Source organism: Watersipora subatra, chromosome 6 (genome assembly GCF_963576615.1).
Source record: "Watersipora subatra chromosome 6, tzWatSuba1.1, whole genome shotgun sequence".
Classification (NCBI taxonomy): Eukaryota; Metazoa; Bryozoa; class Gymnolaemata; order Cheilostomatida; family Watersiporidae; genus Watersipora; species Watersipora subatra.
Genome location: NC_088713.1, coordinates 60,777,876 through 60,922,054, shown reverse-complemented (window position 1 = coordinate 60,922,054; position 144,179 = coordinate 60,777,876). Strand labels below are relative to the sequence as shown.

Sequence of the window (144,179 nt, the reverse complement as noted above, 5' to 3'; positions counted from 1 at the left end):
TGAGGATATTAATATACAGGGGAGGATATTAATATACAGGTGAGGATATTAATATACAGGGGAGGATATAAGTATACAGGGGAGGATATTAATATACAGGTGAGGATATTAATATACAGGGGAGGATATTAATAGACTAATAAATTTTGATATCAATTTCTTTATACATACAAATAATTGCAGGTGCCAGAAAGAAGCACATGCAATCACAGTGCTGTGCAAAATTACGAGATCACCTCCGATTTTGAGTTGTTTGCATAGTTCTGTAGAAGATTCCAACCTCCAACTCACCTTATTGTCAACAATGTATATATCAATAAGTGCAGAGTTTTGTGTTTTATACAATGGTATCTAATAAATTTGTGTTAAACCCTTTAACTAAATCTAATTAACAGATTAGTGTCACCAGATTAAAGTAAGACAAATCCAATCAAAGCTGAGTTGGATTAATTAAATTTAAAATAGTGATTAATCCCTTATCATATTTTATTCAAATATTTATGATATTACAGTATAACAATAAAATACTAGTTTACCAACCATTTCAGTTAATGTTGATTTGGGTAATAACATGCGATTTGAAAGATACAGAGTGTAATAAGTTGATTAGCTAAAAGTATTTGCGTCTATTTATAATGCACATAGTTGCACCTTATACTATACTTTTTAGCAAAAATTCTGAGTCTGTTGATATGTATATTGTAAGGACTAAATAAAAATTTAGTCTTGTAACAGTGATCAAAATAGAGAAATTTTATGATTTTTAAAAACATTGAAGGCGGTCTCATAATTTTAAACAGCGCTATATGTTTGTGAGTGTGAACATCTACAAAAATGGAGATGTGCATGCTTGTAGAAGGCATAACAAATTAAATCAAGATGCAAAATAATACATTCTAACTCAGCTAAGTACATAGGCTATAAAGTAGCCAATAAAAACTACATTTTAATACATTATTATATAACTCTTTATGTCACATGCTGATGTTGCATTTGATTTTGGATTTCATTTTTATGCTGCCTAGACAGTAATAAAAATCAACATTGAGCCCTTTTTGAGTTATCTTTTTTTCTCCTGATATATATATATATATATATATATATATATCAGGTAACGAGCTATTATCATCATGCAGACATTCATCTAAGTTCTTGCTACGTAATTGTATCACTTAACTATTTGGCTTTTGGCTTCTGTACACTCATCCAATTATCAGCTTATCTAACTCTGCATAACAACGTATTTAATACTGGAGTATGAAATTCATTTTAGACATTTTATCTGAAGAGTGTGATACTGAGTGTACCACATGAAACTATTAGTAATAAAATGTTTAACTTATAGAGTGAAGTTCCACTTATAAATATTTTATAATTTAGCTCTGATTTATCATTGAACACTCTGTAACGAACTGTGCAGCGTCCACTTTGTCTATATATATATATATATATATATATATATATATATATATATATATATATATATATATATATATATATATATATATACTCAGGTGAGTTGCTGAAAAGTGCGCTATTAGGAACAGCTAAGATCTTGAGGCAAATGCTCAAACTCTCAGGTTTCTGGTAGGAGACCCGAGTTAGAGCAGAAATTACCACCCATATGGGTTAACCGGAGTGAGGAAACAATTTTTTTATATATTTATATACCAATATGTACCATAATGGTCGAGCAACTGCTATAAAATTATATTACAGTATTCATGCTTGTCATGTCATGTAAATACTACTAACATAGTGAGTAAAAAAACACCTATTTATATTGTTATAGACCGTTTTGCTATTTAATCAGGGTTTTGGACATAAGACAATGATTTAAAAGAGTCATGTTGAAGTACATGTGAGGATCAAAGATTTGTAGCAACTTGAATGAGACCTGTATAAAGTTGAAAATCATTGAATAAATGCATTTTTAATGCTATACAGCAGTTGCGTAATTAATAAAGTAATATTCTTTGTAAATTTCTTAATCTAGTTTTTATGCCAAATCGGGCAGTTCGTTTTAATTAAAATGACATAACAATGATTCAGTTAAAAAAATTTATATATCAATTTCTGCTTTTAAAAACATTTTTATGAATAAAAATTCAAAAGTTCTTTCTACTGATATACAAATATCTAGCAACGCATTAAAAAGGCAAAAACTATAGAAAGTGTACATGATTTGTCGGCTTCCTGAACAAACAACTCCGAATTATAATTATTCACCCTCAAAAATATTTGTAACAAACGAGGCAGTGAACATATCAAATTTCAATATATCAAAGAGTGCCAGACTTTGCATTTGAGCATCTGAATGCACCTGAATATTCGATTGCTGGGATGTGCAATCTTTATTCTCAACATTTCAGCGACACAATAGTTGAGTTTTTTTTGCGAGCTGCATCTGGTTTTAAAAAAGGCTGTTTTCAAAACGTAGGCTTCTCTTAGCTGGCTTACGTGCTGAACAGCTTGCCTGCTACAATTGTTGAATACGAACAGATTTTTGCCTGTTTTCTTTACAGCTTTTACGTTATTTTTTATTTACTTCAATTAAGGCTAATTTTTTAATAACTAACTATCTTTCAAAATTTCATTTAAAATTTTGTGGTTTGTATACATATTGTCATTTGTATGCATGTTATATGAATACTGTACATTATCATGCAGAATTTCCTTTCATCAACAGACAAGTTTTTAGTTCATTACGCGCTGTCATCACAAAAGCTCATTACAGTACTTGTTTTGTGTATTATCTTGCACACCCTTCGAATTTCACAAATGTGTGATTCACATTCTCTTTCTGCTCGACCAGACAAAGAACATCGTTTATTTTTGCGCACTTCAGTGATGTAATTAATTCTGATGCCTCATATGTTTGTACCAGCATCGCTACATTCAAAATTTTGATGAATAGCTTCTACAGCAACAGTAATTATTTTTTATACACACACTTCTATGTACTCATTAATGTCCTGTTATTATTAATTCAACATGTTCATGATTTTCTGTAAAGCTTCTTGAACTGCACAAAACACATTTCTCATGATATGGAGTCTTAGGGGATTTCTATTCTCATTTTCATATAATAAACTTCTTGTGCAGCAATTAAATTCATTAGGTATTACAAATTGTATAAAAGTTTGGTGGTTGATATGCTTACTGGGAGCCACCCAAAAGGTGTAATGCATCATTTGTCTACCTCTTGGTGATGTAAAAAGTACAAAAGTAGGTGTCAGCCAGCTCAAACACACTGACTAAATATAATAACTATCAAATATATAAATAAACTAGAAGAATGCCTGGCATTGTACGGGTTATAGAAAAATTTTTGCACAGAAAATTTACTTTTAATCAGCATATACAGCGTCTACCATTCTAATTTTTAAATTAAGGTGTTAGTTTATTTGTGTGTACTGTGTTTACTTCTGTGTAATTCATACTGTACCAGCTGCAGTACGTTCTACAGCTCTATACTGATTGCACTAGTCTTGTTGCCCTTGTGTGTTTAAACATTTTTCTTCTGGCCAACAATTCTAGCATAGTGCTAGCTGAAATTTCCAGCGTGAAATCATGAAAGTTTGGAATGTATAATGAGTATTTGTGTATAGCCAGCTGGACAGCGTAGTGTATTGGACAAATACTTGTCTGCAGAACTGGAAGTTCCAAATTTAATTCCAGTACCAAGTTGATACTGTTACATTGCTAGCTTTCGATCACTATACCTGGAAACAGAGATGACAGAAAACAACAAATAAACACCTTCATTTAAAATGATAATTGTGGTATTGGTTTGAAAAAATGAATTTTTTGTGCAAAAACTTTGTTACTACCCATGCAACGCCGGATATTCACCTAGTTTATATACATGTATATATATATATATATATATATATATATATATATATATATGTATATATATATATTATATATATATATTATATATATATATTATATATATACATTATATATATATATATTATTTATATATATATATATTATATATATATTATATATATATTATATATATATATTATATATATATATATTATATATATATTATATATATATATTATATATATACATAAATCTCAAAGTCTGTCGCCGTTCAGTCTGTTCAGCTATTAAAATCTAGCAAAATTTAGGACTGAAAGATCTGCATGCTTCAAGCTGGATTTGATCTCGGAACTTCTCATTAATCAAATGATAGCCTAATCGATTAAGCTACATGACACGAAAAGAATTCATCAGGTGGTATAAGTCATTATCTTGGTTAAAATACAAACCCCTTTACATTACACAACGTCACTAAAGCTTGCTCTCATGGCTCTTATTAATAATTTTAGCAACATGGATAGTAGCTCACTCAAATTAGTCATTGGCAATGTGCCAAGGTAATGTCAAGTAGCATATCTAACATAATTTTTATTATTTATTGTTCTACATATATTTTTTCATTTATTTATTGTTTTATTTGCTTCTTTGCGTCCACTGATAAATCCTGATTAGTTAAAAAACGCCACAATTTCACAGATCAAACTTACCATAAAACTTTAATTGAATGTCATCGCATTCTATTTTTTATCCCTTCTTCTTTAGTAGCGGTTGTTTTGGTAGCTCACCTGTATAACATCGTTGTAATTATATAAGTGTCAGATGTATTCACACATTAATCAGATTATAAATACACAACTGTACAGCTCAGCAGCGGCAATTCAAATGAAAGCTTACATAATAAGACAGCCTAATGTGCTGACTTTCAATTCAAAACGAGGCTTGTATCCTGTCATATCTATGACAATTAATTTGTTTACAAAACCCAGCAATAGGGAAGACAACTCCAATGTCTTGGATATTACAACCTGTGCTATGTTGGTTTCATAGGTACATAGTTTAATACTCATTGTAGCTGTAGAATATTGTTATAGAGCGTTTGCCTGGCCAGGCCTAAAAGATATGCTTGATAATTAATCGCTTTCCTTGTAAACGTCCTTGCACGCCGTTATAATGCGCATGCGTGATAGTATAGTCATAGTCTAAAAAGTAATTAGTAACTGGCACAACATCCTCTCTCTTTTAAATGACTAGTGTTCGATTGTATTTGTCAATGGTCCGCTGATAAATGTAGGGTAGTGATGTTGAGTAAATACAGTGTAGGATAATATATATTTGTATTTGTAGATTGTCCATTTCGTCGCCTCGAAACAGAAATCATACTTATCAGATTTCTCGAAGGAAGCGCGTTGTTATATGGTTATTTAAGGAAGATGCTTCACTTGAATACCACACTAACATCAATGATTAATAACTATCAGTTCTACTTCTATCCACTTAGCTATGCGAAAGGTCGGTGACCGATAAGGCACCTCCACTAAAAATGTTATATGGTTATTTAAGGAATTTGCTTCACTTGAATACCACACCAACATCAATGATTCATAACTATCAGTTCCACTTCTATCTAGCCAAGTTGCTATGGTTGTTTAGGCACAGGCAAGCCGCCTTGTTTATTATGATTGCCAAGGGTGGAGAGTTCAATTTATAGAACTAGACTTAGATCTTTAGTGCAAGTCTAACTATGCTAAACCTCAGATGTTTGGTATAGCAATCAAAATATCTTTTATTCCCATGAACCACAACCTAATACACAAGTAGCAAAACTCTAGAATATAAGATAGATAACAAGTAGTAAAAGCTAAGTAAAATAATCTCTTACGCCAACAGCTGTATAGGCTCAGTCTTGTACGTCTACAAGTGTCACTGTCAAAAAAGGATGAACTACTAAAATAGTTTGCTTTTATAGGCATTTAGGATGGGTACATATAATGTTCGTATTATATTTTATGTTGTAGGAGTAAGTCCATTGGAGGGGACACTGTCTTTTGGGTATGTCATCTGAAGAGCGCCGATTCTGCGGGTTTGGTACCAGGATTGCATAATATTGCTTCCGTTGGCACAGTACATGCGTCAAGAAGAAGTACTGGATAAATGTGAGGATGAGTTCAGTTATTTTTGGCAGTGCTCGGCGGGGGATTGGAATACGCCATTGTTTCGATTTCCCTTCGGCGGTTTCCTCTGGCGGGTATTGATGCGTTTTCCATGGTTGATGTATTTTCACTTTTGGCGTTTCCAACTAGTGAATCTTTTGATGTTTCTTAGCTGGCTTGCCTCTTGTGGGTATCACATGCTGTGGTCCGGCTACATTTCCTGTTAGTGTCTTGTTTTTGCAATATCTCTATACAACAGCGTGACAGTGGATGGTACATTTAAGAGGTCACCAGGAGTGAAGGCAGCCGGTGCATCTGGTAGGAGAGATCTTGCTAGGAAGTATCCTCGAGCCAAAGAGCGCAACAGACAGTTTACTATAAAATTAGGAAAGTCGAAACAGGAGTTGCAGGAGCTTGAGTCGGCCTTAGATACCCAAATACAGGACGAAATGCTCACTGATTTATATTCTGGTACTGCCCGTCTTATGTCAGGGGAGTCGTGGCTGGCAGGTCTTCACTGGAGTCACCAGAAGACAGCAATCATCCCCAACAGACAGGTTGAGAGCTCTTTCTCGATTCAGTGGTTGGTGGTGCGTGGTCATTCTAAGTTCGTGGAGTGATTTGTCTGGTTAATTCCGATAACGAACGAGACTCTTGCCTGCTAAATAGATGGCGCCAACTACGGACGGCGACCGTTCGCTTCTTAGAGGGACAAGCGGCTTTTAGCTGCGTGAAGCAAAGAGCAATAACAGGTCAGTGATGCCCTTAGATGTTCGGGGGCGCACGCGTGCTACACTGTTTGCATCAGCGTGTTTCTCCCGCGCCGGTCGGCGTGGGCAACCCGTTGAACCGCAAACGTGCTAAGGATCAGAGATTGCAATTGTTCTCCGTGAACGAGGAATTCCTTGTACTGGCGAGTCATCAGCTCGTGGGGAATCTGTCCTTGCCCTTTGTACACACCGCCCGTCGCTACTACTGATTGAGTGGTTTAGTGAGGCTCACGGACTGTGCGCGGCATACGGCGCTCTCGGGCGTTGCAAGGCGGAAAGTGAGACGAACTTGATCACTTCTAGGAAGTAAAAGTCGTAACAAGGTTTTCGTAGGTGAACCTGCGTAAGGATCATTAAAGAGGTTTTCGGTTTCGCTTGGAACGTGTAGGACGTGAATTTTCTTTGCTCTCTCAAATTTCTACAGATTTTTGACTTTAATTGTGATTGTTATACTACTACCTCTTGCTTTCTTATATGTATCTTTTTTCTGTCTACATTATTTAACTCCAACTAAAACTGTCTACATTATATAACTACTAACTAAAACAACACAATAATAATAGTGTGAAATTCGAGTGGGTCGGCCATTTTAGGCACCAATTTGTGAGATTTTTTCAGGTTTTGTTTCTGTTGTTTGGATGTTTTTGTCTTAATAGGCTTAGTTGTATTTGCTTTCCTCATTGCCGAATTGCATTGTAGCCGATTGTTTCATTTGTCTTGTTTACCTTTTGTCTTAATGGTTGTTGAGTTGAGCTGTTTTGTGTTGCTAGATATAATTCAGTGTTGTTTTTCTTTTAGGTTTCAGGCTTTTTTGCAGTTAGCCTACACACTTATACCTACTTTTGTGCCTCTGTTGCTTTTCCTCTTTTTTGTTTTTCCAACATATTAATAATATGGATAACTGTTGGGGCTGTAACAAGGTCATAAAAGGCTTGTCTGTAGAATGCAGTCTTTGTAAACAATGGTTTGATATGAAATGTTCAGGAGCTGATGAGCCTACCACAATTTTTCTTAAATCACTTGCTGGGAAGAAAAGTTCAGTCCACTGGTATTGCAGGTCGTGTGACAAGAGTTCTAAAAAAATTTTTGAACGGATATCAGTGGTTGACAGCAGAGTCACTGCTATAGAAAACAAAGTGGATGAAGGAGAAGAGGCTGTCAAATGTCTCACTGCAAAACTGGAATCTTTTGTTTCTAGTAGACCAAAGTTTCACAGTAGTGATGGTGTGCAGGCACCAAACTTACCAATTAAATTTCTTATAAACAATACTGTTATGGTTTCTGACATTGCAAATGAGCTGAAAGAAAGAGAGAAGCGCTCCATGAATGTAGTGTTCAGTGGAACAGATAATAAAGATAGCGTTTATCAGTTTATTGAAAAGGCCAATCTCAAGACTCCTACTAAAATAACTGAAATAACCACTCCAACAAAACGACAACTTTGTTTTTTTTGTAACAATGACAAATGAAAGTGAAAAGTGGGCTCTGATTGAAAAGGCTAGGAAAATAGGTAGTTCTAATACTGAACTGAAAGATGTTTTTTGTCAATCCTGACCTTACCAAGTCAAAGCGTGAGGTTCAGTTCAAACTTAGACAGGAGGTGAGAAAACGAAGAGGTGAAGGGGAAAAGGTTAAAATCAGTAAGGGAAGAGTGGTTGAGATAAATGAATAACATAAACAAAATGAGGAGCCATCAGCAAAAATAATTAGGGGAAATGATGATATTAGCATGCATGTTCTGTACACAAATATTTGTTCACTCCGCAACAAGGTTCATTTTCTAGAATGGGAACTTCAGCTGTCACCAAATATATTTGCAATTTGCTTACCTGAAACCCATTTGGGATCAGATATTCATACTGGAGAGCTGTAAATTAAAAACTTTCAGTTGCATAGAAATGATAGAAATCAACATGGAGGAGGAGTTGCTGCATATATTCGTAATGACTATCATTCAGATATTATTTCACTCCAGTCTTTTTCTGAATCCTTGTTGATAAAATTATCTTTGACAAACATATTCTCTATATTTTTGCTCATAGTATACAGACCACCAAGCAATCAAGATCCAATGCTTATTCCATCACTTCTTTCTGAAGTTGATAGTGTGGTTAGAAATCAAACTCTGTGGATTTGTGGTGACTTTAACATGCCAAATATTGATTGGGTAGATTTTGTTGCAGATGGAGACTATAATATCAATAATCCTTTTCTATCAAAAACAGCTGAACTCTCCTATGAACAACATGTCTTCTAAACTACCCATAACAAAGGGAATACGTCGGATCTAGTGTTTGCCAACAAGTCTTTTGTTCAGGGTGTGATTGTCTCTACCCCTATATATAGTGATCACAGTTTGATAAATATTAGACTTGATCTCACAACAAAATCAGGAGATTTTCAGGGAAACTCAAGTATTTTCCTACAACAAGGCTGATCTTGTAAAAGGCTTCGAGGTCTTTGCGGAGTGTGAGACAAATATACTTAGTTGTATTAAAGATGGTGAGTCCATTAATAAGATTTACAATATATTTTGTGCAGGTATGCAGGCATTAAAACAAACATGTGTGCCAGTTAGAACAAAAAAAAACTACACAACAACCACCATGGTTTACAAAACGCTTGTCAAATGCTATAAAAAACAGAAACTTTTCTATCGTATAATGAAAACTCATGAAACCAACTGTAATGTTACAAGGAACAAAAACACACGGAAATATAACAAAAGGCTCGTGTTACAAGCTAAAAAGACATATCTATCTAAAACCCTTTATAAACCATTACTGTCAGGGGATAGCAAGGCATTTTACAGACACCTTAAAAAAGCAAAGAGCAACGGTTGTGATGTTATAGCCAACCTAACTCTAAATGTATCTACATCAAAGTCATCAACAGAAAAAGCTAATATGCTCAACTGCTTTTTTCAGTCAGTGTTTGTTGCTGACGACGATAAACCCTTGCCAACTGACTTTAAGAAGTATGATGTAGATGATTTTGTTTTTGAAATAAAAAAGGAAGGTGTTCTGAAAGTTCTCAAGGACATTAAAGTTGCTAAATTATGTGGTCCAGACAATCTAACCGGCATACTTCTAAAGACTTTCCGCTTGTATTGTTCACGCATTAACTGAAATATTTAAGCACTCTCTGACCTCGAGCTCTCTTCCGGATATATGGAAGCTTGCCAAGGTGAAGCCAATTTTTAAAAAGGGCGATGGAAAGCAATCAAACAATTACAGGCCTGTGTCATTGACTTGTATTACTTGCAAGTTACTGGAACACATAATAGCTTCCAACATTCATCAATTTTTTGACAAAAACAAAATATTGTGTGACTCTCAGCATGGTTTCCGTAAAGACAGATCATGTGAGACACAACTGATCCATGCTTTCAATGATTTAGCTTTAAATAAAGAGAAACATCATATCACAGACGTGTTGATACTGGACTTTTCGAAGGCCTTTGATTCAGTAAATCATCAGAAATTGCTATTTAAGTTAGAAAGCCTTGGCGTTCGCCCTATATTTATATCATGGATTAGAACTTTTTTTTAATTAGTAGGAAGCAATTTGTTTCAGTGGAGAGTGTTGAATCACATTTTTGCGATGTTCTCTCTGGGGTCCCTCAGGGATCGGTTTTGGGTCCGCTTCTGTTTCTTGTTTATGTGAATGACTTGCCAGGCAAAATAACATCGGAATGTCGTCTGTTTGCAGATGATGCCCTTGTGTACAATTTAAGAAGTGAGAGTGCAGTTTTAAACGAAGATTTAATGACGCTCGAGGAATGGTCCCGCATCTGGCAACTTTCTTTTAATCCTTCCAAGTGTTCAGTTCTTTCCATCGGTGAACTGAAATTTCAGCAAGACTACTATTTACATAATGTAAAGCTAACAAATGTTGACTCTAATCCATATTTAAGAGTTGAGCTGAGTAGTAAATTGAAATGGGAAAAACACATGGATAAAATTACATCAAAAGCTAACAGACTAGTAGGAATGTTACATAGAGTTCTTAAAACAGCTGACACTAAGACAAGATTAGTGGCATACAAGACTCTGATACGATCAGGCCTTGAATAGATATCAAGAAGATCGAGAAAATCCAAAATAAATGTATGAAATTTGTTTACCGCATAAGATCACCAGTAAGCTTTTCACAATTAAGGGAAAGCACTAACGTAAAATCATTACAAGAACGTAGAAAAAATGCCCGAATAAAACTATATTGCAAAGTGTTGAGTTCTGGTGTTATTCAAAAAACTTTTACTCTTCCCAATAACCCGCACGATGCAAGACAAAATAGGGAATTGTACATGCCATCTATAACCTCAGGGCAATATTTTTACTCCTTTTGGCCAAAAACAACTAGGGATCTTCGAGGGATGTCGAGTGTGCAGATGTTTAGTTTCTTTGATTTAACCGGAGAGATTTTTACATGTATATATGTCAATAAATAAATATATAACAAAGAATAAAAAATAAATAAAAGTAAAAAATAAACAAAAAAGGTTCTTGAAACTGAGTTTTCACGTCTTTTTGCCTTTAGAGGCTCTCAGTGAGAACAATCTGATCTGATGCTCGTTGACTACCCTCCTTCGTAATTAGTAACTGGCACAACAGCGGTCAATTGGAGGTGATATTCAAATAGAAGCTGGTGTTGTATTTTTCAAATAGCTAGTCAGAATGTGGGGAAAATAAATGTTGCTCTTTTACGAGCGAAGCTAGTGTCACTGTTTGTTGTTATTGCCTTTGATATGTTAGACAGCGATAAAACCCGCGTTTATATATCTGAGTTCAAAATGGCAACCGGTCGGGTATAATGACAGTGGCTCAAAAACCTGGTCAGTTACTGGGTCGCTTTGAAGGGGTGGAGCCTAATCCAGAAATGCAAAGGTTTACTCAGCACTAAGCGACGAGGTTTTAAGCCACTGCCAATGTTTAGTTGGTGAGAAATTGAGTCTATAATCTTTTTGTTTTGTTCAACAGAATAAACCATAAACATTTTTTAGGCAAATCTTCAATTAAAGATATGAGATATTTCATCAAAAAAACAACGTATTTACATAGCTGTTTATCGTAGCTTTTTCGTGTTAAAACGAAATAGTAACATGCTCACGAAACGGAAAAAATATTCTCAAAAATACATCATTAATTATTCTGTATTCGTTTATACAGTGTATATGAAAAATATCTTACATGCGTTGTAATATGATTGCACTTGCATGTATGTAACGCGGTATTACATAAATTATTGAATATTTGCGATTATGTTCTAACCAAATAAAATGCACAATAAAGCAATTGTCTGCTTTGCTACCATTCTGAGAGCTTAAGAAGAATCTATTTCATTTCACTGTAACTATTTATGTTAGCGCATCGTGAGACAAAGATTGTGAAAAGGCAACAGAAGAAATTAGTCTATCTTATCTTTACTGCAAGCACCAACTTTTCCAACAACTAACTTTATTTAGGTTTTGAACATGACAACACTCTGTAGGTATTCATTTGTCACTTTGCATATATATTTATTACTGTTTATTAAATTTTCCTGATTTGTTGGGCAAAAGACATTTTGTTACTGTTGGCATGATGATGTCTTTTCTTGCTCCAATATAAATAATGCATGTAGCAATTGTTGTGCATCATTATTAGCAGCTCTACCTCTACCTCCACAAGCACAGTGTAGCCAATTCTGGAAAATCAGAGGGCAGCACACACAAAACCTATAGCAGGATGTATGTCTATTGGCATTGCTAGCGTTATACAGCATACATTGTTTGAAAAGTCGATGCGCAATGACAAAACGTCTGGTGATGGACCACTGAAACAATGATAGAAAGTGGGTTGTTTCTGTCATCGGACAAATGTATCATGATAAATTGTTAGGTTGAATAATTTTACTTTATTTGATATAAAAAGAAAATATTGCACATGACTTAATTACTACCACGCCAGCACCAAAGCCATAAAGAGCCTTTAACAAGCACAAATGAGAACAGAATAGCACAGTAAAAAAAGGGCCACATATACATGTAGATATGTGAAAATAAGTGAATATAAGTCTGGGTTATTTAAAAAAAGTCAGTGTTGAAAATCCTGAATGTTGTATGTATGCAGGTATGTTTTAACTTGATCAATATATTCACTCAAAATTGAGCACAGTACCAAGCTGAAACAGTTCGATTCCGGCTGTTTATGATATTTATGGCAAACACTTTTTGCATATAAAAGTATTCCTATCTAGAACAAGTTTGTTCTCTATGGCTGCAGACGAACTGGCAATGAGGTGGAGGGCACGCCAGATGCCCTCTGGCGTGCCCTCCCTTCATTGCCAGTTCACCCACAGCTATAGGGAACAAACTTGTTCTAGGCCTATCTAGATATTGCATGTATTAGAAAGCCTCAGGAAGCATTTTTGCTGTCATTGCTTACTCCTTGCAAAATCCTCTTGGAGACCCTTGATCTAAAATAAAAATAATCATAGCACGTGTATTTACAACTCCATGAACTTGTGAAGTACTGTGAATGCAGTATCCAAGTGGCATTATTTGTGACGTTTTTTGACTTTGACAGGAATATTATTTGTTAATTTTATGAAGTAGATCGGAAAGTTACATTGGACATTGTGATTAGCTAGAAGTTAATTTGGCAATCTCAAAGTACCGGGCAAATCTGCTTTTGCTAGTTCCTGACTTTATTACTGTTTTTACAGTAATTTTATTTTACGATTATTTCCTGGTTACATATATCTTCTCCGATCCTACATTGATCAACTGACTTAGCTCAAAGAGTTAACTTGTAGAAGACAACAAACAGCAACATTAGTCCAAGTACTCAGTCTACGAATCGGATGGTGTTGTGGCACCTTGTTATCAACTTCTCAAAGAGTTAATAACAACTCTAAAGATGCTCCCAAATCCTGATTAGAGATTTGTAAATCAGATCAAATCACCAATCATGAGATTGGCATCAAAGCACCATGAAAATGATTGCCCAGCTTGTAAATTAAATCAAATTAAAACCATCAATTACATAGTGGATGATGGTTTTAATTTGATTTTATTTGAAGGCTGAGCAGTCACTCTTCTAAGTGATTTGATTTGGAGCAAATCGCATGCCAGCGAATTGATATGCTTTTCAAATCTGAAATCAGAGATTTGGGAGCATCTCTGCTCAACTCTCTGCAATTCAGACACTGAGCACTTTGACTAAAGTGGCACAAAAGCATCGTGCAACAGGGTTCTAACTTCAAAACTGAGTTTCTGAATATTACCACTCACCGGACTGTCAGGTATGAAAGTAACATCAGGTGTCTAAGTTACATCTATAATTTTGTAATCGTTTGTGGCGTTTCGTAGATGCGCCCCACATCTATGGAAGCTCGAATAGACTCTGCTTTTACTCCTACCCGTCCTGAGCAAGCACTGCGCTTCCTCCTTATCTTGAGCTAGAAATCAGAATGCTCGAGGCATTGAACGTTCGGCTGGGTGTGAACAGGCAACTTAACAAATATCGCAGTTGGCAGCAAATAATTTGTTTCTGAAACCTAATCCTGCCTACACAAAAGGTTCTTCTGCATTATTTTACTATAACTTTACGTTTTTCTAGCTACTAATCTAGGGTTATAAAGAGCTTAAAGATCCACCTACCAATGAAATTCCACATTTAACCATAAGTAATATTGCAAAATTTGCCTAAAATTTTATTGCTGATTATGTGAGCGAGTACCTCTGTGTTACTATCAGATGTATTGTCTGGAGGATGCGGTCTCTTTGTTGGATTCCGTGATTGAAAATATAAACAATACGTAAATTATGTATATCGACACCATGTGACAAAATATATGAATTTATGCACATGTATAGCATATTTATATTTGTGGGCACAATCTAACTAAATTCCAAAAGTCCAAACAAAGGCCTTGTTGCCAGGGCTCCAAAATAAGCATTCATTTTATCTTGCTTTTGGTGATTGTTTTTGCAAATTTTAGGTGTGAAATATTAAGTGTAAAATAAAATATTACGCTCAAGTTTAACCAAAAGTGTGAACTGCGATATACCCTACAGGATGAAAATATTCGTTGGTCATAAAAATTCGCGATTTCGCGAACAGTCAATCCCGCGAATTATTAAATTCAGTGAACAATTAGTTCTATTTTTAATCACAAGAGAGAATAACTACTGCATCAAATAATGAAAACTAGTCGCTAAATGAAAAATCAAAAATGAAAACTAGTCGCTAGCCTAGTTTTTAATGTAAATACTAAACGTAATTGAGTTCCAAAACATTTTAAAAATCATTGCCTGAGCTTTGAGCTAACACCATTGCCAATGCATCACATTTACATGTATTTACAAAATTATTCGAGGTTGTCACAAGATATGCAAAATGGCGTCATCGCGAAAATAGCCGCTAGGCAGAAGTACTAAACGTAGCCGAGTTCTAAAACTTCTTTAAAATCATCGCCAGGCTTCGAGCTTTATTGTCATTGCGTCAAACTTTACAAAATTATTTAAGGTTTTTACAAGTTATTCGGCATGGCTTCAGCATCGCAAAAAAGCTCTCCTAGTCCAACTCCATCAATCTCTAATACCGAAGTTGAGGACGATCGTGATCCTGATCTGGACATTATGGTGTGTATTAGATTTGCAGTGCAGATATGTTTTTCCATAATCAACTGAATTAGTTAATTATTTTGTTTAAAAACTGATCGCTTTCATCAAATACTTCAGCCGTTGTTTTTGTACTTCCTCAACACTCGTTAATATTTTTTCTTTTTTGTGTTTACTGCAGATTGAGAATGAAACAACTACTCCGATTACGAAAACTAGAGACAAGTAGTAATATTCATCAAGGCAGGAATATTGGCAGAGAAGCAACCAGTCAACCTAGACCCCTTCATCGACAACAACTCCTTGATATCGCTGCAGCAAACATAATTAAATTATATATTTTATTTCATGTATAGATAAATTATAATTTATTACAAAATTGAGTGTACAAATAAAATATTTCAAATACAAATAAAATTTTACAAACGATGAATGGAGTAAATATAAACAGTTTAGTCCATATGGCGGTTGTTTAGCAATAAAATTAAACTGGTACTCTTGATATGTGAATACTAGCGTGTAATGGTGCTTTCTGACTAGTTATTTTGGTAATAGCAGCTCTGTCGCTGTCACTGTCACGGGTAGGTGTTGAACGCGATTATCTCACTACTACATGGCTGGTAAGGAAGTTGTCATCAGAACTCTCCTCGTGGCTTACTATTGCAAAGTTCTGCTGGTTGGCCAAAGATTTGTGCTCGTAAAGGCGTTTTTGTTCCTTTTTTAAAAACAGATATATTCTTCTCGTAAGTAGCTGCGGTCACTTCAACCTCAATTTCCAGACCTCCCTGAATGATTGGTGATATTCTAAGAATCACATCTACCACCCTTGCAATCATTGTTCTTCGGTGTATGATGAAAAATCTCTCTCTCATACTAAAACAAATAATGAAGCGGTAGGGATGGAAAAAATAAGTATTGCGTTTTACTGAAGAACCAAAGTAAAATTCAACTAATTTAGTAAATGAAAAAAACTCATTACTTACCACAAGTTGTTGGCTTATCAAAGGCCTCCTAAGCGATAAATATTCGTGAAAACCTATGGACGCAGCAAAAATTGTTTACCGTAGCTTAGCATGATGGTTAGCATGATCGCCTCGCAGTTGTAAGCTAAATATAACCGGAACACGCGGTGTGGGCATGCGTAGGAATAACTCTATTACTAGCCGCAATAGAGTTAACTTTTCCTAGAGAGTGGCAGTTTTCAGCCACGAATAAATTCATCCGCGAATACGCATGAAAAGACAATTTTCGCGAAATATAACTCCGCGAATAAATTCATCCTGTATGGTACTACTAACTTGTGTGTGTGTGTGTGCGCGCGCGTGTGAGGCCTCGGGATGAAAAATTCCCAAGAAAAATGAGACAGATTGCCGTAAACTTCACTGGCTATTGAGTCACAGATATGGTATCTGAGCATTCCAATCAAGTCCTTGTTTCTTTGCAATTCTATCGAATTTCTATGAGAGTGCAGATGAATTAAAATAAGAGAAAATCTTTTTGAACTTTGATGTACCGTGAGAACGGAAGCAAAGTATCGAATATAGCTTAGACATGTCGCAACCCTCACAGTAGTGTAAATTTACTGCATTTTCTAATTTCAGGCCTACAAGAATATAAATGTGCACGCGCGCTTTTGTTACCAGATAGCTATGTCAGAAATGAGACATATTAAAATCCATAAAAGTAATAAATATTATTTATCATCTCTATGTAAAATCCATACTATACTATCTGTACCTTAGAGTCTTGCTGGATGTTGCGTACAGCTAGCTGGTCTACTTTTTCTGTACTCCCTTTGCATATCAATGAAGCTGACTTCAAGATATCTCGCAGATTGGAAAGCCTGTCTTGGTCAGGAATTAAATATGTATGCGAGCGGATGTGGTCTAGCAGCTCTCGACATTCACCGGCAAGGCTTTTTGCTGTTTTCCTAGAGGGGAGTGCTGGTGCTACAAGCTCAGCGGCCTAAAACAAAACATGCCATATACATTATGACTACTGAGCATGAAGGGCTGGAAACATCCTCCACCTGATAATAAACTGTCAGATAACTGCTCTACATCCAAATGGGTGTGGGAGAGATACAACATGTGAGTTCTTTCGGGTTGCACAGGCGACAGGCGCCATACCAATATGGGGTGAGAGTTGAGAGAACATCGATTATCATATCACAACATACTTCTCTCAGAAGGTGTTTTTCATGGACTGAGACATCAGGTAAGGACACTTCATACACGGTCTCATATGAGGGCTTTGTTGTTGATCTAAGGCGTTTCGATAGCTGCTCCTTCTCATACATAGTCCCTTTGCTAACCTTTAAAAAATAAGAACAAAATTGTGCTAGTATGATGCCCAAAATGTCATCTTCTCATTGGCTTATGAACTGCTCTTATGAGTTCCGAGCTGGTGAGGATGGTTTTCTAGCGCAATGTGGGCTGAAAAACTATGCAGTGAGAAGTACAAAATGGGATGCATGAAATTGAAAATATTGTGATGTGATGTCTGCGATGGTCTACAATATATCACATATCTATGATATATTTCGATGTGGGAAATTCCAGCTTCGGGTTGGTCTTATTGAGCTTTGTAACCATATCCACAGCTGTGAAGGTTTACATTACTAACTCCTATAGTGAGGCCTGCAGAAGTTTTCCTCCCAAATCAGGGAGAAATGAGGTCTAGTTGGAGCCATGAGCTCTGGTATAAAGGAAGGTTTAAATCTGTTTGACAAATGTGAAATAAGTGCAGAGATTGGGCAATCACAGCGCGATTTTGAGATATGAAGATGAAATTTTGCCAGTTGTAATTTTGCTATAATGCGATATCTGTTAAATATCAGCTATGACATAATCTCATTGATCAATTGTTTCAATCTTACAATGATATCTCAATATCATGCATATTACTCCAAAATTCCAACATCTTTCATCAAGCACTGTTAGATGTCTGATACTGAGAGAAATAAATGCGAACAACTAGTGCTTGCAAGAGGTTTATGACATTCAAGAAGTGTATGTACGGTACCTGGAAAGTAGGAAATCTGTACAATTTTCTAATCTTAACTTTAGCTGGACAACCAGCTTTGATAGGAGGCTGGTAGTTCGTCTTTGTTCTTATTGTGAAATTATGATCACCTGTTTGTTTGTTCTACAATAAGTAGGTGTGTAGAACATGACATACAAGTACAAGGTGGAAGGAAAGCTAATGATGTTTAAAACTCAGTCTTATTCTAATAATCTAATAACCATTCCAAATTTTCTACATTCAAATTTGTATCAAAATCAAATGAATCAAAATTTTATTGTTAGAGGAAACCAAAACACAGAAAAGCTGGAGTGAATTTGCATACAAATCAGCATAATCTGCTGATCTCCATCAAGCACCCAGTCAACATTCTGGAGCCTGTGTCATTTGTGGACATTTATCTGCATCCATTCCTATACATTGTACATGTGTATGCACAAAACACAGGGTGATACAGAGCTTTGCAACAATGGAGGTCTTCAAACACTCAGATTTAGGTACATGTACTGAAAAGCTTTGCAATTTTTTCTGAAAAATAGTTTTTCCACCTGTATGCAGGAGACAGATGAACAGAGACAAACCTTTGTGTCGGGCAAGTCTCGTCCATGCTGTGCATTTGCAAAGACATGAAAGGCTAGCCATGCTGTCTAAATATATTGGACATACGCTGATCGAGTTTTGCTGTCCAAAAATATCCCTTATAATAAACTGAGTAAAATATTATTGGTGTACCGGTAACTCACCCTCCGCTGTTCTTTGTACTTTTCCTTCTGGGTTTGATGTCTTTTAGGGCCGTACATGCAGCCATACTCTTTTACTCCGCCATACATACATAAATAGCCTTGACTGTCATGAATGACCTTCTTACCTCTCCAAATATTTTTACCTTGATAAATAAGAGCAGATAAAATTTTAAAATTAAGAAACATATAGTACAGAATTTTTAGATTCATGGGCTGAAGACGTTGTAGGTTTTTAGCCTTACTTGATTGCTAACACTCAATTGAGAACTAACTACTGCATGTATTTGATGCTAGATACATTATTGCTTGCTTGATTGTACTTATTAATATACAATGCTCTTTAATGTCATTTCAATTGCATGCCATTGCTTGTACATTGAAGCCCATGTATATCTTTGAATCAAGGCTGCGCTGTAGGCTTGATTGTAATCCACTGCATGTCTGTATTAGTGTTGGGCCGGTATTTGATTATCTGCTCTTACCGATACTGAGGGATTCTCGGTATCCGAGGAAACCAATCATTGTCGGTGACAGCTAGTTATCCGCGGCCGGTTTGATATGATCGGTATTTATCCGTAAAAGCCTATCGGTAAATGGTTATATGGATATCCAGATAGATTTTTAAAACGCCTCTTTGACGAACATGCTAATCTCAGCGCACATTGGAAAACGAATTCAACGAGCATTTTCACGCTTACCGTATCTACTTCTATATTACGTTACATTGATAATGCCACTAGCCTCGAAGGTTTGGGAGTTCTCCTCCAAATATGGGAGGATGTATAAAGACTCTAACGGGACTGGACTCTAATTGGACTGCGTATAATTATGTGATTACATTACCTGATTACAATATGTGATAGTAAGATTTCTGTAAACTGTTTCAGTATATTTAACAAAAAGAGCCCCTTGCCATTATCTATCTGTTCTCTATTATACATCAAGTTTGTATCAATAACTATATTTTTTAATAGAATAAACAATAAAAACATCTATCATGAAACTTATATTTCCATCTTTCTTTTCTTTTTTGGCTTGCTAAAACAAGGAGTCTCCTTGCCGTAACAATATACTGCTGACTAAAGAATGTTTTTTGCACAGGCTACTTGTTGCACAATGATAAAAGTTGTTCGAGACAGTTATGGTTTAAAGTTTAAACCATTAAACTTCAAACCATCTAAAGTTTAAACACACACTGAAAACCATATACCGAACAACAATACCAAACTTTCTTAGTTGGCAAATGATACCGAAGTTGGTAAATACCGAGGATACCGATACCGAGAAAACCGATAAGAAAGTGCAAGGATATCCGATCCGACACTAAATTAGATACCGGCCCAACACTAGTCTGTATATACATATGAATATCCACTTCGTTAAATCAAGCTTAATAGTTGAGTGTCCACAAAAAGTAATACTTTATTGCTGAGAGGTAGATGTATATCCAGTGTGAGTTGCTAGTGAACTGATGAAAATTATGTCAACTCTGCCTCAAGTAGGGCCTGTGACGTCATAGATCACACTGTACAAAAACAAACAAAAAAGGGCCTCATAAAACTGCAGCATACAAACATATAAGCTACTATTGACATGTACTTCTATTGCATAACAATCAAGCATAGGCCTACATTTTTCAATCAAGGTTACACTTCGCAATCAAGGTTACACTAAAATATCCGAGGTATAAAATGTTCATTTTCAACACAAGATCACAAATTTGGCAGCGCGGAAAAAGTGCTTTGAGGATATGAGATTACCTTCAAAAAGTGTTTCATGCTTGTTGAATACCCCGTCCTCATGGCATGTGTAAAACTTGTTGCCATATTCCATTTCATGGGCTTTGATAGCTTGCTCAGCCTCGTCTAACGATGATGCAAGTACGAGTGGCATAATGCTTAAACGCACTGCAATTAAAAGTTATATTTGGTAGGCCCTAAGGCTCCTTGTAGAAGTTGACTGTCGTCAGCGATCATGTCATTCAGCTATCGAGGCTTCGATAACCTACTGACACGATTGTCGACCACAGGCATGGGAGGCCTGTAGGTAGGCCTATATAGAAGATGAAATGATAACTACAAAAAGTCAGTTATTAATACAAGATGACCCACTGAGGTCTTCTTTTAGGGTTGAAGCAATATGAATATTTAGTGCATTTCAATTAACTTTTAAGGCATATATTGCAAGCAGTAAGCGACTCTGACTACTGACCACAGGCAGGCTGTCTGGTCCAAAAATATAACTGCCCTGCATTGCAGGAGACTACAAAAATTTGCTTTACTTTGCCTACTATCCTACACTTCTTGTGAACCAAACAGATGAGATACAGCCTGGGCCTGGCGGTGCTACTGACAACGTACTATTGTAGTAATAAGGTCAAATAAAATTTAAGATACACAAATAAATCGTTGTTACTTAGGTAGCTACATGCTGTCGTTGTTTCAAACGGTGCTACAGTTGAGAGTTAGTAGTAATATAAAGTTAGTTGTTAAAAAAGTGTGTGCTTGCAGCAAATACAGTAAAGATAAGAGACTCATGTCTTCTGTTGCCTTCATTTTTATAATCAATGCCTAACAAGACGCTAACATAAATATTTACAGTGAAATGAAATAGAATCTTTTTAAGCTCTCAGAATGGTAACCAAGTGGACAACCGTTTTAATGTGCATTTTATTTGTTCAGAACATAATCGTAACTATTCAATATTTCATGTAATACCGCTTTACAAAAGTGTAATCATGTTACAAAACATTTTTCAAATATAAACGAATACAGAATAATTAATGATGTATTTTTGAGAAGATTTTTTCCGTTTCCTGAGCAAGTTACCACTTATTCTTAACACGAAAAACTACGATAAACAGCTATGAAAATACGTTGTTGCTAAAAGATCTCATATTTGTAATTAAAGATTTGCCTGAAAAATATGCTTACGTGATATTTTGTTAAACAAAACAAAAGGATTACAGACTCAATTTCTTAACCACTAAACATTTGCAGTGACTGAAAATCTCGCGGGTTTAGTAAAACGCATGCAGCACGTTGCTGGCCCTACGATGCCGCTTGCTTTAGAAATGCAAAAAAGAAACAAATATTGCCAGCTAGAGCAGGACGTTCAACACTGATGTCAAAGGTTTATTTTAAAAGCTATACAAACTATTTTCTTACGTCCATGGTATTACTGATTACGTATAATCGCCAACACAGCTACACAGTTTTCAAACCGAGTTAGGAACTGCGAGCTAGAAACTCACAAAACGTTATCTTTTTTAGATCTGACCAAAACGGTCAACACTTATAAATGACGTAGAATCATTCTAGAAGGGTGCCCAGAGATTACGCCTACAAGTGATTTTGCCTACAGGAGATTGCGTCTACAAGCTGATAGACTATAGAGGTGGAACGAGACACGAGACGTCTCGAGTATCGACCTGTCTCGTCTCGTATCGGTCTCGTCTCGACTTAACTATTGCCAAACTCGAGACAGGAAATAGAACTAAAGCGCCTGCGCACGGTTGTTAAAACATGGCTTCTTGCGGTAGCAACAACTCCATATATTGTAATGGATTGCGGGCAACTGCCTTTAAAGTTACACCCGGTCCGTTACTGTTACGGTCTGTTGCTATTGATTATGTTGTCCACTGAGTCTAATCATGTAGTCCGGACAACGGCCCTGTTATATTTTAGTTCGGTTCTGTGTCCTTAAAACAGATACCGGGTCGTATCTAATTACTCTTCGGATAATCCAATTTAATTAATTACACTTTTGCGGGTAAAATGTCTGTATTTTATCGTATCGTGTCTAAACACCAACCGCCCTTCATAAAATTCGCGCCTCTTTTACGTAAATACTACCAATCGCGGGTAAAACTTGTCCGGACACGGAGAAACGAACGAAAGGCCGTGTCGACCATAGTCCGTGTTCGGTTAATAATGACGTTTTGTTAGCTCATTATAAGAATATACATGTGCATGTATACGGTAATTAATATAATTTCATGAGTACAATTTAAATATAATTCACATACTACAGTTAATACACAGACAAAACTTAACATTAATGAAACGATAAGAATGAAAGTGTTATCGTGTGTTCTTTTAGTTGCGGTATTTCTTTGTAGAGCGACGGCTATCGGTTTCATTACACATTACATTAAAAAGTAAGAACTATTCAATAGATGGTAAAAATATACATGTACAAAGCAATATGTTTATAATAATTATGATCAATCAAGCTCAAAATTCTTAGAATATATAACTTCGGTATTTTAGAGCTGTTTGTGTCACTTTTGTTTACAAAAACTACATGCATATCACTATTAAAATGTTGTATTTAAATCGTTTACACCAGGTGAAAATTCAATTTAAAAAGAGTTTTATTAATTTTATATATACCAAGTAGCTAGAACTTGTGTAGTGAAATCATCACCAAATGTTCATTATTTTACTGTCTCGTGTCTCGAGTCTCGAATTTTTACAAGACAGTGTCTCGAGTCTCGTCTCGAACTTAAAAAACCTGTCTCGTTCCACCTCTAATAGACTATGCCTACGATCTAGGATATTACTCCTACATTACTTCTGTGATGCAGAAAATAACGAATGACATGATGAATGCATGTAATGAACGTGTGTTGATGTATTTTATATGTATATACATTATTTTTTATATCAAATCCTATAATCATCTACATATCAAATCTTTGCAAATACATAAATTTAATTCGAGTTGATGATTGGGAACCATGGGGATTTAACAGCCGTTTATTTGCAACAAAGCATGTTATTGAAGTTAAAACCACATTTTTATTGAATCACCAAGCAAAAAACAAGCGTATGTTATTTTGAAGTTATTAGTCTTATACATACAGACACATGTCAATAACTGAGTACTTCTATATGTTATCAGCAGTCCATCACAAAAAGTGATCAATGGTTGTTGGTCAATATATCATGGCATAACTTTGGAGTTGTTTTTTATCTTCTATTGCATACCAATATGTTTCACTTTTACATGGAGCCTCCCTCACAGCCGGTTGAGATCACCCTTGAGTACATATGCATATATACAGAGTAAATTACAAATACAAGTTATATGATTTACCATCATATCATTGTAGTAAACTGGCAAGAAAATTACGAACAAGACTTTCCACCACTAAAGCAAAAGAACAACTCGTTATCAGATAGTGGTGGCCCTGAAAAGGGCCAGAGGGGTGTGAGCACAGGTTATAGTGCTATGTGCACTGGCGAGTCCAGCAGCCCTAGAGGATCCGTGTCACTGAAGCACGGGGAAGCCTCCGGAGGTGGCATTTTGGGGCGAGTCACAACGGAATCCACAGATCGGCGAGGTGTAGGAGCCTGGCCCCGTGACGGTCGCCATCTGGGTCTCTTGGACTCCCTGGAATGAGGTCTGTAGGCTTGCACTGGGCGAGGCTCGGGTCGCCGTTTGTGGGGGCGCGAAGCCCAGCTCTCCCTCCCTTCGGTTTGGGTGCCGACAGACCTTCGATGGAAGGAGTCTTTATGTGCAGCTAACTTCTCTCGTTCGTCAAAATAACAGTCGCACAAAGCACACTTGTGTACATGCATGCGTTCATGCCGGGGGAGTGCGTGTGGCTTGTCGGTAGAGAAGTCGCAATGCTTGCAATTGAGTGCCATGTTGGATGGTGCCTAACAGTGATTAACCTGGGCTTATATATATAATCGAATAATTTAGATTGTGATGTAAGCCAACGGTTACCAGTGCTCAAAGCGCTCGCTAGGATGAGAACAGGCTTGACTACGCCCGCTACATGGATTATAAGGCAACCGCTTTCTTTGACTCACAAGCAGAAAATTTCCTAAAAGTAGAGAAAGAAAATTTGTTGGTTGTTTGTTGTACTATCAACTCTTTTTTTCTATTAACTAAGGCATTACAAAAATGTTGCCGAATTTTTATGTCTTGTATTTACTTGTAAATAGCAATTGCTCTTGTAAAAATTTGCTGCCTTTTTGACCTACAAATTTCAACTGCCTGTATCCACCAATGATATGCTGTGTTTGGATCTGCTAGCTTATATAAACAGTTGCTTGTGCATTTGAAGAGCAGAGTAGATTTGGCTAGCTTGGTGTGATATTCTACAACATTATAATAAAATTATTCAAGTACAGCACATCTTCTTTTATATCTTAGACAGCTTGGCTTAATAGTGGCGCTGGTATATACATAGTCTGTTATCGGCTATAGTATATAGAGACTGTATTATCGGCTCTTGTTGGAGTTGCGCTGGTATATATACAGTCTGCTATCGGCTGTAATATATAGAGTCAGATTTACCGGCTCTTGTTAGGGGTTGCGTTGTAATATCCACAGTCTGCTATCGGCTGTGTGATAGCGAGTCGGTATCGACGGCTTTTACGCTGGTAGTGCCAGTAATATAATTAAACTGACGGGGGCTAAGCTACCACATTTAAGCCTCAGCTCCTGCTAGGCCTGGTTCGGGGGTTGCCCTGATTTTACTTCATCATCTATCAAAATGAGCAAAAGAAGGCTCTCATAAAAATCTGATTTTTCTGCATATATCCTGTTATTTCAATTTGATACAAAAAAAATTATTTATTAAACAATATTGTTTTAGCAAGAAAAGATATTACATATAACCGAGCAAACTCTAAATTAACAAAAAGACCACAAAACAATTAAGCATGTTTGATAACATTACCGGTATGCTAAAGTGGCCAAAGCTTCAACTTCTTTGTAATGCTGTAATAAATATCCTTGAAATGAAGTAAAAACCCATTTCTCAATCTCCTTGCATGGCTACTATAGCTGCTCCTTCTCTTTGGTTTTGCTATCTAACAAGTATAGATTAAAAGACTAATTCGAATCGAATATCATTTAGACTTATACAAAATTACTCACTTTTGTATAATTTGGAGGAACTATGCTACTTTGGTACACACAACAGTTCATATGCTAAGTACACATCCTTGTAGTATTTTTACTTGCTGAAGTTTTCCTATTTCATCAAGTGAATCAATAGATATATTATAAGTTTAGGATTCATTCTGCAAGAAATACAAACATCCAGTTACAGATTTATTTGCTCCATTTTCTCATTCATCACATATAAGCACCATCATGTCAGTGATACATCTTGAAATGGTAGTATCTGTACTTGTGCTAGTATTTGTTCAATAACGTACCTATCATTGTATTGCCCCATCTTCTGACTGTCATCATTCTTTCTCAAACGACTGCTCTCTCAATGTTCTACAAAGTAGAGTAGAAGGACATGAAAAAGCAGTATGTTTTTTGAGAATACATGTATTAGAAAGTATGATCATGCAATTTACTTTCTCTAGCTCGATCCATCAGGAGCCCAACACTGAGCAGATCAGAAAATTTGCACAGAGTGATGAGGAGAAAAATGGCAGCAATTATAAACAAGTATTTGGCTCACCAATTTATTGGCTCACCATAAACTAATGAGTTAACTTTATATGTGATACAAAAACAATTTGTAAAATTGGTTTCTTTGTAAATATAAATTTGCTAAAATTCACTCAACAGAACCTTAACCGTAGAATACTAGAGTACGGGTTGTTCATCTGTGACTGGTTATCTACAGATTAGTTGTGTAATATGTTTAAGGTGAAAGCCCTGCACAAAGAACAAAAATTGTCAATGGGATTTACTGTTTGTTTGATAGCGAGTGATAATACTGATTCATGATAATCATGAAATCATAGGCATAATCATAATCAGAGTATATACCAAGTAAGTTAGATACACCTTGATAAGGAATTTGGAACACTAATGATTAGATTTTTCAAACTGGCATTAATACAGTGCGATTGCATGTAATCCAATTCTTTTGTAATTGCATGAAAAAAATGAAGTATTAAAAAAAACCTGTTATATTCTGTAAAGATTTGTTATTGATATTTCATCTCTGGAAATGGTTTGACGATATTTTATGAATTGGAAGTAAAAACTTGAAATTCAATGGAGCCAGCGGTATATTTAAAAAAATCATGAGATGAAGTTTATTATTTGCAACTGCAACCCAAGGATGTGTGGATGACGCAGTTTAGATGAAAATGACATACAATGAAGATTGATGAGTGAACTAGAGCAGATGACTTCTGTTGATTTCGCATAACAGAGAAGGGCTGGCCCACAGTTGTTACTATTTTTCTGCAAGTTGTGTAATGCTCGAATAAGTAATATTAGTAGCTCTAGCTCTCTATGTTAAAGAGATAAAATTACCAAGCACTCATACACCAGCACTGTCGTGGGTGATGCCTGTTTAGAGTAGCGATTTTATTTTGTTGAGAATACCATGGTTTAGATCATTAAAAATGTTTGAGTTTATAAATTTTTGACTTAAATATAAATAAATTTTATTTATAGTTAATATTTACCAATATAAAATCAAATATCTTTATCTTTTTTTAAAATTAACATAAACTATTATATAAAATAAATATAAAATACTATTTATATACATACTCATAATAAATATGAATGCATAAATATATTTATATTTGCTATAAACTTTTGAATTTATAACAAATATAAATATTTGTTATAATTTTTTGAATTTATAACAAATATTTATGGCACTATAATGATTACGCACTACTTTTTGTTTCGTATGCCAATCACCGGCATTAACAATATTATTTTATACTACAGAAAGAAAGATTGTATACCCATACCTCTGGCAGAGTCACCTGTCACTGGAATGATCGCCACAGCTACACCTCTCATTAACAACGTTCCCATCCCAGATGGAGCAAGATAGAGCAACATAGCAGCCATCAATATATCTCTGAGAGGTATAAAAACAGTAACATAGCAGTTTATTCGGTACATTTCAGATCAAATTTTCAGAATAGAATTATGTAGGAATTTTCACTAGCACCAGACTTGAAAAAATAACTGCAAGTATCTACAAACTAGGAATTCACCGATTTAGGTTATCAGTTACCGATAGTTTTGATGCTGAGAAAAAATTGTCCTCATGTACATAACATAGAATTAGTGGTTAAATGCACATAATTTTTGCAAGATACAGAACAAATCAACCTAAGCTAGGTTATAGGTATAATATTCTACAAGGCTCAAACAATAATATGATTAAACTTTTGCTTCATATTTTGTAAGCCAAAAACACTGCTAATCATTGCATGAGCTAGTTTAGCTCGTTTTGACTAGCTTTATGAAGGAGTCGTGTGTTCAACAACAGCAAAACTCTAACAGACAACTCTCAAACGGCTTGTTAAGAAAGTCTAGAGCTATTTATGTGCCTGCTATATATTGCATAAAATGATGCTTGGTAGGCTAAGAAACGGAGTATTAAGGAACTCCGTGCTAGTGCCAAGAAAGTGGCCGAAGATGAACTGACAACTTAGCTGATAACACAGAACCTCAACAGCTACACAAGACAAAGCCACCATGTTGCAACAAGATTTATACTTTCTTGAATCTTGAGCCAAAATTTGGCAAATGAAATTTAATCCACAAAAGTATTACCATCTTTCTGTTGGCAAGTCCTCTCTGCCGATAGATACAAATAATTTTCTCATCTTATGTGATCACCATCTTCAAAGTGTGACTTCTAATCCTTATTTTGTGGTAGAGTTGCAGAATGATCTGAAATTTAATAAACATTTTTAATTTTTAATAACACATAAAAATTTAATAATTTTTAAAATTGAATTTGAGGAAGAGCAATGAATCGGCTTACAATGATTCTGAAAGATGCAGATTAAAAGACAAGAAAGATAGCTGATACTTCACGAGTTAGACCTGGTCCTGAGTATGGCTGCATGGTTTGGGTTGTTTCCTTACCTTACAAAGAATATTACTTTGCTAAAGTGAACTCAAAACTCTGCACTGAGATTTTTGCATGGACAAAAAAGCAGAGTTAGTTTTCTTCAACTATGAAAAATTAATTATTTTAAAACCTTGAAAGACAGATGTTTTGTCATAATGTTTTTAGTAAAATTCTGGGTGGTGATATTGACTTATTGATCAGAACCAATATCAATATACCAATATTGACATTGGTCCCATTTGCTACCTGGGACTTGTAATTTAGATGTTGCGTACAAAGCTACATACATGGAAAATGGTAGCGTACAGCCTGCTACAAGGTGTTGGCTTTTCATAATTTACAGTTTTAGACTAATAGTACTGCTCAGAGGATAAAATTCCTAATGTAATGTTACTTATCACAATTAGCCATCCCAAAACAAACAGTCTTAACTCATGATTCAACCTTTCGATCAATCAACCTTGCCTGCAACACAAAATAATAAAACCACTACATAGTTATATGTAATATATATCATGTATATGGTATATTATACCAAAGATATAATATTACTACTACTACTATGTATATATTAGCAATGCATAAAACATTACTAAAACAATGTCTTACAAAGCAAGCTAAAACAAAGCAAAGCGTAAAACATTAAAAGTGACCAGAAGAATGGAACAATTTAGTTATAAAACAACTATTTATTTTTTTGTTATTTATCCGCAAATAATCATATTATTTTGTCTCATTCATTCACCCACACTTGTTTCACTATTAATTTACTATAGGCAGACAGACCAATACCAAATATATTGATTTATTAATACTAGGCAACCGTGAGTTGCAAACTATTAATTAACTACAAACTATCAATAAATAATAATTCGTAATACAACAAATGGTACAATCCCCATAAGGTGGTGATGATTTTATCAGACTCAAAGCTTCTACCAAAGCTTTAGGATTTTAAGCACATATCTTAGCGTTTTGGTGCCTCCGAAGAGCCACCAGTGGTAATAGTAGCAGTGGTAGTAATCGTTAAAAAAGCCAAGAAAAAAAAGGAGATAATAAATTGTTTTTATTTTACACTTCCACGATTTTCATTCCGATTGATAGATGACTTTAATCGGTAGTATATTTTTCAATGAATATTAAATAAAAACACTATTATTGCATTATTTCTTACTATTTTTCTTACATTTTCTCTTCAACAATCAATGGTAGGCACCATCTCCATAACTGTAGACGTAATCTCTGTTGTATAAATCAATGTACATGTACTCACATGTACCGATGTGAAGATGAAGAAGCGTCTCCGTCTTTCGTTACACTTCCTCATATCCTCCCCCATACTGCCTTACACTAGCTAATCTACTAGCTTTACCCACTAGCTTTATCCAGTTTTATGCACTCACCGTAATTACCAAAACCACCTGTACTGCCTTGAGCTCAGACATCAATATAGCCTGAGCCTAACAAATCCCATAATACAACTATAGGAATACTCAAGATATATACCTGTTAGTCCAGCGTTGACGTCCTTCTTGTAAGCCTCCAGGTTGATGAATGACCCCGTAGCCCGATCCCCGTCCTCTCATGCGCATCCGATTAGTCTGACCAATCAGACACCTCTTACACCTCCCCTTCAAGTTCCTTCCGACGTGGAGTTGTCTTCTGCCAGAGGTGCACCCACACCTTAACTAAAATACATTCACACGCGAACAGCAGTATCATGTGCATGTTTTTGTGTTGTGATGGTTAGATAAAGTTAATGGTGGAGCATGTTAGCCATATATACAGTTTTATGGAAAGTGAGTAAAATTTTTTGAATTTTTTTGTTGTTGTTAGCTATAACATATTATTAACGACACTCTTAAATGATTTGTAGGGTTGACCCGTTTTATCTTTTTACTCCAATCCTTCGATATTTGTCTCCTAGGATGAAGCCCATCCCTCAAAAATAGTTTCTGAATGCATAAGAGTGATGTCTCCTAGTAAAAATTCTCTTATGTAGGTATGGCTTAGCCCAATTATTTTGCATGTTAAAGTTAACTATTAATTGGTTTTCAATAACGACTAGACTTCTGAGGAGTTCGGTATTATTTTTGTGCTTGATAGCAGAACTCCTGTTGTACCTATTGAGGCACGCCGGGTAGATTGTACAGATCACTATGTTAATATTATTAGCCCTGAGTGGGCTAACCATGGGCGTAGTATAGATTTAGGTGTACCATACGGCCGGTCAATCAGTATACATTCCCTTTCATGTGTCATCCTAGTGAATCTCACTGGACCTATGTGCAAGTATGTGATGGAATCCCTGAATGTATTTACATTATAAAATATGTGTTCAAGCAGATCTATCCAATCAACTCCTGGTATGGAAATGGTTCTCCAAGAGGAGTCATTCAACTCCGTCACAATGGAATTGCCCAGCACCAGCGTCTTCATTTCTGGGATAAAAAATATCTAGAGTCAACTTTGTGGATATAATGAATTTGCAACTATAGGTTTAATGCAGTGGGCCTTTTTAACTGCCTACCATAGCGGCTCCTTTTAACAGGAGATTTAGGTGAGAGATTCTCAGGAGATTTCGATAGTTTAGTCTCACTGATGGCTACTCTATGGGTCTATGTAATCTTTGTTCAACTGGAGTCCTAGACAAGGAACTAGGGGTTTGAACCCCGCCAGGGAGGCCATTTCTAAAAGTTCCAGGAGAAAAAGGTTCTTGGCCCAGATGTGGGTTGACAGGCAAATCTTTAGAAAAGACATCTCCTGTGTCCTCATGCCTAACAGTACTTTGTGAGTCATTGGAACTTGGGAGAGTGTTGCCGGAAATCTTCCCAGGTGACCTCGATACTGGTATCCTGTTCCTGCAAAGCAAATTTTCTGATGCTCCAAGAGCTACAACCTCCCAACCTTTAGTCCCGATCACCATAACCTGTTTCGGGGCTGTGCCTGGGTCTCGAATTATTACTGGCTGCTGCATCGCAAGAGGGCTTCCATCTCTTCCTGCATGTCTGCTATTATACCACATAGCTTGTTTTTGTCTCTGGTTTCTTTCAACTTTTTTGAGTCTGTTGACATCTATCTTATGGTCTGATAGAGTACCCATAGAGTTTATAAACCTGCTGTTTAACAATTGTGAGGGGGAGTAACCAATAGCCAGCAGAGTATCTCTATACATGCACAGGGCCTCCTTCCAGTCTAGATTCTTATTCATTAGACCCTTCACTGTACGAACAGCTCTCTCAACCTCCCCATTGCTTCGGGGATTCTTTGGAGAACTCCTTGGAATATGCTGCACATCCCATTTCCTGAGCAGCTCTCGAAACTTTTCCGACATAAACTGAGGACCATTGTCTGTCACTACTGTGTTTGGCACCCCTAGTGTACAAAACATATCTTTCACCTTACCACAAACTACGTGAGCTTCAGTTGAGTCATCTAACTCATCTACTGCAATGAAGCGACTGTAATAGTCGATTGTGATAAGGTAAGACTTATGCTGCATTTCAAAAAGGTCTATCGCCAATCTCCACCAAGGTCGCTCAGGGAAAGGATAGAGATTAGTGGTTCACTTGCTTTTTGACGAAATTTTTCGCATAACTCACACCTAGCCACCATTTCCCTGATCTCTCGGGTCATTCCAGGCCATCATACTTTGTCCGATGCTCTCCTGATGCACTTAGATTCTCCTTGATGACCCTTATGTACATCTTTTAGTATATTGTCTCTTTCCAATTTAGGAATGAAAACTCGGTTCATGAAGAATATGATGCAATCAACTTGTGTCAAGTAGTCTCTAAATGTGTACACGTTCTTTACCACATCGGGTATCTGCTTACTGTTTGGCCAACCCTCATAGGTGAATTTTAACAAAAATCATCCCGCGTCATCTGCTATCAGCGCCGCTTTGATCCTAGCCAGCCTGCCTGAAGCTATTGGTAGTTTGGCCAAACTCTCGTCAGCCCATGGCTTTCCAGTCTCTGTCATGGAATTTACCTCTAGCGAGGTTGATCTAGATAATGCATCAGCCAAGACGAGCTTATTCTCGGGCATGTAAAAAACTTTATATGAATATGTCATCATTCGCAAGCGAAATCTTTGGATTCTAATTGGCAACTTTGCCAATTCTTTAGTACCTAAAATAGCTACGAGTGGCTTGTGATCTGTTTCTATCAGAAAGTCTTTCCCCAAGATATAGTAGAAAAATTTATCACAGGCCCAACAGATTGCGAGCGCCTCTTTCTCAATCTGAGCATATTTTCTTTCGGTAGAAGACAAAGAACGAGAAGCGTATGCCACTGGCTGCCAGTCATCTTCAACTTTTTGCATTAGTGCTGCACCCAAGCCAAAAGAAGATGAGTCTGCACTAATCAGTGTGTCGGCTGTCACTGAATAAGGTGTGAGAATGGGAGTCTTTGCCAGCAGTTCTTTCAAGTGTCTGAACTGCTCAATCTGCTCAGGACCCCATATCCATTCACAGTCATTCCCGAGAAGCCTACGTAGATGTCCTGTTGACTCTGCTAGCCAAGGGGAGAACGTTCCTAGATAGTTGAATATCCCAAAGAAACGTCGTAGCTCCTTCTTAGTGGAAGGAGTCGGGAATTCTAAAATGGCTCTCGTCTTTTCCGGATCTGCTCGAATCCCTCTACTGTCTATCACATGACCTCAGAACTTAGTCTCCTGCACGCCAAACTCGCACTTATCTTTATTTAGTGTGATTCCAGCTGTTCTTAACCGAGCCAAAACATGATGGAGACGTTCTTCGTGTTGTTTCTTGGTGGCTCCGTGCATGAGTATGTCATCCATGTGACACACTACGCCCTTCAAGTCAACCAACACTTTTTGCATTTTCCTTTGAAATATTTCCGGTGCGCTGCTAATGCCAAAGGGCAATCGCTTACAGAAGTATCTCCCAAAGGGAGTAATGAAGGTGGTAAGTTCTTGGGAAGCAGGCTGAAGCTTCAACTGCCAATACCCTGAATTAGCATCTAACTTGCTAAACAACTTAGAAACTCCCAACTCACTTAACGTTTCTTCTGCTGTTGGCAAGGGGTGATGCTCTCTTTTTATAGACTTGTTAAGATTTGTTAAGTCTATACACACCCGTAATTTACCATTTTTCTTGGGAACTACTATGCATGTTGCACACCATTGAGTACGTTTCTCAATACGCTCGATTACCCCTAGCTGTTCTATTATATTGAGTTCGTTTTGCAGCATATCTTTTCTCGCAGCCGCTACTCTCCTAGGAACAGCCTGAACAAATGGTGTACAGTTATTTTCCAGGGTTATTTTCACCTGAGCGTCCATTGTTCCCAGACCTTTAAACAATTCTGGGTAGCTTGAAAGCCAATGTATATCTGCTTCTACACTATCAGTGAAATTAATAAGACCTAATTTAGAAATAGCTGGCTTTCCCAACAGCGGCGTCACCAAATTCTTAACAAAATAAACTGTTTCGCGAACTTTCACCTCCGAAGAAGACAATGTTACCTCCGTTTGGCCTGTAACAACCAATCTATGGTTTCCAGTGCCTCTGAGGATTTTGTTAGAGTGATTGACATTTTCCACTAAATTAGCCATATACGCCGGCACAGCTGTAACTGCGGCTCCCGTGTCTAGTTTAAATTTCACCTGATGTGAATTCAGTCTGATGTTTGCGATCCATGCTTTTGGAGTTTCAGTAATATTTTCAATCGTGAGTCCATCTAATCATTCCGAGTCGGAGCCAAAGTACAAACTCTCTAGTCCCTCGGACTCCTGCGTGAGCTCGCTAGTTATATTTATCTGCGATCCTTTTTTTGTTTTACATGCCTTAGCTCTAGCCCAGTGCCTTTTCCCTTTACAGATATAACAAGTCGCGTTGTGTGCAAAGCATCTCTCTCTCTCGGATGCGAGTCTCTGTTACAGACAAAACACTTTTGTTTGATCTGTTGACCGTAAGTTAGCTTTTTGAATTTGTCGCTAATTGCAGTATAATTTTTTACCGCATCTAAGTTACCATCATGGGTTTCCCCTAATAACTTTGCAGCTCGAGCATGGTGGGATATGAACTGTTTAGCTTTTTGATTGCAAGTCGCCCAGTCTAACTCTTCGACATCAATAAGTTGCTCTCTGAGTTTGTTATCCGCCACTCCTATCACAATCCTGTCTCTTATCAACTGGTCACGCATGTTGCCGTAGGCACAGTTGTCTGCCTAAGTATGAACTTCAGTGATAAATTGGTGAATTGACATAGATCCTTGTTTAAGACTGTTGAACTTTACTCATTCATAAATTATATTTCTGACGGGTTCAAAATGATTGTCAAACATGGCGATTACATTCACCAATGTTCTTGTTCTACCTTCTTCCGTCGCATGAAAATTAAACTGGTCATAAATAGGAACACTGTCCAATCCCATTAGCATTAGCAGGTTTGCAATTTTCTCTTCTTCCTTTCTTCATATCGCCATACTTTTTGGCTATTCTGAAGATATTAAATTGCCTTTTGAATGTTTTCCACGATACTGAAAGGTTTTCATCTTTGAAATTTAATTTCTTTACAAAGCGATCATCTTTACTTCCTTCGGCCATTATTTATTTAGATAACTGGTTTCTAACAACTATTTACTTAGTTATTTAGTTCCTAGGATTCATCCAAATCCTCAACTTAACTCACAAGTACCGAACAACGCAAATTATAGTTAAGTAATCCTGGTAAGATTCAGCCAAACCTTCACTACTAGGCTTAAAGGTAATTAACAACGCTAGCATGGGTACGCTTATTCTGACACCATATAAGAATACTCGAGATATATATGTACCTGTTAGTCGAGCGTTGACGTCCTTCTTGTAAGCCTCCAGGTTGATGAATGACCCCGTAGTCCAATCCCCGTCCTCTCACGCGCCTTCGATTAGTCTGACCAATCAGACACCTCTTACAACTCCATTTTACTAAACGGGTTGCCGTTTGAGTAAAACGCGTGACGGATGAACATTTTCAAGCTGATTGATCAATTTTTGTTCTCAAACAATTTTTTGGTTTGTCGAGAATGTAGGTTTACGTAGAATATGAAGCTATATGATCTTACTTGATTATACCGTGTTTCAACTTCCTCACTATCAACAAACAACACAAAAATCATTAGAGGTGTTATTGTTAGCACACTCATGACTGTCGGTGTTAACATTGTTAGAAGATCTCCAGGCGAGATTGTTATTTCGGAGAAACGGATGTTTTCTATTTCTCCTGACCTCACCCAAACCATCCCTTACCCAATAACTCTGCGGCGTACTGTCCCTTCTTACTACCGTACCTGCTGCTCCGGTGTCAGCAGGCGCCTTCGCATAGGCAAACTGTCCTGGCTCTAATTCTGGCAATTTTGATACCTTATGCTGGATATCCCAACTGCTTTTCAACTTCGACTTTCTTTCTCTTTCTCTAATTTCGAACTCCTCGTAATTTACTTCCCCTTTACTGCTTACGCCCAAATTCGACTTATCCGCTCTGCCAAACATTAGTTCGCTAAGTGAGTGAGTAACCAGTTGACAAAGGGATTGTTCTACACACTAACAGCCTTTTTTCCACAAACTTTTCACTGTTTTAACTGCACTTCCTGCCAAGCCATTACTTTGCGAATACCGAGAACTACTAGTAACTACTCTGATGTTGTACAAATCTGCAAAATCTCTAAACTCTACTACCATAATAAGGCCTGTTATCTGAACGCAAAATGCTAGGGATACTGAAGCTAGCAAACACTTTCTTCCTAACAGTTATTACCTTCCTACATGTCTGTGCGTTGGTGTGCAGTGCTTCAATTCACCTGGAACAGTAATCAACTATCAACAAGTATAACTCGCCATTAAATACAAACACATCACTACCGAGTACTTCCCAAGGCCTAGTTGCTAACTTATATTTAACCATGGGTTGGTGTTTGATTGCCCCATGGATTACACAGGTATCGCATTGCCTTATAAACTTATAGATGTCTACACTAACCCCTAGCCACCAGAAGTGGCAGCTACAAGCAGCTAGAAGCTTTCCTACAACATTTATCAATTCTCTGGTGACCAACATGACACTTCTCTAGATACAACTTTCTTATTGACCTTGGTATATATACCCTGTCCCTAAAGAAAAGTAAACCATCTCGTACAGTAAACCATTCCCTTGCACTATGAAGCTTTAAAAGCTCACTGCCCAACTTTTTACCACCTCTCGGCAAGCCTTCCATAACAAATTTCAAACATTTAGCAACCTCCTCATCCTTCAACGTCTCCGACTTTAACTCTATCATTAGGCTGTCTGTGAAATTGTCAGTAGTCACACAGCCAACTACAGCAGTATCTACTTTTTTACCCCTAACCATTTCACTTTTGCTGTAAAGCTTGCCATTAGGTCGGCTCAAAGAGTCAGCCACATACATTTGATCCCCGGGTGTATGAAAGATTGTGTAGTCATACCTCATTAACTTCATTTTAAACCTCTGAACCCTGACTGGTAAGGCTGACAAGTCTTTCTCACCTAACAGTAAAATAAGCGGCTTATGGTCAGTCTCAACCTCAAACTTTCTGCCTACTAAATAGTAGTCAAACTTCTCACATGCCCATGTAACTGCCAATGCCTCCTTCTCTATCATCGCATACCTTTCCTCTGTCTCGGTCATTTTCCTCGACGCATATTCAACTGGCTGCCACATATTACCCTCATTCAATTGTAACAACATTGCCCCTACTGCATTCCTGCTGGCATCTGCAGACACTCTATGCTTTCTATTCAAGTCAAAGGCACACAATACTGGTGCTTTAGATAAAGCTATTTTCACCTCCTCAAAAGCCTGTTCCCGATCTGGACCCCAATGCCACCCTGATCGACTGCCTGACACCTTGTAAATTGGTGTGCATAGCTCTGTTAGCTCCCTACTGAATTACTCAAATAATTTACCATCCCTGTAAACTTTCTAGTCTCTGTTTGATTAACCGGTGGCTTCAAGCCTAAAACTGCCTCTACTTTACATGGATCTGGCTTAATGCCAGTTAAGCTAACCAAATGGCCCAGAAACTTGATTTCACTTTTGCCAAACTCGCGCTTATCCTTTGTTAATGTCATGCCTGAACACCTGATTTTCTCTAGTACCTCCCTCAATCTCAACCAATGTTCATTTGCGTTCCTTCCATATACTAGGACATTGTACATTAAGCATATTACTCCTTTCATGCCCCCACTAACCTTTTCCATTGCTCTTTGGAAAAATTCAGGAGAATTCAGAAAAAAAGATACCAATTGCATTCTATTGAACCTATCCTATACCTGCCCCAAGGGGGTGATAAAGGTTGTCAATGACCTTGACCCCTCCTTCAGCTGAATTTGCCAAAACCCTTGATTTGCATCTAACTTCGAAAACATCGTTCTCTTTGACAATTCACTAAGCAAATCTGAAATCTTAGGCAAAGAGTAAACCTCTCGCTTGACAGATCTGTTCAGCCCAGTTAAATCTACACACATCCTTATCTTCCCATCTACCATCTAGGTGCTATAGTTAGCCCTGAGCACCACTCAGTAGATTGTCAACCTGCTCGATCACTTTATTTTCCAGCATATTATTTAACTCCTGCTTAGCCTGCTCTCTTAAACCTGCTGCTATAGGTCTAGGCGAGTATAACCTCACTGGCTCTATACCTTCCTTCAACTTAATCTTAAAAAGACCTGGCATAGTGCCTAGACCTTTAAGAACTTCCTCAAACTCTTTTACTGGGTCAAACTCGCTGTTGTTTACCGCATTGACTACAGCCAACAGATTTAGCTGCCTCAAATCATGTACACTTCAGTCTCCATAAATCTACATTTACTTTCCAGCTGAACTCCTGCTTTACCAAACACTTTTAATTTACAACCATCTACTCCCGTCAAAACAGTCGATGGCTCCTCTAGCCGTAAGTTCAACCTTTCGGTCGTCCCCTTGGTTACAGGCAACACCTCTGCCCCTGTATCAAATGTAAACTCGACATTCTCCCCATTGACTTTTAAAACCTGCACAACTCTCCGGCCTAGTCAAAGGTCATCATCATATTTATCCCTAGAGCCGGAGAATCTAACGCTTCTGGTCTTACTATTATCCTGGTACCTTTCATCATACCGACTCATCTCATGCCTCTCCTTATAACTCTCTCTCTCAAGCCTATCCATACTATTGTCCCGGTACCTACTCAACTTGTCTCTCCCCTCCTGGGGGCTTTCTCTGCCCTTATAACTCTCCCTACTACTATCCCGGCTACCATACCTCTCGTAGCTATTGTCATGGTTACCTCCTGACCCCCTGCTGCAACCTCATCTGTCATAATCTACATCTCCTCCCTTACCACTACAATATCGGGATACATGTCCTCATCGGCCACAAAAAAAGCATTTAATCGAGGGACAACTCTGCATCTCGTCGTCACTACACCTGCAATTGTAGCAAACTGTATCTCTGCTGTTTTTCTACTATTTTCTCCATATCTTGAGGCATACCTGTCCCTCCTATTGTCTCTATACTTCCTGTCTTAGTCCTTATTACACTCTCGACTTCTTACCCCATACCTACTAACATCACGCTCATACCCACTATTACCGTAATACTTTCTACCACTTCTAGCGCTACTTCTAGGGGAAGATCTACCTGCTGAGTCATAACTTCTTTCCCTACCGCCACTCTGATACTGTGCACGACTGTCAAACTTTGACACCTTTGCTACCTCCATCTTAATCTTGCTTTTTAAGTCAGTACTTTTACCCTCGGCTCTCAAGAATCTATCTGAATTGTTTGCCATCTCACGAGCCCCCAATGCCTCATTTAACAATCCATAAGTTAAATTGGCTTTCTTCATCAGATCTCTACTTACTTCTCTCTCCCTCAACCCGTTAACCGCCACTATAAGGGCAAACCTTATTCTATCTTCACTATTTGCTACTTCAGCATATCTGCCCAAACTCTCTACCCATTGTAAGTACTCTCTATCACTTTCCCCAAGCGTCTGCTTAGCTGTCAGAAACTTATGCCCCTTTACAAACATACTCTCTCATCTACCATAGTAACCTTGCAAAATCTCCACTGCCTCTTCATAAGTAGAATTTGCACATCAGACCCTGCACCTCTTAATACCTCTCTACCATTATGCCCAATAGCTCTCAATAGCGGCACTAACTTAGCTTTATCTCTGATAATAGGCACTCTGTCACCATCATCAACTTCATAACTTTTCCTCTCCACTGCACTCTCAATACATGAATTAATTTCTTCTATGAATCTCTCCCACAAGCCATCACCATGCTCGCCAAACACCAGCTTTGGATAACCGCTCTCCATCACAACACAATACATTTTTTTCCATCACAAATTCACTCTCGTATAAATTTTTGTAATTTCACTTTCTCCGTACACTTAATAAATAATAAATATCCCTACCGCTCCAAAATTGATACCTCACCGCTCCGACACCTCAGGGCCTCACAACTCATCTGCACGACACCACACTACCACACATCACCTCACATGAACGCCCGTGAAAGAGTCCGGTTGCTAACGTTAACTAGCAACGCTACCAGAAAATTATCGCTAAGCCGTAGTCTAAGCTCACTGTGAACTCACCGTGAACTCAAGATCACAAGAGACCTTCAGCTTCGTCTCCAGCCACTCCTAGTTGTCTAAGCCACAGTCATTTAGTCTGTAGTTCTTTATCCCTAAACGTGTTACATTATGAACATATAACAGAGGAACTGGGAAATACCTCTACCAGTTGATATCTTTTGCTTGCAATTAATCTGCGATGTTATTGTAGCCTGTCTACTGCTTTGCAATTTGCTGTAGCTTTAAATTTTGATATCTGTTGTATAAATAAGTACACTTACATGTGAATGTAAGTGTACATGTACACTTACATGATGCGAAGAAGGGCCCGGTCCTGTTCTGTACTCGCTTATATACGGTTCCCTCTACTACAACGTCCTTGAATTCTCGTAACCTCTCGTCATTACCTGTAACTGCCATGACCTCAGACATTAAAGTAGCCTTGTGCACACTAACCCGATTATACAACAAAATCATTCTAAATTTGAAAACCTATTTTTATTTTATATATATATATATTTCATCTATATTCTCATTGATATGTTTGCTATTTTGCAGCCAGAACTGGCTTTTTATGTGCAATAGAAGAGGAGTGATGAGTCAATGAGGAGTCAATCCATTGTAAGCCGTATTAAGATAACCGCAAGGATGCTATTCCCACGACCAAACGAGCGGATGCGAAGTTTGGGAATTTTTATGATAAATGCATGTGCACACAACTTATGAAAAATATTCATCAACAATGAGACGAACCCTTGTATTAAAATTTCATCAACAAATTTAACCATCGTTTTGTAGATCAGTTAAAGTATAATAATGATACCAAACACATATAAGCCTATTTAAATATGTTACCAAGTCTTTTTAAATTATCAAAATTCTTTTAAAACTTATCCATCTGCCCGGATCATACCCAAATAGACAGATTAATTTGACGGAAAATAGTTATTAAAACTTGCTAAGCCTCACTTTTATAAAAGTTAAGACCGAAAATTGAAACGCTGAGCGACAGAGAATAGAACGATTAAGTCTTGCACATTTCACGAAGAAATAACTTTTCACCAGTCTATAGCATTGTCGAATTGCCGAAGGTTTCGGCAATTAACATAGGAGTAAAGAAATCATTTCATTTTCGCCGATTTCAATTTTTTCATTTTCATTTGCCGACACATTTGAGTACTTTCGTATTCTAACTGATGTTCAACGCAGTGTAAGTGAAGGAAATGGCGATGATATGTTTTTAACGGTTCTAATGAGATTATTATAATAATTAATTATAAGTTTGGATGACTACAGAACAATGACTACGTAGTACAGAATTTCTAAAAATCTATATAAATATCACAATTTCGTGATATTGTTAGCTACACTGTATGACGTTTTGAAATGTAAACAAAATTGTGCGTTGGTTTTATATTATTACTATGTTAATAATATTGGTTATTCTAATAATATCAGTGCATTTTACTTCTACTATTGGCCAATATTGCATTTCTCTTTTTGCAGGAGGAGAGATATAAACATATAATCTTTTCCTTTCATTATTGCTATTTGTTGTATATAATAACACCCACACCCAGTACAGGTACATTACAGCTACCATTGCAGTTATCCTACTGCACTGCAGTGCCATTTGACCATAAAATATTTGCATCATTTGCTTGAATAGCTGCGTTCCGATTCATCTTCTTGTTGTGCAATACCTTCCACAGTATTTTCTGACATCAACTCTTCTTCGGCACTTCTGAGTTAGTCAATATTAGCATCCAAACTATTTTTTGGCAAAGCAAAACTTTTACGCATTGCATTTAGCACAAATGCAATGCAAATGCATTGCAAATTTCGCTCTAAATAGCACCTTGACCCTAAAACTAGTCGTTCATCTACCATCGTAAATGTAAACTGTTTTTATATACAATACATGTACTTTGAAGTATCAAAACTGCATTAAACAAGCCTGATTATTAACCACACTATTAGCCTGAGACAAATATCCATTATTTCTTACAGTTGTTGCAGTTAGTAATTAGTAATTAGTAATTTCTATAGTGTTGCTTTCTGTTTTTAAAAAGAAAAAAAATGGAACACTTTGGTGTTGGATATTATGGGTCTGTAAAGATCAAAGGTCAAAGTGGCAGGCAAATGAAGGTGGTGGTTAATTAGAGATTTTACAGTACTTCATCGACTAAATGATCTTGTTGACGGTACATGTTGACTAAATAACCTTTTCGGAAGCTGATTCGGAGATAAATATAATAGTTTTCTATAACTTTAATCAATTCTGTGCTTACATTTACCATAACATATGAAATTCTGAAAATATATTTTTAATATTTATTCACATGTTCAAAATTCATATGTTATAGTAATCCAAAGTGGAAGTTTGAATGGAATTGCATAAAATATTTGGTTTATTTGCAAATTAGTTCATACCTACTTTCAAGCAATTTAATTGAAATTCAATTTAATTATCTTTAAATAATGAAGTATTTAAATAATAAATTTTATTCAGAGTATTGATAGCAGCAATTTATTATTGATTTGTTGACTTTGCTCTCACAAATAGACTTAAAGAAGGGCATTTGAAAATGATGCAGAGCAGATGGCGACTTCGTTGAGAGCAGGTGTAGATAATTTCTACATAGTTCGAGCGCAGTCAGGGCAAGCAATGTCACCATTAGCGATAAGGAATCCTTGAGTGACGAGGTTTTTGTTGCATACAGTGCAGCTGAAGCAGTCAGCATGCCACTGCTTGTCCTCAAATCCTACATACTTCATGGCAGTTCCAAGACCTGTAAGTGGAAACAACTCCATGCAAAAATCAGCGCTATAATAAACAAGGTTGTGGTACATTGAATATTGGGTAATATAATTCATAATGCAATGCTATCTGTTAAATAAATAGTGGTGTATCTAAAATAATACAACAGAGTAATAATTAAAAAAACAGAGTAATTAGTAATTAATAAAAATAAAAGTATGCCATATAAGAAATAGAACAAATATAAATAAAGAATGAAATAAAATGTCATGTAATTAATATAACATAGCATGATTTAATAGACAAATAATGTTAAAACATGAGAATAAAATAAATTATGCATTGTTATAAGTATATACTAAAATATATATATATATATATATATATCATAATATATTAGATTGTCCATGCAAGGAAAAATTTACTTAAAGCCCAAAGATAAAAATTAAATGATATTCGGTGAGTTTCATTGTTATAAAACTACAGTTAATAACAAATGGTGTGAAAAAATTATGTGAAGAGTAAGTTGTTACTAACTCCGCCCACTTTTCAATAATTGAAGCACTTTACATATTTTAGTTGAATACGTATCATACATGAGAAACATACTGTAGCATGTAAGTGAATCATAATTTACACACATACAATAATCTTATATAATATATATTGTTCTATAATAATATACATTATTATATAATAATATTACATCATCTAAATATAATATTTTTATATAATAATATTATATACATGTATATATTATACAATATTATATTATAATTAATAATATATATCAACTATCATAATATGATAGTTGATATATATTATTAATTATTAATTATATTAATTAATTATAATTATATGTTATTATATATATCAACTATAACATATATTAGTAATATATATGTTATGAAAATAATTATATAATATATAGTATTATATGTTAATATATTTTATACAAAACAATATATTATACAAAACAATATACATGTATATTGTTTTGCCAAAAATCTATGTGCTCATGACCAATATAGGTAGGTACACATTTACTTTATGCATTGTATGCTACATGCAAAGCTTTTAAATTGGAAAGCTAACCAGCGATTGGTCGTTCACACTTCATGCAGACTTTAGAGAACTGCTTGACATAGCAGTCGGGGCAGTACGGTATGTCATTCTTCGTAGCAAACTTGATGTGGGCAAGCTCTGTGTTGCATTTAGTGCAAAGAAAACACTCCCTGTGGAATGCCTCATCTTTAAATGTAACTCCTCCGTGGTTGAGTACCTGCAGGAGTCATAATTAGGGCTAGGAGGATAGAAACATATCGCTAAGGATTCCTAATTGTCTTCAAACAAACAAGGTTACATAATAAGTCATCAGATCGTGTATTAGAGTCTGTGGTTGAATCAAGTAACTGTCCAAGGTAAAGGAGTTAGTTAGACAAAATGCGCAATTGATAGCAAATACTTAAGAATTTATGAAACACTAAGAAGTTCCCTTCTATGACAAAAATAAAACGCTGGTGTTAGATCATTAACACTCATCATGAACATTTCTTAGCAAACCAAAAAGATTCCTCTTTGTTTTGCATAACACGCATTCGCAGCTTCCTGTTATCACTGATATTGGGAGCAGGAGTTATCATAACATGATTACCAGTAACTTCCTGCTGTTACTGATATTGGGAGCAGGAGTTATCATAACACGATTACCAGTAACTTCCTGCTGTTACTGATATTGGGAGCAGGAGTTATCATAACATGATTACAAGTAATTTCCAATTATTATTGATATTGGGAGCAGAAGTTATTTTAACACAACTACCAGTAACGTCCTGCTGTTACGGTCATTGGGAGCCGGTGTTATCATAACACAATTACCAGTGACTTCCTGTTATTATTAATATTGGGAGCAGGAGTTATCATAACATGATTCCCACTAACTTCCTGTTTTTATTGATATTGGGAGCAGGAGTTATCATAACACGACCACCAGTAACCTCCTGCTGTTACTGATATTGAGAGCAGGAGTTATCATAACATGATTACTAGTAACTTCCTGTTATCACTGATATTAGGAGCAGGAGTTATCACAACACAATTGCCAGTAACTTCCTGTTATTACTAATACTGGGAGCAGGAGTTATCATAACAAGATTACCAGTAACTTCCTGTTATTCCTGATTTGGAATCAGGAGTTATCATAACACAATTACCAGTGACTTCCTGTTATTATTAATATTGGGAGCAGGAGTTATCATAACATGATTCCCACTAACTTCCTGTTTTTATTGATATTGGGAGCAGGAGTTATCATAACATGATTGCCAGTTACTTCCTGTTATCACTGATATTGGGAGCAGGAATTATCATAACGCGATTACCAGTAACTTCCTGTTATTATTGACATTGGGAGCAGGAGTTATCATACCACGATTACTAGAAGGATTCTACAGTTAAAAAGTGAAACAGCAAGGTAACACTCAGTGATACATTTTCCACTAGATATCCAGCCTGTTACCATAAAATTACTTTAGCTATCTTTCTATACAGTATGTGAAGCCATGCCTTTAAAAATGTACAGAACTGAGTGGAACTGGTATCTCTAGTCTGCAACCAGCTGACACCATGTAGATTTTATCAATCTATATCTATCTAGCTATATCTATTATTGGCTTTTTAGTGGCATAATTAGCATAGTTCTAAACAAAACCTTCAACAGTCAAGCATCGTATGACATTTGAAATGAAAATAAAATGCAAACTGATTTCATAGTGGTACTAGCTGTGCTACCCGGCGTTGCTCGGGTGTTAAAAATCAGCTTATAAACAATGAGAGGTAATGAGAGTTGCCTGCTACTTGCTATTAGCGGGGCACGTTGCCAATGAATAATTTGAGTAAGCTTACTAATAAGAGCCACAGCTTCTCATGATGTTATGCCATGACTTTGCGTCATGACCGAAAGCGTAGCTTATTTTCTACCATATAGTGACATACATCGCTTATTGAATCTATCAAGCTCGTGTGGCTATATTAGTAAGGCGTTTGGACTGGTGAATGGTAGGGTTCGAGATCAAATTTTCTGTAGTACGGATTCTTCATTCCAAGATTTTAATAGCTATAGCTGGTCATATACAACCACAAAATTTGAGAAATATTTATGGATGCTGGCAGGTTTAGTAAACATTGAGTAGCAAGTAGCACCTTTCAAAAGCTCATTTTTTATATTCAAGGTCAAATCATTGCATGATAGCTACTAACAGCTCATTGTCTTACTAGCAACTTGTCTTTGTGGAAACAAAACTCCCTCCAGCTGCTCATTGTTATGGGAACACGACTTACTATAGGTGATCATTGTTATGGGAACACAAATTCAATATAGCTGCCTAATGTTATGGAAAGACAACTCTCTGTTTAGAGACACAACTCGCTCTAGTAATGCATGTTTATCCCCATAAACTGAAGGAAACATCCCACGCTAGCAACTCATTGTTATGGAAACACAACTCACATCATGACATTTTCCACATTTCCTGGCAAACTTTTCGTTGTAGCAAATCATGCAGCAGAGGGCATCATCGTCGCGGGGTACGAAATTGTTGTTCCCGATAGGCTTCTGACAGAAAAAGCACAGAAAACATGGGCTGTGAAATCGCTTGCCGTTGTACTCAAATTTCTGTTGACCTGCAAGAGTGTAAAACACTTGAAGCGACTACATCTCGTTAACACTCAGGTGGTTTAGTGATCAGCCAGCATATGAAGACATATAATCCTAGCAGACTATGAGTTTTTAGGTCATTTCTAGCCCGAGTCTCCCAGGTATTGTAGGCGAGACATCTATATGTGCATCAAACTCTTAATGCTCGTTAAACTGTAGTTGCAAATTAAAGTTCAACTACAATCATGAGACTAACTTTAGAGTTGTCCTCTACTGTCTTTTTTAATAGACACTATCCAGTATATCTTTCACGAATCGTTAGACCGTAATAAAGTTTTTTGTTTAGATTTGAGGTATTTTGTTACGATTTGTCTAGACATTGTTAGTTTAATGTTGTTAGTCATTTTCATTAGGTAGAAACCTAAGGACTTCAAATCAGTTACATCAATTGGGGTTTGGGTATCTGCGTGATGACTAAAAATATCCTAATTATTTAAGTGTGATTTTTAAAAAATAGCGGTGAAAGCCTAAGGGTTTCGAATTGTTTAGTAATGACCTCAAATCTGAGCGCATTACAATACGCCTAGATTCGAGGTTTTCCTGCGGATGATGCACTGAGACTAGCATACACTAATTGAAAGCGAAACTACTCATAGTTCAGATAGCCAGTTGGTCACATTATTAGGAATAGTGTAGACTTCTAACTATGTTATTTATTGACCCAATTAGGGTGATGAAAGTAGTGAACAGACAACTCCTTAACATTATTTTTTAACAGATTGCTACAGTTTATTTCAATGTCGGATGACCAAAAGTATAAAGAGATCTGTCAGTATTTTCAACATAGTCTAATGAAATTGCTCAGGGAAAATGCCACTAAAACCATCAATCTTTCTTGATTATTGTAAAGGAAAGCATGGAGACTAATATTTGAAATTGTGCTCTCTCTCTCTGTTGCAAAAAATGACAATTTTTTAGTCACTAAACACGCTTATGTATGGCTTTGTTTTCTTTGATGAAAAACATTGTTAAAACAAATTCTTATATGATCCACTGTGGCATATACATCATGTCCCCAAACTCATTAATGACATCGTAGTAAATGGCATTGTAGGAAATTATATTATATATTATTATAGAAAATTACCACAATTATACAACTTACACCAAATTGTAGTAGATTTATTTGAAAGTATCGAAATTTTTATGTCATTAGCCATTGTTATTGATATTGGAGGTTCTGACTGTCAGGATGCTTCAAGATCAAAATCGATAAAATCTGATCGTGATTAAAACGCTCGAATCAAACAATTATGACGCCTATAGTTGCAAAAAGACCCACAGGATAGAGACACATAAACTTGAACACAATTGTCTGTATCAACTATAACAACGATAGCGACTTGTAACATATTCGGTACATATTTTTTCTAGATGTTTTAACCGCAATCAGATTTTATACCCTGATACGACATCGTAGTAAATGGGGTGGCAAAAATCACCAAAATTATGGTTCAATCACATTTAGCTAAAGCCAATTTAATTGATGTTTTAAGTAGTAGCTAATCTAACTAATTAAATACACCAATCACCAGCTTTCTCTCTAAAGTGCCAGCCAATCACGCACAAGCAGAAATATTAAAATTATCACAAGATCTAAATTAGCTCAGAGATGATTGGATGGTGTGAGAAACTGGCTAGTGGTGACAACCTTTCTTGTCTCAGATAGATTATCAAAAAAGAGCTAAGATTCAAGTCTTTGTTTATCTTTCTATTCTTAAAGATGAGCCACCAAAGTGTTGCCAACCATCCTATCAAATTGAGGACACACTTGACTGAGACACAAACTTCACAGTCTAACAAATCAAGCGCACCGATCTGTTGATCTACAAATACCATTCTAATGTGCTGTAAATTTTACACCTGATCAAGGCCAGTCTAGCCTGCTTTTAAACGGTTTCCTCGAAGTCAAGCATGATCTGTTTTTTCTCGACTCTTACCATGTTTAAAGGTTTTGTTGCATTTGTCACATCGCTGGGCAAAGAGATTATCATAGCAGTCCGGGCAGTACAGGCCCTCATCCTTTCCAACAAACTGCTGATTGGCAAGTGAGGCTGGAGGAGAAGAGAATATACAGTTTATAGACAAACATACCAAGACTATTAATTCTCAAGCATGAATAAACAACAATATTTGCTATAATAGGAGCTGTAATATATAATAGTTTTATTCTAGTTATTACAATATATTTATTATATAATATATAATAATTATACAATATATTATGATAATATATTATTGCATTAAAGTAATATATTATAATATTTAATAATAATATATATAATATATTATATATATAATATAAAATATATAAATATATTATTATATACTATTAATTATTATTATATATTTATAATAATATTATAAATATATTATTATATATATAAAATATATATATATAATATAATATAACTTTATTATAGTATATTATAATACTATTATAATATTTGCTATATAGCAGTGGTTGATAATAATTATTAATACTCGTCCGATTGTCGTCTGGGAGTGTTAGAAAAAAGGATAACAACGCACGCGGATCGAACCCAGATATATGGATTGCCAGCCAAGTGCTACCAACTGCGCCACTCAGCCTTTTTTCCATATCTAAGAATAATTGTGCACATAGTTGTTACACGTAATTATTGCTCGTGTAACTAATAGTAGTGGTTGGTAATAGTTATTATTAATTTTATTGTTGAAAAAATATATTTTCTTTAGTTTGCCAGCAATCTCTGCACACTGAAGTTACAAAGTTTGTATCTTACTCTTCACATCATAGCCTGTAGAACTTTAGTTTTTTGATAGACTTGCTATCAGCGTCTGTGATAGGTTAAAGTTGTAAATCTGTTAAAAGGACATACCAACCTTTACAGTTCCAGCAGTTGAAGCACTGCTCATGCCAATGTCTGCCCTTGTAAGAGAGGTCCTTGAAGTCGGTTCCGATGGGCTTAGCGCATGCCTCACACCTGCAATGAGAGGCTTGTTAGCGTCGTACATGTGATACCGAATCGTACAACTTGGGCTAAGACAATGGTCATAGCGATGAGTTACTGACGGCCACTATCGGTCAACTTTGAGTATTGCTTTGTCATTAGCAAGAATGCTTGTTTGTTTGTTTGCTTTATTTCATCATTATTATATGAATATACAAAAGAAATGAAAACTAGACAACGAGCATTCAGAGAAGGTGATGATGAGGCCATGTGCGCGATAGCAAAAGCTAATATTTAGTGCGGATCTAAGTGGCAGATTACAGGCAAAAACTACTTAAACATTATAGTTAAAAATGTTATCTCAATAGCCATGCCCTTAAACTCCTCTTAAAACTTAACGTGTTTTGTATACTGCAAATAGAAATAGGCAGTGTGTTCCATAAAGCATCTTCTTTATAAATTGTTCTTTTGTGACCAGCAGTGGAAGATGATTTAGGTAGAGGTAAGTTGAATTTTGAATTTCGAGTGAAATAGTGCTGGGAGGGATGAGAATATGATGAGTAAAGATATATGAGCTCTAAGCAAAGTCCGAAATTTAAACAACTGACTGACATTCAAAATGTTGCATGTTTTAAATAGATCCTGAGTCGAGAAAAAAAAAGGTTTCTTGTTAATAATGTGAACTACTCTTTTTGATAAATAAATAGTTTTTCAAGATAAATTAATTGAGCATTCTCCCAGGCTTCAATACAATTTGAAATTTTTGAATTGATCATTGAGTTATAAAGTAAAATTAAATAATTTTATGGAAAATAAAAAAATAATTGGTACAATGTAATATGGACTTGTCCAAAAAACCCAAAATTAAAACTTCACTCGATTTAATAAGCTCTTATTTTACAGCTGACCTAATTAAATTTATATTAATAAATATTAAATACATATTATAGTACAGTGAGTTATATATTAAATGGCATTAAATCAGAAGATTACTCTTACATAGAAAAAGTAAAACTTTTAATTCTTTTATTTCATAGATTTATTGAATGTTTGAGGTAATAACAATCATTTAACTGTTCTACAAGCCTTCGTTTTTGCGTCATTTATTTTTATTGCTAAGTGTTACCCATAAATTAATTTGCAGATAATGGAACATATTTGGATACTTACTTATAATGTATAATATGGTTAGTTAGCTGGCAATATATAACAACAATAAAAGTAGCAATTAAATTGAGATCTTGGTATCTTCAGGGCACTTAGATGAGCATATAATTAAATCAAAGGGTTCTTCCTTAAAGATTCATTCACAGTTGCTAGACTAAAAACTTGCTGAACCGTGTTTGATACTGCAAATTCTACTATCCCTAGTAGTGATATTACTATTAATACTGCTACTGGAACCACTCGCTGTTGCTACTACTACTACTACTACTACTACTACTACTACTACTACTACTACTACTACTACTACTACTACTACTACTACTACTACTACTACTACTACTACTACTACTACTACTACTACTACTACTACTGCTACTACTACTGCTACTACTACTGCTACTCACTACCAGGGTGTCAGGGTAGCCTAGCAGTAGCGCCTTTGACTGTTAACCTTGGGGTTGGTGGTTCAAGTCCTGCTTAAAGCCGATCTGACAAAAAGCTCAGCTCCTTCAATCCTAAATTGCTGGGTCTTTTGGGTCTACACCATAATTTGGAGGCCTCCTGTACCAAACTGGCACCGTGGGCACGTTAAAGATCCACTTCTGTCCTTTGCACATTGGGCAAGCAAAATGGCTACCTGGCTCTGTCAGACTGGATGTGTTGCAAAGGAATCCCTTCAGGTAAATCTGACAATTCCGGAAGTAGTAAATATTGAGATCTGGGTCACCTCTTCTCTACCATACTGCTCGACCCAAGCATGCATCGCCAAGATGCAGGGCATTGTTGATTTCTGATATACAGCAAGCCACTGCTACTGCTGCTATTACTAATACTAATATTGTAAATCAATACATGTGTGTACAAAAATCTTGGATAAAAAATATGTTTTTGCAAAGTGGCCATCGTTTTGAAGATTCCTCTGGCAGCAGTATTTGTATTAATCCTGAATTGTACTATTGTGTAGACCTTTGAGAAATGCAGCCCAAACTTCCTCTTTGACAACCGTGTCATGTACACTATTCACTTGACGAACATTCCATCTAACACTCTAATAACATAACATTTGTTTGCTACACGTATGCCTTTTGCAAACTTGGTGACATCATATATGCCTTTTTCAAACTTGGTGACATCATATATGCCTTTTTCAAACTTGGTGACATCACATATATGTAGCTAACAATATTTTAAAATAATTAAAATGTTTCTTACGCATTGTGAGCTGAATTTCTCTAGGAAGACCTCATAATCAACTCATCAAAAACAATTTTGCTTAACTTTTTTTGAATTTGAGTAAAAGATTGTCCGGAGAGAAAGTACAGATAAATATATATGACTTACGCGTCAGCAAACTTGGAGTCATAGCACGGCAGACATGTTGGTTGGTCGAGTCTGAGCACATAGCGCTTGCCGGCCAACGATGTGTCACAGTGAGCACAATTATAGTGCTCCATTTTGCCTTCAAATCTTTAACGTATTCTAGTACTGTCAGTACTGTGTTCTTCTATTAAAAGATAGCATTTAGTGATGATGTCATAGCTATTACAGCAACTCCATATTGTTGCCAGCTTACAGTATTATTGAGTACCTCGAGTAGCGCATGTGAGAGAAGGATTTAGCTGAAGGCAACATCATCAGGATAGGTGAGCAGATTTGTGTTCATAAGGAAAGTCACTTTATTTTTATCCTAGTTAGGACTTTGACTTTTGACATGTGACGTTGACTGTGACTTTCGGCGCTTGTTGTCATACAGATAGCATTGGTTGGTCGCAAGATAGGAAAAGTAACCTTTGATATAATGCAGAGTATGGAAAATAATCATACAACAAGTATTGTGCATTTTTCAGCGACTCATTGCATTTTTACTAAAGTTATCGATTACCACATGTGTTTGAGAAGCCATAGACCAAGTATCTTGCTGATGCACCCAACAAATAGCTTTATTTAATAGTGTTCATTTTTTTTGAATAGCGCTGCCTGCGAACCTATCTAAGTAAACCGCTGTCGGCTAATATATTCAGAATTAGGGTCTTTTAAGGTTTCACTACATGACCCAAAAGTAGGTGTAAACAGTCTTCTGTGGTCGTGAATGAATTTCTGTGCTTTTAGAATAGAAAGAGAGCCAGCATGGAGCATTACAGCTGCACATACTGTGACACGCCCCTGACAGGAATGCGATATGTCCTCCGTCAAGATCAGCCCACCTGTCTCACTTGCTTTGAAGACAAATTCGCTGACAAGTAAGTTAAAACGCCAACTAGCATGTTCAATATAAGATCTAAGGCTACGTGCCAGCAACAAAAAATGAAAAGTGTTAATCGGCGTGAATAACATCCGATACTGCTCGCGAAAGTTTCTTTAGACCAGTATTTCTTTAATCGTTCTCATTGCTGTACCTCCTACAATTGACAAGAGTAATCTTGCACACCTTGTTTTGAATTAAACAAAACGTTTAAAAACAATGAAAAACAGTCAAATTCTGCATAATTTCATATATTATATGAAAGTAATATGTTATGGTAAGATTATTTTAAGAAGTATTACATTTCCATGCAGCAACATATTAACTTGTTAATATGTTGTTAATTGTTAAACCTATATCAGCAACATGTTAACTTGTTAACATGTTGTTAATTGTTAAACCTATTTCAACAACATATTAACTTGTTAATATGTTGTTAATTGTTTAACCTATATCAGCAACATATTAACTTGTTAATATGTTGTTAATCGTTAAACCTATTTCAGCAACATGTTAACTTGTTAATATGTTGTTAATTGTTAAACCTATATCAGCAACATATTAACTTGTTAATATGTTGTTAATCGTTAAACCTATTTCAGCAACATATTAACTTGTTAATATGTTGTTAATCGTTAAACCTATTTCAGCAACATGTTAACTTGTTAATATGTTGTTAATTGTTAAACCTATTTCAGCAACATGTTAACTTGTTAATATGTTGTTAATTGTTAGACCTATATCAGCAATATATTAACTTGTTAATATGTTGTTAATTGTTAGACCTATATCAGCAACATATTAACTTGTTAATATGTTGCTGCAATATGTTAATAATAATCAGCAACTTTTTTCCTGTCTCTTCTCCGCTATAATTTAATCAAAGTGTGGCTCTTTTGGGTGAGTGAGTATATCCAAAACATTGTGATTTTTCCTTATTGGGAGTATTCTAAGTTGTGATTAGTTACAAGAAGAATCTTAACTCCGATGTTTTTGAGATCACAGATGCACTTTTTTCATTTTCACGATTGATTCTTGCGAACAACAGCTTGACTACTTAGGAGTGCTTGCAACTCTAATTGGAAAGCCTCCCTGATGACAACATAAAAATTTAGACTTAAGCGAATAAAATTATGTGAAGTTTTGATTCAGGTCAACCATCCTCAACAAATCAAATTATAACCGTTGTTATACAACTTTAAACAGATTCACCTGATATTGCTGCCACATCACTAGTCATGATCAACTTACATGCTCGCGGCAAGAAAATACATATTTTTATTACAACACTTTGGCTGATTGTTTGTTTCAGTGGCTGTGCTAATGCTGTGAACACTGCAGAAAACCTGTTGCTGCCACTCACCATTATAGAATGCGTTTCCAATTTATGGTATTTTAAAACCTTTTAGGGAGCCGAATCTAAAACATCTAAAAATGAAAAAAACTTTTGTGATATTTTCCTACTAATTTGTCCTACTAAATTCTGTACTATAAAAAAAGTCATGTCTGTCAATTAGTTCAAAGCCAAGCTAACAGCAGCTGAAAAAAATTGCTGTACTCTGGAATTGAACTGTGACTGCCCGTTTTGCAAACTGGCACATTACCACTACACTACTCAGCCACCTTCCCAGTTCACTGAATAACTCTGCACATAAAGATTACTCATGATGATCTCTCATGGTGCACAAGACTGCCCAGTGTACTAATATATAGTAATAAGATTTACTGTTGTACCTGTTAATGATCCTTAGTAGGAGCACGTATTACAATGACGTTCTGTTACAGGTACTATGCCGCCATTGATATATTACGCATTAATTTGACACTCTATTGCAGGTGTTACGAGTGTAACAAACCAATAGGAACTGACTTTAAAGATCTGTCATACAAGGGTAGACACTGGCATGAAGAGTGTTTTAAATGCTGGGCGTGCCAAGGTAAGAGCAGCGAATCATTCGTTACAGCTGTTAGCCCGAGGCAACATTTCTACTTTTCCCATCAACAATGGCCAACAGCATAGGAATACATTTTTTGCATTATTAGTTTATGTGACACGAAATAATGGTAGAAATTATTTTTTATTTAAAACATTAAGTTTTTCAAAGCAAGAAAATATTTCACATGACTTTTTGGTGTGTGATTTACAGATAGTAGAGCTACTTGAAGTTAGGTAAAAAATGTCTTACCAACAGATGATATAGAGAGATCTTTACTTTGCTAGCTGTAGGATGGCATGTGAATAACTAACATGGCGCTCATCATCTTGACACAGATGAAGGGGACAGCATCTCATCATTGCTTTGTGCACACTTCAGTAAACGTTCACTCTCTAGAAATATAAGGCAGCATGCAAAGATTATAAAAATTAATGACCTTTAGAAAAAAGCATCAATGTTTACTGCATCAAAGCTAAATGTAACTAATGTAGCGTACTATTAGTGGTAGTCGTCTTACCATGTCTGTGTAATGTTCCGTTTAACTATAACAATAAATTTTGTGCACCTTAGGATCATTAGCCAATCAGCAGTTTGTTGGCAAAGATGATGGTCTTTACTGTCCAACTTGCTATGATACCAACTTTGCTCTCAGGTGTGACAGATGCAACAACACTTTCAAACATGGTAAGATAACTCTCAATTCTGCTTGACTTACATTCTCAAGACAATAGTTGTGAGGTATGGAATGACATGGTAGTCTCATGAAGTATGACATGCTATGGTTTGACGTGGTATAACATAGTATAATGTGGTATGATTTGGTTTGGTATGGTGTCATGTAGTATGGTGTAGCAAGGTAAGGTATGATGTGGTATACCATGAAATGGTATGACTTGGTATGATATGTTGTGGTGTCACAAACTGCTGCATGGCATGCATGATATGGTGTCATGTAGTCATGTAGTATGGTATAGTATGGTGTGATATGGTATGATGGGATGTGATGTAGTGTGGTATGACATGATATAACATGGTGTGGCATGGTGTGGTATGGTGTGGTACGATATTGGCTAACTTGAGTAAACTAGTATCTGTATTGTTAAACTTACTAATAAGAGACGTGAGAGCAAGATTTAGTGACGTTGGGCATAACGCAGAGTTGCTGTGCATATTTTAACCCAAATAGTAATTCACATCGCCCAATGAATACATCGCATTCCGTAAATCTCAATTGGTTAGCTAGTCATCTTACGAACAGGGGTTCAGAGATCAAATCTTTTGCAATACGTCTTTTTAATTGCTAGATTTTAATAGCTACAGCTGAACAGACATCGAATGATGACATACGATGACAAACTTTGAGATTTATATATATTGATTATCGTAACTGATGATTAATACTTCAATTTTTTCCACAGTTTAATCAAATCAACATAGGAAGTCTTAAAAAACTAATCTGTAGTTAATTTTGTATAATCTTTATTATACATAGTAGCTTTTTTCAAGTTTGATTCTTAAAAATATTTTGTCAGTTGTTAAGGTTGAATGCAAATAACTCTAAGAATAGAAAACTTTTGTTGCTATAAGGTCTTGCTGCTGTAAATTTTACACACATTAAATATAATTTGTGATAGCAAGCTTACCCACAAACAAAACAAGTAGGTTGTAGATTTTTTTACATGTAGCTTAAGTACCTGTTGTAGGTTTACCTGCATGCAGCATAAATACTTTTTGTAGGTTTTTCTGCATGCAGCATAAGCGCCTGTTGTAGGTTTTTCTACATTTAGCTTAAGTACCTGTTGTAGGTTTACCTATGTAGAAACCTGGACTGTAAGTTATCTAATATTACTGATATTACAGGCCAGCAGAAGTTTGAATACTCAGGCAAGCGCTACCACGCCCAGTGTTTCCTCTGCGCCATATGTCAGCAGTCCATCGGCAACAACAACTTTGTACCAAGGGAAGAGGACACCCTCATATGCATGCCATGCTATAATGATAACTTTGCTAAGAGGTGCGGCAAGTGTGCTGAGGTGAGAATCATATTTTGCAACATTTTTATTTAGCACTTTGAAGCTTGTACCCGAGATAATTCGGAGAAATGTTTGATATTTGGACACGATCGACCACAAAATGTAGAAACGCATAAAGTTTACACGGACTAACAGACAGACAAACAATTACAAAGCAGTGCTTGTTAATATAGGCAAAAAATCACTTGCCTAAAATATTTACTTTAAACAACCCGTGTGATGATTTGACAAATGTAACCAATGTTTTTGACTAATGATTTGACTCTGCTAGTGAGTGCGATTTTGTGTGGACAATTTGTTATTTCCATGCCGACAGCTTACCTATCATAGTAAACGCCGAACTGAGAATCGCCACAACAAACTGAGGACCACAAACTGGTGACCTCAGTTGTGGTGACCACAAACTGAGGTCGCCACACCAAATTTTCAGTCTCCATCTTTATTGGTCCACTGCATACTTCATACCATCTTGCACGAACCAATAAAACCTTTTTGGTTTATCTCTTTCATTTGTTTTTGGTAGCTCCATTAAAACACTTTACTTTTTAGTATGTGAGTGAAATGTGTGATATTTAAATCAAATATCATCACTCAACTAGTAATAGAACCTCAAGAGAGGACAACATTAAAAATAAAGTGCTGTACTCTCAAGAGAGGACAACTTCTATGGAAAAATATAGGATGATTAATAAGACAGCTATACTTACTTACCTGCGAGTCTTGTGTGCTAGTCTACTGTCAGTTTTACAAGACTTCGGCCGATTTACATATTTATACCGTGTATTTTTTTACAGATTTTGCATAATGCATGGTTAGAAAAGTGCGTCTAACACTATAATTAGTATAATTATTTTTTATAATTATAATATGTTATACCATTATTATTCTCTCTGGTATCAAAGGTACACACTAAATTCAGCCTAGCCTTAGTTCATTCCCATGCAATAGCATTACATAAAGGGGCGCGCTATTGACTCTTAGTAAACATTTAGCACAATTAACCTAAAACTCGTACACCATGTAGGTCTTGCTCCACGGCGGAGTGACATTCAGGGATGAAGCCTTCCACAGAGAGTGCTTTTTCTGCTATAACTGCCATGCCGAGCTTGCTCATGTCAAATTCACAACCAAAGATGACAGACCGTACTGCTCTGATTGCTATGTTAAGAACTTTGCTAAGATCTGTCTCAAGTGCGACCAACCAATCGCTGGTGAGATATAACAAATTCATATCTGTGCAAATGAAGATATAGAGAAACAATGATACAGAGGTAGGAGTTGGGAATACAAATAGAGATGATGCTAGAAATTTGAATGCTGATGTGGATAAAAAAATGTGGAGACAGGTAGAAGTAAAAATGTAAAGACAGGTGGAGGTAGAAATGTAAAGATAAGTGGAGATAAAAATGTGGAGACAGGTAGAGGTAAAGCTTTGAAGACAGGTGGAGGTAGAAATGTGGAGGTAGAAATGTAAAGATAGGTGGAAATAGAAATGTAGAGACAGGTAGAGGTAGAACTGTGGAGACAGGTGGAGATAGAAATGTGGAGACAGGTGGAGGTAGAAATGTGGAAATAGGTGGAAGTGGAAATGTGGAGACAGGTAGAGGTAGAACTGTGGAGACAGGTAGAGATGTGGAGACAAGTGGAGGTGGAAATGGGGAGACCGATGGAGGCAGAAATGTAGAGACAGGTGACGTAGAAATGTAGAGACAAGTGGAGGTAGAAATGTGGAGACAGGTGGAGGTAGAAATGTAGAGACAGGTGGAGATAGAAATGTAGAGACAGGTGGAGGTAGAAATGTAGATAGGTGGAGGTAGAAATGTAAAGATAGGTGGAAATAGAAATGTAGAGACAGGTGGAGGTAGAAATATGGAGACAGGTGGAGGTAGAAATGTAAAGACAGGTGGAGATAGAAATGTGGAGACAGGTAGAGGTAGAACTGTGGAGACAGGTAGAGGTAGAGATGTGGAGACAAGTGGAGGTAGAAATGTAGAGACAGGTGGAGGTAGAAATGTAGAGACAGGAGAGGTAGAAATGTAGAGGCATGTGGAGGTAGAAATGTAGAGACAGGTGGAGGTAGAAATGTGGAGACAGGTAGAGGTAGAAATGTAGAGACAGGTGGAGGTAGAAATGTGGAGACAGGTAGAGGTAGAAATGTAGAGACAGGTGGAGGTAGAAATGTAGAGACAGGTGGAGGTAGAAATGTGGAGACAGGTAGAGGTAGAAATGTAGAGACAGGTGGAGGTAGAAATGTAGAGGCGGGTAGAGGTAGAAATGTAGAGTCAGGTGGAGTTAAAAATGCAGATTGAAATTTTACATTTTTAAAACAAGTCAATTAACCAAAACTGCACAGATCTTTTTGTACTTTCAGGACTTGGAGTTCCAACAAAATACGTAGCTTTTGATGGTAAACAATGGCATGCTGAATGCTTCATGTGTACCGTCTGTGACAAGTCTCTGGTTGGACAAGGGTTCCTCAAAGTAGATGATAACGTTGTTTGTCCAGATTGCGCCAAAAATATGTAGATTTTCTGCACCTTTTTGAAACCTATACTAAAATGGAGACTCCATCTTCATCTTTCTGTCTGTACTCGAAGTCATGAATAAATGTTTTAGGCTGTAATCAGCTGGTAATATTATCACTATAATATTATTACAATAAACACAGTAAGTACGTAATAAACCTTAGCTTAGTTGACAAATTTAAACCTGAAGTGATTCGAAATTCAAAAAACAACCAACAATCAATTTAAGGCTCAAAAGAACTAGCTATACCTATGCTATTAGTTCTTGAACTTGTAACTAGTAGATAGTGGATGAAGAACTTTGATTTTAAAATGAGCCATTGAGGGAGAGTCCACTAGGCTGAACTGGTTGGTGAACTGATTATCAAGCTAGGGAGCGGAGTGCAAAGATCGCTAAACAAGTTGTCACCAAATGTTGATCTATGGCGACTCGATTCACACATTCATGACCACAATTGTGGTAAGCGACTTTGATGAGCTAACTTTAAGAGTTTTCATGTGAGAAAATAGTTCCACTAGCATGACTTCTTTTACCAGTGAAAGGTATACAAAACAGGTGATAACGGAGGAAACCTGACTCGCTACAAATAAAAAGTGTCAGCTCCTTAGAATACATCTATAGAAAAGCAAGTTGAGTAGGGCTGAACACATAAGTAGTGCCACAGGCTAGGCAGTCTTCAGAGCTGTTCATAATCTACCTGATTTTACATCCCAATGCCATTTGATGCATGGGGGGGACAATCCCCAACAGTATAAAACAAAGTGACCACGCCTGTGGATGGTTTGAACTGCATCATGAGTATTGACAGTTAGTTTAAATATCCTTTTCTACTTTCCAATCTGTCAGCTAGATTCCATGTTAAATTAAAAACTTACAATGGTTTTATTCGCAAGTGTATGTGCCTCTGCTGAATAAACTACAGACAATTCGGTCATCTGTTGGCATTTGATTAATATCTCTACCTTAGATACAACTTAAGTCTCCAAACAAATGAGCCAATAATAGTAGTGCTCTCTATGGTAAATATGATTTGAAGAAAGGCTTTGAAGCAGGAAACTCGTCTTCCAAAAAAGAAAAAAGACTTCTACAACAGTGAGACGCTGTAACTGCAACTGAATGTGATTTGCTGGCATATTTCTCCAAGAAGAAACAATCCATCCACACGGTCACGTGTGTAATGTTTGGTTATATGACAATTATAATAGCTAATAAGGAAATCTTCTGAAACAGTACTAATAGTATGATCTACAAATTTGCAATTCATGTTTACTAAAGCACTTTACTTGCTTTTAACCGTTGAATTTGAGTTCAGACTGATATCCACCAATTGTCAGTGTAAACTGTTATGCTAGATAGACAACAAGACTAATTAAGATTACTAACAAGACAGTTCGCCTAGCATATAGTAGAATCAAGAATATATATAGAAAACTTCGATCTTTAAGGAAAGCTGTGAGCTAAATATAGATTTAACACAATTGCCAGTTTATAACTGGTTGAACAACTTGTATTTAACATATGATGAAAATAAGCAAATTAGTTTGAGTCCCTAAACGGTTTTAAGGGCATTCTCCGCTACTCATATAGTGAAGGCATTGAATTTAAGGCTATGTACAGGCTCGCTAAGAATAAAAGCAATAAAATCTTCTGCAGAAACTTCAACAGAGTAGAGCTCCTCATGCACCTACAAAAGCCAATGAGAGAAGGTAACTCCTCAAGTTCAGCCTACAACCTCAGCAGATGCTGAAAACTGCCTATTATCGATAGTCTAAGACTCTAAGGCTATAAAAAAAACTAAATATGCAGCAAAGTGGAGCATACTTAGCTTGAGTATTTTTAGTAGTAATTATTAATTATTAGTTAATTAGTAATTAATTAGTAATAATTATAACTAATTATTAGTGATTTAATCTTTAGTAATCAAATTCAAAGCACTAATTGCCACCAGTAATAACATCAGAAGCCACACCAATCTTAGTTTTGACAAAACTACCCTCAGAACGTCTGTCTACAATAAAATTTAGAATGAACCTACGCAAACACTGTTTTAGATATAAGTGTATATCGGATCTTAATCAGGTTTTCACCAAGTAATATGATTTTTATGGTTTCATATTTATTTATTGGTTTTTAGTCAGTATCAGGTTTTATGAGCATATATACAAACATTTTTATTTCTCTTACTGAGACAAATACACACTTACTTAAACTTTTAAAAACTTTAATAGTTCAGTTACATAAAGCTGCAAAACAACTAGAAAACTTATCCAACTGTTTCTTATTTTAAAATCTAGTTTGCCTTAGTCTCAAATGGTCGGAATGATTGTTTTCACTGAAGGAAAAACAACTTTATGTTATCTGGACAAAATTCAGCTATAAACATCTACAGTAGAATGTAGATTGTTTAGTGAGCATGATGCCAGGTGTTAATAATTTATAACAGCTCTCTGAGAGTATGTATATCAATGATACTGATGACATTGTTTAAGATTTAGGAGACGATAACATTGTAATCACAACGTCAGTTAATAAAAATTTGCGCCAGTTAATAAACATTTGCGTTAACTTAGAAACGGTGAAGTTCTGTAAATCAAAGACAGATCTTAAAATTTAGCACATAATCGCTGAGAAATGAACAAATTGACACATATTGATGAATAAGAATTCACTCTCACTACGCACACCCTCTTTTGACCGAGCAGAATTGCTCAAAAATACACAGAATACAAATCGACCAAAACTCAAAATAATGACGAAGGTGTCGTTTCATGCGAGACGATTATTGATTATTAAACGATTATTGATAGTAAAAGTGGGCTTCATTGAATGCCATAAAAGCAAACATGCCATAAAACCACATGCAGAACAAGATGCATGAAGGAAAGACGAAATGAAATGATAATGAATGATCCCTTACCATGCACGTAAATGTTATTCAGCGTGAATTCCTGAACCGGCAGCACACTGACCCCGAGCTTGTTATTTTGCATAGCAACACCCTTTTGCTAGCTAGCCACACCCTCTTGTTAGCTAACCACACTATCTTGCTAGCTAACCACACTATCTTGCTAGCTAACCACACTATCTCGCTAGCTAGCCACACCCTTTTATAGCTAGCCACACCCTCTTGCTAGCTAGCCACACCCTCTTGCTAGCGTGACTACCTTGTATCAGTGAAGCGGATTACTTGTGACGACAACACACCCTCTGAGCAAGCTGTTACTTGTTATTCACAATCACCTGCTTATTATTTCACCGAGATCCAGTGACTGCGTTTTACCCACAATCCATTTAAAACAAGATATATCAAGCATTGTGATAGCAACAGACAAGAAGCTGAATGTGAGAGCTGATTGACTTCTCCGGTACAGGTATCAACATCTCTGTGTGGCGCAATAATATTGTTCCTTCCTTTTAAATAGACAGCACCGCCTAGAGAATGTTCAGTTCCTTGAATAGAGAATCCATTCAATTTGTGAGCCAGTCACTGCAAAAGCACTAACTAACGGCGACTAGCTATGAGCAGAGCTGTTTAGGGAAATAGCTATGAGCAGATGTAACATTGTTGATCAAAACCGCTAATGGAAGGAAATGAAGAAAACTATTATTATGCATCCAAACTATAATAAACACTATAATAAAATGTATCAAAAATATCTAGCTAAGTTACTAAAAATCTAGTCATGCTTCGATCAATATTTGACCATAGAAAAAAAGAGAAATGAAGTTCTGGAAGAAAAATACCAAAAGATTACAGAAACAATGAAGACTAAAATTAGGAATTATGTTATGAAACAGAACACAACTCCGCAATAATAGTGATCTCAAGTTAGTGTGTATTCTTCAAGCCAACAAAAATTTGTTACAATTGATTGTTATATAGAGGCTACAAATCAGCAGTGGCGTTAGAGAATTATGTGCATACAACCAGTGGAGTGGAAAACTCCAATATTTTTGTATGCTGTGTACATGACAAAAGAACAATACACATAAACGTACATCAGGAAAGTAGCCGTGTATAAATAATGTACAGTGGTGGAATAAATAGTATATTTTGAGACTACAGGAAATGAAACAGGGCAGATAATCTTCTCAGCACGAATGTCCTTACTGTGATAATAACCGTCGAGACTGGCGACCTTTATAGCCTTTTTTCATGGTCACTTGTGTGTACGGCACAGGACTGAGCTCAAAGCCCTTGCTAAGCATTACATTTTGAAGTTGTTCATCCTCGTGTTTTTCTTTGAGCCGGTCTACCTCGAGCATGTTGACGAGCTCATCCCTCTGCTTGACTGCCTGATGCCATGCAAAGACAAAAGCTATCAACTCATACATGCAAAATCAAGTGCAGGAACACTGACGATGCAAGCCGAGGTTAGGGAATCGAGTGAAACAGGAAACAGGGAAAACGGATTGAGTAAGCGACAAAGCGACTGACAAGCAAGGCTGGGTTCTAAAGACGCAGGACTATAAGAGGAGAGATACAAGAACAGGTGAGTGCGATTGACAGAAGGCAAGTAATACAGATGACAAAGAATGACAGGTGAGTGCGATAGACAGAAGGCAAGTAACACAGATGACAAAGAGTGATGTATAGTGATGAATTTTTATCCAGATGAACACATTTTTATAGATAATTTGAAAATAAATACATTAACACGATGAAGCCTAATCTTGTATACACAAGTGAGTCCCCTGCATCCTAGACTGTATTAACAACTTTCAATCAATTGTAAAAGCATATAAAATAGCACAAGTCTTTTTGAACTGAATATCACTTGAAAGTTTAAAATTTGTAGAACCCAATGACACAACAAAAATATACTAAGTTTTTTTGTCATACTCTATAAAGACGATATTTCAGAGGCAATTGTAGAAACATAATGATTGATGTACACCGAGCCTGATAGTATTTGTACTGCTATGGATTGATGTACACCAAGCCTGATAGTATTTGTACTGCTATGGATTGATGTACACCAAGCCTGATAGTATTTGTACTGCTATGGATTGATGTACACCAAGCCTGATAGTATTTGTACTGCTATGAAAAGAAAACCAAACAGTTTTAGTGTAAAGATCTTGTTGTTGAAGAGAAGCTTTCTAGCTTTATTTTATTTTTCATCTTCATTAGTAAAGATGTCAACCAGTACGTAATTAGAAACTAATGCTGTGTAAACTCAACTAAAACTTTGTGTAATATGATATATATTGTTTGTGTAAAATAATATATAATATTTGTATAACATATATTATTAGTGTAATATAACATATATTATTTGTGTAATATAATATTTGTATAACATAATATATATTATTTGTGCAATATAATATTGGTGTAATATAATATATAGTATTTGTATAATATAATCCCACGAACACACGAGCGGAGCGGAAGTGTGGGAGTTTTTATGATAAATGCATGTGCACACAACTTACGAAAATTATTCATCAACAATGAGACGAACCCTCGTCAAGAAATTTCATCAAAAAATTTAAGCATCGGAATGTAAAGTCGTTAAAGTATAATAACGATACAAAACACATTTAAACCTATTTAAATATGGTACCAAGTCTTTGTAAACCATCGGTATTATTTTAAAACTTACCCATCTGATCGGATTATACACAAATAGACAGATTAATTTGAACGAAAATTGCCACAAAAAGCTTGGAAAGCTCGGTTTAATAAAAGTTAAGACCGAAAATTGAAACGCCAATAAAGCCGTGCGACCGATTGTAGAACTATTTGGCAGTGCGCATTTCACGAGAAAACCGTGCTCATTTCATCAGTCTATGGCCATTTTTACTTGTATTCGAATTTATTCGAATGTTTCTGTAATAAACGTAGACCGTTTGAGGCGTAGACCGATTTACAGGTACGAAATTGTGGTACACAGTTTATCAGCCTGTGTTTTTGTCCAATCACCAAAGGTTTCATTATTTGAAACGTTAGCCGAAATTCTTTACAACTTATGTACAAGCTAGGGCCGAACTACAACGCCCCTTCATGACGAGAACATTTTTTATTTCGCTACATTTTTATACGCGTGAATGCTCCTACCCGCTTTTTGTTAAAGATCGCTTATCAAAACCATTCTACATTCAACGCAACCAACTTTCAAACTGTGTATAGTACACAGTAGCTTGCCATTTTACTTCTAATTTTGCATTTCAGAGTTATAATAAACATATTTCTTTATCGTTATTGAATTACATACATTACAGTAAATTAGGCCTACAGCTTTATAACACTTTTATAACAGCTTTTATTTTGCTGCAGTTTGCAGAAATCTTCGAGACGCATGAACGCTCATAGGTTTTCTATTATTGCTGTATTACTATATTAACAATATTGGTTATTTTAATAATATCAGTGCATTTTACTTATAATATTGGCCAACATTGCATTTCTCCTATTGCAAGGGAGAGATATAAACGTGTAATATTTTCCTTTCATTGTTGTTGTTTGTCATGACCAAACACTTTTTAAATAAATTTTCTAAAAACCTATATAAATACCACAACTTCTCGATATTGCTACCTATGACGTTTTGAAATGTAAACAAAATTGTGTATTGGTTTTCTATTATTACTATATTAATAAAATTGATTATTCTAAGAATATCAGTGCATTTTACTTCTAATATTGGCCAATATTGCATTTCTCCTGTTGCAGGGGGAAAATATAAACATCTTTTCCATTCATTATTGCTTATTGTTGTATATAATAACACCCACACCCAGTACATTACAGCTACCATTGCAGTTATCCTATTGCACTGCAGAGCCATTTGATTGCTAATATTGCATTTCTCAACCATCAGTACCCTTTATTTTTTTGCCAATATCTCTGGCCATCTCTTTGGTCGTGGGCTGTATGACAGTGGAATTTCTAGTACATATTATTTGTGTAATATAATATATATTATTTGTGTAATAGATTATATTTTTGTGTGTAATATAATATTTGTGTAATATAATATATATTATTTGTGTAATATAATATATATTATTTGTGTAATATGATATATAATATTTGTGTAATATAATATATATTATTTGTGTAATATAATATATATTATTTGTGTAATATGATATATAATATTTGTGTAATATAATATATATTATTTGTGTAATATAATATATCATATTTGTGTAATATAATATATATTATTTGTGTAATATGATATATATTCTTTGTGTAATATAATATTTGTGTAATATAATATATATTATTTGTGTAATATAATATATGTTCTTTGTGTAATATAACATATATTATTTGTGTAATATAATATATCATATTTGTGTAATATAATATTTGTGTAATATAATATATATTATTTGTGTAATATAATATATGTTCTTTGTGTAATATAACATACATTATTTGTGTAATATAATATATAATATTTGTGTAATATAATATATAATATTTGCGTAATATAATATATATTATTTGTGTAGTTTAGTCAATAATAATTTTAAATGCTACACAGTTTTGTCACCTCGAATGCAATATCACATATGAGTGCCATCAAGTAGAAAGAGAGAGAGACAAAGTGAGACAACTCCCTACTGATACCGAGTGTGGAGAGAACACGCATGTTATGCTAGCTTTGGAAAGAAGAAACTTATGGCCAGTTCCAAGCACTGACTCTACTAGAGTTAGTAGGTAACTGTCCCAAGCCCGACCCGCATGCAGATTAGCTGTGGAGCCAGTACCTGGAACCTAGCGCTAAGGACGTGTGGACGGACGGACAACTCACTCATTGGCTAATCGCTGGCTTTGCCGAAGACTATCTGATCAACTATTGGCTGAAACAGGCAAAGTCGACTTTGCAGTGGAAGGACCCAACCACCTGCTTTCTTACATGCAATGTAACTACTAAATTTAAACACGAGAACACGACTCTCCAAGTATGTTGGTAATGATTGATGCCAATGGTGGTCAAGGCTGTCATTTATGCCAGCTGAGATTTTGAAGAGAATATTTGTACAATAATTGTGATGACAATTAGGAATAAAGAGCATCTCATGTAATGTCAAAATTTGACTAGAACTACTGAACTTGCACTCCAAAATTTATCTTCTAGACAGAGACTTCACATTTTGCAATGGAGAGACTTCACATTTTGCAATGGAGAAACTTCACATTTTGCAATGGAGAAACTTAACATTTTGCAATGAAGAAACTTCACATTTTGCAGAGAAACCACGCAGAGGGTGATGACACCTCAAACCTAACAAAAACCCTGATGTTTTGAAAACTTTCAAACGCTTGAAACTGTTAAAATAATTCCTATAACACTTGTAGCCTGTGTGCCTGGCTGACGACAAAGAATACAGAACTGCACTAAAAATAAAAAATGGCGTTCTCATTAAAATGAAAACAACTGATACTATACCCAGGGTGCAGAAATGGGTGCAGAAATGTGAAAAGTGATGAAAAATTAGCAAAGGAAATAATTATTCCATAGAAATGGGCCATACAAATCGCACAGACAGTGTGTCATATAATATATATATTATATATACATTATATTTAATGATTGATGCATGATCTACTTCACCGACCTGTAACATAGCCTCAGAACCCGATAGAGTAGTCCACATACTTATAAATCTAGACATAAAGACTAGTTATAGAGTGACTGAAATTTATTTCACTTTGTTTCAAGCTTAATAGCTGCAGGTGTTGAGGGTGCATATGACGGCACCCTCAACACTAGAAATGAACTAATCAGTGCTTACAGACACAGAAGAAAACACATACAATGTAATAACGCATAGCGAACTTGAATGTTAAGCTTTTCTTCTGGTAACTATCCGATGATCTGTACAAGTGAATAAACTTAGTATGGTTTCAGCACCTGATACTGTGGCTTGCTTAGATGTAAAGGTGTTCTTTTAAATTTTATTGTAAACAATGTTGCAGCGTAATCAAATTTTAGTCACCCTATACCTTGTTTTATGCTAGTTCCTTTCTCAAGCATTCCATACGTGAAGTCGCCACAATTAAACTCGTGTTAAATCAACATAGATATCAACATTGTAAATAATGTTGATATCCCATCTATGAAAGCCAGTATCAGCATCTAATCAATGTTATTATGGAGGTTTTCAAGTGACTAAAGCCGTGGTCACACGGGCACCGAACCGAACTAAATGACGCAAAACGACGTCGTTTTCAGCTCTAAAAAGTTCGGCTGAGGACATTTCTGACCGAAACGAACTATTTCGGTACTGCTCGAAATTTCGTGCCGAACCCTTGCTCTTATTGGCTGGTTAAAATTCTAGAATTCTAGCGAGCACGCGTCACATTTCTTCTTACGTGCGTGTGAGTAAAGTTAAAAAAGAAATGGGACGATACTTTTATTTCGTTAAATAAACAACATGAAGCAATTTACGACAAGGTTCACCCGGACTTGTGATTGGGTTGCATAAATGTAAGATGTTGCACTTAAGTTTTGCATAAATGTAAGGGAATGGTTGTGATTTTCTTTCGTGTGGAATATAAGTAATGTGTCATATTCATCCTGATGAAGTATCGTTGACTGATTTATTTATGTAAAACCACAGTACTATGATAAAGACTGATTTTGTTTGTTATGTACTCAGCATAGAAAAACATTCATATGTTAATAAAAAAAATATAATTATGTTGATGGGAAGGGTTAGCAAAATCTTTGTATCGAGTGATTTATTTTGAGCAGCTGAACGATCTTCTGATAAATCTGCTGTGTAATTATAATTGTTCCTCAAAGTTTTTTTGTTTACAATAGAAATATTTAACTCAAATACATAAAAACTACTAATGAAACCGTGTCTTGTCTCTATACGTATGGTATCTAAGAAGCGAAGTTACTTCGGTGGCCGTGTGACATATGCCTCGAACCGAACCAGCCTCCGAACCGAACCGATCCTACGTCGGTTCGGTGCTCGTGTGACCACGCCTTTAGGGTAGTGGGTATGCTTATGGGTTACACGTAAGGGTGTACAACTCCTATTACTTACTCCTTGCAATGATAGAATGAGGTTTTGCTCTGATACACAAGGCTATCTGATGACTAAGTTAGGCAATGGTCACTGTCAGTAGAAAAGGGAATGCATGCTGATGCAATATTACATATATATTACATATTACACTATATATTGTTATTAAAACCGCTAAACAAAATATTTACAAATATTAGTAAGCTAGGATACCGAATGATTTCTGTATAATTATGCAGAAATGCTAAACATATTTGTATTGAATGTGTCTGTGGGCCACTCTATAATCGATATCGTAGTTATCCTATCGACTTCATTTAGTTGACAACATCCATTAGAAGATAACTCCAAGCTTATAAACAATTGCTTATCACGCACCCAACATGCTACTGTTTAAACCACCAATAGGAACACATGCACCCCACATGCTACTGTTTAAACCACCAATAGGAACACACGCACCCCACATGCTACTGTTTAAACCACCAATAGGAACACACGCACCCCACATGCTACTGTTTAAACCACCAATAGGAACACATGCACCCCACATGCTACTGTTTAAACCACCAATAGGAACACATGCACCCCACATGCTACTGTTTAAACCACCAATAGGAACACACGCACCCCACATGCTACTGTTTAAACCACCAATAGGAACACACGCACCCCACATGCTACTGTTTAAACCACCAATAGGAACACACGCACCCCACATGCTACTGTTTAAACCACCAATAGGAACACATGCACCCCACATGCTACTGTTTAAACCACCAATAGGAACACATGCACCCCACATGCTACTGTTTAAACCACCAATAGGAACACACGCAACTGAAGGTCATACAATCTACACGATTAAATCGTGGCAAGTTTTACCCAGTTCAGATTACGACTGCAGAATCAGTGTGTTACACAGAATACCGAGTTGTACAATATGTTTCCTACCTGTTTCCTGCACGCTAATGCACAAGAAATGACTTCTGCACTTGAAAATCAAATTAATGAACGCTCCGTGACTAGTTCGCAATCGGCTGTCATAGCACAAATGAAAACAGATGCCGTGTAAGAAGTCTACGTCGCTACGACTAGCAAAAGCCAAGCAACTCTCAATACGATGCTACAAGCACCTTCAAGCCTCACGGATGGCAGAGTAGCTGGTAGCCATACACGAAGCAATGCATGCTGATTGGTTGCTCTCAAACCACTCAACCAATAAAAATCACTTACCTCCAGCAGCTCTTGCAGGATTGTGTTCTCTTCAATCTTCTCCTCGTGTGATTTCTCACTCTCCGGTTTCAGCAGCATCTTCCTCATCTCATTCGTTAAGCTAAACAACCAATCATAAACAACCAATCAGATACAGATACCACTTACAAACAACCAATCATAAACAACCAATCATAAACAACCAATCATAAACAACCAATCATAAACAACCAATCAGATACAGATACCAATCATAAACAGGACCACGATTATTAGCTGCCGCAACAACGAATGTGACAATCAAATGCGACAATTAAAGCCTGGTTCCCATATGCGCCACAAGCACTGGCGACAGCACGGCAGGGCTATCAGCGGTGAAATGCGAACCTACGCGCCGAGTATCGCTGGTAGTTGCTGGTGGTCAACGCAAGAGTTTAGCGCTGTTCAACTTTCGTGAAGAGCCGCAGGAAAAACCTTCCCGAAATGCACCGTAAAAACGAAACGGCACGGCGAGCAAACATTTTTATGCGATTATTAGCGATACAGCTTTATGTGAACAGAAGTGGCTGAGCCTAGCGTCCCAAGTGTTTTGCAGCCAATATAGAAACCTGGCTTAAGCCACCAATTAGAAGTGGTATTTCTGACTCCGCAACCAATCAGACATGAAGATGCAGACTCTAATGCTGTAACACAGACTTACAACTAACCATCCATTGGTTGCTCGTTAAAAGAATAATAATGGGGAGATCATATGGTAATGGTACTGATGATTGACAATCAGTGTTTCCATTGTGCTGATTTGGAGTTGTGCACACATAAACTTACTGAGCTGTGAGTGATTCAATGAACATTCGCATATTGCGGATTAACCCGGGGACTTTGTTGAAAAAGTTAAAAAATTTCATGACAGAGGTCAGGCTTCTTCTATCAGAGATGGTTATATATAATTTACTAACTAATTATATTATTAATTAATATATAACATATATTACTTCATATATATTATTATAATAATTTATATTTCTCAAAGTATGTCGTCCGTCATCGTCGTAAGTATATCTGCATGCGTTCCGGCTATAGATCTTAAAATCTTAGAACAAAGAATCTGTACCGATGAAGATTTTATCTCGGACCCACCCATTCGCAATTTCGACGCCGTACCCATTAGGCCAACAAGATTGAGTTGCTAGGTTGCCGATATAAGTCATTATATGAGAGGAAATACCCAATGGCTTTGCGTACGACACAGGGTCATAGCGTCACGAGAAGCGGTTGGCTCACATTAGTAAGTGTACTCAAATTTTCCATTGGCAATGTGCCAGGCTAATAGCAGGCAACTCTCATTACTTCCCATTGTTTATTAGACAAAACATTCTTCTCATGATATGTAGTTTAAAAGCTAGAATGGCAAATGTTGTTATATGTTAAATACAAATCAATTTTCTGTCCAAAGACTTTTCTATTACCCGGGCAACCCTGGGTAGCACAGCTAGTTATTCATAATTATCAAATTAATACAAATTATTAAATAATACAAATTATAATTATTTATAATATATTAATATATTATATATTTATATCAGAGCTAGTAAAGTAAATGCCTCTTCATCGCTGAATGGAGTGCTGGACAGTATAAGTATTACTTAAAATTACTTTCCGAGTTGACAAATGTGAAACTGTTCCAATCGAAATATAGACTGAAGTGTAGAAAATGTCTAAAATGAAACAGCTCATGCAAAATCTTTATGTGCATCATTCGCAATTGCCATTTCCATCGTCCGCAAGCATGCAACATCCAATAAAAATGTGCGAGTAACAAAACTCGCTTTATTTGTGAGTTTTTGTCGTTTCCACTTTGAGGACGACACAACCTTGCAGGTTAACCGTGTCATGGAAACATAATGACAGACAGAGCAAATAAAAAGACAAAACACTGGGCTCCGTAAACAAAATTTGTATGAGTTGTTCACACATTGCAATGCCTACTAATCATTCCCAGTTATATGAGCGCATAACCCTTGATGCCCTTGAGACAATTCAACCAATAAGATGACAGGATGCTTATTGGTATAACAGCCTTTTCGCATCAATCCAACCTGAATGCAAACTAGAACACAGAATTAAAAACCGAACAGAACATTTTAAAGCAAGTCACTTCACCACATAATGCTAATGTATTTAGTGACAAGTTCCAGCGAAGCCATGAACTCAATGATAAGTCTCACCGAGAGTGTCTATCCTCCAGTTCAAGCTCCTTAGCCCGCACCATGAGCTCAGACTCGTACCTATACAGCTGACTCTTATTATGGATAACATTAAACCAGCGCTGCATCACTTCCTTGTTCTCCTGGCCATTGACTGCAAGAGATTTCACTATTGACACATGCAAGATGGGTACTCATAGAGCAGGTGTGCAATAAAATATTTTTGAAACTAGAAGACGAATTGCGTAGAAGCCGGAAAGGCAACCAGTAACTGAAATGCAACCATAGGAGTCTAAAAGCAAGAAGTGCCATGGAATTATAGCTTAGGACATGATTCATATTTTTATTAAGAGATACAAACTATACTGATAATTCAAATATACTTTACCTGCGATTAATTTATACTTTACCTGCGCAAATATGCGCAGCATAAAATAAAGTAACGCCGGGAAAATGTGGCCTATCGATTATTATCGACTAGCACAAGTTCAACTTGCCTCGAGAAAAAAGTCAAATTCCTTAAAATGTATTGCTTTTCAGCAGGTGCAAAAAGTCTTAGTTTATAAGAAGTTGAAAATTAAATGAAAAATTTAAATTTTTTAGAGCTGTTAAATGTGTATAGCAATACTCTAGCTCTGCCTGACTCTCGGTACAGAATAGTGACCAGTAAATAGAGGTATATGAAATGGAGGTATAAACTGAAACTAGCTTCAGTAGTCTACAGTCAATCTTTGACAGGATGTCGCCAATTTTGCAATGACATATATGCAGGTTCAAGACCTGGTCTCGGCAAACCTTTTCAAACATGTTAGCATGACCAGAGACAAACATTTACTACCATTCATGTGCGTTATGTTTCTCCCCTCTTGACTTATCATTAACCTACACTAAGAACACTTCAGCCTGTGGGCCGGCCACCCAAGCTGCCAATGGTACGGATCATTGCGCTCATATAGTAAATCGTCAACATACAACAAGTTAATAAGATAGATCAACAGGCTACACTCACAGGCGGAATTAGGATCTTGCTGCTTTCTTAGGGACTTCTCTAGCTCCACTCCTTCCGTCTCAAGCGCCTTAGTCTTAACTTCAACCTAAAGACCACATGTGAAATGAAGCAACAAGCTATAACATGTTTTACTCAAGAACCGTGTCTCAGACATATTATCTTCTAAAAGCTGCATCAAACCAACAGGAAACTGTACAAATTAGAAACTTCCAGCACATCTTCCCAAATAACTGCATTCCGCACCTCCTGCAGTTGTCTCTGGATCTCTTGAGCGATACGCAATCGCTTCATCTCGTCTCTCTTGTGCTGTCGGGCAGCCGCGTTTTGAATTTTCTCTGGAGATAATTTCTTCGTTCCTGATAGGCCATCGTCAGAGTCCGACTCGCTCGGTTCTTGAGATGAATCTGAGAGCTCTTCCTCTGCAAGAGAGAGCTATAAAGTGTGGCTTCATCTATATATATAAATGTTCAGATAAAATATACATTTTATCTGAAGATAAAATAAAACATACATTTTATCTGAAGACTGCTCTCAACAAGCATGAAAATATTAGTAATGAAGTATTTTACCTAAAGTTATGGTCTGTTTTACTGATTTTAACTTGTTCTGATTTTATCATTGAGCACTTCGCTCAGCTTTTTGGCTTTTATTCATGTATATATATAAATACATGTATATATGTAAAACTCTAGGTCCATCAATCGGTCAGTCAAGCTATAGCTATTAAAATCTAACGATGAAACATCCGCTTTGTGCTGGATTTGATCTCAAAACCTCGGGTTCACCAGGCAATAATCTTACCAATTAATCTACTTGAAATGGAATGATTTTGGTAGTCGATATGAGCCATTATGTAGGTTAAAATAAACATAGCACTCTGCGTTACGCAACATCACTAAAGCTTGCTCTCACAGCTCTTATTAGTAAGTTTAGCAATATAGATACTAGCTTACTCAAATTAGTAATTGGCAATGTGCTAGGTTAATGGCAAGTGGCAGACAACTACATTACCTGCCACTGTTTATAAGCTGTTTTAATACCCGTGCAACACCGGGCATTCGGCTAGTTCTATTATATACTAAAGCTGATCTAAACAACACTTTAAAACTGCAGGGTTTACGTGCAGTCAGCAGCACTGATCTAACCTTCAACCTTGCTGAGTTAGTTTAGTCATCTATTTACCTCCCTCAACAGAAAAAGACTACCATTGCTTTAATGAACTCATCTGGTTGGGCTGAATAATAGGCCAAGCTATGGTAACGGTCAGACAGTTCACCATGAAAAAACTGGCAGAGCACAAGATCCAAATTCAGAATCGAACTGCATCAATTTGTCGAGCTTCACTAACTCTCTCAGATGAGTCTACATATGCAGGCTACACGAGATTTTCATAATTCTCCTCAGTCAGTGCACGGAGGGCACAGCCTCGACTGCAGCCATTTCAGAGATAATTAAGTACATCCAAGTTATTACATCTCGTGTGATCCTTGACATCGGTTAAACTTCACAATTCACAAATCGGGTACAGCTGTGTCTGCTAAAGTCAAGTCTCGCAAGTTACTTCAGAGTATCTGCTGAAGCCAAAACAGCACTATTTTGGTCGTTTTACAAGTGATCAAAATTTGAATTCACACAGACGACTGTAAACTGTACCGTTTTCTTAAAACTATAAAACGCTATACAAACAGAAGTTGAACTTGGTACCACAATGCGAAAGAAAAATCTGAAAAGCGCGGATGTCAGTAATGGTCTATTCATCAGGTTTCCGTACAGTGAATGATTTTGGAGTTGTTTCCACTCCAAATCATAAAACAGGTGAAATCCAAACGCATTCGACGGCATTTTGCTTCCGTAGTTTATATAAAGGCACTCGCTGTAAAAGTACTATTCGACATTTTCGAAACGTTCACGGCTGACGTATCTGAATTGATAATGCTCGGCTAAGCTTTCCCCGGTGGTTGTAAAAAACTCAGCACTGTAACCAGGCATCCTGGCTTAGTGCAACTAGTTGACTGCGCATGAATTGAAAAGTGACCTTGATCTGAAAGCGAGTCCACTTTAACAAGTTTTGTTTCGAGGAACATATTGAGAATCCTGAAAAGATATACGTACATAGTGCAACTCTGGATCACTGAAACGGTAGGGCGCGGAATGCGCGGCAGCGGGCAACTCCGAACCTATTTGAACTATGGAAACACAGTGATTGACTTCAAAAATTAACCGTCCAACAAATAAAGAAATATGTTCCGTTATTTCCCGTTTCTCACCTTGTTTCATGTTTTTATTAAACTGGTTTATAAAATCTGCACTCTATTCAACAACTTATCAATTGATAAGCCATGTTGTCACTCCGCATGATCCTCTCAGACTAGCATAGAAATTTCTATTTTGTTTATGCATACTTTAAAAATTGCTAAAAAATGTGATGCAAGTGTCAAAAAGACTGGTCACATCTCTACTATGAAAGTGACTACGATCATTAGCAGTAAGCATATACACTCTTGACTCATAGACACCGAGTTAAAAAGAAGGGACAGTCAGGACACACGCAGACAACGAACAAGCGTGAGACACCTTTATCAAACTAGTAGAACAACTACCTACAGGAAAAAAGTGTTTATAGTTTCATCTACAGTCTACACGAAGAGTGCAGTCTCATAGTCTCATCTACAGGAAGAAAGTGTTTATAGTTTCATCTACAGGAAAACAGTGTTTATAGTTTCATCTACAGGAAGACAGTGTTTATAGTTTCATTTACAGGAAGACAGTGTTTGTAGTCTCATCTACAGGAAGACAACGTTTATAGTCTCATCTACAGGAAGACAACGTTTATAGTTTTATCTACAGGAAGACAGTGTTTATAGTTTCTCTACAGGAAGACAGTGTTTACAGTGTCATCTACAGGAAGACAGTGTTTATAGTTTCTCTACAGTAAGACAGTGTTTATAGTCTCATCTACAGGAAGACAGTGTTTATAGTCTCATCTACAGAAAGAAGTGTTTATAGTTTCATCTACAGGAAGAAAGTGTTTATTGTTAACCACCGTTAATAACCAAAAGCCCCAAGAGTGCTGACGGGTGTAATATGCAAGTGCATAGAGATTGAGGATATAGGTATATAGACATAGAGATATACAGGAATTGTTAGATTGCTATAGCTAACTACGGTTGAAGACCAAAGATTTTTCTGAGTGAATATAGAGTGCACCTGCACAAGTTATCAGGTTAAAACCGCCATTAGCTTTCTACAGATGCCTTACAAAGAAATATCAAAACTGAAGTATGAGGTAATTGATGAAAGGGAGAACACAGCAGAAAAGGGGAGCGACAACAAGAAAACTGGTGGATTAGACATTGACATCTATCTTCAGCCAATCTTTAGAAGGAAATGCTTAAAGTAGATTAGAGCTAACACCCTTACCTGTCAGGTACATGGCATCATCATCTTCATCTGAACACGAAATGAGCACAATATTGGTACAACAATAACACAACATAAACTCCAGTCAAACAATGTCTATCAACAAGGGCACAACGCTACTACAACAACAAGCAGCACTTTTTCTATCAAAACAAATTTATTGAGTGTGAGTTGAACAATCCATATATGAAGCTTATTAGTCTGTAGCTGTTGATATAATTATATTAATGTTAAACATCAATAAATATAATATTAATAAAAACATGTTTCTGTCATTAAAAAAACAAAGCACTCCTATGGCTGAAGGAAAAAGCCTAACAATAATATAAAACCTACCTGAGGCCAGTGGGAGTTCATCACTTAGGCACATCTTCTGGAAGCTTCCATCAAGTTCCAACCCAGATTGCCTTACAACTCCTATAAACATTGAACAACTCTCTGCTGTTGATAGTCACATACAGCCCATAGACATAGAATCACAGATAGTATTAGTGGAAAGAATGAGAAGCTGATAGACTAGATAGCTAAAGAACTAACATTTATAGATAGAGGTTAGCAAAGCATGCTCCATGCACTTCAGTTTCACAAAAAAGATCACACAACTCCAAACAACACAATTAGCTACCAACCAAACGATAGCTGTAAAAATATTGTAATATAATCAGCATGCTATATATAACAGTGCCAAGTATACATCCCTACTACCATATGATGAATGAAGTCTACCCTCTAACAACAGCCAGCTCAGGTCTAGCTTGACTGATCTGTTTTACTTTTACCCATAATCCCGCAGAAGCTATTTACCTTTTGCTATTGTCTCAAGTTCATCAGGCTCTGCCTCAGAGCTGCTGTCATCAAAGGAGATGTTCCGCAGAGAACTGTCTACGGTTATCTTACGCCGAGTGCTTACCTGTTCTTGACCACCGCTACACACTGCTAGTAAGTGTTGTGTACATGCAGGACTGCTAGAGGTTTCAAGGTCAATGCTTGCTGCAAAATGTACAACTACTTATTTGGAACCGAGTTCAAATGTAGGAGATTGTATAAACTGGCAGTCGGTAAACTAAATTCATTTAACATTATTATTAACATTATTATTATTATTAACATTATTATTATTATTAACATTATTATTAGCATTAACATTATTAACATTGCTTTCGTGGCTGTTTTAGTACAATTGATCCTGACAGAAAATAAAAAGAATTATTGCAATACATTGGGTTGACTGAAAAAATTCGTTTTTTTAGAATTTCAAAAGTTCATAAATATAAAATGAAATATCATTAGCTCACATTATTGGTATGAATATACATTATAGCACTGCATTTAATTTCATTTTGGAAACGATTATTTTTGAAAAGTGCTTAAAAAAGTTGAGCATGCAATTTTTTTCATATGATAAAGAAATTTCTACATATTCTAATAGTACTAAACAAAACCGAGGAGAATGAATTTTTGTAGAACACAAGCTAACTTATCTCCATAATTTAGTAATCGGTTCACAGCAAAAAAGATAGCCTGTGTACTGGAGGATCAGGCAAGCATTATCTAGCAACATTTATGTTCAAACAGGAAAGATTGATGGACAGCTAGTAGCGGAGAACAAAGGAGACACACCAGCATAACAATGAGCTTGAACCAAAAACAATCTTATGTATGTCTTTTCTGTAAGATTCGTGTTGTAACACAAAGTTGATATATTTTAAGAAACTTAGTTTTAATAAAATATTTAACTTTTATGAGAATAAATATATTTTACGATCATAGATACATTTGCCGCGCTTTTCTTGCATTTTTTATTATCTTTAGTTAAATTAAAAGATAAAAGAGCCCATGCGGTGTTTCGCATCGAAATAAAAATTTGGAATTGCCCGACCTTGACCAATGAACCTCAATTTTATTGATCTAATGAAGCGGGAGCACACTTAAAGCAGAAGGAGAAGCAGAAGTAAGGTGGAGCTGGTGAAATAGAGAAATGAAAGCCAATCACCATTTGAACCTAACTGTTAAACTGTTGAACAATGATACAGAAACACCGACAGTTAACATGTATGAATGAATGCTAAAAAAGCGTAATATGAAACGAGCAAGATGTATCAGTGGCCCACTTCCTTGAGTCTAATAGAGGTGTGACATGAGAAGGCTAACAGCGTTATACAGTTTGGATGCACGTTTTAGATTTATGCCATAAAAAGTTGTAAGTTGTCTCCCTCGGTCTAACCTACATGTGATGAACTGTTAAAACAATGACTACGCATTTTCACTGCCAAGAACCCAATAATTTATACAAGATTAAAAAAATTGGTTGTTATACTTCTAGTGCAGCTTAATGTTTAAGATTTTGCATGTGCTGTTTTCCAATACTTAAATAAGTTGGACAAAAAAATTTGATTAGCTTACAACCGCACTTTCGAGCGATAGCGACATAACGATAGACAATATCGACAATACTCATATCGATAGACTCAATTTTCCCAGCAATGCAGATGAAGCCAATTAGACAGAATGCCGACACGCACCCGTAATTACACTAGTGATAAGCTCAGTTTTGAAGAACATTAGGCTATCTTAAACAGGAGGTCTTCGAAGGTCTCAGACAACAAAAATAAAGTGATAACAATGCATTGCCCATAACCTCAAGTTTGTCTATATAATCAGTGACAAGCCAACATAAACAAAAGTTTACAAATAAGAGTAAATTTAAAAATTGGTAAGTTTAAATTTAAAATTTGTTTAACTTTTACAAAGGTAAATCAAAAGTTTACATTACTCATTCCTCCGTTTCGGTTTGCACTCCAACTTGGCAATTGATTATGAATTGTTTCAGGAGGAAACTACAACTAATTTAAGTGAAGTTGTCCGCCCCATAACTGTCACACCTCCGAGTTTCTAGTCTATTGGAATAACCAAGATGCCAAAAGGTTAACATTCAATTACTTAGCTTCATGAAATATGTCAATTAAGGTGACTTAACATACGGTGACAGGAAATGTGAAAACATGTGAAGCTCTAAACTGTTACCCATCACCATACAAATGATACAACCAAATCAAGGGAGATAACTCTACATTTGTGATTTATTGCTAGGCTACAAGTTTGTTTACTAGTCAAAACAAGCATTGTTATTCGCTGCGTGACTGCAGGCCGGTCGAGTCAGAGTTATCTCCCATGATTAAACACATGGCCTAGCAAGGATTACCTGCAGGAGCACACGGAGTAGAATAGATTGAGCTCCCATCGCTTCTATTGAGCCTGTTAGTGGGGCCGACCGCATGAAGCTCATAAGTAGGATTAGTTAAAGCCTTAGGACCTTTCATAGCACCCCTGCGTAATTTTGGAGCGGTCATGTCACCAGCCCTGTGTGATTTTGGCGTAGTCGTATCAGCAGCTTGCAATTTATTAGTAGCGTAATTAAGCATAGGGGTGTAGAAAGTTTCTTCATCATCAGAAAAACTAGAATCAGTAAGGATAGGGGTGGAGTTATATTCTCTCCGAGGTGAAGACAATTTACCATCTGATCTGAGTGTTCCTAATGTAGACATGCCGTCTAGTTCACCGTCACTCGGTGTAGAAATAGTGAAGCTTGACTCGCTATCAGATTCCTCTACATGGTCATCCAAGCCACGAGCAGCAAGACCTAGAAAACAGCAAAACCGCTAGCATACAGTCGGCAAACAAAATCGTGAAGCCGAGTTCAACATCATCTTAGTTCTGAGACGATGACTTACTTTACCTGTATTTTGGTGAAAAGAAGTTATTATTAATTTAAAACATTCTAAATCTAAAATTTAAGATAGAATTCCTAACACTTAGCTTGACCTGCTGATCATAGTTGTATGTACAATATTGATACATATTCAGACATTAGTAAAACTATTAATTATATATATTATTTTAAACTATTTTATAGATAATTGCATACTTAGCAGACTAATTGTTACTGGTAGAAATTAAGATATTTGTTTCTGTATTATTTTATGTATGTACTGCATGTTTATTTTAACAGAATACCCAATTTTATTACTTGTCTTTTTTTTCTTCGCTTCATCTCAACACACTTCTGGCTTTCTTTAAAATGAACTTACAGTTTTTTGTAGATTAAAAAAATTTAAGTATTTTTTTATTATTTGCAAATGTTTTTGGTTTTGAGATGATCTGACTGCCAGGATGTATCTAGATTAGAATCGGTAAAACTTGATCACGATTAAAGCGAGTTAGTTGATAGTCGATATCAGGTAGTAAGCAAAGTTGAAGCGTTATGCGTCTCAATTCTGTCGGTCTCTGCAATTATAGATGTCATAATCGCACTCTCGACTGATTTGAGCGTTTTAATTACGATCTTGAAACATCCTGGCAGTCAGATCACTTCAAACATAAAAAAACAATCGCAAATGAAAAAAAAAGACCGACACTCTCTGATAAAATCTACAAAGATTTTGTATAAATTCATCTTCAAAGAACAAATTTATATTCGACATAAAAAGACTTTGATAGTTAAAAAGGTTCATTGAGATACATTTTTGAAAACATGCTATTGCAGTAGTTTGTTAACTCAAATAGTTGGTTGAAAAGACCACAGTTTTTGATATTCACTTTATTTAGGCGAAAAAATTATTTATTAATTTTATAAAAATTATTAACTATAAACTATTTTATTATAAATAAAATTTTTATTTATTTAATCATTATTCTAGTATGTGAATAGCATGAGAGAGCCTTGTTTTTAAGGTTGACCAATTAAATTTTTTATAAATAAAATCAATATCATAAATTTCCTATAAAACAAAATTATGGGAGTAATTTGAAAATATGACAAAATTCGTAAGCCTATGAGAACAGTTACTGTACTGCTAACAACAAATGCTTTTTTGGTACTTAGTGTGCATAAATAAATAACAAATTAACAGCGAAGAAAACACCAAAAATTACCATATAATACTTTTACTTGCTGTAAAATAAATTAAAATAAAATTGGATAGATGAAACGGTTTACAGAAGGTAACCTTCCTGGTGCTTTACGTATAATATTATGAGCCTTTTAGATTGCTCAAACTTCTAAAGAAACACCAGCAGCACATATAGAGCACATCTAAAGCCAACCGATAAGAGCGTGAGGAAATGGAGAGGTCGATGGGAAGGATGATATGTTAGAATATAGGTCAAAGGAAAGTAGGAATGAGACGGTATCTGGAGATATCTGAATGTAAGCACAATCAAGCAGCCCAACTGAATTTGCAAAATAATTAGTCAGCGGCTCCAAAGATATGAATATATATAATATGGTACCGCTCTTACCTGTGTCTATGTACAGAGGTGCTAGAACAGGAAGTGATTTATAATCAATCATCAATGCTATTGTTCCAATGCAATCAAAAACTTTTTGGCGGAAAATGAGAGATTTTTTTAGCTGTGGCGGCATAAATTTTGATAGTCATCTGTTTAATTTCAAATAAATTAAACAGACTGAATCAAATTAGACTAAATTGCAAAAACTATGAATAACTCCTGTTAGAAATTAGCGGGTGATGCACCGACCAATCATATTAGCAGACAAGACGCGTTAACCAATCATATTAACATAATATCCACTTCGATTTACAGCCTGGCTCTTGGAAAGTAACTACAATTACATGAGAGTGATGCCTGGTGAGAATATAGTGCAAAAAATAAATGAAATGATTTAAAATCCCCCAACATTATTACTAATTGTCAGGAATGTAACACGTACTAGCGCATTTACTCTCAATTTGTGAAAGATGCTAAAACTTGCGTTATCTTCACAACAAACACTAGATTACTTATGTCATGGCAACTACAGCCAGTGGTTGGTTAGCGAATAGCCAATGTTTTATGTAATAGCAAAGTCCATGACTTCAGTGTAATAAGTATGATGCTCCCCCACCTTTCATGATTTTAAGGTTGATGTAAAAACCAAATCTCTTCGTAAAGAAATCAGATATGAACTCACAACTTTACCGTCGCTCATCAACTTCCTTAACAAAAACTTTATCTTTAGCATAACAGAGAGAAAAGCTAAAGGATTAGAGTGATCTATGGAAATACTTAGCTAAGGATACTCACTGATAGTATGGGGCCGCGGCTTGCGTCTCGTAACATGCTCTGCTGAGCGAGTCACTCCAGCGGCTATTAGCTGGGCAACTAGAAATAAAACCTGAGCCTGAGAAATGCGTGGTTAAAAGTCATGCTCTAAGATCCCTTTAAAATGCATGTGGAGCCAGCAGCATACAGTACATTACTAGATCTACTGGCACTTGCCAGTATGTCTATCATATGCTCACAGATTACAACGAAGAAAAGACTTTACTTATTTCCTGAGAACCTATGAACAATATGAGACTGGAATTGCAGTACAAGTTAATTTCACGATAAATCAACTAAATCTACTGCATCTTCTACATATATTTCTCAAAGTTTGTAGGATTTATTATCCAGCTATAGATCTTAAAATCTTGGAATAAATATTCCGTGCCAAAGTAGATTCGATCTCGGACCCTGCCGTTTGCCAGTCTGACGCCTTGCCCACTAGACTACAGAAACCGAAAGGCTACCTTGCCAATGTAAGTCATTATATGACAGCAAATACCTAACTGCTTTGCGTATGACGTGGGTCATAGCATAACGTCACGAGAAGCTGTTCGTTCACATTATTAAACTGGCTAATAGCGAGCAAATCTCACTACTTCTCATTGTTTATAAGACAAAACACTTTTCTCATGATATGTAGTTTGAAAGTTAGAATGGCAAATGTTGTTATATGTTAAATACAAATCAATTTTCTGTCCAAACACTTTTCCATTACCCGGGCATTGCCGGGTGGCACAGCTAGTATATACATATTTCTCAAAGTTTGTCTGTGTTTGTGTTTGTCCAGCTATAGCTATTAAAATTTGTGAACAATCTGCACATCACTGGATTTGATCTCGAGACGTCTAGATCTAGAAGGAACACACTTAATCATTAAACTAAACCGATAGAGCTAACCAATAAAGCTACTCAATAAAGCTATTCAATAGAGCTATTCAATAGAGCTATCTAAAAGAGCTATTCAATAGAGCTACTCGTTAGAGCTATACAATAGAGCTATTCAATAGAGGTACTCAATCGAAGTTAGCCATGAGAATTTTAGTCTGACTCATGTAAAACTAAATTGTACTTCGCCTTCCATAGTCTACCTTTTTGTGTCAGAGTAAATTCCAGAGATGGTGACTACATTTTTGATGTACTAACTCATGTCATGGCAAAGGCTAAAAAGTAGTGGTATTTTCATACATTTAATGGAACCATAAAGAAAAAAAATGTTTGTTTTTATAATTTTGATGGTTTTTTTAACATCTGATAAAAATGATAAACTTTGAGTGTTACAATATTATAATAGTGGCGTAATATAGCTCACAATGATAGACAGTACCACATGCGCGTGTGACCCAAACTACTCAGTTAGAAGGCTACATTCAAATAGGAAGTACGTACCAATATATTAGCAGTGGGATGTGCTATCTTAACCAGCAATCCTATCTTATCTTGAACAGTAATATTGTTGTTCAGCAACTGAATTGCAAAAGCAAGCACTAAATAGCATAAAAAAGCCATGAATAGCCAATAGATAACAGACAAAAACTAGTGAATAACAGAAATCAATCCTATTATAGCCCAGTCAAACCTCTACATATGACCATGTATGTATGTATGTATGTATGTATGTATGTATGTATGTATGTATGTATGTATGTATGTATGTATGTATGTATGCGTGTATGTATGTATGTGTGTATGCATGTATGTATGTATGAAGTGATGTTTCAGAAAATATTTCAATTTACAGCATACCGACAATCTCGATTTTTCAAAACATTTTAGTTAAACAAGTAAAAGTGAAAAAGTTGGTAAAACATAAAAACAATGAAACTTTCGGCTGAACTAGCTTAAACTTTTAATTTAAGTTCAAGTTATGCAGTGTGTCTCAGTTACTAATTTTCCGAAATATTATAAAAATCAAATAATATATTAATGAAAGCAGTTCTAACTTTACGTTGTCTTAAGTTAGAATTAATTATGCTGCATCTATATTGCATGAGCAACATATGAGTAACATGTGAGCAACATATGAATAACATATGAATAACATATGAATAACATGTGAGCAACATATGAATAACATATGAATAACATATAAATAACATTTTTCTCCTTCTAAATATATGATTCTCAAAGTTGGTTTGTGTGTAGTTCGGTATGTCCAGCTATAGCTATTTAAATCTTACAAAGAAGAAACCGTAGCGCAGAAGATTTGATCCCATTCGCCAGTCCAATCCCTTACCAATTAAGCTGCACGAGCTTGATGGATTCATTTGGCGATATATGTCGTTATGTGGGTGCAAATACGCTACCGCTCTCCGTTACGGCGCAACATCACAGAGAGCGGTAGTGTAATTTTAGTTAGCTCTTATTAGTCAGCGTACTCAAATTAGCCATTGGCAATGTGCCAGGCTAATGGCAAGTGGCAGGCAACTACATTATCTCTCATTGTTTATAACATAGACCTATTAACTATACTTAATTAACTATATCTATAAACTAATAGACCTATCAACTATACTGTACGTTAGTTAGTAGGTCAATGGTTCATTAGCTGATTTTCAATAACCGCGCAACGCAGGGAAATCCGCTATAAGAAATAATTTGACTAAGTTCAACTTTAGATAAAATGAGAAGAGGACTGAAGGAGGAGACTGCGTAACCAGGAAACATCAGATACAACCTCACAAATATTAGGTTAGCCTAAGGATCAGACAAGAGAACATAACTCACCGTTGTCATATTCGTGTTCACTCTCTTCATCGGACTCAATATGGATCTCTGGTGTTGTATTCCTTTTCAACTCTTGGCGAGATTTTCTTCTCCTGACTAGAGTGTCTGTTGTGAGTGAGAAACGAAACAGATGTGGGTATGTATATTAACATAGAAGGAACTTCAGAGTTAGGTCATTGATAATGAGAGGCGAAGAAAATGTTATGTAATACTAAACTACCTAACAGCAAAAATAACAGCTAAACAAGAAAACTTGAGAATATTTATGTCTCGTATAGAGAAACCATGTCATTGCTTACTGACTGGTTGGTTATTTCAACCTTTGTGGTATGACACCCAGACAAAAGTGGCTTAATTATTATACTAAAACATGGGAGGCTTGACATGTACTAGCATGTGCTTGCATGCATGTGCTAGCATAAAGAACATTTACAAACAAGAAACAACAAATACGATCGTAGGTCTTTTGGAGTTATCAGCTTATGGGAGATTTCAACATGTAAGTAACAACTAGGCAAAGGCTGAGATGAGTTATTTGTAAAAAACCTTCTAGAAGAAAGGCTTTAGAATTAGACTGAAAAGCACTTTCAAAAGAGTAGATAACTTCCTGTTTTCTGATATTTAGCAAGAATGACAGAATATTTTCTAGAAGGTGAATCTAAATATCTCTAAGCTCCTGCTGACTTTCAGAATTGGGAATAGCTTAAAGAAATGTTACAAAAGGGAAAAGCAGAAATAAAAACTATCACTATATGTTAACACAATGAATAAGCCCAACAGTGCATGATGCAAAGTACCTGCGATCACTTGTCCTTGCGTAAAACTTTTATCGGCGGATGTCACTACATCCTCTACTGTTTGATTGGCTGCTGCATTATCAGTTTTATCTTGTTCATTGGACACTCCTGTGACTTCCACTGCTGCAGCTTCGTCTCTAACACCGGAGTCTGACTGAAACTGTTCTCCCGATTTCCTAGATTCTCTATTCTTCTTCTTGAAGAGAAGAGTATCACCTGCAATACATGTCAACGCAGTAAAATTATCACTGCATTAGATGTCAACGCAGTAAAATTATCACCTGCATTACATGTCAGTGCAGTAAAATTATCACCAGCACTACATGTCAACGCAGTAAAATTATCACCTGCATTAGATGTCAACACAGTAAAATTATCACCAGCACAACATGTCAACGCAGTAAAATTATCACCTGCATTAGATGTCAGCGCAGTAAAATTATCACCTGCATTACATGTGAACGCAGTAAAATTATAACCTGCATTACATTTCAGCGCATTAAGATTACCAACTGCAATGTACATATATATCAGAATATAAAGATACGAATGAACCAAATCAATCTTGAACAAGCTGAGGATCTCTTTGCTCTGGTGTGATCTTGGGGGAATGCAAGATAAATATCATAAGTGGCTATTAAGTGCCATGAAAAAAAAATATATTGTATAATATATATGTATATTATATAACTAAATATATATTGTATGACATGTTCACATCAAACTGACAGCTAGTTATATAGTGCTTTTTCATCTATTCACATGGCCGCTACAAAGTTACTGAGTATTGTTATTGAGTATTGTATTGTTATTGAGTATTGTATTGTTATTGAGTATTGTATTGTTATTGAGTATTGTATTGTTACTGAGTCCAAACTCTGCAGTTTTATGAAAAAAATTGGATCGAACATTAATAAATGCATCAAATTGCATTGAAACTGAGTTACAGTAGACGCTACTATAACGTAAATTCCAAATAATGTAAAGAATTTATGTAAAGTTTTTTTCGTACAATATAAAGAATTCCATATAACGAATTTCGGGACAAAATTTGAGATTTTGTCACGTAAAAAAATTTGATTTAAATAATGAGAATCTCGTGGTTGAAAATATCGTTTTCCCTCCACTTAAAAGAAAAAATGACATACAGTGCACCCTCAGAAAACGATTTTGATTCGTTCCAGGGTTGGCATCGTACGGTGAAAAAATCGCATGTAAGGGTATAGAAACCATTGTAATTATACAATGCAAACATCCCCTGGTAAAAATCGTCAATATTTTATATTCTACATAAGTGGTGTACATATTAAAAATTAGTAACAAAATAGTATGTTAACCTTAACAACTAGAGTTACCTACAGTAATTTAATTATATTTGGTGAATTTATTGGTTATGATCTGCATTAAAATGTAATGTTACAATGTGCTATGAGCAGTACTACGTTCCGTAGAAAGTTCTTACCTTCAAGACAGATGTATGTGTAACAAAAACTTTGAATTCACTTCAAATGAATTTAGCTTACTAAACACAAACACTTAAAGGTTGACTGGCAACGAAATTCACATTACAGTTATTTGATATCAAAAGATTCACCATGTCTTACTCTGTTGTGTTGTAGGTGCAAAATATATGGAAATGTGATTACAAGCTCTTAAAAGCTCAAAAACGAACAGTTAATTGCCGCCATCACGAAACCGCCATAGATCGGAGTCAGTTTATTTCTCTGACGTAGTAAATCCAGTTGGTTATTGTTTTGACACGTGATGTTCTCACGTGAAATGAAAGGCCAATAAAAGGCTCAATATAAAACTTCTCGTAGCACTAGTTTATGACAATGACTTCGGGTTTTACCAAAAAGCCCTCACCAAATATAGATGCTCGCTAGTTTACAGTTTTGTTTCGGCTTAGTCTAATCGTCTAGTCGTAATCTGATCATGTGACCCATACTTCCTGCCAAACAGCGCGAATAAGTTCTGCAGCTATTTTCTACTACTAGAAATTCCCCTGTCATACAGCCCACGACCAAAGTGATATTGGAAAAAAGAAACAGTACTGCTGGTTGAGAAATGCAATGTTAGCAGTCAAATAGCAGTGCAGTGCAATTGGAGAACTGCAATGGTAGCTGCAATGGTAGCTGTAATGTACTGGGTGTTATTATGTACAACAAACAGCAATAATGAAAGGAAAAGATTACCTATATGTTTATATCTCTCCCCTGCAATAGGAGAAATGCAATATTAGAAGTAAAATGGCAAGCTCCTGTGTAATATACACAGTTTGAAAGTTGGTTGTGTTGAATGCAGAATGGCGTTGATAGCGATCTGTAACCAAAGTGAAGAAATGGGTCATGATCATAGAAACCATGATTAAGTCGGGTGTGTGAGATTCAGAGTTATCTACACTAGCAGAAGGAGAAAATTCTCAGTTATTTTGCAAAACAAATTTGATTCCAGTTTAATTACAGCAGATTTTATGGTCAATAAACTGAATGCATGTTTACCATTAGAGCAAAAACATAATTTTGAGAAAACTGGTGCTAAAGTTTGAGAAACGAAAACCAATGCACAATTTTGTTTACATTTCAAAACGTCATAGCAACCAATATCAAAAAGTTGTGATATTTATCCAGATTTTTGTATTTATATGCAAAAAATTATGCTAAATTTAAAAATCTAAACAGATTTTATTTGGTTGTCATAGAAATAGCTGTATATCTATAAGAAAATGTAGGCCTGTAACTTAATTTTGCAGATATTAAAAACGGTTTGGCAGTACCGCGATATTGGGCACAGCATTAGTATCATCAACAAAATCTTGAGAAAAATAATAACAGTAACATGTTGCACACCATCGGTCACTATATACTTCGATCTTGTAAATTCGAATAATTATTCTTATAATTAAATATTGTAATAATCTTATAAAAATCGTTAGAAAAATATCATCATTTCCTTTACTTTCACTGCTTTGGACATCTGTTGGAATACCAAAGTACTCATTATAAGTGCCCAAAATGTCACTTATAAGTGCCCAAAATACCTACTTTGAAATCGGCAAAAAAGAAACAATTACTTTTCAATACTTCTACGTTAATTACAGAAACCTTTGGCAATTGGACAATGCCATAGACTGGTGAAATGTGCACGTTTTTCTCGTGGAATGCGTTTAACTCAATTGTTCTACTCTCTGTCGCACAGCCTTATCTGCCTTTGGTTGGCCGGTCTTAATTTTGATTAAAAAAGGCTTGTCAAGTTTTAATGGCGATTTTAGGCCAAATTAATCTGTCTATTTATGTATAATCCGATCAGATGGGTTAGTTTTAGGATATTGTCGACAAATTTCAAAGATTTGGTAACATATTTAAATAGGTTTATATGTGTTTTGTATCGTTATTATACTTAAACGACTCCATAGAAAAATGGTTAAATTTGTTGATGAGATTTCGGTACAAGGGTTTGGTCATGGCCGTTAACGGATAATTTTTCGAGAGTTGTGTGCACATATGCATTTATCATCAAGCTCCCAAACAATCGCTTCGCTCGTGTTTGGTCGTGGAATCACAGGTGACCAACAGGTTCGTCATGTTTATCAGAGGATGATATGCACTCCTTCGAGCTAAGGTTAAAAAATTAAACGAATTTTTACGGTAGGTTTTGAGATATTAGTGCTCAATGTGGCAGCATTACAATGATGATGAAATAGACGCGTTTACTCGTCTATTTTATACCCATCGAATATTTTCATCCTCTAGGGTATCAGACAATGATATGTACTCTTTCGAGCTAAGGTTGAAAAATTAAACGAATTTTTACGGCAAGTTCCAAGATATCAGTGCTAAAAGTGACAGCACTACAATGACGATAAAACAGATGCGTAAGAACAATAGACATGGTTTTATTGAGTTTATCGCCAGTTATTTATCGAGTTATTATCGCTAGTTTCGTGATGGTGGCGATTAACAATAAACCGAGAGCAATCGATAAGCAAAAGTAAAAAACTTGTTGATACAGCCGTTAACTTAAAAAGTTTAAAAACTAAATTTTTAAATTTAATTAAAAAGTTAAGTTTCGTTTTTTATTTTTGGAATAGCCAAAAAAGTGAGTTTGGGAAGATCTTGGAAGAGGTCAGAAGGTAAGAACGCATTTGACTAATGATATCCAAAAGTTTAGTCTGTACCGTGATAAAATTCCTATCACACGACTCATCTCACTGATCCCAGCTGACCAGTCGGTAAACAAGAAAAACAAGTGTACAAGAGGAGACAACCGCTGACTTACTGAAAGGTATACTTGATTTATAAGATCAGTAATCATAACAAGTGAGTTAGTAACTGACCTAAACTGATATTAACGGTTGAGAGGTTAGGAGTTGGAGTGGAAGATGGGTGGGGCTCCAAGACAGCCCGAGCATCCAGTCTCACTGGTTCAGCTGTTTGAGCAAAGAAGTTTGATTTTCTCTTGTTAATTTCCTGGATAGCTGATGATGACCTGTAGGAAGTTATTTTTTCAGTCAAAAACAAAAAGCTATCAGTGATGACAATGTAGAGCAGGTGTCCCAAATGATGACAACACAGACAGGTGTCATCAGCGATGATGGCATTGTATGTCACAAACAAATTAGATATTCTCTGGCACAATAACATATAGATAACGAGCTCTGCCAGTGCCAACAGAATATTAATGTTAACAGACTTGAGAAGTAGCCATCTTTATTTCTCAAAATGCATGTCTGATATAATCAGCCGGATAATTTTTAATTTAATATGATTCCTAAATTGTATGGATATGAACTTCACACAGGTTTTTTCATGCACTTTAGCATATATTACTTGATTTAAACTTTAAAATCAGAAAAAATTAAAACTTATTAAAATATGGAATACAATACAAATGCCTTGTCACTTTCAAAACGTTTTACCAGCTGCAAATTGAACACAAGCATATTCTCAATTGAACAAAAAAGCTCATTGGCTGACAGCCCAGCTGTCTCCATTTAATTGGTCAACCAACTAAACAGAAAGAAGAGAGCAAAAAGAAGAAAGTGAATCAGATGGCCAATCAGATGAGAGGAGCCAGGAAATCTAATCCAATTTTTATTCGTGACTATTTGAACTGTCTGCTGAAGAAGTGACTAACATCAGAGGAGAGATAAGTCACCTTGAGAGTCGAGCAAACATGCTTCAGGCTGAGGAATAATGTCCAGTACATACAAAGACGAATCCCTAATGAAACCTTTTGACAAAACTCATTTGGCCCAAAATGTTGTATCTGTTAAGATATGGTGATCGAGCGATATCAGCTTCCACGAAATCGTTAGGGGAAGCGATCAATATGATTGGGTAGTTACAGCTTTTGTCAACTCCCTATTGGATGAAGTATTTTTTGTGAGAAAATAATGTCAAAGCTCATTCAAAATATACGGCTATCGTTGGGTGAATCAGCCAAAATTTTGATGGAGTGTAGCCGCCCGACAAAACTAATCTTCCATTTTATCATAGGTTTCGTCGGAGAATGGTCCTTGTGGGAACTAAGCTTAAGCCATGCCAGGCATCTGTAATGCTAGTAACTAGCTGTAATACATACAATGACCTCCTTTGCTAGCTATTGATGATATAGTTGGACAGCTTGATAAAGACATCGATATGTGTAACAGAAATCCATCAGAACAATAATTGTTAACAAACTTGTAACTTACACGACACTTGCAACTATGGAGTGCGTTTACCAGCATGTCAAACCTGTGAGTTTGCTCTCTGACTGTCTAACTGACAATAATAACCAAGTGCCTCAAGTGAGTCAATATTACATTAACTGGATAACTGTGCAGCAACAATAGTTAACTTACTGAGTGTTTGGAGAGATTTCCTGTTGCTGTTTAGCCCACGCAGTGGCCCTACTAGCTCCTCTGGGTGAAATAGAAGGCTTTGTATCGGCTGTAGACTTGAGCACACTAATAGGCTGTTTAAGAACAGACACGGGTGGGGGGCATGGTGCCTCCTCTTTGCTGAGACAGAACAAACACGTATTATGCATACAATGATATGATTGGATAATAACAAACACATATGTACACAACAATATGATTAGATAATAACAAACACATAATATGTATACAATGATATAATTGGATAATAACAAACACATGTCATGTATACAATGATATAATTGGATAATACACATTATGTATACAACGGTATGATTGGATAATAACAAACATATATTATGTATACAGCGATATGATTGGATAATAACAAACACATATGTATACAACAATAGGATTGGATAATAACAAACACATATTATGTATACAACAATATGATTGGATAACAAACACTTATTATGTATACAACAATATGATTGGAGAACAAACACATATTATGTATACAACGATATGATTGGATAATAACAAACACATATACATACAACGATATGATTGGATAATGCAGAGGACTGCACCCATGAAAAAACAGCTTGTGAGTGATTTTTGAACAATGATAAAATGCTGAAGAACAAGACTTAAAACAGTCTTAAGCCTACATGTGCAAAAACTAGGATAGCTTCTAAAAATGATTCAGGTAAAATTCTAAACAGACACGAGAACATGACAGCCCCATCTTACCCGACAGAAGCTGTGCTGTTAGCTGACAGGCGGGTTTTAGCAGGTGTCACTGATGAGGAAACTAGATCTGTGTCTGGGTGCAGCAGACTCGACCTGGCACTTTGGTCAGTTGATGAGCTCGTTGCAGTAGTTACTGAAGTTAGAGTCGTCTCTGAACCCTATACATATAAGGAGGTAGATTGATATCCATATAAATAGATATACTGAATGAGGAATGAGTCATATACATGTAGTCAAACTCTAACTTACCACCATCTTAATGTACATATTAGGATGGTGGTAAGTTATGAATACTGATATATGGTACCATTATGAATACTGATATATGGTACTCTTATGAATACTGATATATGGTACTCTTATGAATACTGATATGGTACCCTTAAGAATACTGATATGGTACCATATGAATACTGATATGGTACCCTTATGAATACTGATATATGGTACCCTTATGAATACTGATATATGGTACCCTTACGAATACTGATATGGTACTCTTATGAATACTGATATATGGTACCCTTATGAATGTCCTGTATGAACTTCATTTAGAATTCATTTAGAAAATTACATAAATACAAACTACTGGCTCTTGCCTCTTTACATTGGCTATTGCACTTCTTGAAAGATTACAATAACAAGAAACATACGTTAGATTCTGTGTCGTGGAGCCTTTGCTTTCCTTTCCATGAGGTGTTACCAGTACTAGTAGCACCTTCCTTATCATCCAAAAACTCCCCGTCATCAGAGTCGGATTCCGCTGACCACCGAATCTAAAGGAAGCAATAATTTCTGGTAGAAATGGTAAGGCTCAACTTTACAAAATGTATTCTTTGAAAAAAAATAGTGATGATTAATTCAACGCATGAAGTTGGAAATTTTTATTCCATGCATTCTTTATTCTAGCTGTCTACCTTATTCTAACTGCCTACCTAATTCTAACTGCCTACCTTATTCTACCTGTCTACCTTACTCTAACTGTCTACCTTACTCTAACTGTCTACCTTACTCTAACTGTCTACCTTACTCTAACTGTCTACCTTACTCTAACTGTCTACCTTATTCTAACTGTCTACCTTATTCTAACAGTCTACCTTATTCTAACTGTCTACCTTATTTTAACTGTCTACCTTACTCTAACTGTCTACCTTACTCTAACTGTCTACCTTACTCTAACTGTCTACCTTACTCTAACTGTCTACCTTACTCTAACTGTCTACCTTACTCTAACTGTCTACCTTATTCTGTCTACCTTATTCTAACTGTCTACCTTGTTCTAACTGTCTACCTTATTCTAACTGTCTACCTTATTCTAACTGTCTACCTTATTCTAACTGTCTACCTTACTCTAACTGCCTACCTTATTCTGACTGGCTACCTTATTCTAGCCACCTACCTTAATATTGAAATGTAAAATTAAAGTGCCTCGAACTCCTGTAGGTATACAGTAATGTCCAATTCTGCCTGAACGTTCGAATAAGAAGCCAGAACTGTGACAATCAGATGTGAACGTAACCAGAGAGAAAGAGACAGAGAGGAATAATAAACAAGAAATCAACAGAATCAAATATTTACACTTACTGCATAGTACAGCCATTCTCTTATAATCACAGAATAAAAAGTAGATTTTGTGGGCACATGGTGACAAGTGTCAATAGTAGGCCAAACAGTGTCATTCACGACCAAATGTCAAATAATGACTGCGATTTGTAATAAAATCATATGAAAATAATGTCTAACACATGAAAACAGTAATGAGACTCATGCCGTCAGGTGATGATGATTATAAAAATATTCAAAGTTCATAAGTGACAGCAATAGAAGGATCTCTTTTTATTCAAGTAAGGTAAGATCGATAGGACACGTATCAGTGAATGAAAGATTTATACTGCCTTTCTCAAGCTACAAACTGCATTCAGCCTACGTTTATGTATGCATATATACATGTGTACGCATATATACATGTGTACGCATACATACATGGGTTTGCATGTAAGCATGCGCACTTTTTTATGTACACATTTATGCATGAAGACAAACACACAGTATGCCTGACAATCCAATCCACTTAATATACAATCCAATAATCCACAATCCACTTAATATACAATCCAATGCACTTAAAGCACATAAATTACATACCATTTTTTATTGTATATTTCAACACATCAGAGTCTTGGCTTTCGAATGAGCTATTGTTTGCCATGGTGAGACAGACATTGGTTGGTGTTTATAGGATTTCGCCAGAGCTCTACCGCAGAAATGTTTGATGGTATAAACTCGAAAATTGTGACGTCTCAATTTTCATATTTGGTGTTGTGCGCTCTTACCGCTTATTTTACTGCTTACCGCTTTTATTTACCAACTACGATAATGACAGTGGCAGGCAAAGGCAGAACAACTTCAGAGAACCAATGAAGATGACAAAGGAATCAGTGTCATTAGCTCTCCATGTACAGATTATTTCCATGATAAATAACTCAGATTCCAAGCACCATACTATGTTTTCCCGCTGATATTATGCTCTAGCCCTCTCTGGGTCATGCCCCTCTCTTGAGGGGCATGACTGAGACTAATTAATTTCAAGCATTGCGCGGATCTCGAAAGTGCGATTGACATATAGTCCTAGCACGTGACTGCAGGTCCCAATTTAATCGATGTGATTTCATTACCTTTATTAACGACAGTATATTTGTTAAAGCATAATTAATTAACCCAGAACATGTGTTTGTATTGGTGGGGCGTTATTCCGGCGTTGATCCCGGGCATTGTTGGTTATCTAGAATCTTAGTTTATTATTAGCGCTCTCTGGGTTTAACAGCACCGACTCTCATAAAAAAGCGCAGCCTCAATGGCAGCGAAAGAGATCGACTACCAAAAGCTAAATAATAATTATGACATCACATTGTGGGAACAGCAACCAAGTGTTTTTTTATTGCAGGACATACTTTCGACACCCTGTTTTTTATAGTTCTATTATTCTTTGTGTATTGAATATAGGCTCATTCGAAAGGCAAGACTCTGATTGTTGAACTATATAACAAAAAAATTATATAATCTATGTGCTTTAATGCTATACCGAAGCCTTTCAAGATACAGGCGATTGTACAGTATGTGTATTTCTGTACCTCGTCAGCGGTGCTGGGCGACAGAGTTCCTAAGTTGTGCTGAAACTGCATTTCTTCTGCATCCTCATAGTCTTCATCAAGATAGTCCACAGAGTTCTCAAACTCTACTCTCTCTGGGGTAGCAAACTTATGCAGCGAGTCCTGCAAAAGATATTACAAGTTCAACTAGTAAACTCAAGTATTACCAGTGGAACTCTGTCTATCATATCCATTATAGATTGCCATTGACAAGCTACGCAGGTGCTTTTTCTATGCTTCTTTGCCTACCGCGTAACATAAGAACATTTCTATCCATATTTACTCAATTTAACCAATGTCAAACCTAAGTTTTGAAGTGGCATTTTACAGCAACATGATATACCAGCAGAGTGTGAAGTGGTTTATACATTGGTTTGTCCATTAATAGGTGTGACCTTGAGAATAAAGGTCAGGAGTGTGATGCTAACGCTGGATAACTTATGGACATTTGCTTTGAATTTGAAAGTGCTGAAAAGCGAAATAGAAGCCGGCCCTACCTCTTTGCTGTTGGAGGCAGAAACATCAGAGTTGAACTTTGTTGAGCTAGACCGACTGTCTATTAATTCACTCGAGCGTTTAGTTGGTGTACGCCTCTCCTTGCCCACATGCTGATCGCAGTAAAAGCGACCTTGACCTAGTGGAGTTCTGTGTAAAGTGTAGTTACTGATGTGGAGCGACACTTCGCAGTAGTAGCATCTAACAATAGATAATATCATTGTTACAATAATAAACTGTTATCAACAACAATAGTATATATGATACATATATATGAGATATATCATATGTATTATATATATGATATATAGATGAGATATATGATATATACATGTGTATATATATGATATACAAACTCACTTGAAACAGCTGCGGTGAAAGAACATGCCCTCAGCACTCTGCCTCTCCACCACATAGATTCTCTTCTTACAGAAGTAGCAGAGCTCGTTGGGTTTTGGCTCACGATTCAACAAGGCATCAAGACCACCCTCACCCTCAGCAACCCTAGGCTTCCTATGTAGCACCGGCGAGGCCTCAGGTGTTCCCTAGTAATGTATTCATATCATGTTAAAAGATCAAAAGTGACATACCATACATTTACTTGAAGGAATTGCGTAATAAACTACAAGTACAGTTATTATTAATATTACTATTAATTGCGTATTAAACTACAATTATAAGCTATCTGAACAGTTGAGCTAGACAGATATAGACGGGGCTACGATGTTTCAAAAACCTACATATACAGTGGTGTGTACGTATACAGTGGTGTGTACGTATACAGTGGTGTGTACGTATACAGTGGTGTGTACGTATACAGTGGTGTGTACGTATACAGTGGTGTGTACGTATACAGTGGTGTGTACGTATACAGTGGTGTGTACGTATACAGTGGTGTGTACGTATACAGTGGTGTGTACGTATACAGTGGTGTGTACGTATACAGTGGTGTGTACGTATACAGTGGTGTGTACGTATACAGTGGTGTGTACGTATACAGTGGTGTGTACGTATACAGTGGTGTGTACGTATACAGTGGTGTGTACATATACAGTGGTGTGCAAAATAAACTGACCTCCTCAGTTGGAAAACTAAAATCCTTATTAATTACATTTTTCAAATCATCTACCTGTATATGACTTGAAATAAGTCACATATATGGTCTCATATCTATGGTGTGATCATATCTGTATTCTGTACAGATTATTACCGTATCCTCAACCAATAAAAAATTAGAATGTTCAGAATTTAGCTTCCATACATTCAAAAACATATTTTTACAGCTGTTTGGTTTAAATATTTGAAATCAGGACAAAATATGGATTAATTTAATATATAATTTATGGTAATTGACTAAATTCAAAATGAGTGACAATATTGTAAATGAGAATTTAAGTTTTGCAATGAAGAGGTCCAGTTTATTTTGCAAACCACTAATACAAAATACAAAATCAAAATACATATACACACATTTAAAGTGATTTAAAAAATTAATTATCAATAAACTCAATTTATTTAATTAATATCATTTATCTGCAATTTACTTAATTTTGAGATTTTTTGTGATAAAAATTGATATGCAAACAATCTCACACAAACACACCAACTCGTACAACTGAGAATAATATTAATACAAAGATAAAACAACTCCAGCTTCCATTTGATGTAATTTTAGTCATTGTAGATCTACACAGTTTGCATAAGATCCTTCCTTGGATTATTCAGATTCAAGCAAAAGTGCGACTATGACATCTATAGTCGCACTTTGACAAAAAGAGACAAAATAGAGACTTCATAGCAACTGCCGATATCAATAAAGATAAAGACAGACAGCTACACAAATAGTGATGTCATTTCGGCGTGTATTTTTTGTCTGAACATTTTAACTGCAATCAAGTTTTGTCAATTTTAATCTTGAAACGTCAAGATCAGTCAGATTATCTCAAACATCATAAACAATCACAAATGAGAGAAACGTACCGATACCTTCTCATGAAATCTCCTAAATTTTGTTTAAGTTCATATTTAAGGACAGCAGGTTAGATTTTGGAAACCACAGCGCCCTACTATGTGGACTTAAGGAATAACAATGCCTGCACGGCCTTGTAAGCCCCAAACATATATACTAGTTTATGGCAGTACATGAGGAGACTTCTTTCCTAGTCATAGGATATTGTAGCAATGTCGAAGCTCAGAGGTGACTTACTCTTACTTAAAGTGGGTAAAACTTAAACCACTCAGCTTCAATATCGTAGGTTATCTTTGCATTTCCTTTGATTGTTACTCTCTCTTTCACTTAGAAAACTTTGATGGTTCTTAAAACTTTAAACATCTTCAATTAGAAATTACGTTGGATCTAAAGCCAAATATTTGCTACGATTTTACATTATTCTAAAAAAACTTTCCAAGTTTAGGCAACCGGAAGTAGATGTTTGATGGTATTATAATGTTTGTGTGTTTCTACAGAACCCGAGGATTTGATAAATACAAATATACGCAGTTGTCAACCAAAATATTGATCAAACTATGTAAATAGTCACAAATAGAATATAATTGATTCATAAGATAATATAGCAAACTTAGAAGATATTCAGATAGCATCAAATTCTATCCTGGCGACTGTCAATAAAACAGAAAGGAGAATGTCCAACCTTTTCAAACATGGAAGCAAATTCACTGACTAGATTAGAGCCTCGCTTGCCAGGGTTTGTGTTGCCGATGTTTCCAGGCTCCATACGCCTCGAGAATTCTTTAAACCTTTGATCATACTCCTCGAGTTTTTCATCTTTACTCGCCACCCACTCTTCTGTGGACACAAACATATTTTACTCACCACCCACTCTTCTGTGGACACAAACATATTTTACTCACCACCCACTCTTCTGTGGACACAAACATATTTTACTCACCACCCACTCTTCTGTGGACACAAACATATTTTACTCACCACCCACTCTTCTGTGGACACAAACATATTTTACTCACCACCCACTCTTCTGTGGACATAAACATATTTTACTCACCACCCACTCTTCTGTGGACACAAACATATTTTACTCCCCACCCACTCTTCTGTGGACACAAACATATTTTACTCACCACCCACTCTTCTGTGGACACAAACATATTTTACTCACCACCCACTCTTCTGTGGACACAAACATATTTTACTCACCACCCACTCTTCTGTGGACATAAACATATTTTACTCACCACCCACTCTTCTGTGGACACAAACATATTTTACTCACCACCCACTCTTCTGTGGACATAAACATATTTTACTCACCACCCACTCTTCTGTGGACACAAACATATTTTACTCCCCACCCACTCTTCTGTGGACACAAACATATTTTACTCACCACCCACTCTTCTGTGGACACAAACATATTTTACTCACCACCCACTCTTCTGTGGACACAAACATATTTTACTCACCACCCACTCTTCTGTGGACATAAACATATTTTACTCACCACCCACTCTTCTGTGGACACAAACATATTTTACTCCCCACCCACTCTTCTGTGGACACAAACATATTTTACTCACCACCCACTCTTCTGTGGACACAAACATATTTTACTCACCACCCACTCTTCTGTGGACATAAACATATTTTACTCACCACCCACTCTTCTGTGGACATAAACATATTTTACTCACCATCCACTATTTTGTGGACACAAACAAATTTTACTCACTACCCAATCTTTTGTGGATACAAACATATTTTACGAACCATTCACTCTACTGTAGATACAAACATACATGTACTTTATTGGTCGCTCACTACTCTGTGAACACAAACCAGGTCCACAGAGTAGTGGGTGACACAGTATTTTAACGATCACCCACTCTTCTAAGGAGACAAACATATTTTACTGGTAACCAACTGTTCTGGAACACAAACATATGTTACAGGCCATCCAATCTTCTGTGAACACAAACATGTTTTATTGACCACCCACTATTCTGATACAAACATATTTTATGACCACCTATTCTTCTGTGGACACAAACATATTTTACGGACCACACATAACCTTACCAATCAAGCTACGCGAGATGCAATGATTTCAGTAGGCGCTATGAGCTGTTATGTGAGTTAAAATACACATAACACTCTGCGTTAGGCAACGTCACTAAAGCATACTCTCACGGCTCTTGTTAGCAAGTTTAGCAATACGGATAGTCGTGTACTCAAATTAGTCATTGGCAATGTGCCAGGCTAATGGCAAGTGGCAGGCAACTACATTACCTGTCACTGTTTATAAACTATTTTTTAATAACCGTGCAACACTAAGCCTTCCTCTAGTCTGCACTAAACTCTCCATAGTATATAGCAAAGATACATTACATGCATGTTTGATATAGCAATGCTATTACCCTTGATCGTCAGAGCAAATTAAAACTTATTGTATTTATGTATTAATTCAATGTGTTTAATTATATTTCATCTACAAAGGCATATTTAGCCAGATAACTAGAACATAATTTAGTGCCAAATTTCTATTTTTTCTCTACCTAATGTACTAATTCAAACTGCTCTAGGCTCATGGCTAGTTAATGTAGTGACACTACTGTTAAGTATTTTTGAGATATTCCTCAATACTGTATCAATAACCAATAGCCAATATCATGTGATATCAAGTAAAACCTCATGAAGCCTATCTAACACTGAAATCGATCAATCTGAAGCCATCGTTAACACTTTTAGCACATATTCAACTGCAGAGTAAACTACAGAGTTCAAACTTCAAGTGAACTCAAAAGATAAAGATGGCATGATAAAAAACTTACCATGAGAAGTCAATAGCCAATGCGAACATACGACGCTTTAAACCCAGTTATATATAAGAAGGAAGTACTGATAGTTTGGGCTTCAGTAGAGACAAGAAACAAGTATTACATATACTGGTCTTTAGTAGATACATAAAATACGATACATAAAATAGATACATTTAAATAAGGTTATAAAGCAATGGATGCAATGGATGAATAATATAGACACACTTTTGTTATTCTTTAAGTAATTAGCAATTGTATCAATTACACTGTCACAGGTTTCAAAAAACTACAATCACTCGTACACATATCTCGAGAAAACTAGGAAGACATATACCCTGTTGCTTTGGTTTTGAACAGAGCAAACAAAAATATTTCAAGTACATTATTCTTTGATGTAGGAAAGTTTTTTTAAGAAGTTACTTGAGGATATACAGGTCAACACAACTGTAGAACTTCATAGTAGGTTAACACAACTGTATAACTTCTTAACAGGCTAACACAGCTGTATAACTTCATAGCAGGCTAACACAGCTGTATAACTTCTTAACAGGTTAACACAGCTGTATAACTTCATAACAGGTTAACACAGCTGTATAACTTCATAACAGGTTAACAGTATAAATTCATAACATGTTAAAACAACTGTATAACGACAGACTAACGCAGAGTTAAAGAGTTATGGGTTCTCATAATCAACTTCACCCGTAGCACCCATATACAACCGACAGCCACATGAAGTTAAATTACTGGAGTTTAAGAAGGTCACTTGGATGACGATCATAAGGGTTAAAAACAACAATACTTCAGGATAAATCTATGCGCGGCTCATTTAGAGAAGCCTCAAAGTCTTCATTCTATTATCTCATGAGAGCTCAGCTACAAACTAGAACAATGTACAAAGATGGGCAAAAGTTTTTCCTCAAATTTTACAAGCTAAAATAACACTAAGAACTATTCAGGTGTTAACAGGAAACGGATTGTTCATTCAACTCATGGTCAGAAAACGGTGCAATTAAACTGATACCATTCCTGCTGTTACATCACTGATTAGGTATCTTCTGTCGCTGTTATAAGACGATAAAAAGACAAACTAAATCAAACATAAATTCAAATTTATTTGAATTTTTAACTTCGAAGCTTCTCTATTTTATTCTAGAAGTAAATATAGCTGAATCTACAGTCTTTCCTGAAGCAGATATTAGAAGAGATCATTGCTTACAAACATGAAGTTTGGACCAGACTACACTTCAACGGTTAAACCATGTAACAAAGGGTGAAACTACATGTCACAATGTAACCAGTATGTCACCCTCTCCATGTTGTTTACCAACCACACATAACTAACAAACTCATGTTGCTCATAATTTTGGAAAAACAAGAAATGATGGGGTGTCAGTACAGTAAGGTTTTCCAAATCCTACCATAAAATAGATGACAACTCCAAACATGAAAAAACAGTAAAGAGGCATAGAGTTAGAATAGGTAGATCTTTGAAGTAAGGAAGCAAAATCATCTGAGCATAGATAACTCAAATAGGGTTCTTGATATTGACAGTTGCGATGAGTCACATACTTTACTGAGACGAGTCAGTACTAACTACAGCTATACATCGCAGGAGTTGTCTGATCAATGTAACCACTGAGTTATCTATGCGTGAGAGTAAATATTTACCATTTATCCAAGAATCTGTGAGCATAAGGAGATAACTGAGTGTATAACTAGTATTATTACACTCTAACTACCAATATAGAGCTTGCCGATGGAAGAAAATGATTAACCTACTCTTGATTGGCTAATCAGACAAAAAAGAGTAAACTCTTATATATTATAAATATCCGCACAAAGTCTAGCATTGAACTACAGGTCTGGTACTTCACTCCCGCTACAGTATACTTCAATGCTTAAGGTACCACAAAAAGTGAAGAAATGTTGACAAGGTGCTACATGAAGTAAATGAAAGCTGACATCTATAACAAGGTACTACAAACGACTGAAAGATGACATCTATGGCAAGGTACTATAAGAAGTAAATGAAAGCTGACACCTATGAGAAGGTACTACACGAAGTAAATGAAAGCTGGCATCTATGACAAGGCACTACAAGTGACTGAAAGCTGACATCTATGACAAGGCACTACAAATGACTGAAAGATGACGTCTATAGCAAGGTACTACACGAAGTAAATGAAAGCTGACATCTATGACAAAGCATTACAAGTGACCGAAAGATGACATCTATGGCAAGGTACTTAGAAGCACATAAGAGCTGACATTTATAGCAAGGTACTGTAAGGAACAGGTTATGTAGGTTTCACAAGGTACCTCTGAGAGCTGTCTTCTTTTTTGGAGGAGGCTCAGCCACCTTTTGTCTTTTGTTCTTCAAACTAAAGGCATCTCTTATCTCCTTCATTCGAGTTTTCACAGCATCCGTCCCTGGAGCCCGCTGCTCCTGAACAACCAAAGTTTGCTATTATAATAAAGAATGAAACAAGCACAACATTGTAGCAATACAAATTATCATACGAGCATCATTGCTATTACAAACTGCTGATCATCTATAATTCACACGCTGATAATACTTCAATAAAGCGAGAATGTCATGGATCTCACATCGTTCTGGCCAACTTTTCTTGATCGATCTCTTTGTCAACGCAATGCCTCCTTTACTAGCATCGGCGTGTGTAGCGACATCAAAGACCCATGCTGTGCGTCGCCATGCATTTTATCAGTGTTTGTAGTGACAGAAAATATCCACACTGGTATCCACACATGTATTTCCACAGTACATATAGTGGCAACGAATATCCACAGTGTGTGTAGCTAGTATTTCATTGGTGTGTGTGTAATCAGGCCTTCACTAACATTAGATGAATGTAAGCGGTACTCACATTCCGACCTATCGATTGACCTTTGATTGACTATTGACTTGTACCTAAACAATGATTCGTTTACCACTTAAATTATCATGAAGCATTATTATTATATTATTATTCAATTGAAAAAATTATTTAAAATTTTGTAGCACTTATTGTTACAAGTTGGCTTCTAACATTAAGGGAAGAGATTAAAATGGATGAGGAACAAATAAGAAGTTGCTTGCTCGTCACCAGGCCTCATCTGGTTATTCATTTTACTATTTACCAGAACATGACCTGCCCTCAATTCTACCTTATGTAAAAACAACTCTACTAATGTGAAGTTGTGAGCTCTAAGATCAGACAGACTGACCTTTCTGGATTCATTCTTATGTTTGGCAGGATTGATGAACATATCAAAAGTACCAGAGTCAAGCTTGCCTTGCTTGGACACAGCGGAGGCATGCTCTGGTGAGGTGGGTGCATGTTTAGAGACTTTGGGGTGTGAGGGCTTCCTGTTGGATGCTGTAGGTGAGTGTAGGTTGTGAGGAGACTTGGGTCCTGTAGCTGACAACAGTAATATGAGGTGAGCTTCTCTAAGTACTCCAGATCACAAACTAAGCGTTCAAGGTCACACGCATTAAATACTCAAGGGCGCAGGCTAAGAACCCTATATTGTAAAAACTATACATCCTAGATGTGAACATACAGTCAAAATTCAACATACTACAAACTATACTCAAAAACTACATACTATATTCAACATACTGCACACTAGAATCAACATACTATATTCAACATATTACACACTATATTCAACATACTGCACACTATATTCAACATACTATATTCAACACACTATACTCAACATACTACACACTATATTCAACATACTACACACTATATTCAACATACTATATTCAACATACTACACACTATATTCAACATACTATATTAAACATACTACACACTATATTCAACATACTACACACTATATTCAACATACTATATTCAACATACTACACACTATATTCAACATACTATATTAAACATACTACACACTATATTCAACATACTACACACTATATTCAACATACTGCACACTATAGTCAACATACTGCACACTATATTCAACATACTATATTCAACATACTGCACATTATATTCAACATACTGCACACTATAGTCAACATACTGCACACCATATTCAACATACTATATTCAACATAGTACACACTATATTCCACATACTGCACACTATATTCAACATACTATACATTATATTCAAAATACTACACACTATATTCAACAAACTACACACCATATTCAACAAACTACACACTATATTCAACATACTGCACGCTATATTCAACACGCTTTCAATGTTTGTGTCATATGTTCATTTGTCAAAACTGACATGAGTTTCAGCGAATATTTTCGTCAGAATACATTGTATCTTGTTTTATTTATCCCTCAGCTCTAAATCAATGAAAAATATTTCAAGTAATTACATACAACGTAAATTTAAAATCCTAAATTAATAAAGTAACAATGAGTATAATGGGTTTCTATTGTTACCATATAGACATGGAAAAGTGAGCTTCGCAGTATATAAGTTTAACAGCAAAGTTAGTGATGCGAAACATAACATATTTTCACACAAGATATAGCTTAAATCAACTTGATTTATAAATCCTCGGACAATTTTCACATCTTATTTATAATATCCATCATACTTTTTACTTAAATTTACAGCATGGCTATCTTTTAAAGAAGTTCAGACGTCATAAATTAATTTATTTGTACGTCAAAAGAAGTATTTGTATGTCAAAAAGTTTGTTAAATTGTGAAACGAGGTATGAGTATATGCTGCACTGACCTGCTCTCGGGGACTTCTGGCTAGATGAAGGTCTTCTCCTTCGTGTACCCTTACCACCAGAGCCTGTTAAACACAGTGTTCAATCTTACGACAACTGAGCGACATGATAAACAAACTTCATACACTATGATCAGCGCCGTAGGGCTGGGTGAGGGTTGTAGAGGTCAATGTTAAAGATAACAGACTAATGAAAATGAAAAGAGAGTCGAAAAGTTTAATGACAACAACTACATTGCATCACCCGGTTTTGATCTCAGTTTAGACTAGATGAACTCAGATAAAGAGCAATGAAAATGGTGGACTGCCCAAAAAAAGAAAATATATATCCAGTGCAGCAATATCATCTCAGCTTCACATTTCTATGATCATGTTTCCATACAGCACTATAGTAGAGCCATGGTTGTGCGACGCCTTATGTCATACAACCTTGACATACAACCTTATGTCAAGGTTGGATCTTAATGAGGTAAAGGATTAAATAACTAAGAAGAAAAAGCTGCTACTTCCTGTGGTTTTATTTGTTATGAACATGATACTTATTAATCAACAGCTTTTGTTACTACTGCAACAATCTGTGATACAACAAAATACCCTGCTGCCATTTTTAGTTTCACGCAAAAGCAGACAGGTTAGCGCGTTCCAACATCAACAATTCTGCATGAAGTAATAGGAAAGCAAGGCATACGCGCATGAACAAGTGTGACGCCGTTGGTTTTCAAGGCCGTTTGCATGACACAAAGATGACGCATGGCACGGTTGTTTCGCTTCCAAACAACAACACTGAATCACGACAGAATGAGAGCGACACATCTATTTCCATGTCATCGTTGCAGCACCATATATGGAAGTGTCGCTACACTGTAGCTCTATAGAAACTTAGTATACATGATACTGAGACATCTCTTGGTTAGTCAAGGCTAGTATACATTCCTAGACTCTCAACTCCCTTTCATTTTCGTACTGACATGAATACTGGTTAACTTTCTATTTTGGGTTATTGTCCTCTCATCATCTTTAATCGCAAGACTTAAGGAAGCATAGACAACAACTAAACCAACAGCCTGAAAGTTTGCAACCGAGGGGCTTCAGTCCGCTCCCTGTACTTTAGTCAGGGAGAATTAAAGTTCACATTTGATTGGACCACTTGGGCTTAAAAAATGAAAGCTCACATTTGATTGGACCACTTAGCGAACCCAACATGCACACAATTTAGATACTTTAATTCAGTTGCCCCATGACAGTGGCTTTATATTTCAACTCATGGTGTTTATTTATTTAAATTAAAATTGATCAGGACATTCAATAACATTGTCAAACTTTTGAAGAGACCATGCATTTTAGTGAGCTTCATTTTAAGATCTATCATTACGATTACAATTTTTCACTTTCTTTCATAACTATTATTAGTTTTTATCTACTGTGGATGCACTAACGTTCAGACTTTTTTGGTTACCCAATGCAAAGTTCTGTTGCTGGCAAAGTTCTACTCTGTTATTATGTCTGGTCTTTATGGTGTCAGCTGACCTTTAACTCTGTGACATGCGAGTTGCATAGTACCTCATTTTATCCATTTTCAGTTTCATTTCTGTTGCCATCCCTTTATAATTACATAGCCCATTACTTTCACATTATAGCCTTTGTTCCTAGCAATCTTGCATGTTTGTCTTTTATTCTATTTTACTTACTTCTTGTGTCTATACTTATGTCTTTGCTAGTCTTTTCTTGTCCTTTGCATTGTTTTTAGAGTGTCACAACAGCTTGGTAATGTTAGACTGAGAAAACTGATTCCAAATGAAGTGAGCATTGACTTCTAGTTTACTTCTAACATAATGCATTATGGTGCTAATAAGTCTGTTTAACTTGTGTGTGACTCATAGGAGGCTCAGCCTATTTAGTGCTAAACAATAGGCTGCCAAAGTCAGAGAGTTTTAATCCCTTGTCAGCAACCAAGACCGAGAGAGATGGTAAGTCGCTACACTGTGCAAAAGACTTAGACTAATGAATACCAAGCTCTGATTGGTGGAGGTTTTCTAAGAGCTAAATTGATGTGTTTTCTGGCACCGTAAAAACACTCAGTCTGGACTTACTTGCAGTCCGAGTGACAGTCAGATTCCCTTGGAGTGGCAGCTAGACATTAAGTAAACGCAACAAAATGTCCAGAAAGAACAATTCATGCACTTGAAAAATTTTTAAAGCTTGCTAACAGTCTACTACTGACAACTGTCAGCAGGTTAAGCCATTGTTAATGTGTATCTAGTAGTATGACAAACGAGGCAGCTAAACAGCCATAGCTGAAGAGCAAACTTGAGTTTAAGCGATGCAATTGACAGTGCAACTAGAACAAACTTTATTGCAAAAAACTACTCTTACTCTGGTAACATCAAAGACATTAATTTTGTTAAAAACCTGTATCATATTCGCAAAGGTGAGTGTATAAATATTATTAGATGCTGTAGCAAATGTGTGTGTAGCCTTAGTTCTTAAAGCAAGCTTCCACAGTCACCCTGAACTGTACACTGCACACATCCTATTGCAGAACCCAAACACTGATCGGTGTGTGAATCAAAGGCAATCAAAACGAAACTTGTACACTGGGTGAAGAGCGCTGGTGAAGCGAGTGAAGATTATGAATGATAAATCTTGTTACTGTAAACTGCAAGACCACCAACCAACCCGTGTTCAACACATTGGTAATATTTTCCTGTCTGTCCGATCTGGAAATTCTGATAGACAAGTGGAAACATGCTAATCAACATTAACGGTAAGCTGAGCATTTTGCGCATACCTTCCTCTTCCTCCTCATCTTCTGGCAATGGAAAGCACAAAAATGATCTCTCAAACGATAATAGAATATGTAACCGGCACCATGAGAGACAAGGTTTAATTAGTACCTGAAGCACAGGTATTAGACAGTATCGACAACACTCACAATACCGGTATTGAGAGTACCTCAGTACCAGTAGTACTCTCAGAACTGATAGTACCTACAATACCAGTCGTACCAATAGTACCAGTAGTAACCACCAAACCGGTGGTACCTACAGCACCGGTAGGACCCAGAACCGGTAGTACCTACAGCACCAGTAGTATCTACAGTACTGATAGTACCTACAGTACCAGTAGTACATATGGTACCGGTAATACCCACAGTACCATCAGTGCCCAAAGCATCGGTAGTACCCACAGTATTGATAGTACCTACAATACCGGTAGTACCTACAGTACCAGTAATACCTACAGTGCCGGTAGTACATATGGTACTGGTAATACCCACAGTACCAGCAGTACCCACAGTACAGTAGTACCTACAGTAAACAGTACCAATCAGAGAGTCAGAAGCAAACCTACCTTACTTTGGCTCACATGCTACCAAGTGCCACGCTAGCTGTTGGCTGCGGACTCCATTATTGTAAATATTATAAAACTTTATCATGCTACATTGACAGCTATATCTTGGGGAACAGCATCACGAGGTACTTAAACAGGACCAATAATTTAACAACCAATCAAGTGCAGAGTTAGAAGGCACTGAGGTTATAGGTGGCATCGTTTTTAAGGAACCTAGTCTAGGATTCCTAATCCCTGCCAGACACATTGTTTGTTGCTATTTAAGTAAGGTTTATCATACTTTATTGCTACGGTTACCAAACCATGCATTATTACAGAATATATAAGAAATACCTATTATTTTGCCTAGTCTCTTCAAGGTTGAGATCTTAGCAGCGGAGGGACTCACTGAATGCTTGACCTTTCCACCAGGTGATGCAAGGAATTCAGGTGCAGCTACAAGCATTAATCATGGTGCACAACAATATGTAATGTTAAGACGAAGCTACCGTATACAAAGAGGAGACAACTTACCAAACTTTTATGTAAGAACCTTAGAGAATAAAGATGATGTAGGATGAATTTTCAAATAAAATCAAGTTTTCAAAAGGCGTTTATAAAAGACAGAATCAAAAATACCTGAAAATAACCAGTTATAAAGCATGCTATATTAACAAATAGGCTCGCACTAGTACATGAGTGATTGACTGGAAGCGCCTGTTGCGGTTGAACGAAGACGGTATATGATAGTAACGACACTTGATTCAGCTCCAACCTCAATTGTATGAAAAAGAATCCTAAAACTTCTTTACGCTGGTGAGGATACATTTTATGCAAAAGAACAACACTTTTTCATAATTGCTGCAATCATAATATTTAATTTACTAAGTCAATATAAACTATATATAAATTATATTATAATTATACTATATTAAATTATATCATATATTTATACTAGAAATTCCACTGTCATACAGCCCACAACCAAAGTGATATTGGTAAAAAAAAGAAAGGGTACTGATGGTTGAGAAATGCAATATTAGCAGTCAAATGGCACTGCAGTGCAATAGGATAACTGCAATGGTAGCTGTAATGTACTGGGTGTGGGTGTTATTATATACAACAAATAGCAATAATGAAAGGAAAAGATTATATGTTTATATCTCTCCCCAGCAATAGGAGAAATGCAATATTGGCTAATATTAGAAGTAAAATGCACTGATATTATTAGAATAACCAATATTATTAACATAGTAATAATATAAAACCAATGCACAATTTTGTTTACATTTCAAAACGTCATAGCTAACAATATCACGAAGTTGTGATATTTAAATAGATTTTTAGAAATTCTGTACTACGTAGTCATTGTTCTGTAGTCATCCAAACTTATAATTAGTTATTGTAATAATCTCATAAGAACCGTTAGAAAAGATATTATCGTCATTTTCTTTACTTACACTACGTTGGACATCAGTTAGAATACCAAAGTACTCAAAATTGTATAAAATGTCAGTTACCTTTAAATCGGCCAAAATGAAACGATTTCAGTACTCCTAACTTAATTACAGAAACCTTCAGCAATTCGACAATGCTATAGACTGGTGAAATCTGCACATTATTTTTTTCGTGAAATGTGCACGACTTAATCGTTTTATTCTCTGTCGCTCGGCGTTTTAATTTCCGGTCGTAGCTCTGATAAAAGTGAGGCTTAGCAAGTTCTAATAACGATTTTCGGCCAAATAAACCTGTCTATTTATGTATAATCCGATCAGATGGGTTAGTTTTAGGAATTTGCGGTAACCTTTCAAAGGCTTGGTAACATATTTAAATAGGTTTATATGTGTTTTGTATCATTATTATACTTAAATGACTTTACTGAAAAATAGTTAAATTTGTTGATAGGATTTTTTTACAAGGGTTTGGTGACGGCCGTTAACGGATAATTTTTTGGGAGTTGTGTGCACATGTGCATTTATCATAAATCTCCAAAACCAATCGCTTTCGCTCGTGTTTGGTCGTGGGATTATAAATATATAAAACAAATGTATTATATTAGTATATTGAATTTTCCAAATTGTCTGAGGAGTAAAATGTTGACAATTCACGTTCACATTCAGTAAACAATTCATACACAGACCTAAGTAAAACAAAAAGGAAATTAATGAGATAGTAGCACGCAACTCCAAATCTACTATACTTTTTTAAAGAACTACTAAATACAGTGGATTGTACGATTGATCAAAAAAAGGTGATGAGTTTGACAGGTTCACTGATAAGTGCCAGAACTCATTAAAATCGCAACCGACATTGATAGAGTACGCAAAAGGCTTTTAAAAAAGACGATTTCGTGGATGACCATTGCATTTAGTTCAGTCCAGAAGAAAAACTTTAGCAAACAGCAACGCAGAATTTGGACATTTCGGTATTACATACATTCCGTATTCATGAAATCTATAGCGAGTAATATTGATATCAGTAGATGTCCAGAGACACCTGTTATCGCTGGCAAAGTGACGCTCACCGCCAAGTGGCCTCTTGTCCCTGAGGGCTGTGTAGAACTGCGTAATGTAAGAAACCATGAAAAGCTTGTCTGGCTCCTCACTAGACATAATCTCTTCCGGTGTGAGCATGGGCAGAATGCCTACATGAAAAGGTAAAAAGACAACTACATGAGCAGAGTACATGTGTAAAAGGGTGAGAAGACAACTGCACAGGATAGAATACCTGCACGAAATGATAAGAAAACTACATGGGCCGAATATCAGTGCGAAATGGTGAGAAGGCAACTACACAGAAAAGAAAACTTGCAAAAAAGGTAGAGATGACCACTACATGAGAAAGACTGTAGTGGAGACACGTAGTTGTCTTCTCACCACTACCACGGTGAAAAGACAACTACGCAAGCAGAGCAAACCCTAAGACCCTTCAATTTGAATACTAGGCGTCAGCACCTCTGCCCATTTTTAACAGCTTCTTACATAAACAACAAGTAATCATATAAAACCTTAGTAGTAGGAATTATCCCAACATGCTCACTAGAGAGAGAGGACAACTCGTAGATTTGAAAAAGGAAGAAGTGGTAAAAGAGAACAAGCGAATCAATACTAACCCCAGTTAAACTCGGCAACATTGAATGCATTGGTGAGTCGATTGAGGACACTGAGATCTTCAAGATTGTCAACAGGAAGTTTATCAGGAGCGTAAAGATGAATAAGTAGAGAGAAAAGTCGACCGTCCTTCCAACTGCTCGTCAAATCATGCACCTCACAACGAACCTGTAAAGGACATTTTCAATTTCTTAATTAGTAATTCCTCATATATAGCCTATGAAAGCTGATACAATCATTACACTTATCAGACATAAATTAGTAGCCAGCGATATCTCACCTCACTTGGAAGAAGTAGAAATTTCTTGTTACACCAGCGCAGCAGACGATTTTGATCCGCCATAATATCATAAGTTCTCGCGCGCTTGGCGGGTATTTCAACAGGCTCCAAATCATTTAAATTGATAGTTTCAGTCGTATCATACAATTGCCTAACCTGTATGCACTTGAGTGCCTGCGTGTTGCAGTGCTTGTACCTGCAAGATAAAGACTGTCTTTACATGCCAGTATGTTAGTAGGTATGCTTGCACTTTGCACTGAACATATGTCTGCAGACAGATGCCACAATTGGATAACATAACGGTGATGTTGATTGGCTAATACAATCATACCTTGAGCATACGAATGTCCCAGCCTCGAGCATACGAATGTCCCAACAATATTTCCAAAGTGAAATTTCAACAAGCCAAATTTTGAGCAAGTTTTTGGAGATACTAGACAAATTTGAGATACGAGCGTATGAAACAGTTCTTGATGCAAGGGCTAGCCGGCCGAGTGTGAGAGAAACACTGCAACAAATCTCCTACGAACATCACATCGTTCGGTCTTTCAAGAACAGCATTGCTCAATATATTTCATCAGATCAGTTTAAAAATGTTTCTAAAAGGCCGGCTAAAAACGAAGGGGAAATTCAGGCAAAAAAAGCCCAACTTAAAATTAAGTTTAATGTAACGTAAGATTAAAACTTATTTAAGTTTAATTTAAAGTTTATGTTGTGCAGCTTCGTAAAAGTCTAGCGAATGTGTTGCTATCAAGTCTCTCGCACACTGCTGTTAGCAGCTACCATGTCTAGAAGGTAAGAGCTCCATACAGTCCTGTACCGAATGTGTTGCTATCAAGTCTCTCCCACACTGCTGTTAGCAGCTACCATGTCTAGAAGGTAAGACCTCCATACAGTCCTGTACCGAATGTGTTGCTATCAAGTCTCTCGCACACTGCTGTTAGCAGCTACCATGTCTAGAAGGTAAGACCTCCATACAGTCCTGTACCGAATGTGCTGCTATCAAGTCTCTCGCACACTGCTGTTAGCAGCTACCATGTCTAGAAGGTAAGACCTCCATACAGTCCTGTACCGAATGTGTTGCTATCAAGTCTCTCGCACACTGCTGTTAGCAGCTACCATGTCTAGAAGGTAAGACCTCCATACAGTCCTGTACCGAATGTGTTGCTATCAAGTCTCTCGCACACTGCTGTTAGCAGCTACCATGTCTAGAAGGTAAGACCTCCATACAGTCCTGTACCGAATGTGCTGCTATCAAGTCTCTCGCACACTGCTGTTAGCAGCTACCATGTCTAGAAGGTAAGACCTCCATACAGTCCTGTACCGAATGTGTTGCTATCAAGTCTCTCGCACACTGCTGTTAGCGGCTACCATGTCTAGAAGGTAAGACCTCCATACAGTCCTGTACCGAATGTGTTGCTATCAAGTCTCTCGCACACTGCTGTTAGCAGCTACCATGTCTAGAAGGTAAGACCTCCATACAGTCCTGTACCGAATGTGCTGCTATCAAGTCTCTCGCACACTGCTGTTAGCAGCTACCATGTCTAGAAGGTAAGAGCTCCATACAGTCCTGTACCGAATGTGTTGCTATCAAGTCTCTCGCACACTGCTGTTAGCAGCTACCATGTCTAGAAGGTAAGACCTCCATACAGTCCTGTACCGAATGTGTTGCTATCAAGTCTCTCGCACACTGCTGTTAGCAGCTACCATGTCTAGAAGGTAAGACCTCCATACAGTCCTGTACCGAATGTGTTGCTATCAAGTCTCTCGCACACTGCTGTTAGCAGCTACCATGTCTAGAAGGTAAGACCTCCATACAGTCCTGTACCAAACATGCTGCTATCAAGTCTCTCGCACACTGCTGTTAGCAGCTACTATGTCTAGAAGGTAAGAGCTCCATACAGTCCTGTACATGATAATGTTATATTTTATTGCAGATAATAATCACTAGATTATGTTACTTTATGAGCGTAGGTGGTAAATTAAAACAATATATTATTAAAAACACATTTTTCCATTGTAATATTCTGTTTTTAGGTGGCTTTTTCAAAAGATGGGAATGAATTAAATTGGATTTATTTTATGGATTTTATTTTATTTAAAATATCGCTTTGAAATACAAAAGAATTGACGTACGAGCTCGGTCCCGGAATGCATTAAGCTGGTATGTCAAGGTATGACTGTATTCAGTGTATAAACATACCCCACTAGAGAGAAATATAAAGGAAAATTACCTGGTGATGGGATTAATTGTATAGGAATTAAAACTCTTGGAGAGTGACTCTGCCGTAGTTTGAGAAAGAAGCATATACACACTTTCCCTTTCCGCAAGCACCTGCAGTGGACTGACAGCTCCCGAGGCCCATGACTTGACAGCCCATGCGGAGTCCAAACAGGCCAAAAAACCACGAGCGCAGCCACTGCCTAAAGGACATTAGATGAAGCGTGAAATACCTTACAGTCCCATCAAATGGCTTCGCTGAAACCTGAGCAAATTTAATATTCTAAACTCTCAGGCTAGCTAATACCTAGGTAGCAAACTGCTACTTGCTGCTTTAAGCCTAAAGAATCCATTATTTATTGGTCAGCATCTCTGGTCTGTCATTATTTATTATGATCAGTAGGTCAGTGGTTTGAATCACAGAAGGACCATTATTGGTGTTAGGAACAGCATCCAGCAGCAATTGCTTCTGTGCCAAGATGGTCACAGAATATACAGTTCCAGGATAATTCTGGTTTGGAATAAAGTGCCATACATGCAGCAGAGAGGGAATAAATCTTGGTAATGAAAATTTTCATAAATTTTCCTCCGTTTTATATTACAATATACGTTAATTGATTACATAGTGCCAAAGTAAAATCAACTATCTAAAGAATAGCTAACAAACATCTCTACAATGCTTTTCAAATTGGTAAGTGATTACAAAAGTACATGAATACAAGAGGACAAAACTCCCAAGTTAATGCAACACTATTCTACAAGTGCCCTGATCTATCACTATGATGATTAGTGTTTAGAGAGATTTTAATTTTTAACATCAAAAAAGTGTTACTTTGTTATGTTATATGACAATATATTATTATTTTAATATATTATAGTATAATCCATTAATATATAGTATTATTATTAATTTATTATTGCACATTTACTAATGTGTCTAAAACGTATACGTTATTACAATATGTTAATACATTATATTATTGCACATTTACTAATGTGTTTAAAATGTATATATGTTCTTACAATATGTTAGTATAATATATTATTGCACATTTACTAATGTGTCTAAAACGTATATATGTTATTACAATATGTTAGTATAATATATTAATGCACATTTGCTAATGCGTCTAAAACGTATAATGTATATGTTATTACAATATGTTAGTATAGTATATTATTGCACATTTACTAATGTGTCTAAAACTTATATGTTATTACAAAATGTTAGTATAATATATTATTGAACATTTACTAATGCGTCTAAAACGTATATGTTATTACAATATGTTAGTATAATATACTATTGCACATTTACTGTGTCTAAAACGTATAATGTATATGTTATTACAATATGCTAGTATAGTATATTATTGCATATTTACTAATGTGTCTAAAACGAATATGTTATTACAAAATGTTAGTATAATATATTATTGAACATTTACTAATGTGTCTAAAACGTATATATATGTTATTACAATATGTTAGTATAATATATTATTGCACATTTACTAATGGTATCTATATCAGGAACAGGAAGCAAAATAGCAAATCGAATAAATAAATGCTTTTTTTAGAAACACACTCTGATATGTGATACAAGACAGGAACTTTTTATCTCATTCATTTATGAAATTTGGTCTTGTAGAGATTTACTAGTTCCTAATAATAACAATTTTTCTGTTTTGATTATACCTCCCTTCGACTGAACTTAACATATATATTTTAACATAGTTATAAGGCTGAGGTTTCCTATAACCACAGCTCTACATAGTGAAATAGGTTAAAGGTTGACTTGCAACAAAATTCTCATTACAGTTATTTGGTACCAACAGATTCACCATGTCTTACTCTGTTGTGTTGTAGGTGCCAAATATGTGGAAATGTGATTACAAGCTCTTGAAAGTGCAAAAATGAAAAGCTGCCGTAGATTGGAATCTTTTTATTTCTCTGACGTAGTCATGATAGTTTGGTTATTGTCTTGTCACATGATGTTCTCACGTGAATTGAAAGGCCCATAAAAAGCTCAATATAAAACTTATCGTAGCACTAGTTTATGACAAACACTTCGGGTTTTACCGAAGACCCCGTATCAAATATAGATGCTCGCTACTTTACAGTTTTGTTTCGGCTTGAACTAATCGTCAAGTCGTAATCTGATCATGTGACCCAATACTTCGCAAATAATTTCTGCAGCACTTTTCGAGTATCACAGGTGACCAACAGGCTTGTCATGATTATCAGACAATGATATGTACTCCTTCGAGCTAAGGTTAAAAAGTTTAACAAATGTCTATGGTAAGTTATAAGATATCAGTGCTAAAAGTGACAGCATTACAATGACGATAAAATAGACGCGTAAGAACAATAGACATGGTTTTATTGAATGCGTGGAGTATATTTGTGAAAATATTTCGACGAATAAGGTTGCATGAAAGTGTAAACAGAAACCATCTACCACAGCTACGTCACATTTGAGCCGTTTTGGAAAGAGAATCCAAACTACGGCGGTCTCGTGTGGCTGCGATTAACTGTTCGTTTTTGAGCTTTTAAGAGCTTGTAATCACATTCCCACATATTTTGCACCTACAACACAACAGAGTAAAACATGGTGAATCTTTTCATATCAAATAACTGTAATGTGAATTTTGTTGCAAGTCAATCTTTATGTTGGAGTATACAGCCCACTACTACTATCCACTCAGTGACTCGCCTATTGATACATACCTGTTGGCCAGAAGGGTTCCAGTAGAGAGTCGCCCACTATGGTGACGAGCAACTTCCTGCCGTATCGCTCCATAGCTCGACTTGAGTAGTCAGCAGCGAAGAGTGACGTGAAGTCAAACATGGCAATATCAGGCTGCAAGAAGGTAAGGCTATGAAGAACGAATTATCTTTATAAGAAAGGTCAAGGATTTTTGAAAGCATTAATTTCAAATACTTTATTCAATTGGTCTACAGGTGGATTGGATTGCCTATTTCGTTATAGTGGCCTCAGTTCCAGCAAATATAGAGCCTCAGATCCAGCATCTACAGAACTGAATTTTTAACAGCTACACACGTCATTGGAGTGGATACTTGAATTAACCTGCTCTTGCACAGATTAATTCAAGTATTTATATTAAACAACACAGAATTTTAAAGTAATTTTTTTGCGATAGCCACAAACTTGTCATCAACTCATGTAAACTTACATGTAAACTCACATGTAAACTCACATGTAAACTCACATGTACACCCACATGTGAACTCACATGTAAACCCACATGTAAACTCACATGTAAACCCACATGTAAACTCACATGTAAACCCACATGTAAATTCACATGTAAACTCATATGTAAACTCATGTAAACTCACATGTAAACTCACATGTAAACCTACATGTAAACTAACATGTAAACCCACATGTAAATTCACATGTAAACTCATATGTAAACTCATGTAAACTCACATGTAAACTCACATGTAAACCCACATGTAAACTCACATGTAAACCCACATGTAAACTCACATGTAAACTCACATGTAAACTCACATGTAAACCCACATGTAAATTCACATGTAAACTCACATGTAAATTCACATGTAAACTCACATGTAAACCCACATGTAAATTCACATGTAAACCCACATGTAAATTCACATGTTAACTCATATGTAAACTCATGTAAACTCACATGTAAACTCACATGTAAACCCACATGTAAACTCACATGTAAACCCACATGTAAACTCACATGTAAACTCACATGTAAACTCACATGTAAACCCACATGTAAATTCACATGTAAACTCACATGTAAATTCACATGTAAACTCACATGTAAACTCACATGTAAACCCACATGTAAATTCACATGTAAACCCACATGTAAATTCACATGTAAACTCATATGTAAACTCGCATGTAAATTCATATGTAAACTCATTTGTTCATATATAATTTGGTACAAATCAAAAATGGGCAATTGAATTAACATGCTTGCTGGAGCAGGCCTTAAGGCTCAACTCACAAATGAATTGAGTCTCTGATATATTTTACTTACTGTATAATTGTATTGACTCGGAGCATCCTACCAGTAAAATTGAATTGAATCTCGTCTTTTCTGTCATTATAAATAAATTGACTCGATTCTCTGTTTTCAATAAGCAAAACGACTTGAATCAAAGACTTCCCTCACGAATACATCCTTTCCGTGTACCTTTACGTATTATTACTATTTCTATATCTATGATTATTACTGTACAGACAAAAATCTATCACAGACAGTGATAGCCCGAGTAAACCAATTTATCATTTGATGCCCACTGAAGAGAAGATGTCAGTGTAGTCAATGTTGCCCGCTGCACACATTTCCACAAGACATCGGTATCACGGCATATATTTTATTGGTCAATACTCTTTACTATGTACTAATATAACATAGTCCTACGATTTGCCTGCATACTGACAATAAGCTTAGCTACGCCGTTTTGATTTGTTAGCTAACTTTGTTAGCCATATATGCTCTGAAAGGTCAGAAAGTTCACCCAAAAAGGTATGTTTTTGTAAACAGGGACCTAATAATATTTTTGCTAGTGAAAGTCCTTCCTGGTCAAGTTGAAAAAATGATAGCATTTTTCTTGTGTAGCCGGTTTCACCAATGATATACAGCCCCCCCCCCCCAAGGATAGGCGATGGCTATCATATGGGCGGGGTTTAATGATCGTGCTCTGTTAGGATTGTACTAGCCTAGGTTTCGGAGCTAACACAATTCTCGTGGGGCGGTCGCATTGCCTTGATAGGCATTGGAAAACACAACTCGCTGTTATCGTGTCTTTAGCTCATTCAGTCAGCAGACCCCGCGGTTCACAATAGCAAACCTTGAATTTCTACAATGTAGGGGTGATACCTAACTAAAAAAATGGATCCATGGAACATAAAACATTTCAAATTATCTACTTTTACTAATTTTGAAATTGGTAGGTGTCGTAGTATATGCTTAAAGTTAAAAATAATTTACCCAAAATCACCCGAACAACACCGTTTCTTTCCTAGTTTTTGATTAATATTTTGCTACCCCTAATATAAAATGACAAAGTTTTTTATCGTTGCCACATTGCTTTACCTGGTCAATAAGATGGGACAACAGGCAAAGCTGTGGAGTCTAGTTTTCATACTCAAAATCTAAACATAAAACCGAATTTGGGATATTTTAAGATTGCGACTATTAATATCGTGAATGCTTGTGAATGGCCACTTTATTTGACAACAAAATGAAACCAACAGATCAGTAAAATAACCACTATAATTGTTCATATTATTTGTAAATTTACAAGGGGCTTTATTCAGCATATTTGTTTGTTCGGTGCCGTGTTCGGGTTCATCCCAACAGAGCTCAATCCTTAAGCCCCGCCCACATGATGCCGTCGCCTATCCTTGTGGGGGCTGTATATCATTGGTTTCACTAAACTACATAAATATTGAACATTCCTTTTGTTTGGCAAATGCATTGATTCTAGTGCAGAACTTTTTTTCGATTCCAAAAAACTGTAAATTAAAGCTCCATGACAGAAAACTCTAGCTTTTACAGCAAAAATAATGAGTGTAGAAGAGCAAACAGAATAGACATTATCTATGAACCAATCGAGATCAAACAATGCGTTACTGATGTTAAGCATGTTGGCTAATTTTTGCACTTTTTCAAAGATTTTTGAAATTTTGCATCACGAAGACTGCTGTAATGCTGTAGGTCACCCATTCCTGTAACCTACAGCATTACTTGAATAGCAAAGGCCAACATGCTTATTTACTGACCTGTCCAAACTGGTTGTGAGCGAACTGGAGGTTAGGAAGCTTGTGATTGGTTGAGACATCAGCAGCCTCTCGAGCGTAGTTTTGCAGCGCCTCCTGGTTGACATTATCCCGGGAGAGAAGTCTACATAAATGAGCAGTAGGAGAACATAACTATCAATTCTGAAATCAAGGGCCAAAGTTAGCAAATAAAAAGCAACAGAAAACATACTTGATTGTATCTCTATGATCTTGCAGCAGAACTCCTTTCTCAAGTAGGGAATGTTTCTTCGCAGTCATAACAAAGTAGTGAGTAGCATCTTTGTAATAAACGATATTCTCTAAGTCTATGCCAGTTTGAGCAGTTAGGTCCTGCAACAACATGTTTTATTGCTAATATAAAATATGTCCAAAGAGAAAACAACTCCACAAACAGTGAAAAGTTATTAAAGTTCTGAGTCGTCTTACTCTCCATAGGAAAAGTGCTAGCAGTCGTGATATTAAATTTTGTTTAAAAGTTACACTCTCTTATGAGTTCCTAAATGGGGTAAGCATAGTGTATGACGCCGTGGAGTTGTGTTCACTTGCAATTGAAGCTACTATAAAAGAAAGCAAGAGTTGAAAAAAAATTGAATAACTATAACATTAACTGCAAAATTTGTGAATATTCGAAGACAAACCAGTAGAATGTAAACCCGAGAGCTAATCAGATTGAAAGCAAGATTACACCGATGAAAAGCGTAATAATTAATAAAATGGATCAGTTGTGATGAGACATGTTTATAACTATCAGAATAGAAACAGTACGAATCTACCAGTCGATCAAAAGACCCAACAATGTTAAATGCTGATGTTAAGGTCACTGAACACAGCAAAATAGTAACTATAAGTACTCTAAATATATAGTTACACAGAGATACATTTATTAAAAAATAGATGCATAAGAACTGAAATTTCTTCAATTTTGTTATTTTAAATATATTCATATCCACATTTATTATATATTTTTATTTCCCACTGGTGCATACAGAGTATGCTCTCATTGACATCAATATTACCTTAAATTTACCTCTATTTGAATGCCACCTCCATTTGACCGCCACCCTGAGAGAAAGGTGGAAAAGTAGAGCACCCTGGCGTTCAATAAGATGTTTTATGGTAAGTTCTGTTTACAAAAACACAATATAACACAAGGTTCTATTAGTGACGAGCGTCATTATTAGAATTTTATAAGTTAGAGAATTTGACAAAGCCAGTTTTATGGCAGAATTATAGGCATAGAATGAAACGGAGACAGCAATAGTTGAGAATGGCCTTTACCATACACATTTCATACTCATACCATACACATTTCATATTCATACCATATACATACCATATTCATACCATACACATACCATATTCATACCATACACATTTCATATTCATACCATACACATACCATATTCATACCATACACATATCATATTCCATACACATTTCTCAACCTACAGAATGCAAGATATTTAGCTCTAGATGAAGCATCTTAAAAAAACCAATTACAGTATCAGTGCAGCCCTAGCAGTGTTGGATGGATTCAAAAAAGCATTACTGATATAAAAGGTAGGTATGTGTATATATATTTTAGGTCAATAGCATTGGACCATGTCAGCCATAAACCAATCAAATACCTTAAAGAACTTTTGATTGAATATAAAGGCGACCCCAGAGATTTCCTCGACCCTCTGCTCCTCCGTTGTCTGATGATTGATGAAATTAGCAGTGATAGCAATGGCCAGCTTCCCCCTAAATTCCTTCCTCGAGAACCCCTGAAGTGTATTCCTCTTTCCATCCGCCCCTGAATAAGCAACATAGCCTTACGGTGGTAGTTTAGTCGATAAAAATGCAAGATAAGCTCTACTTGAGTTCATCTCAAGGCTGCAATCCGGTAGTTGTCATTTCAGTAGCAACTTACTCATGCTTGCACTTGTGCCAAAACTAATCACAGATTTGCTTCCCTTGACACATGAATACTAATTAGATAGTAATACAGATACTAATTTCTGACTACACTACACTTCATATAAAAAAACAATTGGACTGTTTTTATGTTTTCATAGGCGCATATATACACATACACGTATACATATAGATATATACACATAGACATGCAGGCATGTACACATATACATACACACATAGACATATGCACATAGACATAGCCTACACACAAAAACATACAAAGACATATACACATAGACATATCCACATAGACACACATATAATAGACATATACCCATAAACATATACACAGACATACATGTATAAACATAGACATATACCCATAGATATATACTTATAGACAAACATATAGGCATATACCCATAGGCATATACACATAGACACATACTCATAAACATATATATATACACATAGCATGTATGTACCTATCAAAACATCAAACTCATAACATGAGACTGGATGATCAGGAGGAGAAACTTTAGCCCTCCATCCTTTCTGTTCCGGGTCAGCGCTGGGTGGAGACGGCTCCAATAAATCATCATAGCTCGTATTGGTGTAAATCTATAACATACAGTTGTGTGAAATACAGTCTACTTAAATGTCAGTAAAAAATTGAGAACTAAAATCACAATTCTCTACTAATTTGTATGTTGTATATATAGATATATAATAATTATATATATATATTATATATATATATATACACGTCTTATATATATAAGACACTGTATATATATCTTACATATATATAACTTCTTATATATGACGCTATATATACGTTATATATATATATATGTGTATATATATATATATAACGTATATAATCATTTAAGTGTATCATTTGCGATTTTTCAAAGTTGAAAGTTACTAGAATTCGTTTCATGAAAAGTTTGACCACTGTATAAGTCGAGGATGGATTTTTAAGCTTTGAATTTGATGTCAAACTTTTGATTTATACGCCAGAATTTAAGGCATTATTATATTGTATTATTATGTTATTGTTATGAATTATATATATTACTGTATTGTCTAAGTATTAAACTATTACTCTAATCCTCACACTGATTGTAAAAGATGCTAGTTCAACTGTTGCGTGTCTTTTGAGAGCCTAACATTTCTACATCAACATATCTACAAACAAATGAGCTCACACCAGGAAAGGCAGCAATATGATAAGCTACCAATATGCTGCTAACATTTTCAGAGAACGACTGGCATTAAATAATAAATGATGGCTAAAGGCTACTGGCAATTAAATACCACTGACCTCTACTCCCAAAAGCAAAGAGATCTTCATGAGTACGCATTGCAGCTGCCTTATGCTGATGTGATCTATCGAGCCTACAATACAAAAAAACATACTTTTAAAAATAACTCGTAAATCCTAGAGGCACAGAATGATGTTTTAAAATGCCTAGTGGAACTGAAACAGCAATAAGCCATTTATGGCTCAGAAGGTTTGAGATTTCAACGACAGAGAACAACCAGATAGCAAGTGCTAAGTAGGAACTCAAAATAAACTACTAAATATATGTAAGGAAGTTGTCTAAGTTCCCATCCAAGTAGAGGGAGGGTCGGGCAACCTCCTTGCCACACGGTTTCAAGTATTTAGTTCTCTGAAGAAAGAGACATAGTTTTAGAGGGCTTGCATAACAACTAAGTCAACAAAATACACAGACTTGGATATGAATGTTTTTCTTGAAACTGTAAAAATGACTGAGCTGTAACATTATCTTTTGTTTCCAATACGCTTTTTTTCCAGTTGAAAATTTTTTCCAGTATTTGTTGAGTTGTCTGCCCTTCATAAAAAACTTCCTCTTTATAAAGCCAGTGCCACAAATGGTCACCGGTGGGCAGACCATAGAGATGTTGAAGGTCAACTTGCACAAAAATTTAATAGATTTTACTAGAAAGTATCAGTATTTTTCCATCTTTTACAATTGTTTTCGACGTTTGAGGTGATCTGACTGCCAGGATGTATTAAAACTGTAATCTGAAAAATTTGATCGCGATAAAACCGCTCAGATTCAAGAAAACTCAATTATGATGTTTCTAGTTGCAAAGAGACTGACAAATTAGAGACGCCTAACCTTTCAACTTCAACATAATAGCCGATATCAATGACGAGAGAGACAGGCAGCCACGCAACTGATGACGTTATTTCGGCATGCATTTTTCTTCTGAGTTTATGACCGCGATCAAATTTTGTCAATTTAATCTCGAAAAATCTTGGCAGTCAGGTCCCCTGAGGCATCAAAGACAACCGCGAATGATAGAAAAATACCAATACTAAGAAAAAATATGATCAAAATGATAAAAAATACAGATACTTTCTGATAAACTTGACTAAAATTTTTTTAGTACATCTTCAATCTCAATTTGATTGACTTAATCGACCAATCACATTTATCTTATTGACTTAATCGACCAATCACATTTATCTTATTGACTTAATCGACCAATCACATTTATTGGCATTGACTAGCGTAAAATACTTTTTAATATTCCCTCTATATGGGCTTTTTGTTGACATATTACAGTAGATATTTTATTGAGAGTCGGGGCTTTTGTTGAGATATTACAGTAGATATTTTATTGAGAGTCGGGCTTCTTAATGAAATATTACAGTAGATATTTTATTGAGAGTCGGGCTTCTTAATGAGATATTACAGTAGATATTTTATTGAGAGTCGGGCTTCTTAATGAGATATTACAGTAGATATTCTATTGAGAGTCGGGGCTTTTATTGAGATATTACAGCAGATATTTTATTGAGAGTCGGGCTTCTTAATGAGATATTACAGTAGATATTTTATTGAGTCGGGCTTTTTATTGAGATATTACAGTAGATATTTTATTGAGAGCCATGCTTTTTATTGAGATATTACAGTAGATATTTTGTTGAGAGTCAGGCTTTTTATTGAGATATTACAGTGGATATTACTCACTGTTAATTTTCCAAGTCTGCAACTATTTTAACAGTTCTACGTTAACAAATAACAGTTAATGCTAACAGTTAACGTAAACTGTTGTTAACTTTGATTACCAGGGACAGAGTGACCTTGATCAACAATGAGTGGGAGAGGTTGACACATGGAACTCCTATGAACTCCTATGAACTCCTATGTCCACTGCAAGAGCTAACGTAAAACACACTAGAGAGTTTTTGCTACCTTTTAATATGGAAACAATGCTCTCGGCATGGCAAGCAAACTTATTTAAACGCGGGTAAAGCGAGTTGGTGGTAATTAATAACTTGGTAACCCGCTCAGTAGTCAGTTTACCTCAAAATACCTAATTCGGTATTTTAAATAACAACAAAACAAATAATAAAAATAAAATAATGGATAAATAAACAAAAATCTCTTTTTGTTTATTTGTGCTTCAAGAAGAGAGTATGAAAAGTATAAAATTAAATATATAATACTAACAAATTAAGCGGTAAAAGATTAAAAATTAGTATAAGAAAGAATATAAATTTTTCGATTAATATTACCAATTTTCGCAGAAAGACTTCCCATCATCTGACTTGAGTATTTCAATTAATTATAACTAGTTAATTACATGTTTTTGTATAAGTAGTTTTGTGGTCAGAATTGGTTAAATCGTGTCAGACCACCGATCTCTCACCATTTCGACAATCCTTCCACTTTCAATATGAGTTGTTTTGTAGTTATGGGCAATTGACTACAGTTTTTCCATAGATAGCCAATCAGCAAACTAGATGCTAATTACGTTTTATGCCAACGTTCGTTGGCTAAAAAGAAAGCTGAATGTGATGAGAACAACTACTTTATGCTTTCTTGAACAATATCGCTATTGAAATAGTCAACAAAACTCGTAAGTGTGATCATAAGACCATAGAAACATACAATGACAAATGTATCGACTATGCACATCTAGCAACAAGCAATGAATGCTGGGAAATTACGAACTTCAACCAAAAAGAGGCGTGTGATGATGCATCAATTTTTGAAGAATAAATACGACATTTGCAACGTGCTTATTGTTAACAATATCACTGTTATAGTAGCTACATTGTATATTGACTGATTATGGAATGTAACACCAATAAACTATCAACCGCTAGCTATTTCAGCTTACCTGCGCAGAACTTGGGATAGAAAGCCTTGGCTCCTAGAGACTTAAGATCGTGTATAACAAATGGCCAGAGGTGAAGGACATTGTTACGCGAAAAACCATCCCTCTTCTCGACGAGCACTACCCGCGCCCCGAGCAGCTTGCATTCTATGGCACTCCTCAGGCCACATGGCCCTACCAAGTCAACAAGTAAAGAATCAATAACAAAAATACAGAGAACCTTCTAGATGTGTCCAATGAAACAGCTGTGCTACCACAGACATCTACTTTGCTTGAGAAAAAAGCTGCAACCAATCAGTATTTTGTGCAATGAGCTCTCTTAATTAGCAATAAAAGAATATCTATGTCTAATAGAAGTAGATATAGATGTAGAACAGACATAGATCAGTCATATCTATACCTAATAGACATAGATACAGAGAGACATAGATGTAGAACAGACATAGGTCAGTCATATCTATACCTAATAGACATAGATACAGAGAGACATAGATATAGAACAGACATAGGTCAGTCATATCTATACCTAATAGACATAGATACAGAGAGACATAGATGTAGAACAGACATAGATCAGTCATATCTATGCCTAATAGATATGAATGATCTTACACTGTGTAGCCTTCGAGCTGCGGAGATGAATAATCTATTTGCAATTAGAAATAATTAAAGAGCACCTAGTTGTACTTATTGTCTAGAAACAAGGTTCAGAAACACGTATGAAGAAATAACTGATTCAAAGATGACAAGAGAAGACAAATTCTGTAGGTATTGCTGCTGCAAGACAAAACACATATTACTGTACAATCAATCATTGGTATAAACAAGTATGGGCAGGGAGACAGAATATCTATCTAGCTAGAGTTTATTGTGAACAATAATTACAATTGTGAATTTACAACTTAAATAAAAAAAATTGCTAATTTAATTGTTAATTCACAATTTATTTAAATCAATTTGAATAAATTGTTTATAAACAATTTAAATTCATCTTTTTGATATAAATTAAATTTATATTAAAAAAATTGTTAATTTTTACAATATTTGTAAAAATTTGAAATAATTGTATTATTTCAAATAGACCAGCTTAGTATCATTTACTATAAAGTCCACAAAACAGCAATAGCTATGGATTAGCCTATTATATGTGATATGCAGTCATATGTCATACCTCGACATACGAGTGTCACAACATAGGATGAATTTGAGATATGAGGAAAATTCCAAGCAAATGTTGCCTTGAGATACAAAACGAATTTGAGATATGAGCATATGGGACGGTTGTTGATGCGGTCGCGAGGTGGCCGCGTACGTGAAAGGCCGCTTACGAGAACAGCGTTGCTCCAACTATTTTGCAGGATAAGTTACAAGATCAAAGTTTTAAAAAGGATTGCTAAAAGTAAAGGTGAGAGCGAGTCAAAAACAGCCAAGTAAAGAACTGATAACAAAGACCAACTTAGAATTAAGTTTAGTGTAATGTAAGATTAAAACTTATTCCAAGTTAAATTTAAAGTTTATATTACGTTACGTAGCATCGCAAAAATGTTGCGTACCAAATGTGTTGCATTCAAGTCTCTCTCCCTCAGCCGTTAGCTTAGCCGCTACCATCCGTCTCGAAGGTAAGAATTCCAAATAAAACTTTACATAATAATGTTAAACTTTATTCCAAATCATAACTGCAAGACAGTCATTGTTACTTTGTAAGCGTAAAAGGTACATTAAAACAAAAGCACATTTTTTTCATTGTGATATACTGTTTTTAGGTGGCTTTTTAGAGAATGGGAACAGATTATTTATATTTAATTTATTTTATATACGAAAATTAGATTTGAGATACAAGAGAATTAACATACGAACTCGATCCTGGAATGCTTTAAGATCATGTGTCAAGGTATGACTATACATGTATAGAATAGATTTGGAGTTGCCCTCCCACCTGAGTACAATAGTAAAAATGAGGGAAGTGACTCACCAGCCCCGATGACAAGTACCCTAGTATTGCTGCAGGCTTTGTGGTTAGAATACTCCTTGTGATTGAATCTCTTATCAAGCTTATTCCACAGACTGACAGCCTTCCAATGAGTCAACTTCGCTGTCACACAAAAAGGCAACAAATGGAACCGCTACTAAAATGCCTTCCTAAACAACATTAGATAGATTAATATGAACTTCATTATCCCTGGTCAATGTAATTTTAAACAAATTAGACCATGAGACAAAAACAAAACATCGTAAAGTAAATTATGTGTACTGAAAGAAAAGGCTCTTTTTGCATAACACTGTTCTATAATGTGAATTTGGCAAGGTGTTTGTGTCTGGCATAAGGTGTTTGTGTCTGGTATAAGGTGTTTGTGTCTGGCATAAGGTGTTTGTGTCTGGTATAAGGTGTTTGTGTCTGGTATAAGGTGTTTCTGTCTGGTATAAGGTGTTTGTGTCTGGTATAAGGTGTTTGTGTCTGGTATAAGATGTTTGTGTCTGGCATAAGGTGTTTGTGTCTGGTATAAGATGATTGTGTCTGGTATAAGGTGTTTGTGTCTGGTATAAGATGTTTGTGTCTAGTATAAGGTGTAGTGGCTTTTTACGCAAGTAACAATGTTATAGATGGTCAGGCAGAATGGAGATACTGTTTGATTACTTTAAACAGCAAATATCTAAAAACACATTCAGCTCCTGAGCATTAAAGACATTTAGATGCTGGCCATAACTGTCCATATCAGGTAGCATAATCCTGAAGCATAATTTTTGTAAGCATTTCAATTTTTCTTTATCAATTTTCGATACAAAGGGATACCAGCTTCGAGCAAAATATTATATTATATTATACAAAATGTATAATATATACATTTCTGGTAAGAGCAATAGGTCTTTCCAGTTTACTAAGGGTCTTGCCATGGGTCTGCTGGTCAGCCCAGTTTTGCATTACCATCAGCACTACTTTTGCAGAGCGTAACTTTTCTGTTTTGAAAACTTACTAGAAACGATAGCCTCAACATTGTCTACAAATCTTATGACAAACCATAAAAATCTTAAAATCATCAAAAATTATCATAGCCTCAGTAAGCAACATATAGTAATAAATGTTGCTAAAAAGAGCAAGCGTATACAATCCACATTGAAAGAAACATCAACATCGATTGGCATATGCATTGACTAATGCTTAGCCTCAGGGCCCTAACACATGAGCTTCTCCAGCAGCCCTCTAAGATATGCAGTATAGAAATAGCATTTGTACAAAAATATCTATTCTAGAAGAACTAAAACAATTAAATAAATGCTGAATTGCAAACTTCAGAGTGTCCACATCTGTTTATCTTATGGATATACAACTCCATAGATCCTGGAAAAGAGTTGCCCACTCACTGACAGCCAATACATATTGCCCATTCATTCAACTAATTGGCTTGACAGCTACTTCTTCAATGTTAAATTGAAGATCAAATGAGCAAATTAGCTCATTCTTTGCACCTGTCCATTTAATTATGTGTTGTAAGACAACTCCTACACATAAATAAATAGTTAATGAGGGATGCAAACTTCAGAATGTACACTTCTGTATATCTTATGGATATACATAATTCAATTACAACTTGTATTATGATAGCCATTCAGTAGTCTAACTCTCAACTATACTGGTGATTTATCATGTTTATAGCTAATTCTGTCAATATTAGTGACTCATGCAAAAAGGTTTGATCCGAGGTTGATAGTCTGGAGGTGTTAGCAGTGAGAATTAATACAACAAGTTTGTTCAACTTAATGCTAGTATAAATGGCTCGACTAAAATGGAACGATTGCTTTCGTTTAGGAAGCAATTGATGCCAATACTATACACCTATAATTATCAGTCTTAAGTTCATATCGTATTAGCTGGACTCTACCAACTCTTATTGGCTGCTATATTATTTTATTATATGTTATCAGCCCTTGTGATTCTATATCTTATGGATATAAACCTCCATAGATCCAGGAGAGGAGTTGCTTGCTCACTGATGTTCAATACATACCCTTTTGTCTATATTACCATCAAGCCTGACAGCTACATATTTAATGTAAAACAAATGACTACAGCAATGAGCTCATTCCTTAGACTTGTCCATTTACTTTTGTGCTGTAAGTTAACTCCTACACATGAGCATGGCCTTGCCTTAGTAAATGTAAAAAAACAAGTATTGCAAGAATGCAGAGGGAGGTCATTGCAACCAGTAACAAAGCTCTGAATGAACCTAGAGATCAACGGTATAAAGGGAAAGGTCAGAAACTGAATAGGGAGAGAGTGTTAGGTGAACCAACAGACTACATTGAACCACGCCAACTAGCAAATCACTCAGCGAGCAGCTGATTAGGATACTTTCATACAGAACAAGACATCATAAAGTTTTAATTAAGCCATATGAACATGCAACTACCGTTATAGCTGTAGAAATCAAGTATTGCATAGAGATATGCCTTGACTCGTTTCTATTGCGACTACATGCGGTTTCTAGATTTCCATATTATTTTTAATAGCTCTTTAAGCAAAAAAGTAAGTCTTTCACTTACAATTGTAGACAAAAACTGGCAGTTGAGTGTGGAAAAACTTGATTATATTCTAAAGAGCAACAGTGAGAATTGTGTTTCCTTCTGACGTAGATCAAGCTTTTCTGGCGCAAGCTAGATGCCTGGCTATCACTAAAAGCGTTCCAGAATATGCTTATAGCAAAGATAACTATCCTATACCAGGAATGAGCAGATATATGATTACATCACAGTATCATGGACCTTATCATTCCTGATGAGTCACTGCCCTGAGGAAATATTACATCACCTGACTCACATGCCGTGAGTGCAATGAATCTCAGAGTCGGCCACTTGTCACAACTCTTCAGTTGAAGATGTCAAACAAGACTGCTGGCATGATTCGACGTGAGCTTTCTGTTGAATCCTTTGAGCTTTACACCGACTAGTTGCACAACTAGGAAAATTTTTACTAACGATCAGCTAGTGGCAATTGCAACTGACACTCGGCCTGTTCTACAGATACAGTAGCAGTAAATCAGATTTCACCGAACATGCCTAGAATCACAAGGGCTGATAAATAATAAAATAATATAGTAAATAATATATAAATAATCTATAATAAATAACATATGATAATATATAAATAATGTATAATAATACAAAAATAATTTATAACTAATATATAATCATATATTAATAATATATAATAAAATATAATAATACATAAATAATATATAAATAATATATAATAGTCAATAGGAGTTGGTAGAGTCTAGCTAATACGATAAGAAATTAAGACTGATGTCAACACCGCTTGCTTCTGAAATGAAAGCAATCGTTCCATTTTAGTCGAGCCATTTATACTAGCATTAAGTTGAACAAACTTGTTGTATTAATTCTCACTGCTAACACCTCCAGACTATCAACATTGGATCAAACCTTTTTGCATGAGTCACTAATATTGACAGAATTAGCTATAAACATGATAAATCACCAGTATAATTGAGAGTTAGACTACCGAATGGCTATCATAATACAAGTTGTAATTGAATTCTCATTACAGATATCAAAATGCTATGTCAGAGGTAATCAAGGGCTTCCCTTAACTGAGACGTCAACCCTTATAAATAGGTGATGTTGATAGTTCACACTAGTGCTGGGCACGGGTAATAAAACTCGTTGAACTCGCGGGATTATCTTCTCTCGAATCTCAGGTAATAGAAATTTTGAGTATTTCGATCTTGCGGGTTCGAGTTTTTACTTGCGAGTTCGGGTTTTGGTACACGAATCTGTCAGGTAGAGTAGACAAAAACTCGATCTATTGCACCACGAGCTTCAAGCACTATTTAACAACCCACCCGTTAACGATGCAAGCACGAATATTGGTCGATAGAAAATAGTAAAAAATAATCAATAAATTGAATAGAATTATAACTGCATCGTAAATTTTAAGATATGTCTGATGTTTAGAAATTTTAGACATAAAACCCGTATCAACAAACTTGATACCAAAAACCCTTTAGCCAAGAAGTACTTGTGCCAAGCAGTACTAGCTACCCAATACTCAAAAGCTCGACCAGAAGGGGGCGTTAAGTCTAAGCTCGTTGACCAAGAAGTACTCATGACGAGCACTAGTTTATACACATATGCTAGTTTCGCTAGTTTAAACAGATTCAGAATGTTTTGTAATCACTTGCAAACGTGTGAAAAAACGTTTATTTCTCGCATAAGATTAAGATGCTGTCTCTTAATAGAATTCTTGAATTCCAAACACTATTACAACAACCAACTACCGATCCATTTTCCACTTTTGTTATATACTGGATATTAACAATTTGTGGTTTACACAAGTCGGTCTTATAAAATATCTATGTATGATAGGTATCAAGGCAAAAATCTAAAATGGTTTAGCAGTTTTATAACTGTACTAGGAATCCTCTAGTTAAAATGACTAGACAACTCCTGTTAAAAAAATAATTTTCAATTCTACCGACCAGCTTCATAGGAAACCTTGCAGTTTATTGCCGTCATCCGACAGCTTGAGAGAAACTACCAATACATCATGACAAATCAATTACACAAGATGATCGGAATAGTCAATGTAGAGACAATTCCCAAAACACAAACATGATCACGCAATGAGCAGGAGATTATTCAACTTAAACTTTTTGTGAATTTCAATTTACATTTTCTGAGTGTGCAAGTCTTCGGACTAAATTTACTGACAAAAAGCACAGCCGATGAGCTGCAGGTAAAATACTTCATGAGAGATTAGCCAGCCAAACTCTATTCACACTAAAAGGAAGGAATGCTGAGCAGCAGCACTGGGTATCACTTTACTCAGGTATGTTACATCAAGGCCTGCTCTTACAAAGGGCTGATATAGGATTACAAGTCTCAAGTGCTACAGCAACTCTACAAAAAGCGATCAAATCTAATAGCCAAAGTCATTAAGAGTTTATTTCATGAATGGCCTTCACTGCTATGACTTGCAGTTATATCTAGTAGATCAATACAAAAAATAAGACTGCATCCTTCGCTATCATATACTACTACTTGCAATCATATGAAGTATCATATACTACTACTGACTGTCATATGAGGTATCAGATACTACTACTAACAGTCATATGAGGTATCATACACTACTACTAGCAGTTGTATGAGGTATCATATACTACTATTAGCAGTCGTATGAGGTATCTTATACTACTACTAGCAGTTGTATGAGGTATCATATACTACTATTAGCAGTCGTATGCGGTATCATGTACTACGACTTGCAGTCATATGAGGTATCATATACTACTACTAGCAGTTGTATGAGGTATCATATACTACTACTAGCAGTCGTATGAGGTATCATGTACTACGACTAGCAGTCATATGAGGTATCATATACTACTATTAGCAGTCGTATGAGGTATCATATACTACTACTAGCAGTCATATAATTCATATTAATGGTTGGTCTAGCTCTGAAGTGAAATAAAAATGGCAAATATGTTTCTATAGTTGAAATACGAAAGTTGAGACATATTTACACCAACCTCCGAATAAACTCGCCTTAAAATTTCTATCAAAACCTGTGAAAGTCTTTGTAGCCCTTACTTATTACTTCCCTCTGGTGTTTATTTTATTGGAGTTGTACAACTATTAGAAACAGAAGCCTATACCTGGTCAGGAACGTTACAATCAGACCTTTTATGGCACCATAAAGCACTTACCTCTACACATCTTTAATACGTACATACACACTGATGATATATGATTCCATATAACAGAACAGGCTGGAAACTCTATTTTTGCTACACGTAGTTCTACATGTAAATAAATACAACGTATGTGATTGGTTATTCATTAAGATTAAAATATTTTCTTGGTCAATTGCATAAGTTGTAACAACTGCATATTGTGATATTTTCTTTATGCTTGGAGTTACAACCAAACAAATTATACATGTAACTATCTCCGTCTGCCCTTTTGGAGATGAGCTGTTGAAATGCTAATGGCAATAATTTAAATACATCGTAGACAGCTAAAAATTAAAAAAGGGGTGTTTTTATATTTTTAGTGAAGATAAAATGGGGGAATTAGCATGCTTTTTGTAATAATAAAACAAGCTTTATATACACTAAAATCCCAAGTAATATTAAACTTTGCTAATTTTCTAGCTGCTATAACAGCGACATACCGTAAAACCTGTCAACACCACCTTTATTTGAGCGCAACTATGAGAGAAGGGATGAACAATACAGCGCCACCCTTTAATTGAACGCCACTTCTATTTGACATTCGTAATCTCCCTTGAGCCTGGTTTCCATATGACAGCGCAATGATCGGGCGCGGCCCAGTGATCGTGCGCAATGCATTTCTTGGGCCGCGATGCAGTGTTTCCATATCGCGCGTAGGCGCCATGCTTTCATTGGACAGGGTGGATAATTTCCTTACTTTTTCGTAGGAGAGACATATTTCTTCGGAAAAAACAGCCCTCCGTTGCGATATTGCGCTGTCATATGAAAACCAGGCTTACTCTTTCGTACGGGAGACCGATTTCTTCGGAGCCACAGCCCTCCGTTTGAATTGTGGGATACGTTGAAAAGGTCTAGCGATGTATTGTGGGATACATCATCGCGCGCACCCATCGCAAGGATCCATTCTGTTGGATCCTTGCGATCAGCGTACGCATGTCGTGCGATCGTCGTGTGCTGACGTTTCCATATCACAGCTGGCCTACGCACGACGCCGTACGCCTTGTTGCGCGCCTTGCGCTGTCATATGGAAACCAGGCTTTAGCAGAAAGTATGTACACATTTGGGTTCGATTGCAACACACCCATAAACCAAACTAGCAGTAAGATGTGCTGCCGTAATGAAGATCAGGTGGTCGTAGAGATAAATTTTTTCAAGATCCTTGGATAGTAGGAATAGATGCAGTAATAATGCATCATCACCCAAAGCACTAGATTTTTCAGTTAAGTCAATTAGATAACTACAGTGACAAAACCTCTGACTCGTTGACCTGCCGTCACTGCTCATGTGCAAGTATGCCTAATGAAAACAACCTGTTTCATGGGAAAATTCCCACTGGTTGGAGTAAAGTTGTCTGCCCCACCTATCATTTTTTCCAAACTGTAAAGGATTTGCTCCTTTCATCCCGGTTTTAATACGTGTGTAATAAATAAGCAATATCTCTGCCTGCCCTGTGTCTGCAGCTCTATATCAAACAAAGGAGCGCATTTTGTGTAGTAATCAGAGGAGTACTTAGTCATGACAATCACATATTTGCTTTTATATATATAGCTAGTCACAGGCTAGTAATAAGCTAGTCATAAGCTTCCAATTCCAAAAGAACAGTGAAACTGGCTGCTATTTAACAGGGAATGTTAACAAAGAAGGCTAGGGGCAGAGCAGAGGATGAGCTTAATCAAAACCATTTAGTGATTATACAACCTAGTATAATACCTAGTATAGATGAACATAGTATAACAGTCTACCAATTAACTAAAGAGCAGTCACCAACAACCCAGGACTCCTGGCCCACAAGCTACAGGTTGAGATTTAATTCACAAAAATGGTGTGATGAAAGGACATCCAACCTTAAATTTCTCTCTGCATGTCTCCAGTTGTTCGAGCTTTATATCACATAGCCATTTCTTGTGCAACAATGCTCTTAAAACAGGTATAGCTTATGGTTGCAGCAAGCTAAGACATCATGTTCGATTTTTGAAGGAAGTCGAGGATGGATTTTTAAGCTTACAATTTGGTGTCAAACTTTCGACTTATACGCCAGAATTTACGGTATTATTACACTGTATTATTATATTGTATTATTATGTTATTGTTATGAATTATATATATATATATATTATTGTATTGTATAAATATTAAATGATTACTCTAAACCTCACACTTATTGCAAAAGATGCCAGTTCAACTGTTGCATGTCTTCTGAGAGCCTAACATTTCTACATCAACATACCTAAAGACAAATGAGCTCACACGTCAGCGCTGAACTAATAGTGTCCCCATAACGACGATGCTATAAACACTGCATTTGGTTGCTACGTGATAACCAACCAATAATTCCACCTTAATAGGAAATCGCTACCTTTTGAGTATGAATACTACCTATCGTTGATCATTCATAAAGTAATTACGTGTTTAATTTTCTTTTTAGAAAAAAAATGATATAGCGATGTTGGCTTACCACTTCTGGTACCAAAACATGAGTATGACCACTGTCTACAATATGATAAGATGGAGGATTTCCAATGAACACCAGCATGCTTGGCCCATTTTCAATGACGATAGTAATGCGCAAAAACAGCGCTATTTGCGGGTGTTTAGAGCTGATCATCAGCACAAAACCAGACCTTTGTAGCATTCTGCTCAATCACTAAATAACTTCATATCGTGAGTCGTACCAAGTTAACCTTGAATATAAGTCGGCCTTGAGATTTTTACTAAATCATCTTCAACAAGTATGACAACTCCTGCAAAATAAATCAAGGTAAGAAGACGATAGACTTACATTTGAGCGTCTGGTAAAACCAGCCCTCGTCGAGTGGGTGAATTTCAAGACAGTCACAGAGCTGCTGGAAGACAGCGAGTATAGAGTGACATGTGTTAGCCGAAACGAACTTGTCAAACAAGGCCACAGCTTCGGCACTCGGGTCCCCGATGGTCATGCTGGAGGGACCAGTATTACTGTTTAATCAACCATACTAGTGCCTGAAGTAAATAGGAAAGGATTACCAGCAGCCCGGAGGTTAAAGGTCAAAGAGATGCTATTTATGGCTTGCATACAAATCTCTTGAAACAATCAAAGGTGATGTACAGTTGGTATACCACTAACTCATTTACTTGTGTCCATAGAATGTTTATAGAATCCATGGTGAAACAGTCAATGATCGAGTGACCCTGACACAAATTCGACCAACAAAAAGATAACTTCATAAAAAATACAGACCGAAATACTTTTAGCGACTATCAATAGCAGTTATGCTGATATCAATCGTTGCGATGCAGTTTTAAAGATGATTGTGTTGAAAAAATATTGTTTATGAAAACAAGCCAGCCCAAAAGTATCCATCCGAAAAGTTGACAAATGATTGTATTGTAGCATCCGCAAGCAAAAAATATGACGATTGGAAATTTGAAGCGACAATCTTTTTTGGAAGTAATAAAATCAAAAACAAAAGAAACTAAAAGCAAGACGAATGTACGAAATAGTGCAGGCATCAGGCAGATGAATCGATTTATCGACATGGAGGGATTATCTACAGCAAATTGTAAGTTGCTATGAGTCATTCAAAACTACAGAATCATTTAGTGTTAAAGCACTGTATAGGAGGAGCTTATTTGAACACAACACCATAGCGTAACGCAACCAAGTTTCTATTTTGAGAAGAGGAAAAAATCGCTACAACCATTGACCCTTTCACTGCCGTCCATGTACAAAGTTAGTTTTAGGCCTACTGCCAGCCATTTTTCTAAAAATTGCCGATTTAGCTAAATGATGTGTATACAATTTTTTTTTAATTTCAAACCCTATTTAGAACATTTTTGTTATATATTTTATGTTGCCAACATGTTAACAAACAGAACCATGCACAAAACTCAATGTATCTATATTATGTGCAATGCTAAAGCTATGTGAAGCTACGATCGCTACAAAGCATAAACGATCCTTACAATAGTCCTTACTTCTACAAAACTATTACTTTCACCACCATCAGAGTCAGTACTGTCACCTTCATTGTTTGAGTATTTAACTAATTCTGAATCTGAATCAGCTATAATGTCATCAACAAAAGCTTTTCTGCTTCTAACACGGGAGGTGCTTGCGGAAGCTATATTACAACTAAAAGGTTCGATCGTCAAAAACATTTTCTTTTATGACATGGAATTTCCTGATCAAAGATTATGATGCGCTTTATCATTAACTAGCGGAATGCCAGGCATTGCACGGGTATTAAAAATCAGCTTATAAACAATGACAGGCAAAGTACATGTAGTTGCCTGCCACTTGCCATTAGCCTGGCACATTGCCAATGGCTAATTTGACTAAGCCAACTAATGAGAGCTAATTACTTAACTAACCACTCTCCATGACGTTGCGGCCTAACGGAGAGCAGTAACGGAGAGCAGTATCGTATTTGCACCCATATATGTAGCGACAAATATCGCCTATTGAATCCATTAAGCTCGTGTGACTTAATTCGTACTGAGATTGGACTGGTGAACGGAAAGGTCCGATATCAAATCTTTTGCGATACGCATTCATTATTCTAAGATTGTAATAGCTATAGCTGGACAAACACAGACCAACTTTGAGAAATATATAAGTAGATATACTGTTGCAATGCAACCACAGTAAACTTTGCAAAAATGCATTTATGGCAGTCGATCATAGAATTCGCATTAACTTGTGTGCGTCAGTGAAAGGGTTAAGGAAACAATGCTAGACCACATTGATAGACCAGAGGCTACACCAGATTGTTAATACAGCCATCAGGATATTCCAAACATCAAACGTACCACCTCAAACATTATCATTGTTGTCAATAGACACATTTTGCGGCCTGCTATTTTATGCCTCATTGTAGCTCCCGTAATTCCCTGTTACAATGGTCCAAACAATTCCACAAGAGCTCTGGTCAGTACAACTGTTATTAATATAAAAAGGTATATATAAATATATATAAATATACAAAAAAATATATATATGCTCCCACAAAAGCAGCAAAATGTTAAAACAGGTAAAAAATTTTAACATTACCTGTGGTGGTGTATGACTAGTCAATCGTTGCGTACCTCTGACTAGCGGCGTGTACTGCTGTACAGCCAATCAGATGGGTTTATACGCTTTGCTATATTTAAATCTTTGATGAAGCAGTAAGTGGTCCAAAAGCTTAACTATGTATCACCTGCAAAAAAATATTCTACATTATCTATTGACATATATAAATCTTAAAGTCTGTATATCCAGTTATAGCGATTAAAATCCAGCAAGAGAAAATCCGCATTACCCTAGTTTAGAACTCCTAAACCACCATATCAGGAGGGCGAGCTACAACATCAAGCAACACAGGCTGCAAAAGTAGCATGTGTGGCTACTTGAAATACAATGGATTAATTGTGTGTATAATTATTAGATCTGGCAATCTTTAAATGCGGTGGGTTAAAATATCTATGCTTCACGACTGGAAAATACCAGCACAGATTTCCCAAAATGCTATAAATATATGTATATATAACATAAACTTAATTAACCTTATAGCACACACAGAAATAAACAAACACCTTCGTTTAAAAGTGGGATAGTAAATGAATGTTGATTTTCTGTGCTAAAACTTTTTTATTACCCGCGCAATGCCGGGCATTCACCTAGTTGACATATATAGTTGACCTAGTTGGCTATATATTGATGTATACGTATTGTAGGTGTTAGTATTTTTAATCTTCAACTCTTTCAACTGTTCAACAACTGTTTCTTTAATATTGAGACTTGGATCAAAACTGCGATACAGCTACAGTGCTGTCAGAAATTATGAGACCCCCAATAATTCACGCCCTTGTTCATCTTAGCACCCTTACTAAACCAGTTACTCCAGCTAATTACCACATAATTAAATGCAGAAATTTATCCTTGTTATAGTTAAATAGAGCAAAAGTCTGTTAGTCTCATTCTATAGCAGATGTGATGAAATTAGTGTCAGCATGTCTAGCAAGTATTAATAGTAATCCAGCCACTTTACACACCTGCATCAGCCCTTTTCAGGGCCATCAATTATTACAATAGTTGTTCAAATTATGTTGCAATAATTTAACAAAATTGATTAGTTGAGAATACAAGCAAATAACTAGACCATTTTTTTTGTCAAGGTCAATTGAATGCGTATTTTCATGGAGAAATTTAATTGTTAACTTTAATTGTTAATGGAAACTCACTTCATTCAGCAATTAAAGGAAAAATAAGCATTTGAAAAAATTCAGCATTTAATAGTAAATGGAATGGGGTGGTTTTCAGCAAGATTAAGGCAGTAAATCATTGCTACCAGCACATGTCTCTCAAAATGTGAGATAGTCTCATAATTTCTGACAGCGCTGTACATAGATATGTAAAATTAATAGATATGGTAGATTAATAGAAAGATAAGATTTGAGGCTAAGTGATGGTTGAATACAAAGATAAGATTTAAGGCTAAGTGATGGTTTAACACAAAGATAAGATTTAAGGCTAAGTAGTGGTTTAATAGATGGATAAGATTTACGGCTAAGTGATGGTTCAATATAAAGATAAGATTTTTAAGGCTAAGTGATGGTTCAACACAAAGATAAGATTTAAGGCTAAGTGATGGTTCAATATAAAGATAACATCTAATGCACAAGTGCAACACTGGAGTGAGATAAGTGAATCGAAAAAACCTAGTTTCTTGTTATCGAGAGACGAACAGTTTAGATAAACAAATAGTGACAAATCACAAAACAAACAATTACGCACGTATTGCGCTAGTAATGACAACGCTCTCATACTCTCCTGAACATTGTCTACGCCACATGTATGTAAAAATCATGTTACTTGGAGTTGAGGCGCTCTGTTGATAAGAGAGATGAACAAACTGGTCCTGCACTTGATAGAATTGCTGAATGCAAAAATATATCTGTAGGTTTTAAAGGCTAAATTTGCCTGCTATATTTGTCACAAAATAGGCTTAGTGATGAGTTTAGCAAGAAATCCTTTTGATGACAAATAAAGGAAAATTTTTCAAACAATTTGAGGTCCATTCCTCTACTTCGTGACGTCAAACAACTGATTGCTTTTTGGTTCAGAATGAATTTTTGTGAAAAGGAACACACTTCACAAGAAATCAAAAGTATTCCTAAATTTTAAAGCAGTTAAAAACCAACATTCGAAGATGTAAGGCCAGTTTACAGCAGTATTAAAGTATATCTGTTTTCATTGTCTAAATAAAACGGTTCCGTGCACCAAATGCTACATTGAAGACAGTTTGAAAGAAATTATGCATTCACTGGCTATTCAAACATATGTAAGTAGTCAAATAAGTGGTGTGTGCATAAGAGCGAAGATCTATTGACTTAGGCTAGTTTATTGCTAACAATTACTAACGACTAAAATAGGGAATAAACATTTGCCGTACGTAAATTTATTTTCCAAATAAAATGAATTAATATGTTACCCGCGAACATTTACTCGTTAACTCCATATCAAAGACAGATTTAGTGTTGTGTTAAAGCACAGTATAATGCAAACCAGCCTGAAACACGGTCAAAATTCTGGAATGCCCACTGATAGAGTGATAATTCAGCTTAATCGACAAACGAAAGTGATGATGTACATGTTCATTCCAATCACTCACTGTCACAAGCAATCACATTTACTCTACAGGTTGTAAACAGGCGTTTTTTACTGATAATTAGTTGAACACTGAAAACAGAACATTGAGTTAAGGATCACAACAAAACTCTGATAAGCCAGAAATCTTGTGTAAAAAGAGGCGTACAACTTTTTGTAAATTGCTATCAACAATAGCTAAGAGAAAAAGTGAAACATAGTGAGCTTGATGCCAGTTTGAACAAATGTAGACAGAAATAAACATTGATGAGCATGAACATTGAATTCACATTTAGAACACCAGGAGCAAAAATATATAATTCTGATGGCATCTAGCAACATGATAGTGTGTCTGTTTAACCATTTTAAAGTGTATGTTAACAAATACAACCTGGATCAACGAATAATTTGAAGCATTTAATACTATTACGGCTGAAGTTCTTCTAGCTAACGTCTACCATCATATTTTCACAAAAACTGCAATATTACTTGGAGCAGAACAAGTTATTTAAAATTCTACGTTCACCAGTAACACTCTGAAATTGTTTAAACAAACTCCTATTATAGTTACTCAACAAAACAATCACAAAACTATACCAATTTAAATAATTTTATTATGTAAGCTTATCCCCACAGAATTTAATGAATTACGCTCACTTTTAATATATTAGTTATTCGAATAATTCATAATTAGTTAACTTTACTATCTCATGCGGTTATATATAGATTAGAGTATGATTATCTTCTGAGGTTGTACTTATGTGAGTTTACGATTCTATGTTCTACTCAGGTACTTATGATTAAAATCGGAGGTTGGCAATTGATTTTCCGATTACAAACCTTTTCAATGTCGTTCTTCCATTTGAAACACATTTACGC

General features: G+C 36.0%; 4 protein-coding genes and 1 long non-coding RNA gene across 17 annotated transcripts; 1 reads left to right on the top strand and 4 right to left on the bottom strand.

Moving 5' to 3' along the window:
• Positions 1–10,497: 10,497 nt before the first annotated feature.
• On the bottom strand, positions 10,498–22,189 carry LOC137397938 (uncharacterized). Of its 3 annotated transcripts, none has more exons than XM_068084029.1 (9): positions 22,066–22,189; positions 20,893–21,039; positions 19,133–19,275; positions 18,390–18,512; positions 17,545–17,679; positions 17,103–17,330; positions 14,482–14,541; positions 14,034–14,200; positions 10,498–10,602 (listed from the first exon to the last, which is right to left on the bottom strand). In XM_068084029.1, exons 2-8 carry the CDS (start codon positions 21,023–21,025, stop codon positions 14,078–14,080), a joined length of 945 nt encoding a protein of 314 aa, XP_067940130.1. In that variant the 5' UTR covers positions 21,026–21,039; positions 22,066–22,189; the 3' UTR covers positions 10,498–10,602; positions 14,034–14,077. The 3 variants fall into 3 exon arrangements, with proteins under 3 accessions (XP_067940130.1, XP_067940129.1, XP_067940131.1); XM_068084028.1 differs by lacking the exon at positions 10,498–10,602 and adding an exon at positions 13,084–13,216; XM_068084030.1 differs by lacking the exons at positions 10,498–10,602; positions 20,893–21,039 and adding an exon at positions 13,084–13,216 and having other exon boundaries at positions 22,066–22,146.
• A 3,462-nt stretch (positions 22,190–25,651) lies between these two features.
• Positions 25,652–28,755, bottom strand: LOC137397950 (uncharacterized). The gene is made up of 3 exons (XR_010978932.1): positions 28,649–28,755; positions 27,826–27,944; positions 25,652–26,369 (listed from the first exon to the last, which is right to left on the bottom strand). It is a non-coding gene; the product is annotated as an uncharacterized lncRNA (long non-coding RNA).
• Positions 28,756–43,048: 14,293 nt separating this feature from the next.
• On the bottom strand, positions 43,049–55,569 carry LOC137397940 (four and a half LIM domains protein 2-like). Of its 2 annotated transcripts, none has more exons than XM_068084033.1 (7): positions 55,548–55,569; positions 52,461–52,623; positions 49,885–49,985; positions 48,960–49,073; positions 46,813–46,985; positions 44,400–44,586; positions 43,049–43,335 (listed from the first exon to the last, which is right to left on the bottom strand). In XM_068084033.1, exons 2-7 carry the CDS (start codon positions 52,571–52,573, stop codon positions 43,181–43,183), a joined length of 843 nt encoding a protein of 280 aa, XP_067940134.1. In that variant the 5' UTR covers positions 52,574–52,623; positions 55,548–55,569; the 3' UTR covers positions 43,049–43,180. The 2 variants fall into 2 exon arrangements, with proteins under 2 accessions (XP_067940134.1, XP_067940133.1); XM_068084032.1 differs by lacking the exon at positions 55,548–55,569 and adding an exon at positions 55,096–55,238.
• On the top strand, positions 53,233–57,739 carry LOC137397946 (four and a half LIM domains protein 2-like). The gene is made up of 5 exons (XM_068084041.1): positions 53,233–53,359; positions 55,198–55,298; positions 55,869–55,982; positions 57,159–57,340; positions 57,704–57,739. Exons 1-5 carry the CDS (start codon positions 53,247–53,249, stop codon positions 57,737–57,739), a joined length of 546 nt encoding a protein of 181 aa, XP_067940142.1. The 5' UTR covers positions 53,233–53,246.
• A 3,603-nt stretch (positions 57,740–61,342) lies between these two features.
• On the bottom strand, positions 61,343–140,844 carry LOC137397925 (F-actin-monooxygenase mical1-like). Of its 10 annotated transcripts, XM_068084002.1 has the most exons (41): positions 140,724–140,844; positions 138,474–138,673; positions 129,916–130,035; positions 127,947–128,117; positions 125,110–125,183; positions 124,268–124,403; positions 123,512–123,678; positions 122,074–122,213; positions 121,866–121,986; positions 118,793–118,925; positions 116,076–116,265; positions 113,842–114,037; positions 113,564–113,729; positions 112,976–113,095; positions 110,806–110,907; positions 107,125–107,187; positions 105,619–105,812; positions 104,713–104,839; positions 100,248–100,402; positions 97,957–98,141; positions 97,599–97,797; positions 97,084–97,224; positions 94,606–94,728; positions 93,953–94,110; positions 93,179–93,337; positions 91,670–91,821; positions 89,529–89,549; positions 87,334–87,549; positions 86,537–86,641; positions 83,789–83,866; positions 83,003–83,023; positions 81,219–81,344; positions 78,509–78,694; positions 78,041–78,121; positions 77,705–77,734; positions 74,528–74,703; positions 74,285–74,369; positions 73,297–73,429; positions 71,093–71,192; positions 63,969–64,153; positions 61,343–61,541 (listed from the first exon to the last, which is right to left on the bottom strand). In XM_068084002.1, exons 2-41 carry the CDS (start codon positions 138,628–138,630, stop codon positions 61,433–61,435), a joined length of 5,301 nt encoding a protein of 1,766 aa, XP_067940103.1. In that variant the 5' UTR covers positions 138,631–138,673; positions 140,724–140,844; the 3' UTR covers positions 61,343–61,432. The 10 variants fall into 10 exon arrangements, 9 of the variants coding, with proteins under 9 accessions (XP_067940103.1, XP_067940106.1, XP_067940098.1 ...); XM_068084005.1 differs by lacking the exons at positions 63,969–64,153; positions 78,509–78,694 and adding an exon at positions 67,630–67,678 and having other exon boundaries at positions 80,907–81,344; XM_068083997.1 differs by lacking the exon at positions 78,509–78,694 and having other exon boundaries at positions 80,907–81,344.
• Positions 140,845–144,179: the final 3,335 nt, after the last annotated feature.

Coding starts and splice junctions, on each gene's coding strand:
- LOC137397938 (XM_068084029.1), bottom strand. CDS start 21,025: ATGCCACTCGTACTTGCATCATCGTTAGACGAGGCTGAGCAAGCTATC. Junction 19,276..20,892: donor GCATGAAACACTTTTTGAAG/GTAATCTCATAT, acceptor TTATTTATCAAG/GTAAAAATATTTGGAGAGGT. Junction 18,513..19,132: donor AGTACAAAGAACAGCGGAGG/GTGAGTTACCGG, acceptor TACTTATTGTAG/AACAAACAAACAGGTGATCA.
- LOC137397940 (XM_068084033.1), bottom strand. CDS start 52,573: ATGGAGCACTATAATTGTGCTCACTGTGACACATCGTTGGCCGGCAAG. Junction 49,986..52,460: donor GACTCCAAGTTTGCTGACGC/GTAAGTCATATA, acceptor CTCTCATTGCAG/GTGTGAGGCATGCGCTAAGC. Junction 46,986..48,959: donor CAACAAAACCTTTAAACATG/GTAAGAGTCGAG, acceptor ACACTCTTGCAG/GTCAACAGAAATTTGAGTAC.
- LOC137397946 (XM_068084041.1), top strand. CDS start 53,247: ATGGAGCATTACAGCTGCACATACTGTGACACGCCCCTGACAGGAATG. Junction 55,299..55,868: donor TAAATGCTGGGCGTGCCAAG/GTAAGAGCAGCG, acceptor TGTGCACCTTAG/GATCATTAGCCAATCAGCAG. Junction 57,341..57,703: donor AGTGTGCTGAGGTGAGAATC/ATATTTTGCAAC, acceptor ACTGAGGACCAC/AAACTGGTGACCTCAGTTGT.
- LOC137397925 (XM_068083997.1), bottom strand. CDS start 138,630: ATGACCATCGGGGACCCGAGTGCCGAAGCTGTGGCCTTGTTTGACAAG. Junction 89,550..91,669: donor AACCGTTAATATCAGTTTAG/GTCAGTTACTAA, acceptor CTCCTATTGCAG/GGGAGAGATATAAACATATA. Junction 64,154..71,092: donor TCCTGCAAGAGCTGCTGGAG/GTAAGTGATTTT, acceptor GCATGGCATCAG/GCAGTCAAGCAGAGGGATGA.